Source organism: Rhinopithecus roxellana, chromosome 2, assembly GCF_007565055.1.
Source record: "Rhinopithecus roxellana isolate Shanxi Qingling chromosome 2, ASM756505v1, whole genome shotgun sequence".
NCBI classification, from domain to species: domain Eukaryota; kingdom Metazoa; phylum Chordata; class Mammalia; order Primates; family Cercopithecidae; genus Rhinopithecus; species Rhinopithecus roxellana.
In genome coordinates, this window is record NC_044550.1 from 42,364,033 (window position 1) to 42,508,211 (window position 144,179).

Genomic DNA, 144,179 nt, shown 5'->3' on the forward strand with positions numbered 1-144,179 from the left:
TTCATTCTAACAGTATTAAAATTTATTATTATGTATGCATGTGCACTCACACATACACGTAAACAATACTGAAACATGGAAAGTGAAAAATACAGTCCTTTTTCCCAGCCTACCAAGCCATGCTGTTCAGATGTAAAAACTGTTAATCTTTTCTTGTATGTATTTCCAGAAAATGTTCCATTTGTGCACGTGCACACTTCTTCCTCAAGAAACTGAAATGACACCATATATGCTGTTGTGACTCCTGCATTATTTATGAGCATAGGTATATATCAAACTACTTTTTTATGTGTGCCATGATGGTTTGCTGCACATATTGACCCATCTTGTAATTTGCCTCCACTCACCCTCCACCACCCAACAGGTCCTGGTGTGTGCTATTTCCATCTCTGTGTCCATGTGTTGAACTCCCACTTATGAGTGAGAACATGTAGTGTTTGATTTTCTTTCCTGTGTTAGTTTGCTGAGGATGATGACTTCCAGCTTCATCCATGTGCCTGCAAAGGACATGATCTCATTCCTCTTTATGGCTGCATAGTATTCCATGGTGTATATGTGCCACATTTTCTTTATACAGTCTGTCATTGATGGGCATTTGGGTTGGTTCCATATGTTTGCTATTGTAAATAGTGCTGCAATAAACATACGTGTGCATATGTCTTTATAGTAGAATGATTTATATTCCTTTGGGTACATACCCAGTAATGGGATTACTGGGTTAGGTGGTATTTCTGGTTCTAGATTCTTGAGGAATTGCAATACTGTTTTCCACAAAGGTTGAACTAATCTACATTCCCACCAGCAGTGTAAAAGCATTCCTATTTCTCCACAGCCTCAAATCTATTGTTTCCTGACTTTTTAATAATTGCCATTCTGACTGGCATGATATGGTATCTCATTGTGGTTTTGATTTGCATTTCTCTGGTGATCAGTGATTTTGAACTTTCTTCATGTTCATTGGCCCCGTAAATGTCTTCTTTTGAGAAGCGTCTGTTCTTATCCTTTGCCCACCAAACTCTTTTTCACAACATTTTGGTATTCCATTATCTTTTATGATATAAATTTTTATTTAATCTCTTTTATATTAGTAAATATTCTGTTTGTGTTGAAATGTTCATTGTTAACAATGATACAAAGAACATCATCACACGTAAGTATTAGTATTTTATTGGGTGTACTCAATGGGAAAAACTTCCTGTAAGTTAATTGATGGGGCAAATTATTTTTCCATTTTCTATGTTATCAGACTTTAGACATTTTCGTACCTTTCCAAAATATTACACTTCCAAAAAGAAAATGCAATAATTCCTAATTTACCTGATTGATGGGTAAAAGACATTTAAAAAAAGAATGGATAATAAATCCAAAGGGAACATCACGCAAATATGAAAGGCCAAAAGCTTAAATTGGTACCATATTACAAGTTTAAATGGTGCCACATATATTGCTTTTATTTGCAAATTTTAAACGTCTTTCCATGTAACAATAATTTTAATTGTTTTCCTGTGAAATAGTTTCTCAGACACATTATGTAGTTTTCTGTTAGGTTTGTTTGCTTTTTGCTCCTTGATTTGTGATTTACCTTTTATATTTATAAAGTAAGAATTTGTTCTATGGTACATGATACCTTCTACTATATTATGAGGAAGGCAAATAACTATCATTTTCTTCTATTTATCTCTATTAATCCATTCAGAGATTAAAATATCTAATAAAATTAGGAAGGAAATTTAAATGACACTTCATTTTAGAGTAAAAGATTTTCACAAATAAATTTCCCTTGGTAGGAGCAAGATCAGAAAAAGCACATGTAATGTTCTGGGCAATGCAGAATTTTTTTATTTGAACAAAGCTTTAGGAAGAGCAAGCAATGTGGTAGAGTCTTGTCTATCAGGATTATACTTGATTAATATCCTCTGGGCCTAGAAATTGGCCTAAGAGCTCTGCACCTCAGCCTGTTTCCAGGCTGCAGACTGCCTAGAGACTTCCAAAATCAACAAGAAGATGAATCCAGACACATACATAAAACTGCACATAAATACTATATCTGTATATATCTTTCCTTATTCTAGAAAGAACAAAGAGAAGACAACTCAGCTTCAAGTCAATTGAAAAAAATAAGAAATCCTTAGACTAATCTTTCAAAACATTATTCATTAAAATCTTTTTAAGAAAAACAAACGGGAATCCTTAATAACATGAAAGAAATGTGTTCTCTGTGAAACAACAGGTAAAAGTTACTCTTTTTTTGGTTCACAAAATTATGCATAAGTGCCTATAACATATCCAAGACTTTGATTGATGGGCATCTGACTGCTAAAGTGAACAAAGACAGACAGGAGGCTCCTGCTTTCATCGGGTTTACAAAGGAATTTACATAGGAAGAGTAAGATTGGCAAAATCTTATGAAAATGAATTAAATGACTCACTAAATTAAAAATCTAAGTAGTATGGGGTACTATGAGTATATGTGTATAACAGATGAATTGCTTAAGTGGATATTTTAGAGATCAATGGGCTAAAACTAAGTTGTGGAATCTTTGAAACTAGTTTTACAAATAGGATTCTATGGTTAAATCTATATATGTATCTTAGAGTGAAGTGCTTCTTTGGGTGATTTTAGTACTCTCAGAGTGTAACAAACTTCAACGAGTGAGTTTGTTACTCAGAGGTGAGTAACTGAGGTGAAGCTAGAGTGATTAGTTTGGTGCAGGCACATCAGTCAAGGAATTGAGAAGCTCTTGTATTGGCTGGTTTCTTCACATAGATAATCAAATCACCCATTGTGGTGCAGAGGAAGACAAAAAACAATTGCAAGGACTAAAAGTAACAAAGAAAAAGAGTAGGTGAAAGAATCAGAAAGAGAGACTCCGAAGGAACATGGTTTAGATATGGATGAATGAACAAAAGACTGGAAGCAACAATGGGAAACAAAGAGACACTACTCCTAACGTCTATACCTAAAATATGTAATATGTGAGGGAGTAAGTGCTAATCTCTTGAGAGTAGATTCTAGATCAATGTAAGCCAAGAAAGTGAATAAAGGGAGCTTGATGGTTATGGAGTACCTGTAGCAGAAGGCACTGAAGTGTCTGGGGGTTTGCAGAAGGAAGAGTTACCTATGTTAGCAGTAAGGGAAACAGTACATTGTGGGGAATGTTTAAGTGGAATAGGCTAGATGACTCTGTGTGTGTGTGTGTGTGTGTGTGTGTGTGTTGCTTATTTGTATGTGGTAATAGTTGGAAACTTGGATAAAATACAGGGTGAATTATGACAGTGAATCTAAAAGCAAGTGAAAGAAGCTGTCTTCCTTGGCAAGGATTACAGTAGACCCAGAAACTGCCAACTGCATAGAAACAGCAATATAAGAGGAAAATAGAATACAAAAATAGAAACAAAGATAACAGACTAACTGAAAACAAGGCTGGGAAATATCGGAAGATAGGGAAGATAAGTATAAAGCTATAGAAGACAGAGTAGAACCTTCACAAATTCAAAAGCAAGAAAAGTCAAAGAGACATAAAATTTGTTTAAATCTAGTAATATATGCCAAAATTAAAGCAAGTAAAATTTCTTTGTTTAGTTATATACTTTTTAAATGTTGAAAAATAAATCAGAGTTCAAAAAAAGTGTGAGGAAGACGTTCCCCTGTTTGTAATAGCAATCCTAAGAGACAATCGAAGAGCTCAGTGCTATTTAAAACATAGTACAGAAAGTCATAAATCCAAATTAATTCCAATTTAAGTAGTAATTAAAAGTGTGAATTTTGTCTATTAACACAGGGAGAAAAACATATCAAAATCTTAACAAAGCCATTTAAATTATTGGAAATGATTATTTTTACATGACTTACATACATATTGGTGTATTTTGAAAAATCCTGCAATCAGCTTTTAAAATAAAAAATATATTATGCATACATGAGTATGTATGTGTGTGTATGCATAGAAAGATATTTTATGCAATTTTGTATAACATATAAATGACCAAATTCTTAATTTTAACCAGATGATACATCTATGCAATGACAACATAAGCAATTTAAAAAGATATAAAATGGTGCATGTGGTTGTTAACAGCATCTCTGAACAATGGGGATACTGAGAAGATGAAGCAATACACATTGTATTAAATATTGTTTCCTTTCCATGCCAAGGATAGTGGCAGCCAGAGTCATTCATTAGTGCTCCTCTGTTTTGTTTTGTTTTGTTTTGTTTTGTTTTGTTTTGTTTTGTTTTGAAGTGAGGCTTGCTATGCTGACCTGGCTGGTCTCAAAGTTCTGGCCTCAAGGCATCCTTCCATCTAGATTTTCCAAAGTGTTGTGGTTTCAGGCATGAGCCACCATGCTCAGTCCATTAGAGCTCCTTAACACGACTGTCATGATCTGTCCACTGGGCTCTGGTGATTCCTAGTTAAGCAGGTCAATCAAGGTTTGCCCAAATAATAGATGGTCTCTTTTTAATGTTTGCTTGGTTAAATTGTCAAAAAAAATTTAAAAGCAGAAAGAAAATAACTATAACAGGTACCAGTCCAAGTAAATTAATATTTAGACTTGGAAAGATGTCCATAAATTCTAAGCAATTAAAGCAAGTTGCAAATGTCTATATGTGGAAATACATACATACATATATATTCATAGAAGATGTGTGTGTACATGTATCCATTGCATATATTCATATACATTATATATTTGCACATATGTATATCTATATATACACACAATACATATTCATATGCATGCACAAACATTTGCAGTAATGTATGTGTGTGCATGTATGTGTCTACGCATGTGTTTCTACATACCTAAAAATGGTTGTAAAGTATGTGCAAGCATATATTCAATTGTTATTTCTGTGTAGGGCATTTGGTACTAGAAATCAACTTCATTTTCTTTCTTATATATAATTTAATGTTTAATTGGAATTTTCCACCATGGAAACATAACACAGCTGATATGAAGTTCCAATACAAGGTGTCAGAATGCAACTATTCAAAGCAATTTTCAGTCTGGGGGTCATTTTTGTAAAGTTCAGTGGAGAGATTCTGTATGTGGTGAACTGCTGAAAACCAGCAACAACTTCTGGAAACTTACAATTGAGGGATTCCAGCAGGGGAGCCTCTAAAGAACCCAGGAAAATGCTCATGAGAATGCTCTGCTTTCAACATCAGCCAGTCCAGGCTACAAAGATAGCTTGGGAATAAGAAGCACGTCACATAAGGAAGAACTTCATTATTCTCTGACTTCTTCTCCCTCGTAGTTTTGGAGAGCTGAGTACAGCATATAAGAGGTGATGAAGTAAGTGACCAGAGAAGGTAGAAGTGTTTTCAGAGGAAAGGAGAAATGTTATTCTACTGAGCAGCTTGAAATGAAAGGGAGAGACAAAAATATGTTGTGTTGTGATTACATTTAAATCAACACACACACACACAGTTGTTCAATAATTTACATTTACTTGTCTGTTTTTCAAAACTACTTTGAATATAAGCATGCATTACTTCCAAATAAAAGATATATCAAAATTAGTGAATTATTAGCAGAGCAGATAATCCATATTAAGCAACAGTGTTTTAGGTAAATGACAAAGTTTACAGTTCAAATTTTGTGTCTAATTCTACAATTTCTTTCAATATGGCAAGGTCTATTAAAGTGTATTATTCACATGTACAGTCATATGTCACAGAATGGTGTTTTGCTCAACAACAGGCCAGGTATACAACAGTAGTCTCATAAGATTATAATAACATTTTTTATTATTATTATACTTTAAGTTCTGGGATACATGAGCAGAGCATGCAGGTTTGTTATATAGGTATACACATGACATGACCATATACTGAACCCATCAACCCATCATCTACATTAGGTATATCTCCTAATGCTATCCCTCACCTACCCCCCCCACCTGCTAACAGGCCTTGGTGTATGATGACCCCTCCTTGTTTCCATGTGTTCTCATTGTTGAACTTCCACTTATGAGTGAGAACATGTGGTGTTTGGTTTTCTGTTCCTGTGATAGTTTGCTGAGAATGATGGTTTTCAGCTTCATCCATGTCCCTGCAAAGGACATGAACTCATCCTTTTTTTTTTTTTTTTTTCTTTTTTAGTTACTTTATTTATTTATTTATTTTTCTTAACTTTTATTTTAGGTTCAGGAATACATGTGCAGGTTTGTTACAAGTAAAACTTGTTCTACGGGGGTTTTTGTTTTTGTTTTTGTTTTCATTTTTTTATTATACTTTAAGTTCTGGGGTACATGTCATGTATATTTGTGCCATCCTTTTTTATGGCTGCATGGTGTATATGTGCCATGGTGTATATGTGCCACATTTTCTTTATCCAATGTGTATATGTGTGTATGTGTATATGTGCCACATGGTGTATATGTACCACATTTTCTTTATCCGTGGTGTATATGTGTCACATTTTCTTTATCCAATTTATCACAGATGGGGATTTGGGTTGGTTCCAGGTCTTTGCTATTGTGAATAATGCTGCAATATCATACATATGCACGTGTCCTTACAGTAGAAGGATTTATAATCATTTGGGTATATACCCAGGAGTGAGATTGCTGGATCAAATTGTATTTCTAGTTCTCGATCCTTGAGGAACTGCCACACTGTCTATCACAATGGTTGAACTAATTTATACTCCCACCAACAGTGTAAAAATGTTCCTATTTCTCCACATTCTCTCCAGCATCTGTTTTTTCCTGACTTTTTAATGACTGCCATTCTAACTGGCATGAAATGTAATCTAATTGTGATTTTGATTTGTATTTCTCTAATGACCAGTGATGATGAGCTTTTTTTTCATATATTTGTGGTCCACATAAATGTCTTCTTTTGAGAAGTGCCTGTTCATATTTTATGAGGCCAGCATCATCCTGATACCAAAACCTGGCAGAGTCACAACCAAAAAAGAAAATTTCAGGCCAATATCCCTGATGAACATCTATGTGAAAATCCTCAATAAAATACTGGCAAACTGAATCTAGCAGCACATCAAAAGCTTATCCACCACGATCAAGTCAGCTTCATCCCTGAGATGCAAGGCTGGTTCAACATATGTAAATCAATAAATGTAATCCTTCACATAAACAGAACCAATGACAAAAACCATATGATTATCTCAACAGAATCAGCAAAGACCTTCAATACAATTTAAACCCCTTCATGCTAAAAACTCTCAATAAACTATGTATTGATGGAATGTATCTCAAAATAATAAGAGCTATTTATGACAAACCCACAGCCAATATCGTACTGAATGGGCAAAAGCTGGAAGCATTCCCTTTGAAAACCGGCACAAGACAAGAATGCCCTCTCTCATCACTCTTATTCAATATAGTATTGAAAGTTCTGGCAATCAGGCAAGAGAAAGAAATATAGGATATCTAAATAGGAAGAGAGGAAGTCAAATTGTCTCTGTTTGCAGATGACATGATTATATATTTAGAAAACCCCATTGTCACAGCTCAAAAATCTCAAGCTGATAAGCAACTTCAGCAAAGTCTCAGGATACAAAATCAATGTGCAAAAATCACAAGTATTCTTATACACCAACAATAGACAGAGAGCCAAATTATTAGTGACCTTCCATTCACAATTACTACAAAGAGAATACAACACCTAGGAATACAACTTACAAGGTATATGAAGGACCTCTTCAAGGAGAACTGCAAACCACTGATCAAGGAGAGAGGACACAAACAAATAGAAAAACATCCCATGCTCATGGATGGGAAAAATCAATTTTGTGAAAATGGCCATACTGCCCAGAGTAATTTATAGATTCAGTGCTATCCCCATCAAGTTACCAATGACTTTCTCCACAGAATTAGAAAAAAACTACTTTAAATTTCATATGGAACCAAAAAACAGCCTGTATAGCCAATACAATCCTAAGCAAAAAATACAAACCTGGAGGCATCTCACTACCTGACTTCAAACTATAATATCATATTTTTAATGCACCATGTCTATGCTTAGATATCTTTAAATACACAATTAGAATTGTGTTAGAATTGCTTACAATAGTCTGTATAATAACAAGCTATACAGGTTTGTAGCCTAGGAACAATAGACTATACAATATAGCCTGAGTGTGTAGTTGGCTACACTCTGTGAGGTTCAAACAGTGGTGAGATTTCCTCAATATGCATTTCTCGGAACATATCCCTGTCATTAAGCAACACATGCCTCTGTGTGTGTGTGTTTGTATAATATGACATATGTATATATCACATGAGAAAAATGGAATAATAAAATTATTTAAGCTAAATCTTGCCTTGAAACATGGAAAACATCATAGAAGAACTATTTGAACTGGGTGTTAACAAAATTACCCACTAACTCCATCTGGTAGATAAAAACATTTTAGGTTATATAATGATCTATGTAAAAGTACAAGAAATATCATGGTATGTTATGCAGAGAATAGCCATATTAGTGTATTTGGCATATAAAAGATGGGTGGGCAAGGAAACTGTTGGGCATGATGCTGGCCTGCTTCATTGCAAGGATATTGTGGAGTCATTCAATGTCATGCCAAAGCATGTGGATATTATTGTATTACTAATGTGGAAGTCAAGAATCATTTTAACTTGAAGTTACAAAATTGGATTAACATTATTAATCAATGCATTTATTGTGCTTTTTAATTTACCTTTACCTCAAATCCCCATAGCACTCACTGTCTCTTCCACTGAACTGTGAAATTCCTGGCATTAGAGGTTATCTAGCTTCTCTAAAACAACAACAGCAGATTTTGAAGGATTGACAAAAATAGCAAACTAAGGTTTTGACATTGTTGAAAATAGGAGTGGAACTATGCAGGATAGATATTAAAATTTAGTGATCTTTTGGAGAGTAGTAATTATAAAATTGATATTGATATAAAAATTAAAATTTATCAGAAAGAATATGAAAAGCAAATTGATCAAAAATGAAGCTTTGCTTTCTATACATTTTTAAAATGTCAATAAAAAACAATATTTCAGTTTGTTTTTTTAAAGAGCTTAATCATGCAATTTCCTTGTCATAAGTTATAAAAAGTTTCCTTCTATCATTTAGTAATTCCCAGTGTGGAAAATTTAGTTATACTGGGAATAGTATAAATTTTGCCAGTTCGATAGATATGCCTATGCCATTTCAGCTTTAGTCTGAAGTAATACATAACAACTATGTCTACCTGGATTAGGAGTTTGACTGTAAAGATGAGGCATTTGTGCAGGGTTTGTTTCCCCACACCCACCCCCTTGGTTCAAAGCGTATACACCATATGTTTAAAAAACATAAGCTTTCGGTTAAAATTGGTCATACAGTTAGAAATATCTGGCACCTCTCAGACAGTTTGACCCATTTAAGGATTTTTTTAAATTTGACATTCACTTTCTGTCTCTGTAGCTAAAGTTAGAAGATGCCAGTCGGTATGACTATAAGAAAGGGAATGAACACACAGACTGAAGCTGCTTTTGGATGAATTGTTTTATTTATCTTCTGCAAAGATAAGAGGTAAAAATCACTCACCTGAGATAGGATTCAGTGGAATCATCTACAGCCTTTACTAGATTAGAGGAGGTTGGCTATTCCCCAAGCAAGAGGATGCCAGCTGCTTGGAGTAGGTATCAACACAGCTAATTAGCATGGCCAAAAGAGACCACACCATTCTCCCTGGCATTTCCAAAGTAATATAGAATCTGGTTTGTTGCAATATACAATCATACTCTTGAAAATATTAAACGTTCTTATTTATTGTCCTACTCTTTGCATTGTTCTCCTTTATTTATTTCTTCTTTACAGTTCTTATTTGTCTCCTTGATTTGTGACTGTAGCAACAAAAGTGTTTATTTGTATCTCTGAAGTAGAGAAAAAGTGTCTTTTTTCAAATTAATGTACTTTTAAAATGGACTTGTTGTTATGACCTTATAATGATTCACAGCCAAAGAAGGTTGTGATGTTTCTACACTTCAAAATAAAAGTCATATTTACTTTTAGGAAATGTAATGCTATTTAGTTTTTATAAATGCTTTAATCTCATTATAAAATTAATTATTCCACCTTTAATCACAACATAAAACAGATAAACTATTACACACTACAGGGTAAAAATACTGTTAAAAATAAGATAAAATAAATGGCATTTTTACTTTTATCATCAAGCATTTGGATCAAATTATTTTAACTTACTTAATATTGCTTCATGGAAATAGATGTTGTATTCTAATCAGAAATTTAAAGTGTTTTCTTGAATAGGTTGAGAAATGGTTTCACAGTCAAGATTTAGAGTTATTTATTTTCACTTATTTGAGGAAAATTTCTAAAATTCCCAACAGATTGAGGAAAAAAAATGAAATTTTAAAATGTCATACTTTATTAGCCAGGTGTGATGGTGCTCACAGGTAATCCCATCTACTCAAGAGGCTGAGGTAGAATTGCTTGAACCCAGGAGGCAGAGGTTGCAGTGAGCTGAGATCAAACCACTGCACTCCAGCCTGGGCGGTGACACAGTGAGACTCCATCTCAAAAAATAAAAATAAATAAATACATACATACATACATACATAAATTTAAAAGTCATGATTTATTTTTAGCCCAAAACTAGAGTAAGACTGAAAACTGTCCACAAGTTCAGAGTGAAATTTCTTATCGGCAACTTGACTAGATCTCATTTTATTCAAAGTTTGATTTCTAGGAGTTAAAAATACATATTAAAAAAAAAGTCTTCAGACAGGAAGAAGAAAGAAAATACCTGTATGAGATAGTTTTCTACTGAGATATTTGTTTATCTGTACTTAGAGGTAAAAAGAATCATGTTAGGAAATAGGTGAATGCAAATAGAAATGTTCTCTTAATTTTTCTGATTTTCAGTATTGCTTAGTCAACTACACTTTAGAAATTATTATTTATCTGTCTTTGGAATTATATTTTTATGCAGTGACAGATAATTGAAGGAAGATGTTAATAAGTGTTGGTTTTTATGTTGCAACATTTCCCACTTGTTTGTCCACTTTTCCAAGTGAAGAAAAGGTAAATATTAGGGGCAAATGGTGATAGAACTGTTGACACACTAACATTTTGAAACATGTTCACTGATGCCATTGCAATGACAGGCCCATGTTAGAGTGAAGAATGGAGATGGCTCAAAGCCACCTCTCCCTTTTGTCTCTTGCCTGCTTTTGTGGGTCTTTTCTAGATGCTAGGAATAAAGTAGGGGAAAACATTAAAAGCAGACATGACATTTTCTCTTGTACTGTTGACATTTTAGAAAACATATCTAAATACTTCCTTAGTCAGAAAATCATATGCTAAAATTAAAGCACAAAATGCCACAAAGTGACTACACAAAGAGTATAGGGTCTGGTATTCTTCATATGCAAAATATCATTGAATATGGGTAAAACTTGCTGCATGCTTAGATTTTTACACTTTCTGTAAAACCATCTCCTCGAGAAAAGATGGGCTGTCCACAGTGAAATGCCTGGTTAAGTGTTTTAAGTATTTTTAAGTTGTTGGTAACAAGCCTGATTTCCATTAATTTATGTTGACTGCCTTTATCTACCAGGCATTGTGCTAATTGAGGATATTTAATATATAACACCACTTGCTCTCCTCATAAAGCTATTTTTTAATATTGGGGAAAGAATGAAAATAATTTTATTAAAATGAGACAGGCATTAATTAATAGATTAGTTACTAGGTGATTCCTTAGAGAAAATTATCACACGTCTTCATTTACTTTATTATGCTGTCATTGTTTCAATTAGCATAGAAGGCAGCATTCTAAGATGCCCTTTCCCAGAATTCACGGGCCCTGCCGGGCACTCTTTTTCTCTCCGTTTTTCAATCAGATGATAATTTAGGTACTGCTTGAAGGAATTTTGAAGATAAAAGTAATATCCCAAAACAGTTGACTTTAAAACAGGGAAATTATCTGGGTTGGCCTGACCTAATTACATGAGCTCTTTAAAAGCAGGGAGTTTTCTCTGTCTGGTCACAGAGGAGTATGTCAAACAATTGTGCTCTGCTGTTATGAATTGCCTATAGCCACAAATGGAAGGTGGCCTCTAGGAGCTGAGAGTTGTCCCTTGTTTACAGCTGCTGAGAATATGAAAACCCGTCCTACAATCACAAGGAAATCAGGAAATCATTATTCTACCAATAGTCACAAAGAATTGGTTGTTCTACCAATAACTAAGCTTGGTAGAGGACTTCATGTCCCAGATGACTAGAGCCTCAGCCAGCACCCTGATGTAAGCCTGATGATACCCTGAAGCCACACCTTGCCTAGATTGGTAACCTACAAAAACTTTGAGATAACAAATTTGCACTGCTTTCAGAGGTTATTTTTTTTCTTTACAATTTGATACTCAGCAATAGAAAATGAATACAGTTAAATTTTAAGAAATAATACTGATGAAAATATATAGCTAACATCAATTCTGATTTTCTTGAGGTAAAAACGTAAATCATCCATAAAAGAGAAACTAATTGAAATTTTGCATTATTAGCATAAACAATAAAATTTACAGAACTTATAAAGTGTCAATAACCTAAAAAGTATCTTTGTATATATCATTACACAGATAATTTTATTAGGTATAGCATATTAAAGATAAATATTTGTAAAGATACAAATATTACATATAGCATATTAAAATGACAAGATATAAAATGCATCTATTTCTTTTTAAAATTGTCCAACCTGATTCTGTTTTCAAAACTACACAATCTAAGTTGGTGTAATGATGTGGACTCAGTATCTTTTCTTTCTACCACATATTTCTAATGTCAACTTTCTAATTCTCTTTGAATAAAAAATTATGTGGCCTAATTGAGCACCAAATAGATGTGTCAGCCTTTAGGCAGTGGAGTTTAAGTGGAGAGGTCATGATTTTTGGTGTTAGAAACTTTGAAATTATACAAATTAAATTAATATGTGCTCCAGTTTTCTTATACTTAAAAAAAACTTCCAGAATTATTTCTCAATTTGTTAGATAAGACAAATAATACTTGGAGTTCTGCTTGTTAGTGAACATGAGACTCAATAGATGGGATGAACACGCATGGCTAAAAAATAACGTGAATTAGATTTAAAATGTAACCTCATTAATAAAACAACAACACTAAAAAGACCCGGTATTGTGGACCCCTCTTTCTTGAATCTCACACTCATTTATGTCTGTTCATTCTTACTTTTACAATCCTAATAGATAATTTATCAGCTCATATCTGCATTACTACAGCCTCTTATGTCATCTCTCTACCTCAGTTCATATCAAATATACTCTGTCCTAACTTCAGCTATAAGTGTCCACATACTTCTGAATTTTAATAGGAATTTCTTTGTGAAAATGTCTATAGTTATTTTGTATTTTGAAAAGTGTGTCTTAGCTTTCAAAAAGCTCCCAAAATCTCAGTGAGTGCTTAATATGAAAACTAAGCAGTGGTCGGATATGGCGGCTCACACCTGTAATACCAGAACTTTGGGAAAGCGAGGCTGGCAGATCACCTGAAGTCAGGAGTTCGAGACCAGCCTGGCCAACATGGTGAAACCCCATCTCTACTGAAAATAGAAAATTAGCTAGGCATGGGGATGCATGCCTATAATCCCAGCTACTGGGGAGGCAGAGGCAGGAGAATCGCTTGAACCCGAGAGGCAGAGGTTGCAGTGAACCGAGATCGTGTCACTGCACTGCAGCCTGGGTGACAGAGCAAGATTCCGTCTAAAAAAAAAAAAAAAAAGAAAGAAAGAAAGAAAGAAAAAAGAAAATTAATCATAAATTATTCTGTCTTAATATATGATATTCATTATTCAATTTATCTGATCTAAACCATTAGCAGTTCTTCATTATCAACAGGTTAAAGATATTGATTTGACCTTCTTTATAACTTTTCTAGGGCTGATCACATCCTATATTTTCTCGGGTCTCCTTTCCCGTCAACTGGAACCATGCATGGGCTCACACCTAGTGCCTGTCCCAGTGGAACCTACTTTCAAATATTTAGCATAGATATTTGATGCTTTTATTCGATAAATGTTTATTGATTGATTTTATGTGCCAGGCATTGCATAGTAGCCTATTGCTCTTCATCTCTCTTCAGTTTACTCCTCCATACCTACTATGTGTCTAAAGTTAAGATCTGTCTTAGGACCTTGGTGATCATAGCCATCCCATCCAGAATACTGCTCCTCTCCTCTTTACCTATTTTAATATAGTACATTTTTGAGTTCAGTTCACAGTTACTTTATTTATACCTGTTCTATCACTATATAGCAAGAGTAACTTTCTCCACATTTCTAGAGTATTTATAGTTAACCCTGCTTTGTACCGTTAGTTGTTGTATTTCATATGCATATCTCCTGTCATAACGACACATAAACTAACTTGAACTCTGATCGTGCCTATCTAGCACAATTTCATACATATAAAAGGTACTTTGGTATTTGTAGACTTACATGAAAATAGTAAAGTAAGTGTTGCTTCTGTTTAATCATTGCATTTATTTAGACACAGTTTCTGTCAAAAAATAAACTATCAGCGTCCATTGTTTCCCTTTTCTTGTTTTCCTCCACCACACACAGATATTATTAAGGTCAGTTTCTCCTATCTTTGTTCATTAAAATAATCAACAGGAAACCTTCCTTTCTGGCTAAATTTAATAATAAGATCCCATGAAGTATAGGACAGTATTGAGAGGTGATTAACTGTAGAAACTTTGTTATAGATAAGTTAGGTTTAAAGTCTATTTTTTCTACTTTCTAAGTTTTTGAGTTCTGGAAGGTTCTTATCAAGTTTGTAGTGACTTAGTTTGTTAAACTATGAAGTTAAAAAAAAAGGTTCCTGTATAATTAAAGTTAGTGTCTGTAATGTGGATTCTATAAACAGTAACTATTATTATCTTTATTTATCATTCTACACATGGTTATAGAATGGTTTGGATGAGTTCAGTTTTGTTTGTTTGTGAAGAGCGTCTTCTCAGATAACACTTGGATTAAAGAACATTTTCTCCAACAGGAATAGATGTTTTGATTGCTTTCCAAACCCAGGAAGCTGAGAATTCTGAAAATAACTTTCATTATTATGACCATGACGTGTTCTCATTTTAGTTATTATTATACCACATATGAAAGATATTGCATGATTCCCCACAATTCCTCAGCACTTACGAGTTTTCTTTATTAGGTTTGGAGTATATTCAAGATTGGGGCCAGCTTGGCTTAACTTTGAAGGAGATCTTGGAAACCGAATAGAATATACCTGATTTACTTTAATGAAATCCTTCTGACAGATTACATTTCTAGTAGCCTTACCCACAATTATTTCTCTAGGCTCTGTTTTCACAGAAATGTATAACATCTATACCTCATAAGAAGTAAGTATAACAGTTATCTGAAATGACTATGCGATTTATTTTGTAAAATTAATATTTATCTCTATATCAACATCAATAACTCATTAAGTATTCATGTAATAAACTATATAAAAATAATATTATTTTGAAAAATAATGGTCTTGTCATAGATTTTCATAAAATAATTCCTTTTAGGTTAAATATTACTTCTACACAAATATTGATACAGTATTTTATTTATTGTGATTCAGAAATATCTAATAATTTTAAACTGTGAACCTCATGAGATCCATTTGTGTTGGTGTTTGAAGAACATTTTGCATGAAGAAAACAAAATTTTAATTTTTTTTATTATACTTTAAGTTCTAAGGTGCATGTGCACAACGTGCAGGTTTGTTACATATGTATACTTGTGCCATGTTGGTGTGCTGCACCCATCAACTCATCAGCACCCATCAACTCATCATTTACATCAGGTATAACTCCCAATACAATCCCTCCCCCCTCCCCCTCCCCATAATAAGCCCCCGTGTGTGATGTTCCCCTTCCAGAGTCCAAGTGATCTCACTGTTCAATTACAACCTATGAGTGAGAACATGCGGTGTTTGGCTTTCTGTTCTTGCGATAGTTTGCTGAGAATGATGGTTTCCAGCTGCATCCATGTCCCTACAAAGGACACGAGCTCATCCTTTTTTATGGCTGCATAGTGTATATTCCATGGTGTATATGTGCCACATTTTCTTAATCCAGTCTGTCACTGATGGACATTTGGGTTGATTCCAAGTCTTTGCTCTTGTGAATAGTGCCGCAATAAACAAACGTGTGCATGTGTCTTTATAGCAGCATGATTTATAATCCTTTGTGTATATACACAGTAATGGGATGGCTGGGTCATACTCTATTTCTAGTTCTAGATCCTTGAGGAATGGCCATACTGTTTTCCACAATGGTTGAACCAGTTTACAATCCCATCAACAGTGTAAGGGTGTTCCTATTTCTCCACATCCTCTCCAGCACCTGTTGTTTCCTGACTTTTTAATGATTGCCATTCTAACTGGTGTGAGATGGTATCTCATTGTGGTTTTGATTTGCATTTCTCATTTTTAAAAAATTAAAATTACCTGTCATTAAGATAGTCTTTTCATTAACAAAACTTGTATTACCATTTAAATATTCTAATGGTGTTGTGAAGTTAGTTGTTTTAGACAGTCCTCAAAGTGAAAATATGTTCAAGGAGTATAAACTTAATGATTAATGTAACATATATTGTATGTGGTACTATTCAGATCTCAGCAGATTTAACACAATATCCTTCTATTACCCCTTGCGGAATATGAGATAAATTCCTCTGTGGTTGCAGAATCACATTCATTTCTATTTCATCACCTTGAATAAATTATTATCTAAAATGTACTATGTAGATACAACAATAAAGTACTTGAGTATGCAGAATAAAGGCTCATAGAAATAATTATGGTGGGAGTTATAATTTATTATCTCAACTAAATAAGACACTTCTAATAACTTTTCAGAGGCCAAAGCAGACTATTGGATTTTAATTTGAACCTATCAACTTTTAAGACATAAACATGTATATACAGATTTTTTAAAGTAATTTTAAGGAGTTGATTGAGACTTTTTTTAATGATAAAAGTTATTAGGATTCCATAAGTAATATTGCTTGATTGGTCCTTTATGTATACCAATGTGGTTTGTTTGACCTCACTCTCTATAATCTCATTTGCATATGACTCTTTCTTGACATGAGTGTTTGAAAGAGTAGTTCAATCAAAGTGCTGAAATTATATCAAATTTAGACACATTTCCCTTTTTCAAATTTTGACATATTTTCCTTTTTCAAATTTCAACTAGACACTCTTTGACTATCATTTCTCCTGATACTCCATCGTTGTCAATGTTTGAAGTTGCATTAACTGAAATCAGAATGATACGTATGCATACCTAATAATTATTGCTTCATGGTTGATTAGTCTCCTTTGTACATCTACTTCTCACAAGATAGTTTGGGATACAGTAAAGGTGGAGAAAACTAGTTGTTAACTAAGAAAATTATAAGACTTTCAATTCAATGCTTAAGAGACTTATTAATTAAAATCAGTGGTTTTTGACATTATTCTTTAAAGTTTACTGTTCCCTGAAAAAAATAAAGTTATAAAAAGTCTATCAATGCTTATAGCAAAGTCAGGGTATCTAAAACACAGTTATTTTTCCAGTGAATATCTCCCGTTCAAAATGTATCCTTAAAGTCACTCCTTCAAGATTTGATGTCTATGAAAAGCATTTTGTCTACCGATTCACCAAAAGAAATAAAATACATACCACTATTGTTGTTAAATTGTTAAATTAAAAGAGAAAAAAAGAGAGAAAACACAGGATCCATAGTATTAAACATGGGGAGTGAGATATAAAGAATTAAGAGATTTGGTGTTATCTACCAAATATATCATTTCTATTAAATGCAGCTTGCTAGGAATATTGTCTATTATAAAAGAAGTGATTTTGATGCTTTAATTGTGTCATTGAGCAGCAGGTGGGAAACAGCAATGAACGAGAACAGTATGTAAAACACCTAGGTAAAAACAAAGTATAGCAGTTTCTCTAAGGATTTCTTAATGAATTCAAATTTTTGTTTAGAATTGAAGACAAAAATATACAGTTAGTTTGGAAAAGGAGGAGACGGGGTCACTTAATGATGCCTCAGTGGAATTAGCTCTAAATGACAAGAGCACTCCAGTAGGAGACTAGAAAACATATATGGCACTAAAACTGGCTTTATTTCTTACCATACCCTTACATATATAAGGAGAAAGATTGGGTTATATGACAATAGTTTATCAGGTTTCTAAAATATGTTTACACATTGATTCAACAGGGGTGCAATTATGATTGGCATCTTAAAACCTTGTACTAATAGGACAAAATGTTCTTCTGATTTCTAGGATAAAGGTGAGAGGAAATGAATGCTATTGAGGCAGATTGTAAAGGCAAGAGTCACACCTGTGTTGTGATGAGATTTACTATGCATCTTGGCAAAGAATGAAACAAGTGAAAGCAGCTGAGAGTTCAAGCATTGCTTTATTCACATTTCTCTTCCCTTTTCTCCCCTGGGAAGGGTTATCACAAAATGACATTTTTTTTGTAGTGTGGAGCAGCATTGGTTTTGAATTCAAAAAAAAAGTGACAAGACTTACAGACCTCTTTTCTCTATGTTTTTGTTCATTTGTAAGAAATGCATAATAGTAATAATAACCCTCTAAAGTAATTGTGCGAACCTAATGTCTTAAGTAAGTTTTCATGGTGTTGAATCAGTCAGCGTTCACTCAGGGAAATAAAACCTCTCTTAAAATATTTAAGATAGAAAGAACTTGTCATCTGGGTAGTAAAAGAGCTGTGAAACTAAACTGGAGATAATAAAGTATTAACACCAGCAGAAGACATTGCAGACTCTAAGTGTATTATAAAATATGAAGGTGGTAACACTGGCAACTAGAAAATAGGTAAGCCAAAGGCTTACCCATTTAGGGTAACCACTTAGGGCTTTTTTAGTCAGAGCTGGAGCCAAGAGGGAATATAGGACCTGCCAGAGAAAAGAGGAAAAATACACTGGCTTCCCCCTCATTTCTACCCTTTAATCCCTCACTACTGCTTCCTATTGCTTTAACCCAGACGCTAAGTCTGCTGCCACAGGGACCCGGCAAATGTAACCTATTGGATCAGCCTTCTGTTAAAGTAGAGCCCCACATGGAGGAAGCAAAGAATGGATTCAAGAAAAAACACACAAAGGACTGGTTCATGGTTCACATAATATGTGCTTCGTAAATAGTGCATCTCTGATATCTTCTGTTAATTAATCTAATCTCATTCACTTTTAAAGTATTTATATAATTTTTATATTTGTGGCTTTTATTGATGTCATTGTTGGAGTAGGCTACAAATAAAAATACAGACAGAAAATAGCAGAATCAGGGATTAATTTTAAGCCACGTTTTGATTCAAATTCTCATTGGCAGCTGTTTCAAAACAATTGACAAACGCACATAAATTGTTTCTGGAATCACCATGGACCCCAGATTGTCATATCATTGTATGGGCTTTTTCTACATAGGCAAGTTTAAGTAGAAGCTAATTCTGACATCTTATTTTCCCAGTCTCATCTCTTGCCATTTCCCAGTAATTCTCTGTACCATTTTTATTTTTAATCTTCATCTTTGCCGTTACCTAAAGATTTCCCCTGACTCAGTGATTTTGTCTGCAGTGATCTCTTTGTTTGAATGCCCTGACATCCCTTTTCACCTGCCACAAGTCAACTAGTGCTTCAGTTCTCAATTCAAATATCACATGCTTTGTACAATCTGCCCAGATGTCCCTCCATGCAAAATTAATTGTTCTTTCCATTTAGTTATGATTGTACTTGCTATGTGTCTCCTATTATGCCACTTATTTCATTGCACCACGGTTGGCTAGATACTTGTCTGTCTCTTCTCATATGACATAAACCCTAAAGTAAGAAATTTCTTTTTATGTTACTTGTATCCTCACTTCTTTGTATAGTAACTGGACCTTTATATGCACTCAATGAATATTTATTAAAACAAGTTAAAGTTTGGCTGATAAAAGAATATAAAAATCAAAGATAAACATAGTTTGGAAATTACCATTATGCTACATTATCTGGAAAACTGCATGAATTATTTAATTCACATTTTATGTAATGGCATAACCTTGATCTATACATTCTATTAAAATATTATTCCATGGGCAAATTCATTTAGCCCTCAATCTCCACTAAGCAAATTTATTGTGCACCCCGATACCTCTATTTTGGTATTCATCTAAGTACTTTCCCTCCTGTGTACAAATGGATAACCCTCTATTTTACCCCAAGGCATATTCAAGCTTGAAAAGGGCTGTAGTATTCAAAAAGAGAAGTGTACACTGTTCATTCCAGCAAACCATGACTATCAAAGAGAATGCCAAAGGGCGTTATTCATTAAAAAATGAATTAACAAGGCTTTCTGCAATGTTGCTGCAGATTTTTCCTTTCCAAAAGACTAAAAGAATGCATGATGCAGTGAATTCAAAAGAAAAAAAGTACATTCTGGCAACCATTCAAATGCAAATTTGGCTATGCTGAGTGTTCAGGTGACAGCCTGGGTGTTTATATATTGTCTATCATTGTAACAGTGAAGCACTCAGACAATCTAATTAGGTTATTAAAATTATCTGTTTGACAGAGACTAGATTTCCCTGAAAAGCTTCTATATAAAGTTGTTTTTTGAATAGCAGAGAAAGTTGTACTAGGACCTTTTACGTATAAGGAAGATTCATGAAAGAATAAAAACAAACTAAAACAAATTGAAATAGACCAAGCAACAAACAAAAACAAAATACAAAGAATCTATTAAGTTAAGAATTATTCATGATTTCTGTATAATTAAATGTGAATTGAGGTTGTTTCATTTTAACTTATGTATAATGTTTCAAATTTATGATTGTCCCTCACAACACACAGTAGTTTGAACCATTCTTGCATCGTTGATGCGTTTGTTCTGTTATGTGTGTCTTTTCTGTGTTCGCATCACACTGACTGTAATCCTCTCTGCTACAAACATCTCTAGAAATTTTAATAATGTCAGCAGAAAATACAGTTACAGTCTTGAGAGGGGGATTCACTATCTGCTGCCTGAATATAAGAAAATACAAATTATGATGGATCCTTAACAAACTAATACTTTATATAGATTCTACCTAGAGAAATATCTAATGACTTCACCCTAACATGCTGTTAAAGGAACTTCACATACAGTTTCATTTCTGGCTAGGCAGACCACTAATACAACCACTCTTAAGGAATGTCTTCTGTCTCTTCCTTATTAATATTGTTCAAACTGTATGAATGACAACAATAATCCACAAATACTTTCTATTTAATTATGATGGTTAATTATGATGGTTGAAATGGGTTCCTTTGTGTCCAGCACAGTCAATGTGAAAATAAACATTTGTCCACCTAATCAGGCTTAAGGAGTCAGCAATAAGTGGAATAATATGTTTACAATGGCTTTAATAGAATTTGGTAAGCCACTCAGTGAATGTTTACTAAAACAACAAAATGGTAATTCATATTTTCTGTGTTTCTTTTTTCTCACTCTTTTTGGGAAGGAAGACATAAGAGAACACATTTGGGTAAGAAAATTCTATTCCCAAAGTTTTACTTTTCTGGATAAAGTTGGTGGTAATAGCTTGATGCAGTTTCATATAGAATGATAGGAACATTTGAAATGTATTGGTATGCCCAAATGTCCATCAGTGATAGACTGGATTAAGAAAATGTGGCACATATACACCACGAAATACTATGCACCCATAAAAAAGGATGAGTTCATGTCCTTTGTAGGGACATGGATAAAGCTACAAAACATCATTCTCAGCAAACTATCACAGGGACAAAAACCAAACACCGCATATTCTCACTCATAGGTGGGAATTGAACAATGAGAGCACTTGGACACAGGAAGGGAAACATCACACCAGGGTCTGTTGTGGGGAGGGGGAAGGGGGAGGGATAGCATTAGGAGATATACTTAATGTAAATGACGAGTTAATGGGTGCAGCACACCAACATGGCACATGTATACATATGTAACAAACCTGCACATTGTGCACATGTACCCTAGAACTGAAAGTATAATTTAAAAAAATAAATAAATAAATAAATTAATTAATTAGTTAAAAACAAATGAAGATGACTCCATGGACAAGTATGTTCTCTCAGTACCCCGACTGATTAGGGTTTTAAAAATATTTTTCTTTCTTTAATAATAAAGTAACTTTAGCTTAAAAAAAAGAGAAAAAGAAATTTATTGGTCTGAAAATAAGTGAAATAAATCTTTGTCAGTTTAATGTACTTTTTAGAATAAACTGAACTCAAAGATTATTATATTTATACAAAAATCATAATTTTATTAATTCTTAGAGTGTAAGGCTGACATTTACCTTTGCACAATTCACACAGAAAATATATACATAAATAAAGCTTAAGCAACACTGATAAATATAAATATTTTACCCCTTATTAAGAATGAATAGGCCAGGAACAGTGGCTCATGCCTGTAATCCCAACACTTTGGGAGGTTGAGATAGGTGGATGGTTTGAGCCCAAGAATTCAAAACGAGCTGGGGCAACATGGCCAAAACCCATCTCTCTCTACAGGCCAGGCATGGTGGCATGTGCCTGTAGTCCCAGCTACTCAGGAGACTGAGGTGGGAGGATTGCTTGAGCCCTGGATTGGAAGCTTTGATGAGCTGTGATTGTGCCACTGCACTCCATCCTGGGTGAGAGATCTTGTTTTTTGGGGGTGGAGGGGGAAGAAGAAGAATGTTCTTTACCAGTAGCCAATCTCCAGACTGATCATCAAAGCAACACTGTACAGTGCTGCCCAATTTGTGTTTACAAACTTATTACAGTTTGAACCTTATATGTATCTCCTCTACTTCAGTCAATCTGGAGTATTCGGAATTTCCAGGACACAACATACATTCGGTCACCTTTGCCATTTTAACATTGCCATTTTATCTACCCATAATGCCCTCTTTGCTATACAGTAGACACCACTGGATAGTTTTATTTGAAGACATTTCAAAATGGTATGTTTTTAGTATAAAAATAAATAAAGCTTCTATATTTCTCGAAAATGTAAAACTACCATACACTTAACAGTGACCAGTGGAGCAAGAAGGCCAAAATATAAGGAGTTTCCATGGCTCAGAAATCCTAAGAAGACATGAACTTCCTAGTTTAATGTTAGGCTTTAGCCCAGATATTTGTATTGTTGACTAATATATCCCATTATAATCTGAATTTGTTACCCTCTGACAATTCATATGTTGCAAACCTAACCCTTGGTGTAATGGTATGGGATTTGGGGTTTTTCACAGATAATTAGGCCATGAGGATGAAGCCCTCATTAATAGGATTTGTGCCCTTGTAGAAGGGAACTGGCAGAGCTCTCTTGCTCTCTTACTACCATATAAGGAAACAAAGAGAAGTTGGCAGTCTGCAACCTGGAAGAGGACCCTCACCAGAACCCCATCATGCTGGAATCCTGGTGTCAAGTTTCTAGCCTCTAGAACTGTAAGCAATAAATATCTGTTGTTTGTAAGCCACCTAGCCTATAGTAATTTGTTACAAAAGCTCAGACTAAATAAGACATATCCCAAGTACTTAAAATAGTGCCTGAAAATGATAGGCTCTCAAGTATTTGTGGAACAAGTAAAAGAAGGAAGAAATCTTATTAATGAAATCCTATTCCATGATCGCTCGTGTGTGTGTATTTATGTTTTGTTTTATATCACAGGAGGGTTTGTTATTTGTCATGGGATTTTGCCAAAGATCTAGTTCTTTCTTTGCCAAATTATGCCCTTATATATCCTATCTATATAAAAAAAAAGTAGAAGCAATCTATATGTTTCTCAGAATAGAAAATAGTTAAATATAATTTAATCATAAATTGAAATATTATATATACAGATTTATTTTTCATAAGCTAGAGTACAGGAACCAAAATGAATAAATCTCAAAATCATAATGTTGCACAAATAAAATGAAGTTATAAGTCTGAATATGCCATAAAATAGCACATTTTTTAAATCCACATAAAACAATAAAATATAGAATAGTTATGTATATGAAGACACCAAACTGAAGGATAAATTCAATTTGATGATGAAAAGTTCTGGAAAAGACAGAAGCTGGATTTCAACTTTATGTGTTGAATTTTACATCAAGTGCTACAGACATACAGAGTGAGAGAAAAGAGGGATCTGAAATAACTATAGAAGATTGTTAATATCTATTTAATCTTTGTAGTGGATTTGTAGATACATTATTTCTACTACTCTGGTAGTTCAATACTGATGACAGGGTGAGTGATCTTATTCCTCAAAAAAAGTCAACAGATGTTTAGTTTTATGTCACTTTCACTATGAAAGAATAATAGCGGTATAAATTTCCCAGGTGATGAGATATTTAGCTATTCAAGAATAGTTCGATGAAACTCTAATCTTGTATAAAGTTCATTTCTTCACTCCTCAAATACCCAGAGAAAGATAATATCCCATGGAATTGAATACTTCAATTCTCTGACTTTCTCACTCTCTATTTAGCTGCTCAAGTTTTCCTGATAGAATAAATAACAAAATCATGAAGAATTAAGCATTGATAAAATTTGCATTTTCTTTCCAAATCATAATAAATTTTATTTTATTTCTCTATAAAGTTAATTTAATATCTAAATTTTGAACTTATTTGGTTTTAAATACAGTTGACAGATTGTCCTTATCAACCATAAATTTAACCCAGACATGATATTTAACCATGTGTTTCTTAATTATGTAATGAGGATAATAATAGTATCTAGTTCAAAGTTTTTTTATGAATATTTGTAAAGCACTTGAAAATTACTTGGCACCTAGTCAAGTCTAAGTGAGTATTTGCTAAAATGTTTGGGGATGCAGTCATGATAAGAACACAGAGAGCCACATTGGTAATTTTTAAAAAGTGGGAAAGAAAAATAGGCCAGGTGCGGTGGTTTATGCCTGTAGTCCCAACACTTTGGGACCCCAAGTTCGGAGGATCACTTGAGTCCAGGGGTCTGAGACGAGCCTGGGCAACAGAGTGAGACTCATCTCTGCAGAAAAATAAAAATATAAAACAGCCAGGCAATGTGACTCACACATTTGGACCCCGCTCCTTGGGAAGCTGAGAAGAGAGGATCACTTGAGCCAAGGACACGAGGCTGCAGTGAGTCATGACTGTAACCATTGCACTCTAGCCTGGGCAACAGAGTGAGACTCTGCCTCCAAAAAACATTTTAATACAGTAAAAATTAAAACATTAAAAAGTTGTGCAAGAAAAATATTATATATTGTATGGCTTGGTTGAGAATAGTGTTTACATACTTATAAAATACACACACTAAACATCAATCTGACCCAAATTCCAGCTGTACTGTGAGAAAGGGGAAGGAGATACCAGTGTTCAGTGTTTGTGTAAATGGTGGGAGTACTAAAGAACTAAGTCAATAGCTGATGCCTAAAACTGAAAAATATAAAAAATGAACTAAAGTGAATGTGTTTGATCATTTGAAAGGTGAGAGGGAGTGATGAGTGTGTTATAAACTGTCCCACAAATGAAGGTAGCCATTTTAACTTTTTAAGTGGCATATCAGAAAACTAAAACATAGCGACATTTTCACTATTGTTCTTTTTTTTTTTTTTTTTTTTTTTGTATTTTTTGTAGAGACAGGATTTTACCATGTTGCTCAGGCTGGTCTTGAACTCCTAAGCTCAAGGGATCAGCCTGCCTTGGCCTCCCAAAGTGCTGGAATTACAGGCATAAGCCACCACACCTGGCCTAACATAGCAACATTTTCAAGGATACAATCAATGATGACTTATCAAAGGTTGGCAATTATTTAGTAATAATAGGAAGCAAAAATAAAATTCTCTGCCCTAGATGACCTTACAAACAGGTTAGCCAGTAGACTTAGGATACTATCATCCAAAGTTTTATTATTTAGATAGAAAGTTTCTCCATCTAGGCTTCCTTTGAAATACAAACATCCCCAAGGTTAGGATTATGAATTATTTATTCTTATTATGAAAAAGTTTATCTGATTCTTTTATTTCATAAAATATAGGAACTGATCATCTGTAAGACATAGATGACAGATAAAACAGAAAAAGAAATGTGCTATATGTAGAGCTTAAATTTGCTATCACTAAAAAAGTATTATTGTATCATATTTATAAATTATATCTTTCAAACACCCATGCAGATAAACCAGAGTGAGAAACAATATCCCAAAGTCTATGATCTATTGATCAGTTTCCCTGGGAAAGGTCCAGGACAAACATTGTGAGAGAAATGGTTGAGTAGGAGTCAATGCCAGACCCTGCTTCTTACCACTCACTGGCCAAATTAAGCCATTGGCAGCAATAAGATAAATAGCTCATTTTTGTTCCTCTTTTTAAAAAGTCAACCTCTAAATTAAATTGTCTATATTAAACAGTTTCACACAAACTGATTTATGCTGAAGAAGAGGACTGTTTACAAAATTGATGTGTTAATTTGTTTTCTTATGATGTATAGAAGAATAATTTTAGCAATGAAATAAATGTGTGGCTTTGAGCACATAGAAATTCTTGTAGACTTGGTTTCTTAATACACAAAATTAAAAGATTGGAATAAAATCTCAAGGTCTATGTGAGTTTTGAAATTCCTTAATTCTGTGAGTCCTTTCCTTGTTCAGCTTTTAAGGAGGGCCCGTACTGGTATTAGAAATGCTATAAAGGGTAAGGCCTTTCTTTCAAGAACTAGAGGTCACTACCACTGACATCGATGGAAACTGCCTGTGTCCTTTAAGCCTGCATTGCTCAAATATCATATCTCCTGAATTATTCCAAGAACAGAAGGAACAGTTTGAAGCGAACAAGAGGGTAAATGCTAGTGCCATAATTCTCAGATGCCTGTCACAAAAAATTGGAGACCGAGCTCATTGCAATCAAGGATGATTTCTATAAAGGAATAATAAAGAGAAAAGCTGTCAGGGAGAGTAGTTTTGAATAAAGGAGAAATCCAGAAGGAAAGAATTATTATTTTGAAATCTGACATCTTTTTTCTTTCTGAAATTCCAGTTTGTATGACTGACTCTCTAGTTTACTTTGTTACATGTAGGCAGAATAATGAAAGCTATAATGTCAAGGACTAAAGAGAAATACACATAAGACTGTCACATCATCATCATCATCAATTATACTGTTGAAAGCCTACAGAGTGTATGACACTATGTTATGAATAATGAGTTATTTTCTCCCTAGCTTAGCTTGCAATGTATTTCCCTGACTGTCTCAGAGGAAAGAAAACTCAATCCATCTCCACTGTTGCTGCTGTATCCCTTCGGATGATAGGGAATATAGCCTGAAAGCGACCTACCATCTTGAGAAAGGTAAATACAGAAGTAATTTTTTTCCTCCTCCTGGGTATCTCTTTGTTTTGTGATATGTGATTTTCTTCCCTACTATGTATTCTGAGTACAAAACTGTGATCTAATGAAAATTTATATATAAAACTTTCGCTCTCTTATATGTGTATAGTCCTAAACTGACCTGGCAATGTTAAAAACCTAATTAAAGTGATAGTTAGATAGATCAATTTGCAAAATTGGTGAGAGACATGATTTATTATATTCAGGATTTAATGCCAGGCAGGATAAAAACAATAGCTAGACATACACTAATAAAACTGTTGGGAAAAAAAAAAAAAAAGTAAAGAAAATCCATTAAAATAGTCAGAAATAAAAGATTGATTGTTTATTGAGGATATAGGAAAAAAAATATTTCTTCCAGTATATTCTCACAACACAATCAGTACAGAAACCTTCTGTGACCTTTGGCTACCAAAAAGTATGTGAGAATTTCTCCAACACATCAACAACCAAATAAGTTCTGCCATAGACACTAGCTGGGTGTCCTCTAATTCAATTCAATTTTAACACTATCTGCCTGGAGATAGCATCAGATAATGTCAGACTGACCCACGGTTTGAGGATCAGCCTCATAAGATTGCCCTCTGACTTCAGATGCCAGTTGCAAGTACAGGTTGTTTAACCTGTGCTTTTAACCCATCTGCTATAAGTTGGGGTTCCCTATCTCTCTCCCAGCTTTGAATAATTTCCTAAACTAGCTCATAGAACTCATCGAAACACTTACTTATGAGTATCAGTTATATTATAAAGGTTATTAGATGTGATACAGGTAAAGAGATGCATAGGGTGAGGTTATATGGGATGGGAAATGGAGATTCCACGCCCTCTCTAGGCATACCACTGTCCAGGAATCTCCAGATGTTCAGATTTCTGGAAGCTCATTTTGAACCCTGTATTTTGAGGATTTTATGGAAGTTTCATTATGTAGGCATGATTGATTAAATCATCAGTCATTAGTAATTAGCTTAACATTCAGCCCACCTCCCCTCTCTGGTTAGGCCAAAAGTCTGAACCCTGTAATGATGACTTGTCCTTTCTTTGAGCAGCCTCCATCCTGAGGTTACCTAAGAGCTGCCATTCACCAGTCATTTCATTGGCATACCAAAGACACTCTTATTACTCTTGAAGATTCTAAGGAATTTAGGAGCTACGTGTCAGTCAGGAAACAGGGATGAAGACCAAATATATATTTCACAGTATCATGCCTATAAAAAAAAGTATTTAGACTGATCTCAAACTTCTTGATACAACAATGGAAGCCAGCAATCAGTGAAATCTTTAAAAGTGTTCAAGGAAAATAACTTTAAATCTTCAATTGAATACTACTGAAACTTTATTTTTAAAATAATGAGTAATATTAAATAAAGTAAGTTTAAAAGAAACGTAATCTATATTTACTATCAACCAATTCATGAAATAGAACACAGTCCTATAAACGATTGTATATTTAGAAAACCCCATTGTCTCAGTCCAAAATCTCTTTAAGCTGATAAGCAACTTCAGCAAAGTCTCAGTAAACAAAATCAATGTACCAAAATCACAAGCATTCCTATACACCAATAATAGACAGAAAGACAAATCATGAGTGAACTCCCATTCACAATTGCTACAAACAGAATTAAATACATAGGAATGCAACTTACAAGGGATGTGAAGGACCTCTTCAAGGAGAACAACAAACCACTGCTCAACAAAATAAGAGAGGACACAAACAAATGGAAAAACATTCCATCCTCATGGATAGGAAGAATCAATATCGTAAAAATGGCCATCAAAGTAATTTATAGATTCAATGCTGTCCCCATCAAGCTACCATTGACTTTCTTCATATAATTAGAAAAAAAAAAAAAAAAAAAAAACCTATTTTAAATTTCAAATGGAACCGAAACAAAGCACATATAACCAAGACAATCCTAAGCAAAAAGAACAAAGTTGGAGGCATCACACTACCTGACTTCAAACTACAAGGCTACAGTAACCAAAACAGCATGGTACTGGTACGAAAGCAGATTTATAGACCAATGGAACAGAACAGAGGCCTCAGAAATAACACCACACATCTACAACCATCTGATCTTTGACAAACCTGACAAAAACAAGCGATGGGGAAAGGATTCCCTATTTAATAAATGGTGTTGGGAAAACTGGCTAGTCACATGCAGAATACTGAAACTGGACTCCTTCCTTACATCTTATACAAAAATTCATTCAAGATGGATTAAACATTTAAACATAAGACCTAAAACTGTAAAAACCCTAGAAGAAAACCTAGGCATTACCATTTAGGACATAGGCACGGGCAAAGATTTCATGACTAAAACACCAAAGCAATGGCAACAAAAACCAAAACTGACAGATGGGATCTAATTAAAGAGCTTCTGTAGAGCAAAATGAACTATCAAAAGAGTGAACAGGCAACCTACAGAATGGGAGAAAATTTTTGCAATCTATACATCTGACAAAGGGGAAATATCCAGAATCTACAAAACTTAAACGAATTTACAATTGAAAAAAAAAAAAAAAAAACAAGCAAACCCATTAAAAAGTGGTGAAGGGTATGAACAGACACTCCACAAAGAAGACATTTATGTGGCCAACAAACTTATGAATAAAAGCTCATCATTACTGGTCATTAGAGAAATGCAAATCAAAACCACAATGAGATACCATCTCACGCCACTTAGAATGGTGATCATTAAAAAGTCAGAAAACAACACATACTGCAGAGGATGCAGAGAAATAAGAACTCTTTTACACTGTTCATGGGAGTGTAAATTAGTTCAACCATTGGGGAAGACAGTGTGGCAATTCCTCAAGGATCTAGAACTGGAAATGCCATTTGACACAGCAATCCCATTACTGGGTATATATCCAAAGGATTATAAATCATTCTGCTATAAGGACATATGCACACTCACGTTTACTGCAGCACTGATCACAATAGCAAAAACATGGAAGCATCCCAAATGCCCATCAATGATAGACTGGATAAAGAAATTGTGGCATATATACACCATGAAATACTATGCAACCATAAAAATGGATGAGTTCATGTCCTTTGCAGGGACATGGATGAAGCTGGAAACCATCATTCTCAGCAAACTAACACAGGAACAGGAAATCAAACACTGTGTGTTCTCACTCGTAAATGGGAGTTAAACAATGAGAACAAATGGACACAGGGAGGGGAGCATCACACACTTTGGCTTGTTGTGGGATGGAGGGCTAAGGGAGGGAGGGATAGCATTAGGAAAAATATCTAATGTAGATGATGGGTTGATGGGTGCAACAAACCACCATGGCACATGTCTACCTATGTAACAAACCTGCACATTCTGTACGTGTATCCCAGAACTTAAAGTACAATTAAAAAAAAAGAAAAGAAAATCAAAAAAACACGTTCATTAATGAAACTGAAGAAGGTTTGATATGTGAGAAAACGGAGGACATTAGCATAGTGATTAATATTTCTTTTTAGGGAATCTAAATAAACATAAATTACCTACAGCAATAATAAAGAAAATATTAAATTTGTTGACTTCAAAAGAGTTAGATGCAATTGTACAAAATAATATCACATAAGCTGGGAAGAGGGTAAAACATTCAGAGATAAAACACTGTAAGATCTTTGCATTGTTCATGATAAATAAGATGTTGATTGAGGGAGCCACCTTTTGCTTAGGATGTAGACTGCCAAAAATAGCATCATATCAAATCTAACAACAAGAAAAAGCTCTCTGAAGCCATTTGAGAGCAGAGATTACAGGTCAACCAAGTAACCTGAAATCTAAGACCCTCCAAGGAGAGACAGCCTGAACTCTGGCTGATCTGTAGGAATGCAAATAGTAGGAAAACATGCTAGAAACCACATAACAGGGCAAGGAAGGAGAATCCATCTATGTTTTTTTCTTTTCTTTTCTTTCTCTTTACAAATTTCCAGAGGCTAAGTGTGGGCTAGAATGAGAATAGAGAAACTATGGAGCCAATGACATAAGGGGAGCTTATATCCACTTTGCAGGTTCTTCTCCATTGACATACACCAAGGTCATGAGAGAGACTGGGTACAGTGTAAGAGAAAAGAAGCATTGCTTTGTTGATGTATTCATAAAGGATAAGTGCAGCCACGGATTCATAGAAGGAATGGATACCTGCCCAAAGCCATCACCCCAACAGAAGAAAAGTCTTCAGGTGTTGGGAAGGGGCAGCAAAGCATATTTTTCCCAAGGTATATATGAAGATAGAAGACAACAGGTTGACATCTTTAAAGTGGTGAAAAATAACTCAAAACTGTCAAGTCAGCAAAAATGTCTTTCAGAAATAAAATAAAGATATTTTGAAACAAAGAGTGAAGTATTCCAGCCTTGAGTGGGAATACAAGTCTTTTCCTTTCTTCCTGCCCAAAGAGTAATAATTCTCACTTGGATCAACGCCTGATCATTATTCTCTGGGATTAGGCCTGGGAGTTCTGCTTAAAGAGGGGAGTATTTTTCTGGCTTGGCTTAGGTGTTATTTTCAAATGGGATGGTGCTTTGAAATGGTTTGTATTGCTAATCTCTTTCAGACTCATTGTCTAGTGAGGCTGTGTAATAAGATAGCCCAATGCATCCTTTTTACCTCTTTCAACACTAGACAGCCAAATGGAAACATGACTCACAGAAAAGGTAAACCATATAAAATATTATTTAAGTTTTGCTTTAGATTAATCTTGTTTTCAGAGACAAGAATATTTTTCATGGCTTAATTGCACCTCAGACATGTTTGCCAAAGAATGGAAGTACATAGAGATTTGAGGCTAACACCTTAAAAAATAGCAATCAACAGTTTTAACTGGAGCATCTTCAGTGTAAGAAATATACCTGAGATATCTAGAAGGCTGGATGACAGTATCTAGGGATATTACTTAAAACTTATTATATCAAGTACATAGCTAATATTTGTATTTACTTAATTATAAAGTATTGTAGGATATATTTAGTATTATAAGTGAGTTAGAAATAAAATGATTTAATAAAAGGAAGAAGAGAGCACAATAAGTAACAAAAGTTAAAAAATGTCTACTTAAGTATTGTGTTTATCAATACTGTATTAACTGCATTACAAATTCACTCAATGTCTTTGTCTGAAGAGACCATGTTCATATAAAGGATAACTGTATTAAAAATAATATTTCTTTGCCATGTACAGGTACACAGACACACACACACATACACACACACATTCTCACTTACAACCATGTAAGCAGCTGTACTGTACTTAACTCTTCTATGTGCAAAGAGAAAAATATGAGGAATAAGAATGATAGATGCAAAGTCAATGTTAGCGCTAATGATATAATTTGTGTCAAGTGCCCTTAGAGCTTGATATGTATTAGGACTGAACTTTTATAGTGAGAACATATGTTTATGACTCCCAATTAATTAGCACATTGTTATCCTTGCATCTCTGAAGCTTTGGAAAAGAATGGATCTAGCAGAATGGTAGAGAAAAATCATCTCCCAATCCTCTAATGCAAAAAATAATATTTTTTCTTATAAGACAGAATTATATTACCATTAATATACCCTCTAAAATAGAGCTTCTTCTAAAGTGTTAATTTCTTATCAGTAATTGCATACCCTATAATCAAAACAGAGTACTAACAAGAATAAAATATTTTTCACTCATGAAATATTTTTGAATTAGGCATTGGCAAAAGGAAATAGTACAAACTAATAACGTGATAAACGATATATTATCTCTAAAGACAATGCAATTTTTCTCTATTTTCAAGTAATCAGCATAGCTTTGCTGTTCTTTTTATTCATTTGTGGTCTTTCTACTCATTAATTAATTCGATATTACTTTCACTTTCTTATTAAGAATATTTATTGCTAGTAAAATGGATTAAAACAATATATTAAAATGTATTATTGCTTTTAAAAGTAAATGTGGGTGTGTGTAGTGGCTCATGGTTATAATCACAGCAATTTGGGAGGCCAAGGCAAGAGGATTGTTTGAGGCCAAAAGTTTGAGTTTACAGTGAGCGATGATTGCATCACTGCACAATAGCCTGGGAGACAAAGCAAGATCCTGTCTCAGAGAAAAAAAAAAAAAAAAAAGTAAATGTGTTCATTTATTTAAATAGCTACATTCTTTCTTATAGATATGGTTACAGAATATTGTATTGATTTAATCATTTTTTAAAAAAGATAGTCACTGAAAATGTCGATCAGTTACCCTCCTGAAGTGATTATTCAATTTCACTGAAATGGCTATTTTATTACACAGTTATTCATAGGGGGACATTTTTAACTGTGAATAAAATAAAGCCAAGAAAACTTACCAAATGTTAAAAATGAGGGGTTTTTTCCTATATGAATGGAATATTTTATTTACTATTACATCTGATAAGAGGTTAATTTATTACTGAGCTGGTTTATGCATAATAGAGTAACACTTAATTAAGGGCTCCTATTTCTTGAAAGATAAATCTCAAAGTATAACATTATTCCTGGAAATTTGATTTGAAGACATAAGTAACATAGAATTTTAAACAAAGGTTGAAGAGATAACATATTGAATTTAAACTAAGATTAAGAAACTTATTGAACATAGGCAGTTACACTGACTCAATTAAATAATTAAATCAGTTTTGTAGGCAAGGAAATATGCACTTGTGTAGACTGATGAGTCTTTAGGAAAATGACCTAAGATGTCAAGAGAAACGTTAGTGAGTGAAAGCCTTCCAGGAAAATATTCTTGTGATTACTCTCACACTGAAGTACTGGCTCATCTTTATCATCTGAATCAGCTTGTGACTATTGTTGATAGGAAAAATTATGCATAAGAATTCGGAGAATTTTTTTAATGGTTACAACCATGGGAAAGGGAAAATCTATGATAGATTAGGTTAGTGAACACTCCCAGGGAATTTGTAGCATACCAGAATTGTTACAGTTCTTCTCCAAGTGTTTAATGTAAAAATGTATATTTGATTTCTAAAAGTAGTTTAGGTCAAAGATTTATTTTCTTAGTCAACAAGTATTTACTGAACATACACAATGAACCAGGTATTAAACTAAATTAGAGAAGTGTTCTGTGTCAAGGAGCTTAATTACCAAGCAAAAAATGATACGTAAATACACAATTATAATACAATGTGATAAGGATCATTATTTTATAGTAAAATACTATACAAATAAAAACTTAAGTAATTGTATCAAGAAAATAAGAAAAAATCAGTAATAATTTGTTTCATGAATGTACTCATAGTTCATAAGAATTCAATGAAATATTAAAATATAAATGAAACAAGCTTAAGAAGATTAGAAGCGTCTCAGAGAAAAACAAATATAATGAAATAGGATAGATGAAAAAATCTAATAAATAGAGATAAATAAAGAGAAAAGGTGAAGCTACAAAGAGCAAGTTTTGCATGTCCAATGTCATGTCATAGAGTCACCAGGTCACCAGTTATTCTGTTTTTTTGTTTTTTTGTGTGTGTGCAAGTCCCAAGCATTTCCCACTGGGGATCCCTATTTTTCAATGTGTTTTTGATGGCAATGCGAGAGAAGAGGCTATGATGCTGTATATAAACGTCCATATCATATAAATGATTTGCGTTTGTCTTGTAGAAAGTAGGAGCTGTTCACTATTTTTATGCAAGAGAAATGACATAATGGTTTTAAAGTTGTTGCTCTAAGCATTTAGGATAGAAGAGAATGGAGTAAAACTAAATGTTAGGAAATATGATAATGACAACCGGAGCAAGGACTATCAATTCTTATAGAAGGCAGGCAATGAATTTATAGAGGAGCTTTGAAAAGGTGTTATTTCAAAATATTTGAACATCTATTGGAATTAGGAAGATCGAGCAACAGAACATATTTTTTTCACATCTCCTTGGTTATGCATATATCGTTTAATCCACTTGGAAAACTCTTAACATCTAAGTTGTATCTCCTCTCTGAAGATGCTGATGAGCACTTGGCTTTCAATGACAAATAAATGGGCATTTCGTTGAAAACCTTTATTCTCTAAAGCACTTTTGCTGCTTTTCTGATTACTTTAAGTGCAGGTGTTTTGATATTTTTCAACTCTTTATTACCATAATTTTGCATGCTGTATAGGAAATAGAATACGCTCAATTTTTTTTTATGAGTTAAACTTATTTAACTAAGTGAAAAATGTCAAGAATGAATGACTCCAAAAAATTGAATGAGTGATGATGCTATTATTTAACATTAGTGAAATAAATAAATTGTAAAAGACAGAAGTATTTAGCTCTGCATGTAATTAATTTGTTGTAATTAGAGTCAGGTATGACAAAGAAAGAGGCAGTTGAAACTCATGGAGATAGAGGGTAGAATGATGGTTAATGGAGGCTAGGAAGAATAATGAAGGGAAAGGGAGTGGTAGTTAATAGATATAAAACTATAGTTAGAGAGAAAGAATGAGAGGTAGTATTTGGTAGCATGAAAGGGCAACTGTAGTTAACAATAATTTATTGTATATTTCAAAATAACTAAAAGTATAGGATTTGAATGTTCAAAACACAAAGAAATGATAGATACTTAAGGTGATAGATGCTGCAATTACCCTCATTTGATCATTACACACTGTATGTATCAGAATATCGCAGGTACCCCATAAATATGTACAAGGAACAATTGTTTTAAATGAATTTGTTACAGCATTAAATATTTCAAAGGAAGAGCTATGAATATAACTCAGGATATCTGAAGAGTTTTGGGAGAGAAGGCATAGATTTAGAAAGCACCAATTTCAAGATAATTCTTAATGCATGAGGATTCAATGTGGTAACAAAAGAACACATAAACATAGCAGAAGAGCTTTGGTCAGAACCTGTGCAAAACCAATACAATGAAATAGTTACAAGAGAAGACTAGATACTTAAAATGATAGATAGCATTGACCAAAGACAAAGGAAGAAAATCAAAAATAATGCTGTTATGAAAGATAAAATATTTTAAAGAGATTGAAAAAACTGAGTCTTGGGGTGAAAAATAAAAATATTTACTTATCAAAAATCTGAGGGAGACACAAAAAAATAGGGAATAAAGCAAGCAAAAAATAAAGCACAACAAAATTACCTAAATTTTTTAAATGGTGATAGTTAATTAGGAGACAATAATTATTCCAACTAGGTGGGTCATAGAAGCCATTTTCAAAGATGTGTTATCAGGATTATTGTTATCAACGTTGTGCAGGTAAAGCTGGAGGTCTGAAGGAGTGAGAACCCCATAAGGAAACATTAGGAGTAAGAAAATCAGAATTAATTTAGGTACCCATAGGTTGTTCAGAGTAAATGGATCATAGAATCTAGGAAAGGGGGCTGGGTAGAGTTGAGACTAAACAAATTGAAGAGAAGTCATACGATGGTCATCCCTCTATTCTGTACTAAGGAAGTTTGGTTTTGTCCTAACAGTTATAAGGAAACAGACAGATTTTATGCAGAAAAATTTACATGGTCAGATTTTCATTTTATATACTCCCCTATGTTGTAAATATGAGAATTGAAAATATTGCAGGCAGGGAACATCTTTAGGAGGCTGGCCTTTCTTTTAAAGTCTCAAATTAAGAAATTCTGCACTAAAATTGTCAGCATGTGGAAACAATGCAAGTCTGTGAAAGCAGGAGAGGGCAAATGGAAGATTTTAGGGAGTTGTATAGAGTCTCTAGCAAGTATCAATATGTAAGAGCTCTAGGATTTTGAGCAAAACTGTGAATTTTATGCAAATAACTATTCTATTTTTAAGAAAAAGCTTTTGGCTTGTCATTGAGCCCGGGAAGGAATCTAAAATTCTGCAAACTGAACTGCTCTTTATGAACTGGGTGTTATCTGATATAGAAAGTCATAAATATGTGATGTGCCACAGCATTCCATCATTAAATGGAAGCAATATGTACAGATTGTCCTCACTTTGTATGGCTTCAATATGCACAAATTTCAGTCACCATGGTTTAGTTAAACACCAATCGCCTAACAACACAGTTCAAATTCCAAGCACCATGGCATATTAACTTTGAGTAATTGTATGACATATAATCCTCGCTGCTAGTTCTTCAATCCACAAATAACTATGTAAATAACAGATGAGCATTATGATGAGTGACCAGTCATGTCATTTTGTTCAAAGTCTTTTGATGATTGGTCAATGGAACTGTTATTTAGTTCATGTTCAGACAGGAAAGAAAGTAGTTACATTGCCTCTTTACCTCTCAGTGATAAACCTATTTGGATATTAACAACAATTGATAATTAAGAGGGAATTGACCAGCTTAGATGAAAGTGTAACAAAGGAATAAAAAGTGGTATCCCTGGAAAATTGAATAAGACATCAGTAGAGTTAAAGAAGAAATATCTGAATATTGACACTACTGCCATTGGAAAGACCCTGAATATATGGACAGAGGAATACAACAAAGGTGAATTAATTTATGCAAAAAGAAACATGATGAAAAGTATGATGATATCCCTGGGGAAGTTTCACATTAAAAGAACTTTCAGAGATATCCCATGACATTGAAAGTGTATAATGTAAAATTCTGTAAGCTGAGACAAACTCAAAAAGGAGTATGACAATTTACCAAGACATAGATGAGATGACCACTTCATCTCTAAATTATGCAATGAGAGGAAGGCAAGCACTGTTCAACCTGCTGTTTATGAGATTTTACAAAGAAATAAAACACTTTAATTCTCAATGTAGTGAATGTTTTAAATTATGATTTATTAAACACATTATTTTTATGATTTTTTTCAGTTCCCTGTGTGTTTATAAGCAAAACTGAGAGCTTTTAAATGTTCTAACAAAAAAATATATATATATATGGCTTCAGAATAATCATAACTTTTCAAGCTGGTGAGATCAGCCTTTAGTCACTTTCATAGTCCTGTATAGCAAAAATCACTAATGACTCAAAGCTTCAGGAATAAAAATTTCTGTGACTCCAACAGAAATTTTGGGGTATTAACCCCAAACAGCTCAAATACTGACTGAGGAAAGCAGTCACATGGAATATCCAGTGGAAGAATGAAGCAGCAAACAACTATGGTCCATTCAGAAATGAGCTGAAGCAACAGACATATAAATATAAACCATTAAATCCTTTCACCCTCCACTCCCTAACTTTATTTCCATAGAATCAATGTTGATGTTATCTTTACAAATTTACATTACAAAATATTCAGGTTGGGATTGTAAGTGAACTCAAAGGGGAATTAACATGGTCAGAGTTAATATAGAGGCTAATGACACTATGCCTATCTGCTTTGGAAAAGGGAGATAGTGTCTTACGCAAACTATAGTTGCATCATTTTAAATGGAAACATGATATCTTATTATTGCATACAATCTAGAGTATAAAGAGAAACAAGTGGTGTGATTGGAAGAAGAGACATGAATAAGTGATGAGTAATAGTGAGTGATTGTGTGGGTCATATGCCTGTTTGCTCCCAACTCTTTGATCTTGGGCATTCTATAAAATGGTCTGCCTAGGGTAGAATTGGAGAGTAGTATTTTACCCTGAATGACTTTATATTCTCCCCGCCCCCGCTAAACTTTTCCAAGCAACCTGGATTCTACTTTCCGTACTTATCCCAAGCACTAGGGCTCTTTTCTGTTTGTAAGGGTCTGGGATCACACAAATTACCTTTTTCAAGCTTTTTGCCAACTGATTTCTGTTTGTGAACTGCCAATGGGAGACACTAGTAGGAGATCTGAATATGTACAAAGTAGAAGAGAAGTGACTCTTTTCTGGGTTTTGGAGGAGACTATGACATCTGTAGTCAAGGCTTCAAAGTTTCTATTAAGGCACAGGCAGCATCAGAACTGACATGGAGCACAGACTTCCACAGAAAAAACCCGAGTTGCACCATGTACCTGGAATCTGTAATTGTATTACCCTTTGCGCTTTTGCATTATTCATCCAAGCAACATCTCATCCCTTCTTTTTTCTAAACTTTTTTGAATATTTTCTATTCACATTTTTTACTTGAAAATTTATACTGTGTTCTACTTCTGATCAGATAGGACTAGTGATTGAATATTGGGCTTTGGGAATTGGAAGGAGTTGATGATTACAAAACTCTCCTACCTTAACAAGTATCTAGATGTTAAAGCATAGGTTTATAAGTGGTAATAATGTGTAATTAATATGTCAAATGTTGTCAATATTTCAAGCAGAATGAAGACTGCAAAGGAAACATGGAATTTGTAATTAGGTGTCCAGATTCAGTATATTTACTAAAACACCCTTATGGTTAGTTCAGTGTTCTTATTATCTTAAGAGTGAATTGGATATTGAATTAGGATTTCCTTTATTTATAAAACAAATGCTGGTAATGCATTTTTAAAACTTAAACTTTAGTAGAAAAATAAGTTGTAGACCACTCTTTCAAAATGACATGATGAAGGCAAGAGATTTATAGGATAATATCATAAAAGATGACAGTCTTTTTATGATAGGAGATGTGGGAAAATATGTCATATTTTAAAGCAGAAGAAAGAGAATATACAAGAGGGAGAGAATTAAAATGCCAGCAGAAGAGCAGGGAGATTAATAGCCAGTTTCTAAAGGAGAACTGAATCAACCACAAAGATGGAGTCACTAACCCTGTCAAAACAGAGTCACTCATTTCCAGGAGACTTTATTAAAGAAGGGAAGCAGAGGTAAGATTCTGCTATGGGAATGGGGATGGACTAAGACATTCATGCAAGATGAATTTAATATCCACACAACCAACCTTTTACATACAAAATACACCTAAAACTAATTCTCAGTGAACAGCAAGAACAAGGTACCTTGAGATTGGCAAACCAAACAAGAGAATAAAACTGGGAAAAAGAAACAAATATAATGATGGTAAGAAAATAGAAGTATCTAGGCCCATTAAATTAATCAGCTTTTATAACTAGTCATAGGTAAATCCGGAATCTGGCTTACATTAATTGGGGGTCGTGCTTATACCTGGACCTATGTATAACATTATATGTAATCTATAGTATCATTTAACTATTCTACCCTAAGTTAGTAGTATTTTTAAATAGACAGGGTATAAACAGTTAAATATATATTGCTGTGTATAAACTTTTTCCAAATAACATTTTAAATCTGTACTTCTCATAAATAAATTATAAGCTATAGAATTGTAACCATATTAGAGATATTTTGTTATGGCATGAGGGCACTAGATTGGTAATCCGTAGATTTGAAATATTGTGCCTGCCTATATTTATAAAGCTTTAGACTAATCATTTATTGAATTAGGTTCCTAATGCTGTTGTAACAAATAACCATAAATTGAATACTTTTAAATGACACAAATTTATTAATAGACATTTCTAGAATTCAGAAATCTGAAGTGGATTTGACAATGCTGAAAACTAGCATATTTCCAGGGCTAATCTCCTTCTGGAAGCTCTAGAAGAGAAGCCATTCTCTTGCATTTTCTAACTTCTCTATGCTGCCTGAATTTTGCGTCCATAAGCCCCTTTTCCATTTCCAAAGCCAGCATTGGCCAGTCAAATCTTTTTCACACTGCACTACTCCAACATAGATTCTTTTGCTCTGTTTTTCACTTATAAATACCCTTTTGATTATGTTGGGTCCACCTGGGTAATCAAGGATAATTTCTCTATCTTAAGACGCTTTGTGTAATCATATCTGCAAAGTCTCCTTTGCCAGGTAAGATTACATTTTCACAGGTTACAGGAATTAGGTTAAGAATAACTTTGGTAGGGATGGGTGAGGTTCGGGGCATTAGCATGTCTACAACATTTGATGCTTTCTGTGTATGACTTTTTCTCATCTGCAGAATGATACACTTTTGAAGGCATTTGAAAAGACACTGAGAAAAATGCCGCATATACACACACTTGTGTGTTTGTGTGTATAAATGAGAGAGAGAGGATAAAATGCAATCAGGTATGAGAACAATTGTTTAAAGTTAAAGCGTTCTAAATCCCTAAGCTCCTATTACATAAATTTTCTTGGCCTTTCTGGACCAAATCACTACTTACACTAATAATAAGACAAACCTGCTTTTAAGAACATAAGTGTAAGAAAATATGGGAAAAATGATACTGAATAAATTATCAAGAATGAAAAAAAAAAAGAAAATATGGGAAAAACACAAGATACAATGATCTCTAGACCATAGGTAATAATGTAACTTTCTCCATGATGTATATATTCTTGAGAACATTTGAGGTTATGAGTCATATTGTTTAATTTGAATCTGCTATTCAAAGGAAGTGCAATATAACTAAGAAATAATTTACTATTAGAGGACACAGAGGATTTTACTTTTCCCTCTTTATCTCCCCTCCCCTCCTTAAATGCTTCCAGGAAAGGAAAAACTTTTACTGTCTTTTTTAAAGAGTCCATTTGAAAACAATCCCTACCACAGTACATGAAGAGTTTCCAATATTACTGAAGTGTTTAGAAATTTGAAATGTTTGATGATGACCTCAAAGAAGAAAAAATCTTTTTTCTTCTGAAAATATTATTTCCTCAACTGATAGCCAACTCTGAAGTTTTCTTCAGCTGCTTAGCTACCGGCTTTGAACTCTTTTCCCTTTTAATACTATTCCACTAGTACTACTACTACTGCTAATACTAGAGATCTGTTATGCTCCAATGACATAGTTTAATTAAATATTTAATTATTTGTCTTAAAAAATAAAAGGAGGAAAGAAATTTTAAAATCTATTTTTCATTTAATATATTTAAGGTGTACAACGTGGTGTTTATCTATACATATATATAATAAAACAGTTGCTACAAATAAGTAAATTAACATATCTATCACTTTCCATAGTTGTGTGTGTATGTATGTGTTAAAAGCTCCTAAGGTCTAATCTTTTTGCACATTTTCAATATATAATAGAATATTAATTATAGTCCTGCTGTGTATGATTTTTAGGCATATTTATATTTAGATTTTAGGCATATTCATCATACATAATGGCAAGATTTCACCCTTTAACTTACATCTCATCATTTTCTCCCCTTCCTGCCCCCAGTAACTACCTTTCTACTCTCTCTTTCTGTGTATTGAACTTTTTGTAGATTCCACATATGGAAGTGAAATAATGCAGTATTTTTCCTACTGTGTCTGGCTTATTTCACTCGACATAATGTCCTTTACTTTCATCCATGCTGTTGTAAATGGCAGTATTTCCTTCCTTATAAAGGCTGAATAATATTCCATTGTGTTATATTTACCACAGTTTCTTTATTCACTCACCTTTGGACTGATACTTGTGTTGTTTCCATATTGTGCCTATCGTGAGTAATGCTGCAATGAATGTGGGAGTGCAAATAGCTCTACGAGCTGCTGATTTCGTTTCCTTTGGCTATATATCTGCAAGTAAAGTTTCTGTATCATGTGGGAGTTCATTTTTCAGGTTTTAGAAAATTCTGTACTGTTTTATATAATAAATTTACATTTCCACCATGTGAATGAATGGCTCATTTGATTTTCATTTGTATATTTTGACATTGTGATGTTGAGCACGTTTTCATATACCTGTTGACTAGTTATATATTGTCTTCAAAAAGCCTCTATTCAGATTTGTTGCACAATTTTTAATCAATTTATTTATATTTTTGCTACAGAGGTGGTTTGTGTTTAATATCCTTATATATTTTAGATATTAACCCCTATCAGCTATATGGTTCACAAATATTTTCTCCCATTTCATAGGATACATTTTCATTTTGTTGATTGTTTTGCTATGTAGAAGCTTTTTAGTTGGATATCGTTCAATTTGTTTAATTTTGCTTTTGTTTCAAGTGTTTTTGTGTGAAACACACACACACACACACACACAAATGCCAAGGCCAATGTCAAGTAGGTTTAACCTTATGTATTCTCCTAAGAGTTTTATGGTTTCAGGTCTATGCTTAGGTCTTTAACCCATGTTTAGTTGGTTTTTGTGTATAGTGTAAAAGAAGAATCCCATTTTTGGTATTTCTTTCAAAAACTAGTTGACGGTATGTGCTTCTGTTTATTTCTGGGTGCTCTATTCTGTTCTATCGGTATATGTGGCTATTTTTATGCTAATATCAAGTTGTTTTGGTTATTATAAGTTTATAGTATAATTTGAATTCAGTAACTGTGATGTTTTCACCTTCTATTTGTCTTTCTCAAGATTATTTCAGCCATTTGGAGTCATATGTGGTTACATAAAAATTTTAGGATTATTTTTTCTATTTCTGAGAAAAAATATCTTTGGCGTTCTTACAGAGTTCATTGAATCTGTTGACAACTTTGGGTAGTGTGGACATTTTAACAATATTAATTATTTCAATCAATCTATGGACATGGAATATCCTTTTATATATTTGTGTCTTCTTCAATTTATTTTAGCAATGTTTAATACTTTTCAGTCTACAAATGTTTTATCTCCTTAGTTAAATTTATTTCTAAGGATTTTTATTTTTGTTTTTATTATAAATGTGATTGTTTCTTGGTTTGTTTTTTCAGAGTAATTTTTAATGTATAGAAACACTACTGAGTATTGTATTTTGATTTTGTACCATATCCAACTTTATTGTTTATTAGTTCTAACGCGTTTTTTGGTGGAGTTGTTAGAGTTTTCTATATATTAGATCATGTCGTCAGCAAACAGAGAGACTTTAATATCTTCCTTCCTCCTCTGGATGCCTTTTATTTATTTCTCTTGCCTCACTGATCTGGCTAAAACTTCCAGCACCATGCTGAGTAGAAACAGCTAGAGAAAATAGAAATAGATAATAAAAAGCAATCAAAGTTGTTTTCCAATGAGATCTTAGAGATAAAGCTATTAGTTTTTTTTTTTGTTGTTGTTGTTGTTGTTGTTACTATTGATTATATTAGTTGTAGGATTTTCATAAATGGCCTTTAATATATTGAGGAAATTTCTTTCTATACTTGTTTGAGAGTTTTTATTATGAAGTTGAACTTTATTAAATGCTTTTTCCGCATCTATTAGGATTATCACATGGTTTTCATCTTTCAGTCTGTTAATGTGGTTTATCACATTATTTTGGCAGGTATGTTAAACCAACCTTGCATCCCAGGGATAAATCCCACTTGGTCATAAAACTCACTCTAGTATTTCTTATAAGGCAGATCTAACAACGATAAACTCCCTCAGCTTTTGTTTATCTGAAAAAAATCTTTTGCTCCCCTTAATTTTCAAAGAACAGGATTTCTGAGTATAGTCTTCTCTATTGACATTTCTTTCTCTTTCAGCACTTTGAATATATCATTCCACTCCCTTTTGATCTGCAAGGTTTCTGCCAAAAAAAAAATCTGCTGACAGTCTAATACGGGCTTCTTTGTCTGTAACAAGTCATTTTTCTCTTCCTACTTTCAAAATACATACGTTGTCTTTAACTTTTGACAATTTGATTATAATGTGTCTCAATGTGGATCTCACTGGATTCATCTCATTTGATATTCTCTGGGCTTCCTGGATTTTGTTTTATACTTCCTGCCCTGAGATTAAGAGTTGTCAGCCACTATTTTTTAAAACAAGCTTTCTGTCCATTTTTCCCTTTCTTCTCCCTCGATTACCTTGGTAATGCATACATTGTTACCTTGATTGTATACTGTAAATATCTCTTAATTATCTTCACTATTTTTAATTCTTTTTTAAAATTTTGCTCCTCAGATTAGATTATTTCCAATGAATTTCTCTTTGAGTTTACTGGTTTTTCTTCTGCTTGATCTAGTTTGCTGTTGAACCGCTGATGAATTTTGCAGTTCAGTTACTGTCGTCTTCAGCTCTATTATTTTGATTGGTCCATTTTTGTATTTCTTTATGTTTGATAAAATTATCATCAGTTTCTTTATGCTTTTTTTTCTGGACTTCAGTCAGTATCTTTATGACTATTTTTTGTATTACCTGTTGGGTAAGTCACATATGTTTATTTCACTAGATTTGGTTTCTGGGGATTTAACTTGTTCTTTTATTTGGAAAATATTTCCCTGTTTCTTCATTTTGGTTGACTCTCCTTTTTGGTTTACACATGTTAGATAATCACTTCTCCCAGTTTTGTCAGTTTGGCATCATGTAAGAAATAGACTTCAATAATCATCCTTGCAAGAGATCCTAGGTTACTCTCAAATTTTTGTGTTAGTTCAAATCATTGCAATTTTTCTTAGTTGTCCCAGGAGATTAGAATGTGGCAAGTCCTATCAGTGTGTGGAGACAAGCATGATAGAATCCAGTCCCTTGAGATGCAGCTGGATAAACTGGAGTGCTTTGTGTGCTCTAGTTCCTTCTATCTTCAGGAAAAAGATAACCAACAGCTAGAGTTTAATTATAACTCATTCTGCACTAACCCAGGGAGATAATCTGAAGCAAATGCCTGTTTTCTCATTCACACGACACACTCTGGACCTGGGGAGAATAGCTATTGGAAGTGCACCCAAACCGTGCCTTTGTCTCTGTGATCTAGGAAAACTCAGGAATATAGAGCTACGTCAACTCTCAGAGCTAGCTGATTCATGAGCCAGGCTTTAGGATGGGAGCTGCAAAAGTTGCAAGTCTCAATGTGTGCATACTCTTTCCAAAGAAAATCTGTAGCCCTTGATTTTTTGCTACAGCAAACCTGGGAAGAAGGTGAGGGAAGTAGCCACACTCTCATTCAGATGTATGGAGGTCTATTGTTTATCTGCCCCATTGGTTCTCAGATGTAAGCTAGCCAGAAGTTCAACCCAGGGGCAGCCCCTGGAACAGTGTGAAAGTAAAGGGAAATTGTGATCTGGGCATTCTCTCTGGACTGATCCTGAGGGAAAGAGCTGCTAGAAGAGAAGTGTTAATATACCCATTCAAAACCACCTCCTCGTTCCCTGAGGATCGAGGAAACTCACAATGCCATGTCCATTCCACTTCTAGAGACGGGTGATTTAAGAGTCAGATGCCCTGGTAAAATCCATAAAAGTTGGGGTTCTGCATGTGCGGCCAAAACTCTTCACTCTTTAAGGAGAAGCTGGGAGTTGAGGATTCTTTTCCAATTGCAAGGTGCTGAGTCTGAGGTGGGTTTTGTACGCAAGAATTTATCAGCTTTTTCTATCTTTTGCTGCGAATATTTTATCAGCTGTACTGTGTGTAGGACTCTCTCAAACTAGTCTGTGGCTTTTTCTCAGAGGGAATTGATCGTGTGTAGATGTTTATTTACTGAGTCTGTGGGAGGAGAGAGAGTCAGGAGCCTCCTATTCTGCCATCTTACTGACATCACACTCCAACCCCTAACCTGAGAGGCACTATTATTTACATTTTAAAGAAGAAGAAATTAAAGCCCAAGAGATAAGGAAATTTGCCCAAAATTGCATACAAGTAAGTGACATAGCCAGAATTGTAACACTTGTAGTCTGGCTTCAGAGTCTTATTCTTAACAGCCTTTTTATTGTTACATGAATAGCAAGGTTAACGACGACCACACAGCATCCAATCTTAATTTTGATTTATGATTCTTATCAGAGAACTCCATTACCCTGTCTTGACAGCTAAATGAAGAGTGTATGGAATATTAAACATCACTCTTTTGCATATTAGTAATACACTAAAGAATATAATTTGACTGCAAAATCTCTGGTCTTCCTCAATTGTTTAAATGACTTCGGAATAAACCAAGTACATATTGACTCACTGGAAGAGATCAATAGTAACTGTACAGTGGAGATTACACCATTAAACTGCCCATGTTACATCAATATCTGCAGAAAGAGTTAGACAATGCTGTACACTATCTCAGACTGTTCTTTTGTGATCCTAGAACTGCTCTGTAACTAAATCAGCTGGGAATATGGAGTTAGCAGAGCTGATAAACAGTGAACACAGACTATGTCAGCAGAAGACTTCATGTCATGAGTTAATGACACAATGCAATTAGGAAAATAAATATCAGCGCTAAAATACTAACTCCATGAAATTGGATTAGAAAATAAAATCCAAATAGATGCTTTGTCTGGGTACATTTGGATAATTGAACACACATGTTTATTTCTAACAGCTCTTAAAGACTTGCAGAAAGATAATTAAGAAAAATTATTTAAACACACAGGTTCAGTGAGAATAGAAGATAAGATGACAGGAGATGAATAATACCAATGATATTTAAGGAAGGAAAGCAACAAACCATCAGTACCTGGCTTAGCAGAGCAGAGAAGCTAAAATGTAAGTGTTAATGTTGGGAGTGGTGGGAATCTTGCACAAAATTCAAGTTGCATAATCTCAGGAATACGTAACAATTGCAGTCACCAACTTCTCAAAATGGGGCTGAGGGTGTGGAAATAAGATAAATTAGTTATATATCTTTACAAAAAGATAAGACACCACCATTTTCTCTCTCTTTCTCCCATAATGAAGTGGTATTTGCTCCATCTGCAGCCTATAATATATAAATTTTATAGAAAATTGAGACAGAGAGATTAGAAACATAGTCAGGTATATTAGAAGACAGAAGTAAAGCAATATGATAAAAAGAGAGATAAAATGAAAGCTGCATAATGAAAAGGGAGACCTCTTTATTTCCTTGCCCACTACGCTCCAAAAGTATTGTTAGCTAGACTAATAAACTTCAGGCAGAAGACTGAACAATTGTTTTACTAGGAAAATTGATTAGCCAAGGAAAAAAATCTCTAGAAATAAGGACCTGGAGGCACATAGGGTGTGATGAGGGAGGGCTGAGTGCCAATGAAATGGTAGGATTGCTAGACACTAGGTGTGGTAAAGAACGAAGAGTAAAAATTTTTGCATGTCCATGATGTGCTTCCTTAAATATTGGCAAAATTCTGAGCATTCGGATATTCTTAGGAAAACAATCTAATGTGGAAGTCTTCGACCAAAGCTTATGTTACACAAGTCTTAACAGAATAATGCAGTTTTATGTGTCTGTTGATGTTTAAATATATTCTTAAACAGATCACAAATATATATTTGTGTATATTTATATTGATATATAATATATATCATATACAGCAAGAATAACCTCTGTATTAGTCAGGGCTCTCTAAAGGGAGAGAACTAATAGGATAGATGTGTATATAAAGGGAGTTTATTAAGGAATATTAACTCACATGATCACAAGATCTCACAATAGGTCCTCTGCAAGCTGAGGAGCAAGGAAGCCTGTCCATGCCCCAAACCTGAAGAACTTGGAGTCTGACGTTCAAGGGCAAGAAGTATCCGGCAGGGGAGAAAGATGTAGGCTGGGAGGCTAAGCCAGTCTCCTCTTTGCATGTTCTTCTGCCTGCTTTATATTCTGGCCACACTAGTTAGATTGTGCCCACCCCTATTAAGGGTGGATCTGCCTTTCCGAGTCCACTGACTCAAATGTTAATCTCCTTTGGCAACACCCTCAGAGACACAGCCAGGAACAATGCTATGCATCCTTCAATCCAGTCAACTTGACACACAGTATTAACCATCACCAGTCCAAACCTTGTCAATTTGAACCCATACACATTTCCTGAAATCATATATAATCTTCAAAGAAAGATAATAGTAAGGTCATAATTATACCTAACATAATACAACTATCCTTCATACAAACGGAAACACACCAATTACCAACTCAAATGCTATTACATAAAGTTGACAACACTTAAATGCTGATGTGAAGTCAATAAATCTTATGTCACATGATAAAGGAAAAAAAGGAACATATTTTCTTAGTACAAATGTATACATACACAAACATGTTTTTAACAAAAGAAGGAGGAAATACTCATGATAATTACAGTCCTTATTTCTGCAGCTGGTCTCATAGATATAGCTGATATTGATGACTACCTTCTTCAACTACCCATTCCGTATTCCCTTTGCCTTTAGCAAGCATCTCAGCAGGTCGTGTTTTTTTGTTTTTGCTTTTGGTTTTGGTTTTTGTTTTTTGTTTCTTTTTTTTTTCCTGGTGGAGTGACCCAAACTTTCATTCCTGAAGGGTCTGGGCCATTTGTAGTCTTGCCCGGATTGGGCTGTTGTGGTTTCCCAATGACCTTAATCACAGGGCGTAGTAATACTAAGAGACTCCCTAATGAATCTCCTGTATTCCATACATACTCTTCCTTACCTCTGATGTCGAATAGCAGACTGATTTCATCTTTTTTTTTTTTTTTTTTGGAAATAGAGTCTTGCTCTGTCACCCAGGCTGGAGTGCAGTAGCACAATCTTGGCTCACTGCAACCTCTGCTTCCCAGGTTAAAGAGAACTCGTGCCTCAGCCTCCCAAGTAGCTGGGATTATGGGCCCCCACTACCATGCCCAGCTAATTTTTTTGTATTTTTAGTAGAGACAGGGTTTCCCCATGTTGGCAAGGCTAGCCTCGAACTCCTGACCTCAGGTGATCTGACTGCCTTAGCCTCCAAAAATGTTGGGGTTGCAGGTGTGAGCCACTGTGCCAGTCTCTGATTTCATCTTGACAGTCTGTGTTAATCACCCTAGCCAACACTGTAACTCCTTTCTTAGCCTGTTGGCTTAAAGTTAGGAGGAGTTCAAAGTGTCCAGGTTACATTCTTAATTTCTAGTTTGATGGAACCGTTGTTGCGTCTCCTGGTGGCAGGGTTCCTCCCTATGGAATTAAGATCTCTAGGCCAGTTCCATACCCACCCCTTCATACCTGGACCCATGAATCCTGGCCATGGGAGAAAGAGAACCATGTATTGGGTACTGGTTCAGAGCACACACGGCCTTCTGAAAAACTTTGCCCCAGCCCTGCAAATTATTGTCACAAAGTTGGTGTTGTAATTGTGACTTCAAAAGGCCATTCCACCATTCTATCAATCCAGCTCCTTCAGGATGATGGGGAACATGGTAAACCCAGTGAATTCCATAAGCACGAGCCCACTGCTAAACTTCTTTAGCCATAAAGGGAGTGGCTTGGTCAGAGGCAATGCTGCATGAAATACCATGACAGCAGATGAGGCATTCCATGAGTCCACCAACAGAAGTCTTAGCAGAAGCATTGCAGGTGGAATAGGTGAACCGATATCCCAAATAATTGTGTATCAGTGAGGACAAAGTGCTGCCTTTTCCATGATGGAGGAGGTCCAATATAATCAACCTGCCACCAGGTAGCTGGCTGATCACCCTGAGGAGTGGTGCCATATCAAGGCCTCAGTGTTGGTCTCTGCCACTGGCAAATTGCACACACTCACCAGTGACCATAGCCAAGTAAGCCTTGTTGAGTGGAAGACCATGTTGCAGAGCCCATGCATAACTTCCATCCCTGCCACCATGGCCACGTTGTTCATGGGCCCATTGGGTGATGACAGGGGTGGCTGGGGAAAGAGGTTGAGTGGTGTTCACAGAACAGGTCATCCTATCCATTTGATTATTAAAATCTTCCTCTTCTGAGGTCACCTGTTGGTGATCACTCAAATGGGATACAAATATTTTCATAGTTTTTGACCACTCAGAGAGGTCCATCCACATACCTATTCCCCAAATTTCTTTGTCAACAACTTTTCAATCATGCTTCTTCCAAAGCATGACTATCCAGCCAAACCATTAATTGGCTATAGCCCATGAATCAGTATATTATCGCACATCTGACCATTTCTTCTTCCATGCAAAGTGCACAACCAGGTGCACTGCTCCAAGTTCTGCCCAAGGGCAAGATTTCTCTTCACCACTGTCCTTCAGGGATATCCTAGAAAGGGGCTACAGTGCTGTAGCTGTCCACTTTCGGGGTGGGGGACTGCCTGCATATCATGCAGAGCCATCTGTGAACCAGGCCCTAGCCTTCTCTTCTTCTGTCAACTGATCATGGGAAACTCCCCATGAGGCCATCAGTGCAGGCTTGGGGAGAGAAGGCAGGATGGCAGGAGTGGAGACCATGGGCATTTGGGTCACTTCATCATGTAACTTACTTGTGCCTTCAGGACCTGCTTGAGCCCGATCACGCATATACCACTTCCATTTGATGATGGAATGCTGAGGTGCACACCCTACTTTATGGCTAGATGGGTCAGAAAGCACCCAGTTTGTGATAGGGAGTTCAGGTCTCACGGTGACTTGATGACCATAGTTAAACATTCAGCTTCCACCAAAACCCTGTAACACGCTAAAAGCTGTCTATCAAAGGAGAATAGTTATCTGCAGAAGATGGCAAGTCCTTGCTCCAAAATCCTAGAGGCCTCCACTGTAATTCACCTATGGTGGCCTGCCAAAGGCTGCAAACAACATCTCTATCTATACTTCAAGCACCATTGTGTATGCTGGGTCATATGACCCAAGTGGCAGATAACCTTGCACAGCAGCCTGGACCTGTTGCAGAGCCTTTTACTGTTCTGGACTCAAAACTGGCAGCCTTTTGGGTCACTAGATAAATGGGCCGGAGTAACACACCCAAATGAGGAATGCGTTGTCTCCAAAATCCGAGTAGGGCCACTAGGCATTGTGCTTCTTTCTTGGTTGTAGGAGGGGCCAAATACAGCAACTTATCTTTCACTTTAGAAGGAATATCTCAACAGGCCCCACACCACTGGAACCCTGGAAATTTACTGACTTAGAAATTCCCTGAATTTTAGTCAAATTTATTTCCCATCCTCTGGCACACAAATATCTCACCAATAGGTCCAGTATGTTTGCTACTTCTCACTCACTGGATCCAATCTGCATAATGTCATAAATGTAATGGACTAATGTGATATCTTATGGAAGGGAAAAGTAATCAGGTCTCTCTGAAAAAGATTATGACACAAAGCCAGAGAGATAATATACCCCTGAGGTAGGACCATAAAGGTATATTGCTGGCCTTGCCAGCTGAAGGCAAATTGCTTCTGTTGAGCCTTATGGACAAGAATGGAGAAAACAGAATTTGCCAAATCAATGGCTGTATAACAGGTACCAGGAGATGTATTATTGTGCTCAAGCAATGAAACCACATTTGGTACAGCAGCTGTAATTGGAGTCACCACTTGGTTAAGCTTAGGATAATCCACTATCATTCTCCAAGATTCATCTGTCTTCTGCATAGGCCAAATAGGAGAGTTGAATTGGGATGTGGTGGGAATAACCACTACTGCATCTTTCAATTCCTTTATGGTTGCACTAATCTCTACAAACCCTCCAGGGATGTGATATTGTTTTTGATTCACTATTTTTCTAGGTACAGACAACTCTAATGGCTTCCATTTGGCCTTTCCCACCATAGCAGTCCTTGCCCTACCAGTGAGGGAGTCAATTAGGGGTTCTGCCAGCTGCTTAGTATGTCTATGCCAATTATGCATTATGGCACTCAGGAAGTGACCACAGGATGAGTCTAGGAACCCACTGGACCCACTGTAAGTCAGACTTAAGCTAAAACTCCATTAATTACCTGACCTCCATAAGCCCCTATTTTAACTGGAGAATCACAATGACATTTTGGGTCCCCTGGAATCAATGTCAGCTCAGAGTCAGTGTCCAGTAGTCCCTGAAATGTCTGATCATTTCCCTGTGCCTATTGAAGTTATGCTGGGAAAAGGCCATAGGTCTCCTTGGGGAAGGATGAGAGAAAGAAAAACAGCATAAATTGTCGGTAGTGTAGTGAGGTTCTTTCTCAAGGGGATGCTGACCCCCCTTCATTCAAGGGAGTCTGGGTCTGTAAACTGGTTCAAGTCTGGAAATTGATGAGGGGCCATGATTCTCTGCTATTATAAATCAAATTAGTCTTTTGTGCACTCGACCTGGAAGTTTTCTGCTTATATAAATTAAATAAGAATGCAGTAGGCTCCCTATCAATTTCACTTATAGGAGCACCATGATTAATTAGCCAGTGCCAGAGTTCTGCAGGAGTCAGACTCTTCTGATTGCTGCTTGGCCTCTGTTGTCCATTATGGTAGCTATGATCACATTGCCTTTGATGGGTAAGTGCCACCACTTGGCCTCTGCCACCTTGGGGCCCAATTATTCTCATTGCATTTCAATTGTGTAGTTGAGTAACTGCAGTTTTTACTGTAAGATCTGGCATGCAGAAAAGAGGAATCACAGAGCTCTTCAAGGATGCAGGTGCTGCCTCACAAATATGGTTTCCAGAGTACTGATCAAGGGTATGTCTTCTGGACTCTCCCAGCTGGGATGAGTAGGTCTAAAGTGACTGATCCACTCCAGCATCCCAATCTCCCAAAGCCTTTGAGTTTCTTCTTCTACATTAAACCAAGAGGAATCAGGCATTTCCAGCTTGCTCACAGTGGGTCATCTTTTAATTAATATTTAAGCTAACCAACCAAATACACTATTAGAACCCTTTTTAACTCCACAAGCTGCAACATTAAAAGGAGTATCTGTGTTTAGTGGCCCCAAATCAATAGATTCAGCTTGATCCAATTCCATGTTCCTTCAACCATTATCCCACACCCTTAATAGACTTTCTCATGCCTGTTTTCCAGATTTCTGCTTATATAAATTAGAAAACTCAAGCAGCTCTTTTGAAGTGTAGCACATCTCCTTGTGAGTCAAACTCTGAACCTCATCTCTAGAGTCTTGCTGAGACTTCACTCTAGTTATAGTTCTAGAAGCAAGCCGGGTTGTTGGGGTGGGCCCTGAGGAGAATCAACATTGTCTTGCCTGGCAACTGCCTCAGGGGAAGCCATCACTGTTGACTGAGGCAGCACAGGGTTTATCTCCTCAGACAAATATAGAGCTACTGATGGCAGCATGGGTCCAGGAGGGGATGTTGCCACTACTGGGAATGTGCAAGCTGTTTCTTCTGGCAAAAAAAAAAAAAAAAAAAAAAAAAAGGCTCATAAGAGTTTACAAGCTCTGTGTCTCCAGATTCATCAGGGTCCTCCTGCACATCCCCATTCCAAGTTGCAGGGTCCTGTTTTTTTCCAATCAATGCCCTCACTTTAACACTTTAACAGTAGACACCTGGTGAGCCTGTGCATGCACCTTTTGTTGCAGGTCAGCCACTCTCATGATAAGAGCTTGTGTCTGTTTTTCCACAATTTCAACTCTTTCTCTATAGGAGAAAAGACTGTCACTCAGGGAAATCTTAGTAGATTAGATTAGATTAGAAGATTTCAGGCTCTATTTCTGCTTCTGAAGCAGGGAGTTAGAATCCCTGAGTTCATCATTTTCTTTCATCACTTTGTCAGTGAACTTAGGAGCAACCAACCAGGTTCATTATGGTCCTTGGTTCTCCACATGTTGTCAAAGGTATTATGCATAGAGTAACAAAACTCCTTGCTTCTCATGAGTGGTGTGAATCAAGAGTGTCAAATACATTTATTTTTCATAACTCTCTGAACACTTCACACCAAGGATGATCAGTGTTCTCCATACTATTAGAAGTAGATTCCTTAGCATTTTGGAGTCTAATCATATTAAGCAGCCAACTCCAGAAGCCTCAAAACCAATGAAAGGACTTATCCTTAACATCGTTTTCCACTAGCACCACTCTTGGTACCAAAATCTGTATTAGTCAGGGTTCTCTAGAGGGACAGAACTAGTAAGATAGAGGTATATATAAAAGGGAGTTTATTAAGGAGTATTGACTCAAACAATCACAAGGTCCCACAATCAGATGTCTGCAAGCTGAGGAGAAAAGAAACCTGTTCAAGTTCCAAAGCTGAAGAACTTGGAGTCTGATGCACAAGGGCAGGAAGCATCCAGCATGGGAGAAAGATGTAGGCTGGGATCTACATCTTTCTTAGAAAGATCTAAGCCAGGCTCATATTTTCACATACTTTACCCTGGCCACATTGACAGCTGATTATATTGTGTCCACCCAGATTAAAAGTGGGTCTGCCTTTCCCAGTCTACTGACTCAAATGTTAATCTCCTTTGGCAATGCCCTCACAGATATACCCAGGAACAATACTTTGCATCCTCCAATCCAATCAAGTTGACACTCAGGGTTAACCATCATGCCCTCAGAGTATTTAGATCCACAATTGAACATGTATGTAAATAGAATTTAGAAATCAAGTAATTAAAATATGGTGAATTATAAATAAAATGGAATGTTTCTTCAATTGCTAAAAGATTATATTATGTAATATAATAGAAAATATAATAAAGTCAAAATACAAAAAATAGAAAAACAAAAAAATTTCAAAGGAGAGATTAAGCCAAGTATTTAACAGGTTTAACAGGTGTCTCATAACATTTCCAAAAGAGAAGAAATAAAATAAAAAAATATTGAGGATCATTTCTTGGTCTTTTTGCTAAGATCAACTGTGGTATTCGTTTTTGTCAGTTTAATGTGTGATTCATCCCTTATCTGAGACAATATATTAAATGGACTTTTAGAACTAGGAGATGGACTAGAAAGTTGCTCCACCTACTTCATGCCTCCACACATTGACTTGATATTGCAGTACTTCCACAAAAAAGAAAAGAAAAGAAAGATTGGGGAGAAATGTACAGTATAAATATTTCCAGAAAACTTCTGAAATGAAGAGAATTTTATTTAATGATTTGATGGTATGTTTGATATCCAGATTGACTTTGGTAATGTCAGTCCCAACTATTCAATAAAACTCTAATTTAGATATTGCTATGATAGTGTTTCAGAGATGCAAGTAAAGCCCCTAATTGGTTGACATTAAGTAAGAAAGATTACAGTATTTTTGGTTTTCTGGGAGGGCCTGATTGAATCAGCAAGAGAGAGAAGTAATTCCTTCAGTAGATGAGCTCATCTTTCCTATGGATTGTGAACTTAACTTATCCAGGCCCTTGAATCATAGAAATCTCTTTATATATGTATGTAAGCATATAAATATGCATGTGTATACACACATATGTCTTTCATGCAGGTTCTCTTTGCCTTCTTGAACCACAAGTGTTATGCCAATTGAATAGGCTGATTTAGAGACTTCATTAACACAATAATGAAGGGAGCATGCCATTCAAAAATTTCAGAATACCTAAGGAATTAAAGAAAAATTAGAGAAAAATCAAAAAAAGAAAAAAGAAAAGATGAGGGAAATATGTTACACACATACAAGTTCCTAGGACCCAAGTAGCATTAAAACATTCAACAATGTTAAAGTGTAGTCTATGATGTAAAAGTGACTTTAATCACCTGAAGTAAAATAATTTATAAACAAAAACTGTATAGCCCATTTTATGGGTTGAAATGCATCATCCCTAAAATGTGTATGTTGAAGTCCTTAGTCCTAACTCCCAGTGCCTTATGACATAATCCTTTTTGGAAATAGGGTCAACGTGCACATAATTAGCACTGGAGTTCAGAAAACGATACCCCAAAAAGAAGGCATCAGCAACAGCCCACAGAAGCAATTTTTTTTTCTGTAATCTTCCCTTGTCCTCCTGTCTCTCATTTCCATTCTGCCAAAAGAGTAGCCACAGAAACTAGAATTTCTGTCTCCAAGGTGGGTCATAGAAACCAGAACCTCTTTTCCCAAAAGCCAGCCATGAAACCTATAAGTAGTCTATGTAAAAACTGGCCATAAAGAAATTATCCGACCTACCTGGTTTGACTATGAGAGAGGCCTTGTCCCATACCCAGAAAAAAAGAAATGCATGCTCAGACAGGCCAAGAAAAATCTAGACAGACAAGTTTCACTGGGTTTCCCCACTAAATCTATTAATCAATTAACCTATCTATTAATATTAGATAATATCCTTTGTATCTAATCATATTTCTACATGACTATCCAAACTTTGTTGAACACAGCATAAAAATGGACAATTTCCTCTGCATCTTCAGGTCTCTATTTTTAGGGCTACTATACATATAATGTTATTTAAATTTGTATGTCTTTTCTCATATTAATCAATCTAATTCATATCATTGTCTTTCGGTGAACCTCCAGGGACCCAAGGGTCTTGGCCACTAAATTAGTTAGGTGAGATTATAGTGAAATAGGATGGGCCTCTAGTCCAATATCATGCTCTTATAAAAAAAGGGAGACTTGGACATAGACACACATATAGAGAGAACATCATAAAGAGATGAAGGCTGAGGCTAAGAAATGCTTCTATAAGCCAAGAAATAGCAAAGAAGATCATCATACCACTGCAAGCTAGGCGAGAGGTATGAAGGCCTTTCTTCCTTACAGCCTCTAAGACACTTGAAATGGAACCAGTCCCCTAGACACAATGATCTTGGACTTCTAGCCTCCAAAACTGTGTGACAATCAATTTCTGCTGTTCAAACTACTCAGTTTGTGGCAGTTTGTTAAGAAGTCCTGACAAATTCACAGTCTAGTAAGTTAACAAACAGAAATAAGAAAGATTGCAAACACTTCCAGAGGTGCAAAATATTTAATTTCCCTGTATCCTTCCTTCCAGAAAGCCAATGCAGAATACATTTCACATAAAAAAAGAAATAAATTAACAAAGCAAAAAAAGGACTAAATACAAGATAAAGACTAAAGAATTTTCCAGAATGATATCAAAAGAAAGTGTGAGTGAGGATGCCAGCTCTGCAGCTGGCAGTTTTCTAGCCATATGTATTGGAGCCAAAGGACACAGGACTCATAGAGGAATAGCCACATGATCAAATATGGAATGATAGATTCCATGATGTGCTTAACATTGAAAAGAAATTTAGAATTCTGTTGAAAAATTTAGGAAAAATGGGTACTGAAAAACTTAGGCAAGGCCAGGCATGGTGGCGCATGCCTGTAATCCCAGCTACTGAGAGACTGAGGGAGGAGAATCACTTGAACCCGGGAGGCAGGAACTGCAGTGAGCTGAGATGGCACCACTGCACTCCATCCTGGTGACAAGAGCAAGACTTTGTCTTAGAAGAAAAAAAAAAAAAAAACTTAAGCAAATGAAAGCAAGGCAGTCATTGGTTGCAAAACTATTGAGAAAGGATGGAAATGAAATCACACTAGAGTATGTGGCTTCTATCTGTGAACAATAAGAACATAATCATAATTATATAAAAATGATATAAACTTAACAATATGTGAGATATAATCACATTTGATCATCTATGGGGAAAGAAGATATGTGTGAGCCTGGGCATAAAGAAATGAAACCTAAAATATCATTATACATCATTGAGAATGGTTCAACAATTTTAGTTTATGAAATCAAGAAATGATAGAAAAATTTCAAAAATATGATGATAGATACCTGAAGAAATAATTCAATAGTGTCGGAAGCTGGGAAATATGATCCCAGCATGTAGGAACATTTTAAGTATAACCTTTGGAATAGTATTTTATTTATAAATTTTATGCATTCATTAAATTAATAGCAAGTATTTTTCTTAATAAACTGCTTAGGACACTCTTCAAATCAGTCAAAAATGAAAAACTGTGTGATTATAACTTTGTTAAAACACTACCTTAAAAGTACATTTACTTGTAAATAAAGCAGAAATAAGATATATGAATATAAATAAACTTATATAATCTTGCTCTCTGGGTAGAATTCTATAATTCCAGAAAGGAAATGTGATAAGGAATTCTTATGTACAATCTTTAACACAAGATGAATTAACTGGCTGTTATATAAAAATAAAGGGGGTGTTTTGTATGCAAATTTGACTTTAGAATGATAAACAAAACCTTATGTTTCAATATTTTAATTGAGAGAATATACATAAGTCACTTAAGTCACCATTTTAATGTGTACAATTCAATGGTCTTTAGTGGGTTCACAAAGTTGTCCAGATATTACCACTAATTTCAAAGCTTTTTCATCACTTCCCCCACCAAAAAAAGCCCATCCCAGTTAGCACTCGCTCCCCATCTTCCTTATGTCCCACTGGATGTTGGGAGCGAATATCAATATTCTGTCTTTAGGGATTTGCTTATCTGATCATTTCATATAAACTGCATCATGCAATATATTAACTGTATCTCTAGATGCTTTTATTTAGCATAATAGTTTCAAGCTTCATGTATATTGTAGCATGTATCAGTATCATGTTCATTTTTATGACTCAATGATATTTAATTATATAGATACCTAATTTTGCTTAGCTATTCATTAGTTGATGGACATTTGATTTTTTCCCCACTTTTTAGCTTTCATGAATAATGTAATGAACATTTGTGTATAAGTTATTGTGTGTACAATATTCATTTAGTTCATTGGAATATAAATCTAGTATCATAATTACTGGGTCATATTGTAACTGGGTCAATGATTAAGTTTTTCAGAAATTGTCAAAATGTTTCCTAAAGTGTCTGTACCATTTTACATTCCCACTATCAATGTATGAGTATCCCAATTTCTCAGAATCTTTGCCAACACTTATTAATGTCTGTTCTTTTATTATATTCACCAAGTGGTTTGTGAAGTTGAATCTTTTGTGGTATTGATTTACTTTTCTCTAGTTACTAATGATATTGAACATATTTTTATATTCTTATTGGTCATCTGCATATCTTCTTTGGAGAAATGACTATATATTCCTTTGACCATTTTAAAAATTGGTTTATTTATATTTTTATTGTAGAGTTTTTTTATTCTTGTCAATATGAAAATTAAAATCTTCCTTGGAATATGTTGATTTTTATGAAGAAGTGAAATGGGACAAAAATATCTTCATAATCTATAGCTACTTGAAGAGGTCTATCCACCTATGGTTTTTTCAGATCTTCTTGTTACCAGTTTCTCAACTGCCTCTTTTAAGTTACCTGATCTTTAAACCAATCTATTAAACACTTGATATTAATGAGTATGATTTTGTACCTCTGACCATCATGCCTTTTTGCTATTTGTTTTCTATATGTAATAGGTCATTTGTTTTTTTTCCCTCTGTTCTCCCTAACTGCCCACTTTTGTGTTAGATATTCTCTAGTGTGCCATTTTAATTCCATTGCCAATTATATGTGTGTGTATGTGTGTGTGTGTGTATTTATTCACACACACATAATTCATAGTTTCTAGTAGTTTCTGTCAGCATAATTTATGGCTGAATTTATAATGATCTAGTCTGGATTAATAGCAAATTAATTTCAATAGTATGCAAGAAATTTGCCCTTACATATAACATTCTTTTCTCCCTCCTCCTTTTTGCTGATCTAGTCCTACAAATTACATCTTTATACTTTCCATTCTCTCTTAGTTTATGTTGTGTTGCTAGAAAATAAAATCTGAGACTGGATAAATTATAAGGAAAAAAAGTTTATTTAGCTCACAGTTCTAGAGGTCAAGAAGTTCAAGGACTTCTGGCCAGGGCTTTCATATTGCAACAAAACATGGCTGGGAAGGTCAAAGGGGAAGTGAACACATGCGAAGAGGGAAAACCTGAGGGGTGTCCTCAGGCTTTATAACAATTCACTCTCTCAGGAACTAATCCATTCCTGTGAGAACAACTGCAGCCTCATGAGAGCAAGAAGTCACTCACTACCTGGAGAACAGCACATAGCCATTCCTAAGGGATACATACCTGTGACCCAATACCTTGCTGTAGGCCCCACCTGCCAGCACCACCATTTTCGGAATCAAATTTTCAACATGACTTTTGGTCTGGACAAATAAACCATAGCCAAACCATACCACATGCCCAAGAACACACACTAATATTTGCTGCTTTATTCAATTGTCTCTTAAATCAAGTAGGATAAATAAGTTGTACCCCAAACATCCATTATATTGTCTTGTATGTTTATCTGTGTCGTTATCCTTACTGGTGCTCTTCATTTCTTCATATAGATTCAAGTTACTGATCAGTTTCTTGTTATTTCAACATTTCATCCTCAAGAAATTTATCTATTTAGTATTTCTTATAGGGATGGCTTGCTAGTGATAAAGTTCCTCTTTTATATTGGGATATCATAATTTATTCTTAATTTTTAAAGGAAAGTTTTGCAGGGCACACAACTTCTTTAATGTTAGTGTTCTTCTTTTGGAAATTAGAATATATCAACCCACTATCAATGGTCCTTATATTTTCTGGGTCAGGATTTATAGTTTGTAAATTACAATGTTAATATTGTGTTTGAATAAAAAGAGCTGGCTAAGTAGTGACTTGTTTATATAGTGAAACTTGAGGAATTGAAAACAGGTGAGCAGCTGAAATGATAACATGTGCTTTGGAGTTTCAAATCAGGAAAATAAGTTTGCTTGCTCTTGTGTTAAGAGGATAAAGGATGTGTGTTTTGAGAGAAATGGGTAGGAAAAGAAAAAACTGTTAAATAATTATGATCTTGTTAAGTAAGTTAAGCTTGTGTGCTGTAATTGATTATAAAATAATTCAAGAAGATAAGCCAAAGGGTAACAATGACAAGAACAGCTTCTTGATTTAAAAATTATATTTTCCAAAAGGAGGATAGGTTGTATAAACAGCATCTTGAGATTCATTTTGAGTGAGTTTGAATAAATAATACATAACGAAAGTACTTATTGAGAAAGATTATACATAATATAATACAACTGTAAAAATGTCCCATGAGGTCCAGAAAAAAAAAAGAATGTGAAAAAAATTACAAAACACATATATATGTATATATTAATTGTGTCTCTTTATTCTGTATTTTTGATATTTTAATATCTTGGGGACTCTGTGAGTGTGTTTTTCATATGCAAACCAACCAATCCACAGTGCATGGCCCCAACTACCACTTTTATTGGGCTCTTACACTCTGGGCTACTATCTTCCTTCCCTAATCATTCTAGGACCAGGCATGAGACAACTAGGGATGCTCAAAGTCCATGAAAATTATTCAAATGAGCCAGTTCTAGGCTTGCTTACCTTGCCTAGCCCATTTCTTCTCAGAGAAACTAAAATAAAGGCTCTTGCACCTGTTTTCTCTCATTTGCTCTGCTACTTGAATGATCCTGGTGCTTTTCTATGTGGCCCTGTGTGGTACGGAGTGTCTCCTGTCTCTAGGGACCTGTGAGGGAAAACATCTCTCCTTATGACAGTCATTTCTGTGCCTGCATGTCTTAAAATTCCGGTTTAAAAAAAAATTACTGGGTACCCTAAAAATAATACACACATACACACACACACATATATATATACACACATATACATATATAATATATACACAGATATATATGTATATGTAAGTGTATGTGTCAATATATGCATATATATACACACACATATATATGTATATAAGTTATGTGTGCATAATTTATATATAATACTATGGTCCAATAAATAAGAGGTCAAAATTGAGATCTTTAGCTTGGAGTACATCATCTGTTCGCTTTGAGTATCCAGATTGCTGCGACAGCTTTTTCTTCTTGTTTGTATTTGAAATATGTCTGTCCTGTGGAAAAAAAAAATGCACATTCTCCATCAAAATGCTATTTAAAATCTGATGCTTATTGATGCATATTTCTATATGAGAAATCTTTATGGAATATAATGGATAATGCATGACTTTTAATATATCACTCAGTTGTTTATATTTAAAAAAGAAACTATATTAATTCACCTTGCTAGAAGATCTAAGTAATAAAAAAGGTGACTGTGACAGAATTCCTACCCTTGGGAAACTCAGCAGGATGTCAGACAAGAATATAAGTTATTAAGCAGGCCATGATAAGTGCACAAAAAGAGGTATAATGTGCTAGGAGGGATCGTATGCTGTCCAACTGTGATGAATCCCAAGAGACAACAAGTAGAAAGTGATAAGATTTGAAATCAGCTTAGAATAAAGAGTTAAACCTTGACAGGTAGCCCAATAGAAACAATAGCATTCAAACAGAGGTGGGAATGTGACCAATAATAAAAATAAAGAAAATATGGGCACTGGCTCGTTATGCTGCTGGGTTACTAGAATGTTAGTCAGTGCTAAAGGAGAATTGGATGATGATTTTTGGGACAAGTGCCAAGTACAAACTGAAGAGGGCCTTGAAAGTCATAGCAAACTGCCAGGAACGGTGGCTCATGCTTGTAATCCCAGCACTTTAGGAGGCTGAGGCGGGTGGATCATGAGGTCAGGAAATCGAGACTACGATGAAACCCCGTCTCCACTAAAAATACAAAAAAAAAAAAAATTAGCTGGGCGTGGTGGCGGGTGCCTGTAGTCCCAGCTACTCAGGAGTCTGAGGCAGGAGAGTGGTGTGAACCCAGGAGGCAGAGCTTGCAGTGAGCCGAGATCACACCACTGCACTCTAGCCTGGCAACAGAGTGAGACTCCCTCTAAAAAAAAAAAAAAAAAAAAAAAAGAAAGGAAAGAAAGAAAGAAAGAAAGAAAGAAAGAAAGAAAGAAAGAAAGAAAGAAAGAAAGAAAGAAAGAAAGAAAGAAAGAAAGAAAGAAAGTCATAGCATGTTTTTGAAATTAAGAAAAATATCCTGGCTGGGCATGGTGGCTCAAACCTGTAAACCCAGTGCTTTGAAAGGTCGAGGCAGGCAGATCACTTGAGGTCAGGAGTTCAAGACCAGCCTGGCCAACATGGTGAAACCCTGTTCCTGTGAAAAATACAAAAATTCGCCAGGCTTGGTGATGGGCAACTGTAATCCCAGTTACTCAGGAGGCGAGGTAGGGAGAATTGCATGAACCCGGGAAGTGGAGGTTACAGTGAACTGAGGTCACACCACTGCAGTACAGCCTGGGTGACAGAGACTCAGATCCTGTTTAAAAAATAAATAAATAAAAAGGAAAAGAAAGAAAGAAAAAGAAATACATCTTTATGTGGTTACTGTTTTAAGGATGATCAAATCTCACCCTGCTTAATTGTTATGATAAAATATCCTGCTTGATTGATGGCATTAAGGAGTTCACTACCTTTTTCTTGAGCCACTATGACCTTTGCCATGGGATTCTGCAGTGTGTTGCAGGTTACATTCTCTGGGAAATAGACGTTGGGGTGGAGATTAGAGCAGGAAGTGAATTAACAAATGCTCTTGGACTCAACACCTGTGGAATGTGATGATGAATATAAGTTATTAAGCGGCCATAATAAGTGCACAAAGAGAGGTATAATGTGCTTGGAGGGATCATATGCTGATATGAAGCAGAATCAGACAGAAGGAGATGTTGAGCAGCAATAGAGTCTTCATGGAAATCTCAAATAACCTTATAGGGAGATCTGAAAATTGAATCACTTTTCAGAACTGTTCCCTGTTGGGGTTAAAGTGTCAGATTTTAATACTCCTGTGTAAACCAGTCATTAAATACTAGTTGCCCCAAGAATGCATTATCTTTTCGAGGTGGCTGTCTTCTGCTGAGGCAACTATTAAACCAGGCTAACACTTGAGACCTTCCTGCCAGCAGCTCTCAGAACAACTGGGATAACTTGTCCTTCACTCCTAAAGGAGGAACTAAATAGCACATGATAGCATCTACCACGCAATGTCCTCCACTCTAATTCTAGGCCCAGTCATCTGACATGATTTGGCCAATGGAAGTTAGTAAATGTAACAAAAACACAAGTTGGAAAAACACTTGCATGATTGAGCTTGTCCTCTTATTTCTTCTACTCTGCAATTAATGTGAAAACAGGCCTGGACTTGCATTCCAGAGATAAAAAGGTGGCTGATCCAAGTGCTACTAACTATCAATGCTGAGATCATGCTAAATCAGCAGTCATTCAGCTGACACCCACAAGGCATATGTGTGAGGCAAGAGCTACACAGTCACTTGCATGACCTGCAGTAGATAGCTGCATGTTTGTTGTGTGCCATTGGGATTTTGTGATTGTTTGTTATTCAGCATTATTATTGTAGTAAATAACATATTCGCTAAATACAAAATATTATAATAAACTTTATATTTGAAAGGATTTTGATATAATTATTTCTATATGGATAATTTTATGGCTTATATGCCATTTCAAAGAGAGTCTTGTCTGAAGTAATGTACCTCAAAAATTGATCTGTGGATATTTGCTAATGGCAGATAGGAACAAAAAGTATTACACTTGTCAACCAGGAGTGTGTACATTGCAGCATATCTGCTCTGTATTTCTTCCTTGATAGCGGTCGAAGAATATATAAATCATGATACAGTCAAATGAAAAGAATAGCATGTAGGTAAAAACCAAAAAGTTATTCCTTAAGTGTTCTACATTTTGTCTTGATGAGGAAACAGAAAGTTCATTCGATTAATTTAAAAGTCATCAGTTTATATTTCACATTAGATATTCCTGAATTTAAAAAAAAATAGACTTTGGGCTTTCTAGACAATTAACTCAACTATTAAGTAACAAGACTTATATTATTCCAGTTATTGTTATTCTTTTTTGTTTGTTTGTTTGTTTTTGAGACAAAGTCTCACTCTGTTGCCCAGGTTGGAGTGCAGTGGCGCGATCTCGGCTCACTGCAACCTCTACCTCCTGTGTCCAAGCGATTCTCGTGCCATAGTCTCCTTGAGTAGCTAGGATTACAGGTGCCCACCACCACGCCCACCTAATTTTTGTATTTTTAGTAGAGATGGGGTTTCACCATATTGGCCAGGTTGGTCTCAAAACTCCTGACTTCAGGTGATCCACCTGCCTTGGCCTCCCAAAAGTGTTGGGATTACAGGCATGAGCCACCGCGCCCAACCTGTTCTTCTTTTAATCAGAATGTCAGATTTATTTTTTCTAGATTGGGTTAAACACATAACAGAACTTTGAAAAGTGTCATAGTTAGAAAGGCAATCAGAAAGCTAGTTTCAAGGACCATGTTTCTCAATTCAACTTTATCACTAAATTAAAGAAAAATCAGTCAATGCCAAAGTATCTGTCATCCCAATAGAATACTAAATAACTATTGGATACATGTATAATTATATTACCCTTTTTTGACTCAATTTCATTAGAAAAAGGATGAGTTTATTTCTCTCCATTTCAATGCAGGATAGTCAGGAGGTAGTGGACAAATGATTTATTTATGAGTTACTTTACAGAAACTAAAATTATATGACAACGGTCTGGTTAAATCTTTAGTTTTTATGATTTGGGCTATCTAAAATTAAATTAGCTCACAGCCTTTCATTCAGATACAAAGTATTATTTAATGTTTGAAGGTATTATTTCTATCATAAAAAGCAGTTTATCCAAATAGGATACTGAAGTTTCCTTTCTAGAGTCCTAGAGCCTTTTTCCTTTCACCTAAGCCACTCAACCTCACATTAGTAGATGCAATTTCTTAAAATAGGCATGTTTACATAAACCTCAGGCACAAATCTTAAAATATGAGAGAAAGCCAAATTTCTTTAACATAAAGACTCCATTTAGCCTCAATATTTTTTTTTATGTTTAATAGAGTCTAGTACTGTAAACTATTTTTTGGAAACTTTTGATGATAATGATGGTGATAATGATTATGACAATCATGATCTTTTAGCAAATCACTTCATATAATTGACAATTATACAAAATGAGAAGTTCTCATTACCCCATATAAAAAACAGAAATAGCCTGTTATTATAATTTTTTTTTAAGGCCAGTTGATCAGTCACATAATGGTGTCACAAGCACTTTTTTTTCTTTTTCTTTTTTTTTTTTTGAGATGGAGTCTCGCTCTGTCGCCCAAGCTGGAGTGCAGTGGCGGAATCTCAGCTCACTGCAAGCTACGCCTCCTGCCTCAGCCTCCCGAGTAGCTGGGACTACAGGCGCCCGCCACCTCGCCCAGCTAGTTTTTTGTACTTTTTAGTAGAGACGGGGTTTCACTGTGTTAGCCAGGATGGTCTCGATCTCCTGACCTTGTGATCCGCCCGCCTCGGCCTCCCAAAGTGCTGGGATTACAGGCTTGAGCCACCGCGCCCGGCCAAGCACTTTGTTTTCTAAAGCATTGGTTTTAAAAGCTGAACACTCTAATATTTCCTAAGTAGTAATAAATATTATGTAGTGTAAAAACCGTCAAAGTACTGGGTTAACATTTACCGATCACATTTAAATTTGATGAGCAATTTTTCTTTGTTAAATAAAAAAGTTTGCTCCTAATAATTATAGCCATATAATTACTGTAGTGTATTTTATTAATTATAAAATACAATAAATATACATATAAACACATATGTACATTTGTGTGTGTTATGTATGTATAAAAAACTTTAACTTTCATAATATTATAGGTAATTAAGAAAACAGTTACATTTTTGTAATCCGGAAGCCTTCATGTCAACGTTAGGTATTGACTATGTACAACAGTGTTTTAGGGAATTCCTGAAAGAAATAGCCAATAAAAGCTGGTCATAGTAGCTCACACCTATGATCCCAGCACTTTAGGAGGGCAAGGAGGGCAGATCATGAGGTCAGGAGTTTGAGACCAGCCTTACCAACATGGTGAAACCCTGTCTCTACTAAAAACACAAAAATTAGCCAGGCATGGTGGCACATGCCCGTAATTACAGCTACTCAAGAGGCTGAGGCAGGAGACTCGCTTGAACCCAGGAGGCAGAGGCTGCAATGAGCTGAGACGGTGCCACTGCACTCCAGCCTGGGCGACAAAGTGAGACTCCAAAAAAAAAAAAAAAAAAAAAGGAAGGAAGGAAGGAAGGATGGAGGGAGGGAGGGAAGAAAGAATGAAAGAACAAGAAAGAGGAAGGGAGGGAGGAAGGGAGGGAGGGAAGAAAGGAAGGAAGGGCCAATATTAAAAGATTCAAACTTTTTAATAAAGCCCTGTATAATCTTAGTGACATGGTTTGGCTGTGTCCCCACCAAATCTCATCTTGAATTGTAGCTCCCATAATTTGTATATGTTGTTGGAGCAACCTGGTGGGAGATAATTGAATCATGGGGGCAGTTTTCTCCATACTGTTGTCTTAATAATGACTAAGTCTCATAAGATCTGATGGTTTGATAAGGGGTTTCCCCTTTCGCTTGGTTCTCATTCTCCTCTCTTGTCTGCCTCCATGTGAGACATGCCTTTCATCTTCTGCCATGATTGTGAGACCTCCCCAGACATGTGGAACTGTGAGTCCACTAAACCTCTTCATTTTGTAAATTGCCCAGTCTTGGGTATGTCTTTATTAGCAGCGTGAATATGGACTAATGCAATAAATTGGTATCAGTAGAGTGGGGTGCTGCTGAAAAGATACCAGAATATGTGGAAGCAACTTTGGAACTGGGTAACAGGCAGAGGTTAGAACAGTTTGGAAGGCTCAGAAGACAGGAACAGGTGGAAACGTTTGGAACTCTCTAGAGACTTGTTGAATAGCTTTGACCAAAATGCTGATAATGATATGGACAATGAAATCTAGGCTAAGGTGGTCTCAGATAGACATGAAGAAATTGTTGGGGACTGGAGTAAAGGTGAAGTAAAGGTGACTCCTGCTACATTTTAGTAAAGAGACGGGAGGCATTTTGTCCCTGCCCTAGAGATTTTTTGAACTTTGAACTTGAGAGAGATGATTTAGGGCATCTTGCAGAAGCAATTTCTAAGGATCAAAACATTCAAGAGGTGACTTGGGTGTTGTTAAAAGAATTAAGTTTTAAAAGGGAAACAGAGCATAAAAGTTCAGAAAATTTGCAGCCTGACAATACAATAGAAAATTCCATTTTCTGAGGGGAAATTCAAGCCAGCTGCAGAAGTTTGCATTAGTAAAGAGGACCTGAATGTTAATCTCCAAGACAATGGAGAATATGTCTCTAGGACATGTCAGATAACTTTGTGGCAGCCCCTCCCATCCTGGCCCGGAGGCCTAGCAGGAAAAAATAGTTTTCTGGTCCAGGTCCAGGATACCTCTGCTGAGTCCAGTCTAGGCACTTGGTGCCCTATCTCCCAGCTGTTCAGACCATTATTAAAAGGGGCTAAGGTACAGCTCAGGCTGTGACTTTGGAGGGTGCAAGCCCCAAGCCCTGGCAGCTTTCATGTGGTGTTGAGCCTACAAGTACACAGATGTCAAGAATTAAGGTTTGGTAACCTCTGCCTAGATTTCAGAGGATGTATCGAAATGCCTGTATGTCCAGGCCAAAGTTTGCTGCAAGGGTGGGGCACTCATGGACAACTTTGCTAGGGCAGTGAGGATAGGAAATGTGGGGCGGGTGCCCCCACAGAGTCCCCAACGGGGCACTGCCTAATGGAGATTTGAAAAGAGGGCCAACATCCTCCAGAATCCAGAATGGTAGATCCACTGATAGCTTGCACCATGCACCTGGGAAAGCCAAAGATATTCAATGTCTGCCTGTGAAAGCAGCCTGGAGGGGCCTTATACCCTGAAAAGCCACAGATGCAGAGCTGTGCAACACCATGGCAACTCACCTTTTTTATCAGTGTAACCTGGATGTTGGACATGGAGTCAAAGGAGATGGTTTTGGAGTTTCAAGATTTGACTGCCCTGCTGGATTTTGGACTTGCATGTGGCCTATAACCACTTTGCTTTGACCAATTTCTCCCATTTGGAATGGCTGTCTTTACCCAATGCCTGTACCTCCATTGTATCTGGGAAGTAACTGACTTGCTTTTGGTTTACAGGTTACAGGCTTATAGGTGGAAGGGACTTGCCTTATCCTGAATGAGACTTTGGGCTGTGGACTTTTGAGTCATGCTGAAATGCGTTAAGACTTTGTGGGACTGTTGGGAAGGCATGATTGGTTTTGAAATGTGAGGACATGAGATTTGGGAGGGGCCAGGGACAGAATGATATGGCTTTGCTGTGTCCCCTCCCAAATCTCATCTTGAATTGTAGCTCCAACAATTCCCATGTGTTGAGAGAGGAACCTGGTGGGAGACAATTGAATCATGGGGCAGTTTCCCCCATACTGTTGTCATTGGTAGTGACTAAGTCTCACAAGATCTGGTTGTTTGCTAAAGGATTTTCCCTTTCACTTGGCTCTCATTCTCTCCTCTTGTCTGCTGCCATGTGAGACATGCCTTTTACCTTCTCCCATGACTGTGAGGCCTCCCCAGCCATGTGGAACTGAGAGTCCTTGAAACCTCTTTCTTTTGTAAATTGCTCAGTCTCAGGTATGGCTTTGTCAGCAGTGTGAAAACGACTTAATATACTTAGCCTCCTATCTCTGCAGCCTCACTTATGCCAGCTTCACTCTAAGCCCCAGTCAAATCCTTTAGCCCACCAAATTGATTCCAATCCCTAGCCTTTCCCATGCTACATGTATAATGATCTTTCCATTCCTTGGGTTCTAGCTTGAAGCATCATCTCTTGGGAGAAGGCTTCTCTATCATCCTTATCTAAATGCTATCTTCTCCCACCTCATCTGCCAGATAGTTTGCTTATTCACAGTACTACTTACCAAAATTCTCAATTCTTTGCTTTTTATCATTTGTTTCTTCTACTAGAACTATAAATTTAGTGTTGCAATAGCAGTGACAAGTATATTACTTAGTGCATAATAAATGCTCATTAAATGTTTGGAGAATGATTGGAAAATAAGAAAGAAAGGAAGGAAAAGGGGAAGGATTAAATGAAGAAATGAAAAAAAAATAAGGTTAGATATAAAATCTCCTAGTGAAGGCTTGGCGCATTGGCTTACACCTGTAATCCTAGCACTTTGGAAGGCTGAGGCTGGCGGATCACTTGAGGTCAAGAGCTTGAGACAAGACTGGTCAATAGGGCAAAATCTCATCTCTACAAAAAATATGAAAAATTAGCCAGGCATGATGACATTCTTCTGTAATTCCAGTGACTCAGGAGGCTGAGGCAGGAGAATCACTTGAACCCAGGAGGCAGAAGTTGCAGTGAATTGAGATCGCGTAACTGTACTCCAGCCTGGGTGATAGAGCGAGACTCTGTTTCCAAAAGAAAAAAAGAAAAAAGAAAATCTCCCAGTTAACACTAAGTGAAACAATTGCAAATATTTCTTAATCTATTGTTTTCCAGAAAATAATTCATAGAAAATTAAGTGTAAGAGAAAAATGTATATGACAATACAATAAATTTATACTTGAGTTAAAGAGAAAACATTTCAAGGACAAATTGATCTCTGAACCATGGTACTTCAGAAACCACCTTTTTGGAAAGCCTGTTGTAAACTCTTCTCCTGGACTAGGTATTCACCTATTCACCTTATCCATTTCACCTGTTTGAATGAATCAACGTAATTAATTTTTCAATCACATCACAGCCACCAATTCACTCCCAACTATTAACTTTATCATTTTCTCTCCATAAATCAATCTACTCATGTCCTTCTATCTCTATTTGATCAGTTTGGATTCATTGATCCATCTTTATGAACAGTGTTTGTCTACTCTACACACCTGGGAAAGGCACACTCTACATAATGCCATTCTCTGTTTACTCTGTGCTTGTCCTGTGTAGCTGAATACTGTTGGTGAACAGCCACAACTATGCTGAGAATTCTTGATTTTAATTCATGGAATTTTAATAGTAAATGACTTCTTAATATGGGTTAGCATTGCTACAACACTTCCCCAGTATGTTTGCTTTGTCTGTTTTCCAAAAGATATTTTCCATGCCTCTTTTTCTCTCCTAAAAATTCACTGGCCATCTCCTCCTTCCTTATTCTTAAATGAAAACCTTGTTTCCTATCTTATTAAGAAAAATAATTTTAAAAAATCAAACTCAAACTCCCTTACCTTCCCTGAAATCTATTAACACATCTGAATCTGTGCCTATACTTTCTGCCTTTCCTCTTTTTCCATGGATAACTTTGAATTGATGATTTTCCACACTTCTATTAATGGCTGACCTTTTTACTTATTCTAAAGATTTCATCCCTTTTTACCCTATCTAAGCTTTGCTACCAGAATTAATTTCTTTTTTTCCACATAGCCAACTTCTCTCTCTCTCTCTCTCTCTCAGAATTCTGGAAACAGAGAATCAATGACACTCTATCTGTTACAATCATTATTTGACTAATTATTATCTTTAGATATCATCTAATTTCTCTGCTCCCCTTCACTAAAAAAAAAAAAAAAAAAAAAAAAAAAAAAAAAAAACTTATTGAAAGAGTTTTCCCTGGTTATTGTCTTTAACTTGTATCTTTAAGGGTTCACAAAAGGAAGCAGATCTGGTAGAGAGAGAAAAAGAAAGGGACAGTGTGTGTGAGAGAGAGATGGAGGGGGGGAGTGAGAGAGACAGAGAGAGAGAGAGAGAGATGATCTGTTACAGTGACTTGACTAACTCAATTATGAAAACCATCTAAGTTGTCTCTCTAAAGCTGCTATGTCCATACTGGAACATGAAATCCATAGGGGAGTCAGTCAAGAAAACAAAGTTATGAGCAGGGTGGAACTTAGAAGCATAAGCTAGAAAGCCACAAAAACACACCAAATTCTGTGTGGTTTCTTGTTACCTTTGTTTTTGGTGACAAGGATGAACTGCAGAAACTGGAGCCCTTTGTCACAGAGCTAAACATATACACCTGGTCGCAGAAACCGAAGAAGGATACAGGGAAAAGTGGAACAATTGCGGGCCCAGCTGCTGCTTCACAGCAAAGAGGTGACTCAGCAGATCTGCAGTAAGTCTGTGAACTACAAAATGACCATTGTTTCTCTTCTGCCTTTCAAATCTTCCAAGAATATCCCTTGCTGATCACTCTAATGAAAACATGCAATAGAAGATATTCTGGGAAATATTACTTTCCCAGAAATTCTGGGAAACTAGGTTGACATACTGCAAAGCCATCACAATTCTCTATCTACATTCTACCTTCAATTATAGTACACAGATTAGGCTCCTCACCTAGCACTACTTTGAGACTGATTTCTGTTCTTATTTTATAAGATCTCTTAGAAGTTTTTTTGTGTAGTTATTGTTTGAAGCAATTAATTACAATTGAAATTTTGGAGAATGTGTGGGGATTAGGTTTCTTTCTGAAACTAGTAATTTCTCTCCCTATGGAAGAATAAATGACTGCCAGAGAGAAATTTTCAGACAGCTGTAACAGAGTTACAATTTTCATCTAAGGCAAGCTGGAAAGCAATGTGGGCCCTTTATTATTATCTTCCCAGGAATATACTAGGATGATACACAAGTACATTCTAGAAAGGCAAAAGAATTGATATATCATACTTCCTATTGGAATTCAAATACTGGCCAATCCTGACAGCTGTTCCTAATAGACAATGGATTGTGACTAAAGCCAGAGTCATATGCCTCCCTTAAAGTCAATACAAAAACAAGTTGAGGCTAAAATTACTATTCAGATACTGCTAGCAGTTGATATAAAGTTATTCATCAAAAGTTTCTCGGATAATATTTCAAAATGAGCTAAGGAAAATTATAAATATTGAAAGGAAGGGGATATATTAAATTTGTACAAGGAAGTCTGCACAGAGAAATTATAATTACAAAGGAATATCTGTTAAATGAAGGCAATGGAAAGCTAACAACTTATGGATCAAACAATACTTAACGAAGAGTGTATAAAATATTTCATATTATTTCTCCTTAATGGAAGTGTCTTTTTATATTCTTGTATATTACTCGAATTTTGAAAGCATACATTATTTTTCACTTAAAATATTAATTTTATTTCTAGACTATGTAGTTCAGAAGAAAATAGATGTAACAAAACTTAGATAAGACTGTGTGTATGTGTGTGTGTGTGTGTGTGTGTGTGTGTGTGGTGTATTAATACTCACTATGGGTTATGCTGTAGCCAATAAAATACAATATATATTACTTATACTAACCTGGAAATATGCTACATCATATTTATTGCTGGCAAATATGTGTAGCATTTTCCTATTTTCTTGTAAAAGATGTATACATTATGTACATGTATATTAAAGTTTTAGCCGTAGTGTTAGGAATGTCAGAGATTAACTGAAAAGATTAAGATTATGAAAGTAAATAACAAATTTCTTATATCAATTTATATAATATATAATATAAACTTCATATCTCAAAACAACTTGTAATTAAAATTAATAATAAAATAAGCAATTCATTGTCTTCATTTGTAAAAAGTCAGCATTCTTTGTAAAAGATCTTGGTCTATGTTTTCCAGTTACGTCAGACTTACATGGACCCATGGGATTTATTAACGAACCTCCAAACTAAGCAGGAAGTGCATTCACTTGGGATTCTGGGAGAAAATCACCATCCTGAAAGAGTTTGGTGGGAGTGAACTGCAGAGCCTGCAAGTCAAATTGGCTGTAGGTGCATTATGTTGCCCACCTGAACTCTCTCTTAGTTACTCCCATCATTCTCACAATCACCACATGTGAGGACCTAAGTGGAGGGGCAAGGAAAAGTACTTCTATGATGTGGAATCCATCGCTGAATAAGCTGTTGATGAATATCAGGTGTGTCTAGTTATCCAGCAGGTACTTGTAGTCAGAAATTTGCTGAGGTCATCTGTAAAATTCACACCACAGCAGCTTACAATAACATACATTTATTATCTTGCCGTTTTCTTAGGCTGGATTCCAGGTGCGGCTTAGATGGGTCCTTTGCTCAGAATCTCAGAGGGCTGCAATCAATCAAAATTTGGCCAGGATCCATTTTTTTCTGAATTTCAGGGTCTTCTTCCAAGTTCATGTGGCCATTGGCAAAATTCAATTTTCTTTTAGCTGTAGGCTGAGGTCCCTGTTTTCTTGCTGACTGTCATTTCCGGACCACTCTCAACTTCTAAAAGGCACTTGCAGCTCTTACTAAATGACTCTGATATTTCCACAACATGGTAGCTTAATTTTTCAAAGCCAATGGAAGAGTCTCCATCAAGTCTACTAGGATACAGTCTTATAGCGTGTAATACAATCATGGGAGTGATTATTCCATCACCTTTGTCATATTCTGTTGACTAGAAACCAGTCACATGTTCTGCAGCATTCAAGGGGAGAAGATTATGCAGGGCATGGCTCACTGGGTGTCACCCTAGAGAGTGGCATATGAGTGAGATCAACAGTGTTTAATGCAGAATTAGGAGGATTATAGCTAAAGCATATTATGTTTTAATTTTATGCGAGTAACAACATTTTTAGCCTCACACAAACATATCTTTCATTTTTATCCCTACACAAACATCTTACAAAATTTGCTGGTACTTATAGCAGGAAAATTACTTTCCCTGAGACAATCAGGAGAGGTCTACATTATCCTCAAGCAACACATACAAATAATCTTGGGAATTATGGAAATGTTTGAGAGAAAATATCCAAAGCAAGACTGGACTTCATTTTATAGACATATCCACACACACACACACACACACACACACACACACACAAACACACACAAAAACACACACAAAGAATGAGACTTTGGAGAGTAGTTTTCTCTCCCTTTTGCTTTATATGTGTAAGAATTAAATATTTTCAATGGATATATACTATTTCCTAATAAATTAATCATTTTTCATATTTATCATACATCAATATTTGTTATATCATTTTGTAGAAATGTTGCAGTTCCTTATCCTCTGCATTTAGTGTTTTCTCCCCCTGGTTATGGTAATTGTCTCTTTACCTTGCTGTTCCTTTCTTTACTTCACTGTCTTCTGAGATGTATCGTGAATTTTTATACCATACTCTGATAATTAATTTTATGTATAAACTTGATTGGATCAGGGAATGCTCAAATATCTGCTTCAACACTATTTCTGGGTTTATCTGTGAGGGTGTTTCTGGAAGGCATTAGTAATCAACTCAGTAGCCTCCATAGATTGCTCTCCCCAGTGTGGGTGGGAATCATGCAATCTGTTGAAGGAATGAATAGAACAAAAGTCAAACAAAAGAAAATTCTCTACACTTTTTTTTTTTTTTAATTTTTTCTCATCAAACATTTCATCTCATCTTTTTCCCCCTGGTTACTTTTTCCCCTTGGACTGGGATTTAAACCATCAGCGTCCAGGTTCTCAGATCTTTGGCCTCTGACTCAACACCATCAGCTACTGGGTCTCCAGCTTGCAGACAGCAAATCTTAGAATTTCTCAGCCTCAATAATCACATGAGCTAATTTCTTATAATAAATCTCCTGTTATACACATATAAAGAAAATAATAGATATGTGTTCATTTTAGTAGTTTGGTTTCTCTGGAGACTCCTGACTAGTAAATACATATACAGAGATCTACATATCTCTCTTTTTTTAAAAATATATTTTACATTCTAGGGTACATGTGCACAATGTACAGGTTTGTTACATATGTATACATGTGCCATATTGATGTGCTGCACCCATCAACTTGTCAGTACATCAGGTATAACTAGTCATTTACATCAGGTATAACTCCCAATGCCATCCCTCCCCTCTCCCCCCACCCCACAATAGGCCCCGGTGTATGATGTTCCCCTTCCTGTGTCCAAGTAATCTCATTGTTCAATTCCCACCTATGAGTGAGAACATGCGATGTTTAGTTTTCTGTTCTTGCGATAGTTTGCTGAGAATGAGGGTTACCAGCTGCATCCGTGTCCCTACAAAGGACATGAACTCATCCTTTTATATGGCTGCATAGTATTCCATGGTGTATATGTGCCACATTTTCTTAATCCAGTCTGTCACTGATGGACATTTGTGTTGAGAATAGTGCCACAATAAACATACGAGTGCATGTGTCTTCACAGCAGCATGATTTATAATCCTTTGGGTATATACGCAGTAATGGGATGGCTGGGTCATATGGTATTTCTAGTTTCAGATGCTTGAGGAATCGCCATACTGTTTTCCACAATGGTTGAACTAGTTTACAATCCCACCAACAGTGCAAAAGTGTTCCTATTTCTCCACATCCTCTCCAGCACCTGTTGTTTCCTGATTTTTTAATGATTGCCAATCTAACTGGTGTAAGGTGGTATCTCATTGTGGTTTTGATTTGCATTTCTCTGATGGCCAGTGATGATGAGCGTTTTTCATGTATCTGTTGGCTGTATGAATGTCTTCTTTTGAGAAATGTCTGTTCATGCCCACTTTTTGATGGGGTTGTTTGTTTTTTTTTCTTGTAAATTTGTTTGAGTTCTTTGTAGGTTCTGGATGTTAGCCCTTTGTCAGATGAGTAGATTGCAAAATTTTTCTCTCATTCTGTAGGTTGCCTGTTCACTCTGATGGTAGTTTCTTTTGCTGTGCAGAAGCTCTTTAATTTAATTAGACCCCATTTGTCAATTTTGGCTTTTGTTGCCATTGCTTTTGGTGTTTTAGACATGAAGTCCTTGCCCATGCCTATGTCCTGAATGGTATTACCTAGGTTTTCTTCTGGGGTTTTTATGGTTTCAATTCTAACATTTAAGTCTCTAATCCATCTTGAATTAATTTTTGTATAAGGAGTAAGGAAATAATCCATTTTCAGCTTTCTACTTATGGCTAGCCAATTTTCCCAGCACCATTTATTAAATAGGGAATCCTTTCCCCATTTCTTGTTTTTGTCAGATTTGTCAAAGATCAGATGGCTGCAGATGTGTGATATTATTTGGGAGTGCTCTGTTCTGTTCCAGTGGTCTATATCTCTGTTTTGCTACCAGTACCATGCTGTTTTGGTTACTGTAGCCTTGTAGTATAGTTTGAAGTCAGGTAGCGTGATGTCTCCAGCTTTGTTCTTTTGACTTGGGATTGTCTTGGCAATGCAGGCTCTTTTTTGGTTCCATATGAACTTTAACACAGTTTTTTCCAATTCTGTGAAGAAAGTCATTGGTAGCTTGATGGGGATGGCATTGAATCTATAAATTATCTTGGACAGTATGGTCATTTTCATGATATTGATTCTTCCTATCCATGAGCATGGTATGTTCTTCCATTTGCTTCTGTCCTCTTTTATTTCACTGAGCAGTGGTTTGTAGTTCTCCTTGAAGAGGTCCTTTACATCCCTTGTAAGTTGGATTCCTAGGTATTTTATTCCCTTTGAAGCTATTGTGAATGGGAGTTCACTCATGATTTGGCTCTCTGTCTGTTACTGGTGTATAAGAATGCTTGTGATTTTCGCACATTAATTTTGTATCCTGAGACTTTGCTGAAGTTGCTTATCAGCTTAAGGAGATTTTGGGCTGAGATGATGGGCTTTTCTAAATATACAATCATGTCAGCTGCAAAACAGGGACAATTTGACTTTTTCTTTTCCTAACTGAATACCTTTGCTTTCTTTCTCTTGCCTGATTGCCCTAGCCAGAACTTCCAACACTATGTTGAAGAGGAGTGGTGAGAGAGGGCATCCCTGTCTTGTGCCAGTTTTCAAAGGGAATGCTTCCAGTTTTTGCCCATTCAGTATGATATTGGCTGTAGGTTTGTCATAAATAGCTCTTAGTATTTTGAGAAATGTTCCATCAATACCTAATTTATTGAGCGTTTTTAGCATGAAGGGCTGTTGAATTTTGTCAAAGGCCTTTTCTGCATCTATTGAGATAATCATGTGGTTTTTGTCTTTGGTTCTGTTTATATGCTGGATTACTTGTATTGATTTGCATATGTTGAACCAGCCTTGCATCCCAGGGATGAAGCCTACTTGATCATGGTGGATAAGCTTTTTGATGTGCTGCTGGATTCAGTTTGCCAGTATTTTATTGAGGATTTTTGCATCGATGTTCATCAGAGATATTGGTCTAAAATTCTCTTTTTTTGTTGTATCTGTCAGGCTTTGGTATCAGGATGATGTTGACCTTGTAAAATGAGTTAGGGAGGATTCCCTCTTTTTCTATTGATTGGAATAGTTTCAGAAGGAATGGTACCAGCTCCCCCTTGTGCCTCTGGTAGAATTCGGCTGTGAACCCGTCTGGTCCTTGACTTTTTCTGGTTGATAGGCTATTAATTATTGCCTCAATTTCAGAGTATGCTATTTGTCTATTCAGGGATTCAACTTCTTCCTGGTTTAGTCTTAGAAGAGTGTAAGTGTACAAGAAATTATCCATTTCTTCTAGGTTTTCTAATTTATTTGCATAGAGGTGTTTATAGTATTCTCTGATGGTAGTTTGTATTTCTGTGGGGTCAGTGGTGATATCCCCTTTATCATTTTTTATTGCGTCTATTTGATTCTTCTCTCTTTCCTTCTTTATTAGTCTTGCTAGTGGTCTATCAATTTTGTTGATCTTTTCAAAAAACCAGCTCCTGGATTCATTAATTTTTTTGGAGGTTTTTTTGTGTCTCTATCTCCTTCAGTTCTGCTCTGATCTTAGTTATTTCTTGCCTTCTGCTAACTTTTGAATGTGTTTGCTCTTGCTTCACTAGTTATTTTATTGTGATGTTAGGGTGTCAATTTTAGACCTTTTCAGCTTTCTCTTGTGGGCATTTAGTGCTATAAATTTCCCTCTACACCTGCTTTAAATGTGTCCCAGAGATTCTGGTATGTTGTATCTTGGTTCGCATTGGTTTCAAATAACATATTTATTTCTGCTTTCATTTCGTTATGAACCCAGTAATCAGTCAGGAGCAGGTAGTTCAGTTTCCATGTAGTTGAGCAGTTTTGATTGAGTTTCTTAGTCCTGAGTTCTAGTTTGATTGCACTGTCGTCTGAGAGAGAGTTTGTTATAATTTCTGTTCTTTTACATTTGCTGAGGTGTGCTTTACTTCCAACTATGTGGTCAATTTTGGAATAAGTGTGATGTGGTGCTGGGAAGAATTTATATTCTGTTGATTTAGTGTGGAGAGTTCTGTAGATGTCTATTAGGTCCGCTTGGTGCAGAGTTCAGTTCAATTCCTGGATATCCTTGTTAACTTTCTGTCTCATTGATCTGTCTAATGTTGACAGTGGGGTGTTGAAGTCTCCCATTATTATTGTATGGGAGTTGAAGTCTCTTTGTAAGTCTCTAAGGCCTTGTTTTCTGAATCTGGATGCTTCTGTATTGCGTGCATATATATTTAGGATAGTTAGCTCATCTTTTTGAATTCATCCCTTTACCATTATGTGATGGCCTTCTTTGTCTCTTTTGATCTTTGTTGGTTTAAAGTCTATTTTATTAGAGACTATGATTGCAATGCCTGCCTTCTTTTATTTTCCATTGATTTGGTAGATCTTTCTCCATCCCTTTTTTTTGAGCATATGTGTGAACTTGATCCTGTCATTATGATATCAACTGGTTATTTTGCTTGTTAGTTGATGTCATTTCTTCCAAGCATCGATGGACTTTACATTTTGACATGTTTTTGCAATGGCTGCTACCTGTTGTTCCTTTCCATGTTTAGTGCTTCCTCTTGAAGATCTCTTGTAGGGCAGGCCTGGTGGTGACAAAACCTCTAAGCATTTGCTTGTCTGTAAAGGATTTTATTTGTCCTTCACTTATGAAACTTGTTTGGCTGGATATGAAATTCTGGGTTTAAAATTCTTTTCTTTAAGAATGTTGAATATTGGCCCCCACTCTCTTCTGACTTGAAGAGTTTCTGCCAAGAGACCTACTGTTAGTCTCATGGGCTTCCCTTTGTGGGTAACCCGACCTTTCTCTCTGGCTGCCCTTAACACTTTTTCCTTCATTTCAACTTTGGTGAATCTGACAAGTATGTATCTTGGAGTTGCTCTTCTCGAGGAGTATCTTTGTGGCATTCTCTGTATTTCCTGAATTTGAATGTTGGCCTGCCTTGCTAGGTTGGGGAAGTTCTTCTGGATGAAATTCTGAGGAGTGCTTTCCAACTTGGTTCCATTTCCTCCTCACTTTCAGGCACACCAATCAGACACAGATTTTGTCTTTTCACATAATCCCATATTTCTTAGAGGCTTTGTTCATTTATTTTTCCTCTTTTTTCTCTAGACTTCTCTTCTCACTTCATTTCATTCATTTGATCTTCAATCATTGATACTCTTTCTTCCAGTTGATCGAGTCGGTTACTGAAGCTTGTGCATGTGTCGCGTAATTCTTGCGTCATGGTTTTCATTTCTATCCATTCGTTTATGGCATTCTCTGCATTGATTATTCTAGTTATCCATTCTTCCATTCTTTTTTCAAGATTTTTAGTTTCTTTCCGTTGGGTAAGTAGTTCTTCCTTTAGCTTTGAGAGGTTTGATCGACTGAAGCCTTCTTCTCTCAACTCCTCGAAGTCATTCTCTGTCCAGCTTTAATCCGTTGCTGGCAATGAGCTGTGTTCCTTTGGAGGGGGAGATGCGCTCTGATTTTTTGAATTTCCAGCTTTTCTGAACTGCTTTTTCCCCATCTTTGTGGTTCTATCTGCCTTTGATCTTTGATGATGGTGAGGTACTGATGGGATTTTGGTGTGGGTGTCCTTTCTGTTTGTTAGTTTTCCTTCTAACAATCAGGACCCTCAGCTGCAGGTCTGTTGGAGTTTGCATGAGGTCCACTCCAGACCCTGTTTGCCTGGGTATCAGCAGCAGAGGCTGCAGAAGATAGAATATTGCTGAACAGCGAGTGTTGCTGTCTGATTGTTGCTTTGGAAACTTCTTCTCAGAGGTGTGCCCAGCCATGTGAGGTGTATTGCATCAGTCTGCACCTAGTGGGGGATGTCTCCCAGTTAGGTTACTCAAGGGTCAGGGACCCACTTGAGCTTGCAGTCTATCCGTTCTCAGATCTCAACCTCCATGCTAGGAGACCCATTGCTCTCTTCAAAGCTGTCAGACAGGGTCATTTACATTTGCAGAGGTTTCTCCTGCTTTTTTTTAGCTATGCCCTGTCCCCAGAGGTGGAGTCTACAGAGGCAGGCAGGCCTCCTTGAGCTGTGGTGGGCTCCACCCAGTTCGAGCTTCCCTGAGGCTTTGTTTACCTGCTTAAGCCTCAGCAATGGTGGGCACCCCTCCCCCAGCCTTGCTGCTGCCTTGCAGTTTGATCTCAGACTGCTGTGCTAGCAATGAGGGAGGCTTCCGTGGGCATGGGACCCTCTGGGCCAGGTGTGGGATATAATCTCCTGGTGTACCATTTGCTAAGACCCTTGGTAAAGTGCAGTATTAGGGTGGGAGTTACCCGATTTTCCAGGTGTTGTGTGTCTCAGTTTCCCTTGGCTAGGAAAAGGAATTCCCTTCCCCCTTGCGCTTCCTAGGTGAGGTGATGCCTCGCCCTGCTTCAGCTCTCACTGGTCGGGCTGCACCAGCTGACCAGCACTGATTGTCCAGCATTCCCCAGTGAGATGAACCTGGTACCTCAGTTGAAAATGCAGAAATCACCTGTCTTCTGTATCACTCGCTCTGGGAGCTGGAAGCTGGAGTTGTTCCTATTCGGCCATCTTGCTCCGGGACTACATATCTCTTTCGGCCTGTAACATCACATGTATTGGAAAATGAACTAAGAGAGATTTACTTAGATATTTTATGAACTCTGAAGTTATTGGTTGGTTTCTTTGTTTTTACCTGTGAGAGAGGATGCTGGTTAAAAAATTAAAAAAAAAAAAAAAAAAAAAAAAAAAAAAAAAAAAAAAAACTAGAGTAATGATTGAATCATATTATAGCCCCAAATATATGATGTCACTCAGTGCCTTACCTGAATTCAGCACAAATGGAAACTGACTTTCATTGTAAGACTTCATGCTAAATAATAAGAATGTATATATTACAATGTTTATGATGTTATTTGTATTTTTATTAACAACCACAATTTAATCACCGTTTATTGAGTCTATTCTACAGACAAAGCACTATACTAAACATGTACATAACCTGTATATCCTTATCCTCACAAAAGCCATATAAAGTATCCTCCTGGTATTTAGTAAAATGTTCTGCATTACTGGCTTAAAAACTGCAGAGCCCACATTTAAACACAGGCCTCTCTTACTTTTGAATCAATTCTGAAATTTTTCCTGACTCACCGTGACCTATTAGTAAATTTATATGTGTTCTCTGTCCCTGGTTCTTGACACAGAACTCCTAAAACCCTTTTAATTTCCTAGGTGATATGGGTATAGAAATGGCAAAGGGCTCCTAAGTACTTTGAAATTTTCTTGGTAATTGGAGCATTTTTTTTGTTCTAATGAGGTGGATTGCTTCAAGATGGGGGCTGGCCACCAGAAAGATCAAGCTATGATTAAAAGCTTCAAACTTTCAGCCTTACCTCAGCGTCCTGCATGGGAAGACAGAGGGGCAAGAGCTTGAGTTAAGACTCAGTTGTGCCTACATCGTAGAAACTCCATTAAGTTCCTAAAATATTGGGATTTGACTTCCAGGTTGATGAACATATCTTTGTGCCAGGAGCATGCTACATTTCCACAGGGACAGAGCTCCTGTGGCCAGGACCCTTCTGGATCTTGCCCTCTGAATTTCTTCATCTGGAGTCATCTGTACCCCTTGTCATATCCTTAATAATAAATCACTAAATGTAAGGAGGTGTTTTCCTTAATTGTGTGAGCCATCATAGCTCGAAAATTATTGAACCTGAGAAGGGGTGTAATAGGAACTCTCAAGTTGTAGTCAAGTCAGAGAGAAGTGTGGCTAATTTGGGGACTTATCATTTGGTGATTGGCATCTGAAGTGGGGTTCAGTCTTGTGAGACTGAGCCTTTAACCTTCAGAGTCTGCAGAAACTTTAGGTAGTTAGTGTCATAATTGAATTGTAGGACACCCAGTTGATGTCTGAAGAGTTAGATAATTGGTTGGTGTAGTTAAAACCCCATAAAATTTTGTGTTGTAAGTGTTTTGTGGGTACAGACAAAAATAGTGTTATTTTATTTTCACTTACATTAATGTGCGTGAGAAAATATTGAGATATTCCTATATTTTATAAACTCTAAAATACTATTTGATCCATGAGTCTCTTAGATCCTATAATATCACATTAAAATAACTCAGAATATCAACATAATTAAAGAACAGGCATAAATGAGGTTCAAACATGGTATCTACTTCCTTATTAATTAAGTAGCTTATTTGCATATGTGATAAATAATCCAGTTAAAAGGCAGTTTAAACTGAAAGAACACATTACCCACACTGTAATGTAACCCTTTCTACTGCAGTAAAGGTATTACTGACTTAACCTTTGGCGTTTCCTTCCAAAATATTTCTTCAGAAATCTAGGTTATATCAAGATGTAATTATTATTTACTGTTTTTGTGTTTCCTATTTTATGCATTTTATTTCCAAATTTTTAGTCATGTTCTTATACTACAATATCACACAAATAATTGTAACCTACCCAAATACGTCAAATCTCCTAACTGGCATAAATCTTAGAAATCACCTCATCTAAATCTTTTATTTTATAGAAGCAAGGGGTTATGGGAATAATAGAGTAATTTGGGAAATCATGACCACAGGGGAAAATAAATGGGTGATTCACAGTACAAGGAGGCAATATGCCATGGTTAAGAGAACTAACTTTGAAATTGGAATGATGTGAGTTCTAGTCACAGTCCAACACTTGGCATTTGTTCAACCTGGAACAAAGAATATTTTTTCCTCATATTTCTGCCTCACTGAGTTGTAAAAGGTTTAGAATAATGCTTTGCACATAGCAGACATTCTGTGCTGGTAACTACAGGAATGCATTATTGAAATAGTTACGGGTAATGGAAAATAAATTGTTCTAGGTAATTTCCACTTGCCACATATGTTAAGATATACCCTCAGATATCACCATTCTCCTGGCCACTCTGACAAAATATCTTTTAATAGTTTTCAGTAACTTCCCCTTGTTTGATTTCTTATTTGCAATAATTCACCCACTCATTTTTTTTAATGCTTATTGAGGAATTATTATGTATTGGGCCTTTTTTTCCAGATTCTATGAATATTTATTAGGTCAAAACATTGGAACTTCTTGCTATTTAACTCTTTTCTGTCTTCAAGGAGGTAGGATTTTATAGAAAAAAGCTACAGGTTCTTTTGCCCTTTGGCTTCTGGTGGGGTTGGCCAATGAGAAGTATCAGCCAATTACCAGGGATAGCAGAGGTGAAATGTAGGGGGGTATTTTGAGAGTTTTCTTTCTGCTGAACAGCAGTTAACTGCATTTAGGCAACTACTCCCTCCAGTTAGCCTTGCAGGCTTATGCATGGTGACAGGTCCCACTGTGTTTTACTACCCCATATTGATTTTCATTAACCGTGTCCACATTTTTTATATGGTCTCTTACATAACCTATTTGAGTAGGCCATCTGTATTCAGCTGAGACCTTGATGTACACACTTTAATCCTGAAAGTTGAATTCTCTTCTATGCCATGAGATCACTCTTGGTTAGGGTCCTCTGAGCATCTAGGGCCCAGTGCATCAGAGGAATGACCAATATACATCCAGCTATGAGCTACTAAATGGGAAATACTAGGAACAGGAACATGCTTTATGTACCTTTATATCCCCACAGTGCTTTGTGCTTCTAAAACTTATGTGTTAAAACTTATGTAAAACTGATTTTATAGTTGTGTTAACTTGTACCCCTCAAATTTAGCTTGCTATTTTCCCTTCCTAATGAACTTTTTATCACCAATTCTTCAGTTTCATTAAAGATTCCCCTAGTAACTCAGACAGGTTATGTTATAGTAGCTTTTAGTAACATTCCCTGTTTATTAGAATAATGTATTCACTAATGTAAAGAATAATGAACCATTTCTACGTGCCATGCAATTTTCCAGGTTCTTGGATATAAATAAGGACAAAACATGGGAGCTGTATTTTAATAGAAAGACAAACAAGTCACCAAATGCATGAACAAGATAGTTTCAGATTGCTACATAACCAAGAAGAAAAAAAACAGTGATATGGAAGAGAGAATTGTGATAATTGCCATAAAATAATGCTCAATTTGATATGATAGAGAGTAAAACATTGGGTATGTATGGAGCAGTAGTGTAGACCATTCCATAACACCACTCCACATGTATTTATATATGTATTATGGGAGTTGCGTGCAACCCCTCCTCCTCCAAAGTTCATATGTTGAAATTCTAACCCCATTGCGATGGTATTAGGAGGTGGGGCCTTTAAAAAGTGGTTAGGTCTAAAATAAATCAGATGAGGAAGAGAGAGAAATTTCTCTGTCTCTCCATATGCACACGGTGAGGAGAGGCCATGTTGAGCACACAGGAAGAAGGTGGCTACCTAGAAGCCAGGAAACAGGCCCTCACCAAGAACCAAATCTGCTGACACCTTGAGCTTAGACTTTACAGCATCCAAAATGGAAAGAAATACGAGTCTGTTGTTTAAGTCACTCAGTCTATGGTATTTGATATAGCAGCCAGAATTGATTAAGATGGGGGTAGTTTCGGTAAAGTATCAGGGAGAACAACTCTAAACACATGACATTTAAATTAACAACTAAAATGTGAGTCAGAGCCTGCCATGCAACAAAGCTAAAAAAGAGTTACATTTCATCCAAAGAGACAAATGCAAAGTCCCAGAAGAGGGGAAAAGCTTGGGATGTGCCAGAATGGAAAAAGCACCCATATATAATGCAAAAAGCAACCATATACCCATATAGGTAGAACATAATAAGTGAGCCCATGAAAGGAATTATAGAGCCACATGAACCAGATCATGTTGGGCTTTGTACTCCATAGTTAGAACTTCTAATTTTATTGTTAGTATAATGGTACATCATGGATATATTTACAATGGAGAATTATATAATTTCAGCTAGGTTTTATTTTGAGCTGGTAAGAATTAAGAGGCTATTACCATTATCCATGAAAGAGGTCTAAATGGTACTGTTGAAAATGGAAAGACATAAGGAAATTAAAAATCTATTTTATGGGATTAATTATGGGAGACAAAGGAAAGGGCAATATCTAAAATGATTCCTATGATTCACCTGCAGCAATTGTGAGAGTGTTGGTGGCATTAACTGTGAATGAGAAAACTGTGTATTATCTTGTTCTGTACATTCTATTTCTGAAATAGTCCTGACATGCACCCACCCGACAAGTCATCTCTTCAGCAATGCCCTTAATTCAAGTCTGTCCTTTAAGGACTTTGGCAAAGGTATCTTAAATATTCTTACACACAATATTCAACACACAGTTAAAGTATTTATGTTGCTGAAGGAGAGTTCTAGAAGTTCCCCCAACCCCCACCTATACTCAGAGAAACATGAAAAGAATTCTTCTTGGCCAGAGACACAACTTCTAGGACTGAGGTTCATGGTTTCTGAAACTAACACTTCTCTAGCTTCATAATCTATTAACCTGTTTTTCTTCTTCACGCACTACAACACAAACAAAGTTGGTATTCTCCATTTTCACCCAGTATTTTTCCGTATCCATTCTTTAGCACCTTCTTCTTCTAAATAGAATGAATTTCCTGTCATCACCCCATCCCCATGTGCTCAAATTATTCCTATTATCTAGGGCCCAATGCAAATTTTATATTTTCTATCAAGATCTCCTGAAAGTGATTTATCTCTCTTATAAACACCCATAACCCTTTATTTGTCCCTTTTCATGCCTCTGAATTATTTCTGTCCATATTATCATTCAGTATGATTATGGAATGTTCTATGCTATATCTATTCTATTATCAGAAAAATTCTGTTCGATTACATTTTCTACAACATTTACCCATGCCAACCTCTCACAAAATGGTAAACACCTAAATTAATGAAGGAGTAGAAGATGTTACTAAATCTAAATGTCTGTTAAATTGAAGCAAATTAACAGTGATGGGTTAAATTAATTCATGATACATATTGAATCAGTCAATAAAATGTGACCCAGCCAATGTTACCATGTTTTTTTAAAGTTTAAACAAAATCAAACAGATCCAACTATCTACTTTCTATTGGAAGTTCAATGAACTTGTCAACATTTCTGTGAATTTCTAAAGTCCTGTAATTAATACAGATATTTTGACTCTGAGTTCCTGCTTCTGCCAAGGACCCAATTCCTTTTGCTCATCAGCTCTTTCTAAGGCTGTCTTTTTTTCTTTTTCTTCTGTTTCACAAGTTTAGATGTGGAACTTCAGTTCTATTTTCATGATTAAAATTAAACATGACAAGAAGCACAGAATGAAATACTAAAAATAGTCAAGACTGTGTGTCTAAACCATCATTTGGGTAAGTGAGAATTTCTTTATCCAGGTTGTTGGTCTTTTTATCTGGCTCCAGATTCCTTCCCAGCTCTCAGCAGCCATTACCTCGGGAAAAGGGTTTTTCAAGGATAGTCTGGCAGACAAGGGGATAGGAAATAGGGAATGCTGTTTGGTTGGGTCGGGGATAAAATCATAGAGGGTTGAAGCTGTCTTCGTGCACTGAGTCAGTACTTGGGTGGGGGTCACATGACCAGATGAGCCAGTTTCTTAGTATGGGTTCAGGTGGTACCAGTGGTCTATCAGAGCTCAGAGTGTGGAAAATACCTCACACCAATCTTAGGTTTTACAGTGGTGATGTTATCCATAGGAGCAATTGGGAAGGTTGTGAATCTTGTGACATCTGACTATATGACTCTTGAACTTTAATTTTAACTCTGTGGCTAATTTATTCGTTTTACAAAAGCATTTTGGGTCCCTGAGTGAGGAAGAGGTGGATTTTGGGAATCAGTTATTACTACATTTGTTTTAAAGTTAAACTATAAACTAAATCCCTTGCTAGTTAGTTGGCCTATGCCTAGAAATAAATAAGGGAAGCTTGGAGGTTAGCAGGAAGGTGGAGTAAGTTAGATCAGATTTATTTCACTGTCATAATTTTTCTATGTCAGATTTCTCTCACTTTTACAATTTTTGCAAAGACAGTTTCACTAGCATACATTTAACTTTACATACCCTAAAATAAACCTCAGTGCAAATTTGTTATATGTACTCTAATGAAGCAATTATATTTTGAACAAATTAAGAAATGTGAGGAAAATGTTTTGTTTCCCTATATATGTACCTCACCCAAAACTCATCATTCAAATATGTCCAAGTGCCCTTATTGTAACACTTATCTTGCCGGGCGCAGTGGCTCACACCTGTAATCCCAGTACTTTGGGAGGCCGAGGCAGGCAGATCATGAGGTCAGGAGATCGAGACCATTCTGGCTAACACGGTGAAACCCTGTCTTTACTAAAAACACAAAAAATGAGCCGAGCATGGTCGTGGGTGCCTGTAGTCCCAGCTACTCTGGAGGCTGAGGCAGGAGAATGGCATGAACCCGGGAGGCAGAGTTTGCAGTGAGCCAAGATCACGCCACTGCACTCCAGCCTGGGCGACAGAGAGAAACTCCGTCTCAAAAAAAAAAAAAAAAAAAAAAACCAAAACACTTATCTTTAGCATGATTAACTTACATTACCACTTCTTGTAAGACAGGTTTATTGATGACAAATTTCCTGAGCCATTTTTCATTCTGAAAATATTTCGTTTTTCATTCATTTTTGTAATATATTTTATTGGATTTACAATTGCAGATAGTTTCTTGTATTTTGGAACTTTAAAATGTCTCTCATTATCCTCTTCCTTATATTTTTCTAAATATAATTGTGTTATCCAGCCGAATATAATCTTTTTTTTTTTTCTCTAGTTCTTTTGAGTGTTTTTTCCTCCTACCTTTGTTTTGGAAATCTTATTGTGATATGCTTACTTGTGGTCATCTTTATGTATTTCTGACTTAAGGTTCATTGTCTTTCCTGGAATCTGTGTGTCGATATTTTCATCAAAATTGGAAAATAAAAATTAGGTATTATTTCTTCAAATGTTTTTTCTGTCCCAGTCTCTCTTCTCCCCTCTAAATCTCAGATTGCATGTTTGTTTTACTACTTGATATTGTCCAATCAAACATTGAAACTCTGTTCATGGTTTTTAGAGTCCTTTTGTTCTGAACCTCAATTTGCGTTATTTTTACTTACCTGTCTTCAGGAATTTTGCTGTTTGCTATTTCTAATTATTGAATTTAGTTCTGGAAGACAGTTAAAAAATGGTGGCTCACCCTGATACTGCCAAAGTTTTTATTTATTTATTTATTTATTTATTTATTTATTTATTTTTATTATACTTTAAGTTCTAGGGTACATGTGCATAACGTGCAGGTTTGTTACATATGTATACTTGTGCCATGTTGGTGTGCTGTACCCATCAACTCGTCAGCACCCATCAATTCATCATTTATATCATGTATAACTCCCCAATGCAATCCCTCCCCCCTCCCCCCTCCTCATGATAGGCCCCAGTGTGTGATGTTCCCCTTCCCGAGTCCAAGTGATCTCATTGTTCAGTTCCCACCTATGAGTGAGAACATGAGGTGTTTGGTTTTCTGTTCTTGTGATAGTTTGCTGAGAATGATGGTTTCCAGCTGCATCCATGTCCCTACAAAGGACGCAAACTCATCCTTTTTTATGGCTGCATAGTATTCCATGGTGTATATGTGCCACATTTTCTTAATCCAGTCTGTCACAGATGGACATTTGAGTTGATTCCAAGTCTTTGCTATTGTGAATAGTGCCGCAATAAACATACGTGTGCATGTGTCTTTGTAGTAGAATAATTTATAATCCTTTGGGTATATACCCAGTAGTGGGATGGCTGGGTCATATGGTACATCTAGTTCTAGATCCTTGAGGAATTGCCATACTGTTTTCCATAGTGGTTGAACTGTTTTACAATCCCACCAACAGTGTAAGTGTTCCTATTTCTCCACATCCTCTCCAACACCTGTTGTTTCCTGATTTTTTAATGATTGCCGTTCTAACTGGTGTGAGATGGTATCTCATTGTGGTTTTGATTTGCATTTCTCTGATGGTGAGTGATGATGAGCATTTTTTCATGTGTCTGTTGGCTGTATGAATGTCTTCTTTTGAGAAATGTCTATTCATATCCTTTGCCCACTTTTTGATGGGGTTGTTTGTTTTTTTCTTGTATATTTGTTTGGGTTCTTTGTAGACAAAGTTTGTTTTTTAACATTTGACTGGATGTGTCTACAGTAGCCCATACTCCTAGGATGAGATAACCACATTCATTAGGAGTAAATGTCCTGAAATTTTAAGTGAGTTCTTGATGTTTCCTGTCAGTTGTATGGAGTAAAATATTTATTTCCTCGCCCACTGCTAGGTTTATGGCAAAGGCACCTACAATAAAAGACAGATTAATAAAATCCTAATTATGTATTTAATGTAAATTTTACCTGACAGGTCTCTAGAAATGAAGATTCAAAGAAATAGGGAAACCTAGGTATCTTTATGCTTAGTCTGATGAAGTGTGAATAGTTGTAGGTAAGTACGATTGCAAGGGAGGAAAATCTAATGGTAATACATTGGAAGGAACTTAGCAAAGCATGTTTGCTCAGATTCTATTTCACATCTCTGTTTTAGAGAATAAGATGTTTCTTTCCTCTGAGTATACAGAGGGCTACAATGGAATGAAGTTTTTATGACCTGCTTCAGGAGTAAGGCAAGGGAAAGGTGAGAGTGACCCTCCTGCTTCTACTGTTTTTTTTTTCAAATGCCATGGTGCCAAATTTTGGGATAGCATGTCTTTAACATCGTAGCAGTTCTCTCCATTCTAGTAGCTCAGAAATCTATCTTCCAATATATGTGACCTCTAGACTTTCCATTCATCTCACAGTTCACAGGTATTTGCTTTCTGCCAGGATTAGCACAATCTTATGCTGGGCATGTGAAACTTAATCTTTGGCTAAAGACCCCAGGGAAACTCAGAAAAACTTTACATGACCAACTCTCAGTGCAGCTGTCTCTGAAGCACTACCTTTTCCTGTGAATCCCATCCATTTCAGCTGCCATGAACTTCTCTGTTTCCTCCACGCAGCAAGACCATCACATTCTGAGCTCCACTTGCCTCTCCTGTTTCAAATGTGACCTCATGCAAAAAGCAAGGTAAAGGTAGGGCTCACCTAATATATTCCTCTTTTCTCAAAGACCTATGCTCTCTGTTGCCCAGTACAAGAAAATATGTTTTATGCAATTCCATAGTTTACAGGATAAGGTTAAGTTTGATCTGTATGATGACAAAGTCAGAAATCTCAAGCTAGTATTTTGGAAACATGTTGGCCAAATTATAAAGCCACATTTACATGTTGAAAAAGGCAAACTTTTGAATGATTAAAAGATGATGCTCATTCTAAGCATTTTCACATTTAACATTTTGTCTCTTTTTATATAAATGAAGTTTTTTATAAACTGTTAATTTAGTGAAATATGAATAATTTTAGGAAATTCTCCAGTTATATTTTAATGCAGATGTGTTTTGCTATTATTTAGTGACATCCTTATTATTTCAACTTGTAACAATTTTGTGCTAATAGGTAATACAATATAAATGTCATACAGATGAACACTGTCACTGCTCTCAGTACACTTACATTTATGTTTTTACATATTTTTATTGATTCTTTAAGGGTCAGGGGAAATTTTAAATCAATTATATCTCTTATGATTTGGGTACAATCAATATTTTTGTTGTTAAATAATGTTAACCTCAATTTTGTAAAGTATATCTCTTCACTTTCATTATCCTCCTTAATATGAATTTCAGATGGAAATCTATATGAAGATAAAAAACAATGGAAAAGAAACTATTCTAGGAGACATAGAACAGTTACTTGATAAATATCATATCCAAAATTAATTGCAACTGTAATTCTAATAAAATTTAGCATTCATGTACCACTGTTTGATTTTAAAGTTAAGTTAAAGATCTGAGCACACTAACAAAAAATTTTCACTAATTTTATTTTATTTATTTTATTTATTTATTTTTTTTGAGGCCAAGTCTCGCTCTGTCGCCCGGGCTGGAGTGCAGTGGCCGGATCTCAGCTCACTGCAAGCTCCGCCTCCTGGATTTATGCCATTCTCCGGCCTCAGCCTCCCGAGTAGCTGGGACTACAGGCGCCCACCACCTCGCCCGGCTGGTTTTTTTGTATTTTTAGTAAAGACGGGGTTTCACCGTCTTAGCCAGGATGGTCTCGATCTCCTGACCTCGTGATCCGCCCATCTCAGCCTCCCAAAGTGCTGGGATTACAGGCTTGACCCACCGCGCCCGGCCTACTAATTTTAAAATGTAATTATACAGTTACTTTTATTTTGTTTTTCAAATGATAGAAAATTTGATTTTTAATTACAGAATTTAAGACAAAGCAATTATAAGATTGGATTGCTAGAAGGGGACTTACTAGTACATAACTAGTATAGCATCACCATCTTTTTATTTTTTATTATTATTATTATTTTGAGTTGGAGCCTCACTCTGTTTCCCAGCCTGGAGTGCAGTGGTGTGATCTTGGCTCACTGCAACCTCCACCTCCTAGGTTCAAGCAATTCTCCTGCTTCAGCCTCCCGAGTAGCTGGGATTACAGGCATATACTCTACCACACCCAGCTAATTTGTGTAGTTTTAGTAGAGATAAAATTTCACCATGTTGGTCAGGCTGGTCGTGAACTCCTGACCTTGTGATCTGCCCACCTCAGCCTCCCGAAGTGCTGGGATTACAGGCGTTAGCCACTGTGCCCATCTGCATCACCTTCTTTATAAGGTTTAAACCTCAAATCTCTAGAACAAGATTTGAGCAGAGGATTGAGAAGTGCTTCTTAAAAGAATAAAATACTTTTTATAGAGCTTGTACGTTTATACACTTATAGTAAGCATTTTGAGGCTGTATTAGTCTGTTTTCATGCTGCTGATGAAGACATAATTGAGACTGAGGAAATAAAAAGGTTTAATGGACTTACAAGTCCATGTGACTGGGGAGGCCTCACAATCATGGCAGAAGGCAAGGAGACACAAGTCACATTTTACATGGATGATAACAGGCAAAGAGAGAGAAACTTGGTGTAGGGGAACTCTTCTTTTTAAAACCATCAGATCTCATGAAACTTATTCACTATCATGAGAATGGCATGAGAAAGACCTGACCCTATTCAATTATCTCCCACCGGGTCCCCCCATTACACATGGGAATTGTAGGAGTTACAATTCAAGGTGAGATTTTGGTGGGGACAAAGCCAAAGCACATCATTCCATCCTTGGATCCTCCCAAATCTCATGTCCTCACATTTCAAAATGAATCATGCCTTCCCAACAGTCCCACTAAGTCTTAACTCATTTCAGCATTAACCCAAAAGTCCACAGTCCAAGGTCTTATCTGAGACAAGGCAAGTCCTTTCCACCTATGAGCCTGTAAAATAAAAAAGTGAGTTAGTTATTTCCTAGATACAAGGAGAGTACAAGCATTGGATAAATCCAGCCATTCCAAATAGGAGAAATTGGCCAAAAAAAAGGAGCCACAGGCCCCATACAAGTCCAAAATCCAGCAGGGCAGTCAAATCTTAAAGCTCCAAAATGGCCTCCTTTGAATCCATGTCCCACATCTAGGTCACAATGATGCAAGAGGTGGGTTCCCATGGTCTTGGGCAGCTCTGCCCTTGTGGCTTTGCTGGGTATAGGCTGCCTCCAGGCTGCTTTCATGGGCTGGCATTGAGTGTCTGTGGCTTTTCCAGGTGCATGGTGCAAGCTGTTGGTGGATCTACCATTCTGGGGTCTGGAGGATGGTGGTCTTTTCTCACAGCTCCACCAGGTGGTACCCCAGTGGGGACTGTGTGTGAGGGTTCCAACCCCACATTTCTCTTCTGCACTGCCCTAGCACAGGTTCTCCATGAGGGCCCCACCCCTGCAGCAAACTTCTCCCTGGGCATCTAGGCATTTCCATACATCTTCTGAAATCTAGGTGGAGGTTTGCAAACCTCAATTCTTGACTTCTATGCACCCACAGGCTCAACACCACATGAAAGCTGCCAAGGCTCAGGGTTTCCAATCTCTGAAGCAATAGCCTGAGCTATACCTTGGCCCCTTTTAGTCACAACTAGAGTGACTGGGATGCAGGGTACCAAGTCCCTAGACTGCATAGAGCAGAGGAATCCTGGATCTGGCCCACAAAACCATTTTGTCCTCCTAAACCTCTAGACCTGTGATGGGAGGGGCTGCAGCAAAGATCTCTTATTCACCGTTGTCTTCGTGACTAACATTCGGCTCCTTATTACTTATGCAAATTTCTGTAGCTGGCTTGACTTTCTCCACAGAAAATGGGATTTTCTTTTCTATAGCACTGTCAGGCTGCAAAGTATCCAAATTCTCACACTCTGTGTCTTTTATAAAACTGAATGCCTTTAACAGTACCCATGTCACCTCTTGAATGCTTTGTGGCTTGTAATTTTTTTCCACCAGTTAACCTACATCATCTTTATGAAGTTCAAAGTTCCAAAAATCTCTAAGGCCAGGGCAAAATGCTGCCAGTCTCTGCTAAAATGTAGCAAGAGTGACCTTTACTCTCGTTTCCAACGATTTCTTCATCTCCATCTGAAACCAGTTCAACCTGGATTTCATTACCCATATCATTATCAGCATTTTGGTCAAAGCCATTCAACAAGTCTCTAGGGAGTTCCAAACTTTCCCACATTTTTCTGTCTATTTCTGATCCCTCCAAATTGTTCCAACATCTGCCTGTTATCCAGTTCCAAAATTGCTTCCACATTTTTGGGTATCTACAACATTGCCCCACTCCCACTACCAATTTACTGTATTAGTCTGTTCTCATGCTGCTGATAAAGACATCCCAGAGGCTGAGAAGATAAAGAGGTTTAATGGACTTACAGTTCCATGTGGCAGGGGATGCCTCAAAATCATGGTGGAAGACAAGGAGAAGCAAGTCACATCTTATATGGGTGGCAGCAGGCAAAGAATGGGGGAGCTTGTGCAGGGGAACTCCTCTTTTTAAAACCATCAGATCTGGTGAGACTTATTCACTATCATGAGAATAGCATGAGAAAGACTTTTCCTCATTTAATTACCTCCCACTGGGACCCTCCCACGACATGTGGGAATTGTGGGAGTTACAATTCCAGATGAGATTAGGGTGGGGGCACACCAAAACCATATCAGAAGCTAAGCAATTACTTGTTCTGGATTTGTCTCCATGCACATCAGTCTTACTTTTCTATGATTATTGATTAATTCAGCAAATAGCTATTGGACACTAATTTTATGACCTGCATGTTAGGCAACAATAATGCAAAGATGGTTGATGTGTTATTCTTGCCCTCAAGGTATTGAGAACAGTAGAGAAGCAGACATAAATACTCATTTATAACAGAATGCTGTATTTACAGAAATAGATGAATAAACAGAGCACTGCTAGTGCACAGAAAAGGAGACCCATATCCATATCTTAGGGTTTACCTCAGCAACTCTCATTGAGAACTCACAATATGTCAGGCACTGTACTAAGGATCATATTACAGTAAAAAGAATATTGAAGTTGAACCTTAAGACTAAATTTGATATCCAACTCTACTATTTCCTAGCTAAAAATTATAGGGAAATCACTTAGTCTTTCTGAGAGTGCTTTTCATCATCAATACAACAGGAATAACGACATCTAATTTTAAGCTGATTGAGAAGATAAACATTGATAAAAATGATACCATCTATGAAAACCATAAAATTTTAGATAATCATAAGACTACCATGTTTATAATATAACCATTTTGGGCCCATCCTTTAGTCATACCTTTATTTTTATTATAAAATATAATATATATAAAAAGAGTGCCATAAAATTGTACAGCTCAATGATTTTTCAGAATGCAAATACCTATGTAACTGCTACCTATGTTAAGATTGGTGATGGACAAAATTTCTGAAACTTCTTTCATGCCTCTTCCCATTATCACTACTTCATCCCTCTAAAGGTAACCATTATTCTAATCTTTCTTTTAAATAGTTTTAAATTAATAACAGATTTTTAAATTTTTAGCACAAGATATTTGTTTTTAAGTATTTATTTGACATATATATATATATATATTCAAGATGTGATGTGACAATGTGATGACTTACATATATATTACATAATGATTACCATAATCAAATAAATTGACTCATCCATTACTACCCATGCTATACCAGATTGTAAGATTGTCCATCTTACCAACTGAAATGCATGTTCTTTGACCAGCTCTATTTTTTATCGAAATCACTACCATGTTTTAAAAATATTTTTGCCAATAGAAAATGTTCCTAAACAATATTTTTACCTTTTAACTTTAAATAAATAGAATCACAGTGAGTGTATTCTTTTGTGTCTACCATATTTTGCTAAAAGATATCATTGTGAGATTTATCTATATTATTGCATGAAGCTGCAAATTGTTATTTTATTGCAATTTATTATTCTATTTTATGAATATAACCTTATGTATTTACTCTTTGATGGGGATTTGAGTTCTCTCCAGGTAGAAAAATCATGAGCTCACATCGGTATACCCAATTCTAATCTGGTAAAACAATGTTTATTCTAGTTGTCTCCCATTCTATATTTTTAACTCCCTTCTTTGATAGTAGGAAATATTACTCTCATTATTCTTAATAAACTAGATTTTATTATCAAATCCCTTTTATGTAACTAACCTACCACCACCAACTATACCTTCCACTTCAATCCAAATGCCTACAAGACCCTATGCAGATCCAGCACTCCTCACTGGTATATGCCCACACATGAAAGCCTTTGTACACCATTCAGGCTTCAACACCACATGGCAGTGGACTCTGTGTCCCAGGGGATCTCCTTCACTATGCTTGGGCTCCGATATCCTTCTTTAGGCCAGAGTCCCCTCATCTGCAGCCACCTAACTTCCTTGGCCTCATTGGTTTTTGAACAGAAAATTTCAAGAAAATAATACAAGAGGATTTGAAAATAGGATAGAGAGAAAGATGGCCAATTAGACTAGACGCAGCCAGGTGGAACAGCTGCCACTGAGGGACTGAGAAGGCTGGCTCACTCCTAACAAATGTTCAGAGGGAATACACTAGAGTAAACCGAAGGAAGACACAGAAGCTGGGTTGAAAGGAATTTAGCTGAGAACTCTGCACGGGACTACAGTGCACTGGGACATGTTCCTGGCCCCCAACAACTCTGGAGAAATGGGTGAGTTAAACTGGCAAGGAGTAACTTGCTCTTACCATGGGACACTGGAATCCTGGCAGAAGGAGATCCCTTGACCACCACAGACACTTGAGTTAGCAGAGAGAATGGCTTAGAGAAATACTAGGGTCAGCATACCAACTAAAGCCCAGAGGGTTTGGTGCCAGAATGTCTGTAGTGGAGCATGTCTAGGAAAGAACATCCCCCAGGCTCGATTTGCTGCCATAGGAGATGCTAGCCCTAGGGGAACTATTGAATCTGAACTCTGCGAACTGACTTGCCCATCAGAGGAGGCTGGTCTGACATGAGTACCCTGTGGTCTTCTGGCTTCTCCAGGGGCCCCAACCTGGCCATGCGTGCTTGTAGGGCAGCCTCAGGTGATCCAGGGGAACACATCATAGCTTGTGCACTGATGGACACTGTCTGACCAGTGGGGAGCTCCTGTGGAGCAGCCCCTACAGCCATGCACCAGCCCACCCATTTCCTCCCTACACTGAAGCTTTCCCCCAGGCCCATGGGATCCCCCACATCACTTTACCAGCATGTATGTGTGGGTGGGTTTTGCATTCCTTGCCTGACCAGTACACCTCTGTGTGTGAACTCTTCCAAGCCTTTGCTGTGGTGGGAATGCAGTCCACCCCACCCTCTGCCACACTGCCTTTGCAGTCAGAGCCTTGGCAGGCACAGAGCCAGCCAGCCCCACACCTGCCAGTGCTGCCAGTGCCCCATACCTTGTGTGTCCCAACACTGCCATGGGAATGAAACTAGGCACAGAGAAACAGTGGACCCTCCCCAGCCCTGAGTGACCACCCCTGCCTTCAGTGCACAGAGAATGCATACAGACTCACACCCACCAGCATTCCACCACCATACTAACACCATCACCAGCATGACTGATTGTACAGTTGTTGGCAGGAGCCCCCTGCCTCTCAAGCCACACTGCCTCTGTCACTGTAGTAAATGCCCACATGGAAACAGGCATTTTTCCATGTGGCCCCCTTATAGGCTTAAAATAAAGGGATAGAGAATAACCTACCAAGGAAATGTAAATCAGAAAAAAAACAGAGGCTGCAAATCCAATTTCAGATAAAACAGACTTTAAATCAACAAAGATCAAAAAGACAAAAAGACAAAAAGACCCTGGCCCCCTTAGCATCCTGCTGCAGCTGACAAGTTTGCACTCCACTGCACTGCTGCGGCTGCTGATGCATGTACGGACAAAGATAGATCCCACTGGCAGCGCGCTACGAAAAGCTTTGGCTGACACCACTCATTGGAGTGCAGTGACCAGATGTCCCAGACACCTCGGTCCAATGTAGTGCAGTAGATTTGTAACCTCAGGGATCCAGAGAACAAAATATAGGCCCAATACAAATTCTTCAAAGTTAGAGCAGGCAGTCCAGGAGTTGGGAGCTGAGTGTTCGCCCCCTACAATCTTCCAGAAATGAAACTGGCCTGCTGAATCCACTTTATACCATAATAAACCCTAAAAGTCATTAAATAGGATCAAGGGGAAAACACAAACCATCCAAAGGTCAGTGACTTCCAAGATTGAAGAAAAATCATACCATAAAGATAAGAAAGAACGAACACAAGAACTCTGACAACCAAGGGCTCTGAACCAGGCTGAAATGGCTGAAATGACAGAAATAAAATTCAGAATACATATGAATGAACATTGTTGAGCTTCAGGAAAACATTAAAGCCAAATTCAAGGAAGTGAATAATCACCATAAAATGATACACGAGCTGAAAGACAAAACAGCCAGTATAGAACAGAACATAAATAACCAGATAGAGCTGAAAAACACACTACAAGAATTTCATAATGCAATTAAAAGCATTCAGAGCAGAATAGACCAAGCTGAGGAAAGAATGTCAGAGCTTGAAGACAGACTTTCTGAAATAATGCTTCAGGCAAGAATAGGGAAAAAAAATTATGAAAAGGAACAAACAAAATCTTCAAGAAATATGAGATTATGTAAAGAGACCAAATCCATAGATTGGGCCTAGTTGTTGTGCCTGAACTAGATGGGAAGGGTTTAAGCAACTTGGAAAACATATTTCAGGTTTTCATAAGACTGCCCCCAACCTAGCTAGCATTCAGTTTGAATGAGGGCAACATTCCAATTCAGGAAAGACAGAAAACCCCATCAATGCACTTCACAAGAAGGATATCCTCAAGACACGTAATCATCAGATTCTCAGAGGTAGAAATGAAAAAAAAAAAAAATGTTAAAGACAGCTAGAGAGAAAGGTCAGGTCACCTACAAAGGAAGGCCACCAGACTCTCAGTGGACTCTCAGCAGAAACTCAGCAAGCTAGAGGACATTGGGAGCCAATATTCAATGTTTTTAAATAAAATAAATTTCAACGCATAATTTCACATTCAGTCAAACTATGCTTCATAAGCAAAGGTGAAATAAGATCCTTTTCAGACAAGCAAATGCTGAGGGAATTCATTACTACCAGACCCACCTTATAAGAGCTACTGAAGGAAGATCTAAATATGAAAAGGAAAGACTGTTACTAGCCACTACAAAAATACATGTAAGTACACAGACCAGTGACACTGCAAAGCAACCACATAAACAAGTCTGTATAATATACAGCTAATATCATGATGACAGGATCAAATCCACACATATCAATAATAACCTGGAATGTAAGTTGGCTAAGTGCCCCAATTAAAAGGCACAGAGTGGTAAGCTGGATAAAGAACCAAGACCCATAAGTAAGGGAATGGGACCAATCTCACATGCAATTACACTCATAGGCTCAAAATAAAGGGATAGAGAATAACCTACCAAGGAAATGTAAATCAGAAAAAAACAGAGGCTGCAAATCCAATTTCAGATAAAACAGACTTTAAATCAACAAAGATCAAAAAGACAAAAAGGGCATTACATAATGGAAAGAGTTTAACAAGAATTTAACAAGAATAACCATCTTAAACATATATGTACCCAACAAAGGAGCGCCCAGCTTTGTAAAGCAAGTTCTTAGAGACCTTCAAAAAGACTTAAACTCACATACAATAATAGTGAAAGACTTCAACTCCCTACTGTTGGTATTAGACATATCATCAAGGCATAAAATTAACAAAGACACTCAGGACCTCAACTCAACAATGGATCAGATGGACCTGATAGACATCTACAGGACTCTCCACCTAAAACTACGAATATACATTCTTCTCATTGCCATATGGCACATACTCTAAAATCAACCACATAATCAGACATAAAACATTCCTCAGCAAGTGTAAAAGAGATGAAATCATAACAACCACTCTCTCAGACCACAGTACAATCAAATTAGAACTGAAGACTGAAAAAGTCACTCCAACCGTATATTATATGACAACTGAATAACCTGCTCCTGAAGGGCTTTTGGGTAAATAACAAAATTGAGGCAGAAATCAAGAAGTTCTTTGAAACTAATGAGAACAAAGAGACAATGTACCAGAATATCTGGCACACAACTAAGGCAGAGTTAAGAAGGAAATCATAGCACTAAATGCCCACATCAAAACTAGAAAGAACTCAATTTAACAACGTAACATCACAGCTAAACAAACTGGAAAACCAAGAGAAAACCAACCCCAAAGCCAGTAGAAATCAGAGCTGAATTAAAAGAGACTGAGGCACTAAAAACATTCAAAAGATCAATGAATCTAGGAGCTTGTTTTTTGAAAAAATTAACCAACTAGACTAGGAGGCAGGAGAGCAGGTTCAAATAAACACAATTAGAAACGACAAAGGGGATATTACCACTGACACCATAGAAACACAAATAACCACTGGAGAATATTGTGAACAACTCTATGCATATAAAGTAGAAAATTTAGAAGAAATGGATAAATTCTTGGAGAAATACGCCCTCCCAAGATTGAGTCAGGAATAAATTGAATCCCTGAACAGACCAATAACGAGCTCCAAACTTGAATCAGAATCAATAGCCCACTAGCCTACCAACCAAGAAAACCACAGGACCCAGAATTGAATCAGTAATAAATAGCCTACCAACCAAAGCATACTGATAATGAAATTATTCTCAAAAATTCAGGAGTGGGCACTTCTCCTTGACTCATTCCATAATGCTAGCATCATCCTGATACCAAAGTCCGGCAGAGACAAAATAAAAAGAGAAAACTAAAGGCCAATATCCTTGATGAACATTGATGCAAAACTCCTCAACAAAGTAATGACAAACCAAATCCAGCAACACACCAAGTAATTTACCCACCATGATCCAGTAGTTGACGTGTAACACTACCTGACTTTATACTACAGGATGACAGTAACCAAAATAGCATGGCGTTTTGCGAGGGCAAATATTTCATGACAAAGATGTCAAAAACAATTGCAACAAAAGCAAAAATAGACAAATGGGAACTATACTAAAGGGCTTCTGCATAGCAAAAGAAACTATTATCAGAGTAAACAGACAACCTACAGAAAATTTTTACAATCTGTTAATCTGAAAAAGGTCTAATATCCAGCATTTATAATAAACTTACACAAATTTACATGAAAAAAATTCCATTAAAAAGTGAGCAAAGGACATGAACAGACACTTCTCAAAAGAGGTTATACATGTTGCCAATACTCATATTTAAAAAAGCTCAACATCACTGATTATTAGAGAAATGCAAATCAAAACCACAATGAGATATCATCTAACACGAGTCAGAATGGCTATTATTAAAAAGTCAAAAAATAACAGAACTGACAAAGGTTGTGAAGAAAAAGGAATGCTTATACACTGTCGGTGGGAGTGTAAATTAGTTCAGGCATCACGTCCTTTGTGAAACACAGTGTGGTGATTCTTCAAAGACCTAGAGACAAAAAATGCCATTTGACCCAGCAATCCGTTACTGGGTATACACACAACGAAATGTCAATCATTATATTATAAATATACATACAAGACTGGGTGCGGTGGGTCACACCTGTAAGTACTTTGGGAGGCTAAGGAGAGTGGTCAGGAATTCAAGACCAACCTGGCCAACATGGTGAAACTCTGTCTTTACTAAAAATACAAAAATTAGCCAGGTGAGGTGGAGGGTACCTGTAGTCTCAGCTACCCGGGACCTGAGGCAGGAAATTTGCTTGAACCTGGGAGGCAGAGGTTGCAGTGAGCTGGCATCATGCCACTTCACTCCACCCTGGACAACAGAGCAAGACTCCATGTCAAAAAAAATAATAATAATAATGAAAAGACACATGCACACATATGTTGATTGCAGCACTATTCACAGTAGCAAAGGAATCAACCTAAATACCAATCAACGATAAACTGAATAAAGAAAAGGTGAAATGTATACACCATAGAATACTATGCAGCTATAAAAAAGAATGAGATTGTGTCCTTTGCAGGGGCATGGAAGCAGCTGGGGGCGATTATTCTTAGCAAACTAATGCAGGGACAGAAAACTAAACACCACATGTTCTCACTTACATGTGGGAACTAAATGATGAGAACACATGGACATATAGCAAGAAACAGTATACACTGGGGCCTACCAGAGAGTGGAGGGTGAAAAGAGAAAGAGGATAAAAAAATAACTAATGAGTACTAAGCTTAATACCTGGGTGATGAAATAATCTATACAACAAACCCCATGACATAAAGTTTTCCTATGTAACAATCCTGGACTTGTACCCCTTAACTTTAAAACAGTTAAAAACAAAAACAACAATGAGATACCATCTCACACCACGCAGAATGGGTACTATTAAAAAGTCAAAAAATAACAGGCGCTCTCAAGCTTAAGGAGAAAAAGGGACGCTTATACACTGTTGATGGGAGTGTAAATAAGTTCAACCATTGTGGAAGACAGTGACGATGTGGTGATTCCTCAAAGATCTAGAAACAGAAATCCCATTTGAACCCAGCAAACTCATTACTGGGAATATACCCAAGTTTTATAAATCATTCTATCATAAAGACACATGCATGCATATGTTCACTGCAGCATTGTTCACAATAACAAAGACATGGAATCCACCTAAATGCCCCATCAAGGGAGACTGGTTTATAAAATTGTGGTATATATACACCATGGAATTCTATGCAGCCTAGAAAAGAACAAGATTACGTCCTTTGGGGAACATGAATGGAGCTGGAAGTCATTATTCTCAGCAAGCTAATGCAGGAACATAAAGCAAAATACCACATGTTCTCACTTACAAGTGGGAGCTAAATTATGAGAATACAAGGACACATAGAGGGGAACAACAGACACTGGGGCCTAATAGAGAGGAGGGAGAGAAAACAACTAATGGATACCAGGCTTAATACCTGGGTGATGAAATAATCTGTACAACAAACCCCCTTGACATGAGTTTACTTATAAGACAAACCCGTACATGTACCCCTGAACTTAAAAGTTAAGAAAAAAAAAAAAGAAGATAAAGGAAGATAATTGTTTTAAGAAGGAAGATAATTGTTTTAAGAAGGAAAAAAAGAAAGAAAGAAAAAAGTTTAAGCTAGACATTTTTCTAATTTAATAGATAATGCAAGCTTTTAAAATGATTGCACCAATCTTTACTCCAACCAGAATTTCATATAATTTATCCCTATAATTTATAGTACAAAATAGGACACTTCTGAAAATGAAAAAGAGGCCCTTTTTAAAAAATATATACTGGGACGATTGTCTTTAGCCAATATTTTCTTGAGCAAATCAGATTGGTGTTGTCCACCTATGCATCAAAGTTTCTATCTCTGTACATTCTCAGAAAAAGTCCATACTGTAATTGATTTCAATGTAAGTCCTTTTAGTTAGTGCAGTAGTGATACCTCGTTGTGATTTTAGTTTGCATTCTCTTACTTGCTAATGAGAATGGCCACATGTTAATATGCTTACTGGTTATTGGATATCTTCTTTGGGAAGAGAATATACTACTCTCATCTATTTTTGAAATGGGCTGTCTTTTTAACCTTGATTCTTACAAGTTATTTTGAGATTCTGGATTGGGAGCCATTCACCTTTATTGTTCAACTCCAAATAAAATCAGTTTCAGTAAATGCATGCAAGAAAAGTGTGAAGTCCATTAACCACTTTCGGGTATGTCACACATCCAGAATTGTTAAACATGCCAGGACTGTGGTGCCAGATATTCATTTAGCCATTGTATCCAAGTGGAGAGAATAAACTTCATAGCTCATCAATCCACTGTTGATATATGATGCTACTACTGAGAGTTGGCATTCCACATTCACACAAATACCTTTCCACACCACTGTGATTCTTCACTGCTCCAGCTTCATGCACAGACCAGCAAGGTTTTCTCTTTCTATCCTCATTCTCAGATATTGTTGCCCAGAATTCAAAACCTGGGGCAGGGGAATGGGTTTAGAACAGCTTTCAGAATTAATTATAAGGTACACTGAAACATGTCTCCTCCATGACCTTGATCTCCTTGTTTTGAGCCTAGGTCACTACCCTATGCTAGATTCCATTTTGTGTGGGTAATTTGATTATAGATGTTTCATTGTCTATCTCTTCTACTGAGACTTGGTTAAGCCCACTCTATGTCCATCCTACTGGTAGCCCCAAAGTAATGAATGCTGGCAGTGGCCACCCACATGCCTATGACCTTTCTAGGTGCTAGTGAATGCATTTCTAAATCTGAGGAAACTTGTTTTCCAGAATATTGTAAAGAAGATCTGAGTGCAGTCATAACACACAAAAAGTACCAGTACATTAACACTACTCTTTTCCCTGGAGACAGCCTTCAATACATGACCCCAGAAGCTGGTCTATAAATCAATAGCACAAAGACCTCACCCCTTGAGAAAGAAGAAAGGGAAAAATAAAAATAATTTAAATCAAGTGACAATAACATTTTATATGATAGAGTTTTATAATATCCAAATATTTGATACAGATTAATGATGTAAATATAAAATAATTGAAGTTATAAGGCATGTGTAGCTTTTGCTATGTCATTTGAATATTAAAACTGAAAAATAATTTCTTTGTCTGGTGCCAACCTTACTGTAATATAATCCACTATTGTCCTTCAACTGTCATTCATTATGGGATTTTAATTTTAATATTGTGTTTTATAGACTCTTATTATTCTCTGTTTACTTATTGAATACAGCAATTATTTATAATAATACAATTTTAGGTTAAAAATTAGCTTATTGAATAACATTTAGTTAATGAATGCTAGTGTTTGCTACATGTTATGATTGGTTCTGGGATAGAGGATCTGGATTAGGGGAATAATTTATAATACTTCAGAAATAATGTTAAAGTTAGTGAAGCATGCTGAGAATATGATTAACTTGCCAACACCTGGCTGAAGTGATGTACAACTCAAGTTTATAAATAGTGGTGAAGCATAAATTATAATTTGGTAGTTATTTTGCTTTTCAAGAAAAATGAAAATGTATTATAATGAACATCTAAAATGGGATATAGCAAGTAGTATAACTTATATCTCTAACCTGCATACATCTTCTATTTGTGTGTGTACACATGTGCATGCATGCAAATGTAACAACATTAAAAGCTGCACCTGGCGTGGGTGAAACAGAACAGAACAGAATTATATATGCTTTTCTCCCAACATAAAATAAAATTTAAAAAATTTAAATGAAAATTTTATATGCCAACATCAAATAAACAAGAGAAAAAACATAGCAAAGGAAAAAAATGTAGCTATCATTGAAATAAACAAAAAGTTCTGGGTCAGCACCTCCAGCCAGATAGAATTGAGGAAAGTCAGTGATTGGAATTCATCCTGAGAATTCTTACTAATACATTTCCATCTCAACGTTGATTGGGATATATGTGGATGAGTTACGAGTAAACTCCGGTGGGAAACATAGGGTAAAACAGTGAGCACAGATGGTGCTGCATACTCATGCTACCATGGAAGATATTAGAATGAAAGGCCCCTGATCATGTCATTTTTCCGGACTTTTTAGGAATGAGAAAAGTGAGCAAAAACTCATGATACTGAAATCAGCCTGGACAGAATGATACACCTGTATATACATACACAATAGCTTCTAGAGAGAAACAAGATAGAAAGAAAAGACTGGCAGGGCCATTGCATTGCATCACTATAGAAGATACACAGTTGTGTAGAATACAATGTGCATATCTCCCTAGAATTTTCAGAAACTACATTCAGCACAAACCAAGCTCTTCCTTTCTAAATCACATGTGCTTTGGGTACATATGACTTAGGTTAAAGAAAATTGATATGAGAGCAACACTCAGTCCTAACACTACCCTGCTAAAAAAGAAGAACTGCTTTCATTTAATAATTATTTTTAAACTATTTTTAATCTGTAATAGTATTTTTAAATTTGTTCACTTATTTGTTTTCCATCTGTACTTTCATCTATCCTCCCATCCCATCTATCCATCTGTCCATGTATGCATGCATAAATATAGCCATCTTTCTTTCTGTATAGATTCAGCAGAAAAATTTCTGAAACAATATTTACTAAATGGTAAAAACATATTTACTCAGTGACATATCTGAGTTATCTTTTGCTTTATTCTGTGTCACTTTTATAATTTTAGAATATATTTGTTACCATAACAAATAAAATAAGAATACAGAGACAGCTGTTTCAGCTAAGTGTTACTGAGAAATAGAATTCCTGAAAATAATTCCAAAACAACTGTTTTCAAAACTTTTTCAAAGAGAGTAAGAGAGACTTATATCTTTACTTCTAGCAGTCAACACAGCAGCAGCAAAACAGTAGGAATTTGAAAGTGATATGAACAGAAAAAATATACTTTGTTAAGCTACAGATAGTTATCTCTGCATTTATTTATTGTTCTCACCCTCTTCTTAATCTGATTTTTTTCTTTTGGTGATATGAAGCTGAATTTCTGATACAAATGCAGAAACAAAGGATTTGTGTTGAAATGGATATGTTGTTTGCATCCCTGCTGGTTTGTATGATTCTGTGTGTGTGTGTGTATGTGTGTGTGTGTGTGTGTGTGTGTGTGTGTGTGTGTGTGTGTGTAGAGAAGGGAGGGACAGAGAAGACACAGTAAATTAAGAGATCGTTTCAAGGGGTTTGAAAACAGTAGAGATTTACATTTGTAAATCACTGTCAATACAATTACAGGTCACAAGAAGGAAATCACCTAGGACACATGAATTAACACTTGATTTGCTTAGATTTTTATATTAACTGTCATTCTGCATCCCTACCCATAGGCATTAACAGCTGACAATAATGTTAATGTTATTAGATTTTATGATTTTATTATTTCCATCTTTCTCTGTGATTAACTAAATAGAAACTTATGTGTTACATCATTCCCAATTTTCTTTCAGTCTTTGAAGCTAGCCTCTAAACCAAAGTAAAGCTGGTTATCCCATGTCAGCAAGTATTTTCATTTTAATAAATATTGTTCTGCAAAATGACTGTGGCCTGTTCCTCGAAACAATATCTATAATATTTCCTTCTTTGAATAATAGCTTTTACATAGGTTATAATATCAAAGACAAATCATTAAATTCTAAACAGCATGCAAAGTTTTAATGATTTGTTATTATTATGTAGTGTAAGAAATTGCTATTTATATTTTAAAATGTGAAAAACAATTTTCAAAAAATTTCCAAATAATCTATCAAATGACATTAGTAAATAAAGTTGCCGTAATACAGACTAGGATTGAAGTTATTTTTACTATTAAATTCTATAAAAGAGAATTCAAAATATCATTAAAGACTCAATTGCTCAACATCTATTTAACTCTTACTGGGCTTGCTGTAAACCTTCACATAGTCCTTCAAATATTCATACCAAGATATGAATGCTGCTTTGGCAAACTCAAATTCTATGCCTCCTTAAGACAACAACATGGACAATCCCTGGGGTCTTAAATTCTGGTTGTAGCCAGTATTTTTCTTTGAATCTGTAGTAAGAAAAAATACAATTAATTGTTAGTTGTCACTTTTGATGACCTCAACTGTCAAGACATTTCCAATAAACAGTAAAAAGTGCCAAAAATAGTTTTGTGAGTGTTTAAATGATTTACATTTCTTGAAACGATATGCTATAACCCAACAGGCTGCTGAAAAATTGTCAATGCCACAATGTAATTGCGTTAACAAACAGAACCTTAGTACTGAAAACAAAGCAGTGTTCATCTCCAATCACATTATCAGTCTTAGATTTAGGTTAAATAACTTTGTAAACATATATAGTTAGAGTGTAGAAGACCCTTAATTTTCTCATATCCTTTTTATACTCTGCTGTCTTTCAAATTTAAATGTTTGTCAAACCTCGAAAAAATTGACAATAACATAAATTAACCTTCTATACCTCCACTCTCTTTCAAAGTATCAAACTACTGACAAGAAATAAGTGGCAGAATAAAGTTAGAACTTTGGGCTAATTGCATAGTTTTGATTTTTAGAAAGAATTCAGATTTTAAACCAAAGGACAGATTGAAGAGTAAAATAAAAAGACCTTGTAAAATATACAAAAAATTGTTTACAAATTAAAAAGCACATCATTTAAGGATTTGTTTTTACAGTCTATGTGACTAAATCATATATGTTCATGGTATATTTCCAAATAATGTTACTAAATAAATATCAAGGCTTGAGGGTACATAAACCACATTCAATGAGAAAAAATATTTTTTTATCCACCTTGAAAAATGGTGTTAATTGCTTTGTTGCCAATTGCTTTGTGCCAAAAGTCTGTAGTTCTCAAAATTGTGAATAATCTATAGAATATTAATTATTTTGCATTATGTTTGTATATATTTACATTATCATGTGCTATTGATTAATTTAAAAATCTACTCTTAAAATAAGAATTCATGCATAACTGAAGGAATAAGTTAATTTTATTGTTGTTGTTCTGCTGTTAGCAAAGCCTAGATGCTTGGATATATGTTACCATTCGTTTTATCTCAGACTGTGGGTAGTTATGCAAGGCAAATAAAAGTTATATTACATTGATGTCGACTTGATAGTAGTAATTGAAAATTCAGGGACTTTTTAAATAAATTATCATGCTTTTCTTTCAAATTAAGACATTTTAAAATTGCTGCATTTCAGAAACAACTATTTGGCATTATAATAAAAGTGTATTCTGTGTTTAATGATTGTCACAGAACTGGGCTTTACAAACTAACATACAGTACCTTTCAGGAGAGAGTTAACTGGTAGTGTAAAAGGGTATCAATTCTCAAAATAAAGAAAATGTTTCTTTCTGTAGTGTCAGATGAAGTTGGTGAGGATTTTAAAATATTTTGGTATTAAAACTACATTGATATGGCATCTATTTGTAACTATTTGGATGCTTTGTAAAATGAAAGTAATTACTTCATAACAAAATGTTTTGCTCAGTAAGTCTGCTTAGTATAAGCCCCCAGACAACTGGAGATAAGCATTCGTTCCCTCTTCTCACAAGAACTACCTTAATGAAAGTCTGAGGAGCACTGTAATACCAGAATCCGAGTAGCCTTAGGGTACACGGTAAATTTTTCTCTCAAAATTGACCATCAGAAAAACCTTGCATAATACAGGAAAATTGAAAGTTGGCATTAAAAATACTTTCAAACAAAATGGCGACATTTCTACTAATGTTTACATTTAGTGAAAATAAACACGGTATAAAATGGGGCTAAAACAACATCTGTGATGCAAACTAGGAAAACCTGTTAGACACGCCATAACACCATAACAACGGTATTGAAAGAATACATGAAGACCAGACTTTTTACTTTTCTTATGCATTGGGCATAGGTGGAAAAGAAGGTTGAAAAGTACTGACAGCCAGTTACTTATAAAGGGAAGGAGACCGAGTGAGTTTGTAGACGCAATGCAACCAGGCTGCCCTGTGGCAAGAAAACCCTGCCACAAGGAAAGACAGATATCAGCGGGCCATGAAACTTAAGTGAATGGCCACATCAGACAAAGGGAAAGGATTCTTTATCAACGGAGATGAACATTTTTATTGTAACTGCCTGAAAATCTGTCATCCTTCATACTTGATTGTAACCATTCTGGAATGGAAAATACGTTAATCTCCAAAGCCGAGCACAATGTTGGGAAGATTGTCCCTGCCACATTTTAGCTCAGGAGGAGGCATGCTATGACTGCTTCGCAATGTTTGCTATTGGAACAAGGGTGAGAAATTACATAAAGTGATCTATGTATTTTTTGGCTTTGCCCTAAATGATTGGATTTCTAAACTAATTATCTAGATTTAAAAGCATTTTTTCTCTTTTTTAATCTTTATTTTATTGATATAAGTCACTTAGTTTTCCTTTTGTGGCCTTTTAGAATTTTCTCTTTCTTGGTAATTTTTTGTGTTCTCTACATTGTATTATAGATTTCTTTATTATCACAGTTTTACTTGGCACTCATCAGGGGAGCTAATTTGAAAATTTTGATATTATATTTTGAAAAAAAAATTATCAGCAGTTTTCAACTTGAATCTTGCTTCTTCTATATTACCCCTATATTTTTCTTTCTAGAGACCTTATCCAATTTTTTTGAGCTTCTCATTTTATCCTCTGTGCCTTTTAACTTCTCTTTCACGTTTCTTTTTGTCTTTCTGTGAGGTGCTAGCAGGTTCTCCATGTTCTGCCTTCCACTACTCCAATTCTCTACTCAACAATGGACTTAGGAGTATCTAATAGAGGTGTTAAGAAAGTTTATTTCAATGGCAATGTATTTCTATTTCTATCATTTTAACAATTAAAGACATTGTGCAATGTGTACCTTGCCCTGGGAATAAGGGTCTATTTCTTAGTTGTCCTCTGATTTCTATATATATAATTCACCGAAACCAGCACAAGCTCATGATGGAGAAGTCATACACACATACACAGACACAGGAGCAATCTGAACATGCAAGCTAAGGTAGGTAAGTTACATCTTCATGTTGCAATTCCAGAATTCTGGTTTTCAAATATTTAATGTGGGAAATGTATTATTACTGGCAGCAGGTCATCCTTACTGGTTAGGTGTTGAAAAATAGCAGCAGATTCTTGAGGAAATTAGTCCTTTCTGATCAATATTCCATAAACAGTGTCTACTTTGATTTTCTTTCTATACCTCTCTCTTTTCCATTTTCTCTACATTCTCTCTTATGTGCCACTTTGTAGAAAATAATAGAATTAGCTTAAGGCATAAGTAATATAATATAATGGGGGCATAAAATTTGAGTACATTCAGTGATGAAATGATGTGAAACAGTCACAGGTTTTATTTGATCAGGCCCCCAGGATTGTCTCACACAAGATACTGATTTTTTTAAATATTTTATCTAATTTTTGTAAAATCCATTGGCAACTTTTAAAAACTAAAGAAGTTCAAATTAAACATATTTATTTGAAGATTTCCTTAAAAAATAGAAAATCTGCCAATATGGGGTTCGTTATTTCATTAGGCAAAAATGTGAGTATAAAATACCACACTTTGATGAGACTCTTGATTTCCAGTTCTTATCACAATGTCTGCTTCATTTATTCACACTGTCTACCTGTCCCCTCTTGCGTTTTTGCAACCTCTCACAAGAATTCATTGGGGAGGATCCCAGGCTCTCTTTCCTTCTTTCTGTAAGCTTTATCCCTAGGTCGTCTCACCTACTCCCATAATTATCCATTGCCACCCACATTGAAACTACTATCTTCTCTCACTTCATGTATTAGTTACAACAAGATAAATTATCAAGCAACATCCAAAACTCATTGGCTTGGCAAAACAAAGATATATTTCTTGCTCTCACAAAATTAGTTCTAGATTTGAGCAACTCTAACAGCAACTCTACCCCATACCACAAATTTCCAATCCAGGATGTTTCAATCTTGTGGCTTCACTATCTTATTACTTCGCCTTCCTCCTCAACCCCCATGGTAAGCAAAAGATCAAAACGGTTTCAAACTGTAAAGGAAATATATCAGCCTAGAATGGATATATGCACCTCCATGAATGACATATTTTCCAGAAATAGCCAACTATATGAGTCTGAGAATTACAGTATTTTTTTGTACGGACCCAGGAGAGGGAAAACAGATTAGTGAACAAAAACGATGTGTATGCACCTGGAAAACTGTGGCATATTCTAACTAGTCTCCTTTAGCCTCTCTTGCCTCTTCTATAATCTGTGCTCCTCACAGAAAGCAGAATGATAGTTTTTAAAGTGTGCATTTCATAATCCTCAGATTAAAAATTCTTTGATGATATATCATGTTCCAGTACTTTAAACACAGATTATAAGACTTGCATGATTGATTTCAGTTTTACAACAGTTTTTCCATGGAATGCTATTTTCCAGCTATTTTTACCTTCATTTAGTTTCTGAAACATAGCAAGTTCATTTCCACCTAAGAACTGCTGATCTTTTTGTTTGTGTATTTTTCTAATACCAGCCTTCACTGAGTATTTTCAACATTTGATTTTAGTATTTCCTTTTTATTTTTTAAAATGATTCCACAAACATTCTTGTGTATTCAGCTATTTCTGCATTTCTGCCATTTTCTGAAGTTCAAATTCTAAATTAAAAATATTTTAGGGGCAGGTACAGTGCTCACACCTGTATTCCCAACACTTTGGGAGGTGGAGGTGGGAGGATTGCTTGAGCCTAGGAGTTCAAGAACAGCGGAAACAGGGAGACCTCATTTCTACAAAAAAATAAAAAATTAGCTGAGCATGAGAATGCATGCCTGTAGTCACAGCTACTTGGGAGGCTGAGGCAGGAGTATTGCTTGAGCCCAGCATGTTGAGGCTGCAGTGAGCTGTGATCATTCTACTATACTCCAGCCTGGGTGACAGAGTAAGACTCTGTTTCAAAATAAATAAATAAATAAAGGTATTTTAGAATGCTGCATATTCATATGTTAATTACTTTTAATAAGGTCTCTAAAGTTTAACTATTTACCTCTAGGATACATTCTCATTAAATTCATTCAATAACTTACTGTGTCAGGCAATAATATTTATCACACTCTCATTATGCACCCTTGTGAAAAATATGAGTTTTCACTGAAAATAATAAAAGGTTTGTTAATTTTAAAAGTTAAAAAAATCTTATCCATATTTACAATTGACTTTTTTTGACTCTTTGTGGGTCCAAATATATTTATTCAAATACTTGGCAGCCATTTTTTTATATTTTCATATATTTACCACTTCTATATTGAAACTTTAGAGTTTTCATTGATTACAGAAGAAAATGAGGGTGAGGAACTGATTATTGCCTTTATCAAAGTGAAGGTTATTTATGTTTTTAATGACATAAATTTTGGTAGAATAGTGGCAGCAAAAAATGAATGGAAAATACCACCCAAAAATCCAAAAAAGAGTACTAAGTTGGGTATTGTGGACAAGTAGAGGTTTTTATTTTATGGTCTTTTGCTCTAAAGAAGCACAAGGAAATAAGATGGTGTGTGGAGGGAAGTGGAATCAACTTTCCATCCCTCCCTGCCTGTCACTACACAGATACACACACACATGCATATATCTATTACATATTTTATTATATATTATATACTGCTACATATTTTATGACCATATTGTATTTACTGACTATTACTACATGAGGTATACTTGAGATACACGATGAGTTGAGTTGCAACTTGCCTTTGCCTTGTTACAATAGAATAATTATACATATGAAATAGAAGGAGGTGGATAAAGGAGATAAAGACCAGTGTTAAGGTTGAGCCACTCTTTTTATGGTGGTTCTGAATTTTGTGGTTTCAGATAGTTTCTTCTGGGGTGCATTTCTTAGCTAACTGAACTCCAAATAGTCACTTAATTAAATTTTATATACATATGTACACACACACTTATACATATATGCTACACAAGTGAATTAATCAGGGTTCAACCAGAGGAATAGACCAGTAGGAGGTTTCATATTGAGAGATTTACTTAAGAGATAATGGTTTACACAATTTGGGGCCAACTGGCTAATTCCCAACTCCGTGCGACAGGTCATCAGGAAAAGCAGGCTGAGAATCTTGGATGTGGGCTGAAGCCATTTCCACAGGCAGAACTTCTCCATTAGAATTTCCAAGCTTCAGCTGTGCTCTTAAGGCCTTTCAACTAATTGATTCAGGCTCACCCAGATTGTTTAGGATACTCTCTCTACTTAAAGCCTTGTAATTATGAGCTTGAATCACATGTACAAAATACCTTTGCAGCAACACCTAGATTAGTGTTTGATCCAACAACTGAGGGCTGTAATCTAGTCAAGCTGACGTATCAAAAGACCACCACAGCAGGTCAGAATATATTTCACTGATTAAGATGATACTTTCTAAGAAAATTCTTTTGGGAAATCAAATCAATATCAGAAGTTTATTTCAACGATTAGGAAAGTGTTCAAAATTTGTTTTAAAAATTATTGGAATATTTGTCAGACAGAACTAGACCATTCGTAAGGGTGACTCAGGAGAGTCTCCTTGAAACCCTGGTGAAGCCTCACTGTTATTTTCTTTGTCATCATTGGCAGTAGTATTATTTCTCTTCTTTTTCATCCCTCTCTTCTTTTCCTTCCCCTCTCCCTGTATCTTACTTCCCTACTCTTTTCTTTTCTTTTCCTTTCTTTTTTCTTTTCTTTTCTTTTCTCTTCTCTTCTTTTTTCTTTTCTTTCTTTCTTTTCTTTTCTTTTCTTTTCTTTTCTTTTCTTTTCTTTTCTTTTCTTTTCTTCCTCCCTCTCTTTCTCTCTCTCTCTCTCTGCCTCTCTCTCTCTCTCTTTCTGACAGAGTTTTGCTCTTGTTGCCCAGGCTCAAGTGCAATGGCAACATCTCGACTCACCTTAACCTCCACCTCGCAGGTTCAAGCGATTCTCCTGCCTCAGCTTCCTGAGTAGCTGGGATAATGGGCATGCGCTACCATACCCGGCTAATGGCTTTTTTTTTTTTTTTTTTTTTTTTTTTTTTCAGTAGAGACAGATTTTCTCCATGTTGGTCAGGCTAGTCTCAAACTCTTGACCTCAGGTGATCCGGCCACCTCGGCCTCCCAAAGTGTTGGTGTTGGGATTGGAGGCGCAAGCCACTCCTTCTCCTTTTATTCATCTTCCTTTCCCTCCTTCTTTATTTTAATTTAATAAGTAAAGCATGAGTTTTCTATTATAACTTATTATATTATACTTGTTACAACAAATTGCATAAGAAATGCTTTTAAAAATATTCTTACAAATTGTCCTTCCTTGATGATGACATTAATCACGATGGGATTCTTAATGATCATTTGGAAGACATCCTAATTACATTACTAACTTATTTATTAGAGTGAATTCTTCTGCAGATGTCTAATCCAATCCAAATTTGCCATTTCCAGTGTTTAGGTATACATTTATACAACACCTTGTGCCTTGAAGAAATTTCTTAAACATATAAATATTTTATTAAGAAAATAACTACCTTAGCACAATTTCATGCAAGACACTTTAACAAACTAGGGAAATAAATGTCGTTAAGAGGCTTTTTGCAAAGAAATCTTAAAGTGTTATAAAATAGATCTCTCTACTTGCTCAATCTGGCCCTCAGAAACAATGATTAGTAATAGTATTTAATAATTAAAACTGTTGAACACTTACAATGAACTAGGTACTTTGCTAAGGGCTATGCATACATCATCTCATGGAATCTTAACATCTGATGTTAACATGTAAGCTAGTAATAAATAATTTCAGATAAAAAACAAAAGTTCCAACAGTATGAGGATCCACAACAAGAAAACTTCACAGAATAATGTTGACCCCAATAAAGTTTCAGAAACTGAAATGTGTTAATTTTTTCCATTTGTAGAGAAAGAAACTGAAAACTTTCCTGAGTTTGGTACATGTAGAATATGTTCAAATTAGAATATATTCTAAATATATTAAACGGCAGATTCAAATCTTCCACATTACCTAGAACTAATCTCAACTCAAAGCAGGAAAGTATTAAATGGCTCTTGTGCCACTAACCTTGGTTCCAGTATGAAGATGACTGCTGTTAATTCAACCTGGAAACCTTGTCCTGATACCTGACTTTTGTAGCCTGGATTCCAATAGAGGTATACTTTTTATCCTTTAATTCAACTTGTTTCAGTGTTCTTATAGTTTTACTTGATCCCTATTAGGCCTGAATTTGCCCAATTAAACAGATGCATATAAAAATAAAATCTGTATTATGTGAAACAGGTTAGAAAACATGGAGTAGTTTCAGAATTTATAAGAACAAATAAACACATTATTTTGAACAAGGGAAGACAGAGTAAGGATATTTATAACACTTCGTTTCATATCACAAATCATGCATTTATCCTTTTACCTTTAGTTTCAATGCTCATTAATGTCATCTATAAATGGGAAAATGTTGCTGTTTGGTATTAATGGGTAGAAGTGATCATCAAAATTGACTAAAAGGTATTTTTTTAAAAACATTGGTTCACGAATTGCAAATATGTCAAGAAATTCAAGATAGGATAAATCAGAGTTGTACCATAAATTAATAGAAAATTAAAACAATATAAAATCCTACTTCTTATAATATGAAAATAGTTGTAACTTTGAATTCACAGGGAAACACTACAGACATAACCGAGGAAAGGTTTTAGCCCCAGTTCAGAACTTATCACTGGCTTGATCCACTGGAATCAAACAAATACTCTATAGCTAAACTAGCTCCTGGTGTTTGAGATGGGAGTAGATACGACCACTAAAAAAAGATTCTAAAAGTTTCAACAATATCCAGGTAAAATAGAGGTAAATTAGTTAAGAATTTCAGAAAAAAATACCAAAAGTCCCAACAGATGCCTATAGTCCAGCATTAAGACATCTTGACAGAGCAATACCGAGTCCAAACAAGTTTCAGAAACTAGGCATCCTATTTAAAGATAGGAAGGTCTTGTTTAACAATTTGGATACAGGAGAATACTTCATTATTTTAGACGATGACTCATAAAAGGAAGGTACAGTGGTTCAGGTCAAAGAGAGCTGTATACATTAAACTCCAGAACTTATTCATCCCTCATAACTGAAACCTTTTATTCTTCGAGCAGCATCTATCCAGTTCCGTAATCCCCACCGTGTGGGAGCCACCATTCTAGTCTGCCTTTTCACATGGAAGCGAGCTCATGCGGTATTTTTCTGTGTCTGATTTCTTCCACTTGGAATAATGTCCTCTGGGTTGTTGCATATTGTTGCAAATGACAAGATTTACCTCTTCTCAAGGGCTAAATAATATTCTTCTGTGTGTGTATGTGTGTATGTGTGTGTGTGTGTGTGACATTTCCATGTCTTCTTTTTTTTTTTTTTTTTTTTTTGAGACAGAATCTCACTCTGTCACCCAGGCTACAGTACAGTGGCACAATCTCAACTCACTGCAACCTCCGCCTCCCGGGTTCAAGTGATTCTAATGTCTCAGCCTCCTAAGTAACTGTGGTTATAAGCATGCACCACCACACCCAGCCTATTCTTGTATTTTCACTGGTGAGCAGGTTTTACCATGTTGGCCAGGCTGGCCTCAAACTCCTGACTTCAAGTGCTTTGCCCACCTCAGTCTCCCACAAAGCGCTGAGATTACAGGCGTTAGCCATTGCACCTGGCTGTCTATCACATTTTCTTTTATCCATTACTGGACACTTAGGCTGATTCCGTATCCTGGGTATTAAAAATAAAGCTTCAAGTGGAATATTTAGTTTTGTTTATAAATCAACATAATACCTCAGAAAATATTTAAAGTGTAATACAGAAAATATAGTTCTCTAAAACATAGCTACAAATAAAATGGAAAAAAGGAGTAGTTGCAGGTATTGTTTCTCTCTTAAAGGTAGTTTTTATTAGCTAAGAACTTTGTTAGTTAATTTGAGACTGCTTGTGTAAAGAGTCTCTTTAATATCTCACAGTTAAGTAGAAAAATTAGAAGAAAAGTCAACAGACAGTAATTACTATTTGTCTGAATTCTCCTTTTTCAACAAGATGATGATCCTTAAGACAACACAATTCCTTGATATGTATGCATATTTATTAAAAGGAATTTTCTATAATTAAGTACTTTTTTAAAATTAGAAGATAAAATAATTAAAAGAAATTTGAGAATGCCATTCACTAATATCACCTCTGAGGAACTAAAAAGGATCAGAGTGGTTCTTTCTATAATGAATAATAAAGTAAATGGCACTCTATCTTCAGTGACACAGCAGGGTAGTTGTCCCCCAGTGAGGCAGATAATGCTTGGTGGGAAACTAACATGGACAGGTACTTGGGAAGTGTTGAGTTTGTGTTCACAGAAACAACTCTTCACAACTACACATTGAAGATATTGTTTTGCTCCCAGTGTTTCATTTCTTTCCCTCTTATACTCTTAAATTAACCCATTTAACAAGTATTTATTGATTACTTAATAAGGAGGCATGTCCTGTTGTAGGCATTGTGGATACAAGATGTACACTGCAAAATCAGAGACAAAAAAAGGGGATAATTTGATGAAAGATAATCTATACCTCTTGATCCAACTTTGCATTTAGATATACCTCCTAGTTTTATTACAATATTTAATATTTATCTTTATTTTTATATACTAAGGTTTTTATGCATAAGAGAAATACTCTTGAGACATGTTCTTAAGTGCTGCAGCTTCTCTGACTGAATAATGTCAAGGATTTTGTTTTCCTGGTGTATGTTTCAGAACTTCTTTCTTGGTTTTTCTCTATAATGACCCATTTCATCCCAGCCTGATACCATGGCTTATTTTGAGACGACAAGAGTTAAGTGTCCAAGACAAGGTACATGAGAGCTACTGAGCATTTGCTTTGTCTGGAGCTATGTTTCACCTTATGCAGCTTTTAATGTTTCTCCTTCCTTAAAATATTGACAAAGATACAGATTCTTCTCTAATTAGATTATTTGCAGTGGGTTGTCCAAGGCTCTTTATGTCTGTTCACACCAAATTACCTAACTTTAATGGCCTACACAGTAAAACTACTGCTCTTTCCTTTCTTTGAATTTCCAGACTACTTTTATTTTTTAAAAAATCTTATTTCATATGCTATAATAAGTAATAAGCCATGGAAAAATCCTACTTTTCGCACAATTTCAAACATAGTTATAGTTAACATAGTGAATGTTGTTTATGCCATCGTATCCTGAAGATTCATTTTTAAATAATTTTCCTATGACCACTTCAATATGGTTGATTTTACTAGAATGTGAGAGCATTCTATTTATTTATTTTTTCTATGTGGGCTGATTAGCATGAAGAAGACATGACATTTATCTCAGAGATGGTTTTTTTATGGGCTGCATTTTATTCATGTGGGCTAGTACTCTTAAATTATGTTTCTTACTCAAGGGTCACTATAAAATGCTTCATGTAAAATTACAAAAGCACTTTTAGATCCTTGAGATTGATTGAACCATAAATATACAAGGAAATTCAGTTCATAAAACATCACTGGACTGTTAAGTTGAATCTGCATGGATGCAAACGCTAACTGTATTTGTACCACTAAGTCTGCTCATGATAACCAAATGTAATTCTAGCTGATTTTCTGGAGAACTGAGGATGTTTCTGCACTATAAAAGGAATAACTCAAAATATAAAATACAAGTATTTAATTAATAAATTATAGCACAATATTATAATAAATTATCTAAAATTTATTTTCTGTGATTCCATAGAACATATGATCTATTTTAATTTTCACAAAAATCCTGGAATGTAGACCGGGTAGGTGTTCAGAGATGTTAAAATATTTTCCCTCCAAAATAGAATTACCATTAAAACCTGATGACTCTTAATATAGGACTCTCTTTAATATATCAAACTTCTACTAAAATTTGATATGATGCAGTGTTAATTTATAAATAATATAATGTTATACAACAAATATAATGAAATATTATACAATTAATTATAGTACATAATAACACAAACTATTTGAAGGTTAGTATTCTTGTAGCTGAGAAAAAAAAAAAAAAAAAAAAAAAAAACTTTCTACCACTCAGAAATGAAGAATACTAGTGATGTGACAGAGACCATCGTGAAACCTATTATCTCTTCCTGTAAGCCATGGGAGCTGATGAACCTTTCTGCCTCTGTGGAAAAAAAAAAAAAAATTGGGGGAAATAATAGCTGGATGGTTTGGGGCAGTTTGTGGTCAGGTTTTTACAACTCTCAGGAGAAAAGATTGCTTGCTTTTTAGGTAGAAAACCTAGTCTCTAATATAGCTCTCAGGTAGTTAAAAAATATTAACGGCATTTTTATCTATCTGTCATTCCCATGACTTGGTATACCCTATGCTCTCCCAAGTAACTTAACCCAAGTAGCACAACCTAAATTCTACTGTGTGAATTATATTGGCAAGTCACAAGTTGTCTGAAGGCATTTCAATGTGCATATTACTAATATGTCTACTATATAGAGTATGCTCAGTGTCCACTAATTTTATTAAGAATGCTAAATATTTTTGCACCTACAGTACAATCTCACAGAGTGGCTTTTGTTTTTATAATTCTATGTCCATCATTTGCTAATTTTAATATTAATATCAGTGACTGGCTGAAAAGAGGGAGCATTCCAGTGATGTTAGCCTTATATTGAAAGGAGCTAAGTGAAATTCATTAAATAGAAAAATCAAATGCGTTTATCAAAATCTCCCAAACTATATGTTTATGAGCAAAGAAGGGGATATTAGATCAATATATCAAAATATATGACATATATAGACATCCAAAGAAATCAAAGGAATATTTTACATGCTGCTATGTAGTATAGATGGGATAAGGAATATGGACTTGCAGTATTTTCTCAAGATGAAGATAAATACAAGAATATTATTTTTGGAATCTGTCTATGCCATCAAAGCAAAAACATTATGTGCTTGATGGATACATTGAATATTCTACAATAAATAATGATGAATGTCTACCAATGTATTGTTCCCCAGGAAATATGTTTGGTAGCCTAAAACAATACAACACAGTGTCTCTCACACACACACATGCACACACACCCACCCACCCATATATGGGAAATACGGAAAGTTTAGGGCAGCTTGTTCTGAATTTTATTAGCTCTTATGGAAACAATAAAAGATTGCTTGTTTTTTAGATAAGATATATAGATAAATGAATAGATAGATACATAGACAGATGCATATGTATATCATAGATATGTGAATATATATTTATATACTACATTTTTCTACTGAGTAAAAATCAAACTAGCAACATTTTGATGAGGAATGTTATTTCACAAAATATGACTATTTTCATATTGCTGAAGTAAATACATATCATGAAATCTATACAGCTTGCATCCAATATATCAATTAGAGAATGGTATATTTGGCATTCAAAATTTAAGAAGTATAAATGTTAAAAGAAAAAGAAAACTTATATTTTAGTGTGTAGACTCTTTCATCAACTATATATATATATATCAACTAAATACATTTTTAAATACTTTAAAGTGAAAGCAATGGAATGTTTGTAAACCACGATGCAAATTTTTAAGATACTAAAAAAAAAAATGTGTTTAATGTCTTGTCATAGTAAGATGCCCATGGATCAATAATTCCCAAGTTTAGCATGATAAAGAAAACTTAGGAATATTACTAAATTTTTAGGTCTAATATCTAGAGTTAGTGACTCACAAAATCTATAACACAGTTCAGCATCCAGAATCTCAAGTTATTCTGGTACAATTGCTCCACAGATCAAACTTTCAGATGGGAAGATGGGGAAAAGCTGCCACTGATAATATACTTTCATGGAAAAATTTTATTTAAGTAAAAATAAATCAGATATTAACATTCAGTTGGATGTTCCTTTCATTTTGAAATAGGAATAGAGTATTTGTGAGTTATCAGCAAGCAAAGATAATTTAAACGAAGTAGTATCCTCATCCTTCTGTAACATACTAGTTGTTACAATCACCTTAAAGGATTAGGAGCAAAGTTACAGAAATAGCAAAGAAAAAAATGATGGTTTGTGTCCCCTCCCTACAAACGAACAAATAAAAAAATATGTGAGTAAAGAAACAAGAAAAACAAAACAAAATAAAAATATAACAAACACACAAATGCAAGATTATCTCTTTTTTTAAAGTAAAAGCAAGTTTATTAAGAAAGTAAAGGAATAAATGAATGACTATTCTAAATAACTTATAGTTATCTCTTGATTTATATGCTAAACAAGGGGTGGATTCATGAGTTTTTCAAGAAAGGGGTGGAGAATTCCCAGAACTTAGCGTTCTTCCCCCTTTCAGATCATATAGTGTAACTTTCATACATTCTCATGGCGTTTATAAACTGTCATGGCACAGCTGAGAGTGTCGTTTAGCATGCTAATGCATTATAATTAACATATAATGAGCAATGAGGATGGCCAGAGGTCACTTTCATCACCATCTTGGTTTTGGTGAGTTTTGGCTGGCTTCTTTACCACTCCTGTTTGATCAGCAGAGTCTTTGTGACCTGTATCTTGTGCTGACTTCCTATTTCATCCCGTGACTAAGAATACTTAACCTTCTGGGAATGCTTCCCAGCAGGTCTCAGCCTCATTTTACACAGCTCCTGTTCAAGATGGAGTCACTGGTTCAAATGCATCTGACATATATCCCCCATCCCTTTTACAAGGCTACCTATATTTGTAAGGGTTATAGTGGGATGAAGATCCATCTTCTGTAACTTAGTCAGACTGAGTAGGGGTAATGATATTCCTGCATAACTTGTAAGGTCTCTTGTATTCAGGATAGAGAGTAGTTTAGTCAGAAAGCATCAGTATAGTGGGGTCCATTCATAACTCTGAGTCCTGCCAAAAGGTGGTATCTATAAAATAAGTGTTCAAGTTAAGAAAGCATTGAGTAAGTTTATCTTGCATTTTTACACAGAGCACAATAGCAATATATTCCACAACAGTAAAGTAATATAAGTAAAATTATCTCAACTAAACTCAGTAATGTTTTCCATGACGTGGACAATTGTTAGAACAAAGCTGAGATGGGGTCACTAACAGGTGTAACACAATTTTTGAAACCATTTTTCTCTCATCCTCATTTTTATTAAAAACAAATGACGGTAGTTCTGATTTGTTTGCAAAACAAGTTTTAGTATTATTATACTTGGCCTGATTATTTGCATAAAATGCATCAAGAACAATTATTTGCCACATAGGCTTTTAAAAAGATTGCCTTTATTAGAACTTTTTCCCGTATGGAATTTTATATTAGACATTTTAAAGCTATAAGCTCATTATAGTTTTGTGCCTGAAAATACCTGTATAAATTGAGTGAAATTGTCTCCTCTTGCTGCACAAGATAACTTGAGCTTCCCAGGCCTGTCAGAAAGTAACATTCTTTACTTACCACAGGTCAGGAATTATGCACAGGGAACATGTAGACAAGGCATGAGGCCAGTTTTCCCAAGGGTCTTTCATTAGATCTTTAAGTCCAGTTTGATTCTTTAAAGCCATTTGTTTATATTTGAAAGCATGCCATTCCAATCAAAGCCTTGGTAAAAAATTACCAGTTTTTCCAATTGTGTCCTCTTGCAAAAGAAAACAGATTCTTATTTGACTTATGCAACTAACTGTATCGCTATAGGTTGAAAATACTCACAAATAGTTTCCAGTTTTTGGAGAAATTAGTCAGCAATTTTGTTTACAGGCGTATACTTTACCGATTGCTAAAAGCTGTTAAAAAACTCAAAATAAGAGTTTTCTAAAGTCTGAAAAACAAAGCAGGTCAGCTGCTGTTTTGTCTACAGGATTACACCTGTAATCCCAGCACTTTGGGAAGCTGAGGTGGGAGGATTGCTTGAGTTCAGGAGTTGGAGAACAGCCTAGAGAACACTGCAAAGCCCTATATCTACAAACTTTGTTTGTTTTGTTACTTTGTTTCTAGCAAAGGTAATAAAAATATTATTTTGGTATTTTATTAGTTCAGTCTATGCAATTAATTCCTGTTTTGCTTAATATTTATGAACGCATTAATTGTCCAAGAGAGTCTTGAAAGTTTTTCCCTCTTTATTTTAATGGCACACTTTCCAAATTTACTTACATTTAAATATATTCATCAGAGTTCTATAGCCGATTATAAACTGACTTTTGAAGAGAATCAAAACAAGACAATTGTCTGTGGATGACAAAATGTTTTAGGAAAGCCACAGTCAAAGACACAATTAACAAGAAAATTTGGCTACCTCTGTGGCACACAATACTTTGGCATAATAATTATCATTATTACTGATAATGTGCCATAAGTCATGTCAGAGTTACAGGAGTTTCTCATAATTCTGGAACATGCACTAATAATGGATTTATACAAATACAGTCCAAGGAAAGCCAAACACCATTTGATACTTGACAATCGTTCCTGTATAATTTTAATACACAAAATAAACCAAATGTATGTCTCTTTTTATACTTTAGGAGATATATCTAAAAGGAATTATCAAGTCGGAAAAAGACTTAATTTTGAATTAGATTTTGGAAAGTTTGTCAAATATGAAAGGTTTAAATACTTGATGTTGTAGAATCTTAGGTTACCATAAGTCATTTACTTAGTGAAAATGATAACTCAAAATATTTTAAAAGGTCAAAAAGCTTTATTCATTGATATAGGGAGGAATTAGCTTTCCAGTTTGTCTCTTCTTTCCTCGCTTCTTTTCCTGTTGCTTATTTAAAAGGCAAATAAAAGTCTTTCTTTTTTTTAATACTACTAGAAAATCTTGTTCAAGAGAGAAAGCCAAATTTCACCTTTATATGAGTGTACTATTAATGTCAAACCCAATTCTTAATAAAATCTTGTTGACAAATTTATTCAATCTTAATCAGTTTGACCATAAGGTAAGATTCTCATAAACCTTGTATAACCCTTTTAAATTTTTAGTTAAAGAATAGATCAAAGCTCTAAGAAAACTGTGTTGTGCTTTTATTCCAGTGTTCAATCTATGAAAAAACTGAGTAACACCCCTTTAACTTTAGCCAGTATTTTCACTAACAGAATTTCTTTTACAAGATTAAGCTTTCAGAACTTGCTCAGACTTTCAGCTTTATCTTATCTAATTCAAAATAATCCTTTAACTTTCCAAGCAAAGCAAAAGACCAGCTGCCATGGCTCACACCTGTAATCTCAGCACTTTGAGAGTCTGAGGTGGAAAGATTGCTTGAGCTCTGGAGTTGGAGGCCAATCTGGGGAACACAGCAAAATCCCATCTCTATAAAAAATATAAAAAGTAGCCAGACATGGTGATGTATGCTTGTAGTCCTAGCTGCTCTGGAGGCTGAAGTGGAAGGATCACCTGAGCATAGTCTTAGCTACTCTGGAGGCTGAGGTGGGAGGATCAACAGAGCACGAGAGGTTAAGGCTATGGTGAGCTATGATCACACCACTGCACTCCAGCCTGGTGAGAGAATGAGACCCTATCTTAAACAAATAAATAAATGAAATGAAATGAAAGGAAGCTTTCTCCTCCAGCGGTAGGGAGGAGGAACAATTTGACGCACCTGTCCAGTATACCACTAGTATATAATATACATTTCTTTACACGAGTTCTAGGTGAACCAGACTGTCAAGTTACAAGTCCTCTGAAGCAAATTTAAGGGAAATTTTTCAAAAAGAGGTGTAAAAAACATCACAATTAACTTTTTTGAGTCTACCTCCGCTAGATAAATAGAATCTAACTTAAGCCTAAATTCTGTTGGCCCTATGATTGGACATGCCTAGACATGAGTAGAGTGTCTAAATCAGGTCCTAAGCCATGGTATGTGATACCTTCCATGGAAAGAACTCTTTCAGGAGAAAGGATAGTCAAGGCTCAGAAGCTTAAGGCAAAACAATCTTCCAATGCTGGGGAAGAACATGCATTGAATACCTTGAATGTATTGTGGATTCAGATAATATTCCATGGGAGTTCCAATGGAATTCATTCAATGAAGCTCATTCATTTGTTAATGAAATTTTTATTGCATATCCTACATGTGTCAGGTACAATTCTTTCTTATTAATTTAGATCCACTTACTTTTGGCATAAAATTATTTGTAATAATACTACTGCTACTATTAATAAAAATAACAGTCAAAACAACATAAGTTGTTTATTCAGTGATAATCTGTGAGTAATGAATACATTAGTCTTTGTAAACCTGAAAATTCACTCTTCCTTTCAATAAAAGTTTAGTTTATTATAGAATTATTGGTTGATTCATTACATCTTCAGATAATTCTGGCCTCTGTTGCTCATGATAAGCTTGCAGTCAATCAGAGACTTTCCTTTTTAGGAACTCCGTGTTTACATATATACGTGTGTGTGTGTGTGTGTGTGTGTGTGTGTATCTTTAACGTTGATATTCTGAAGATAGTTAGTCATGGACTTTGGTTTTATTTTCCTTGCTTGGGATTCGAGATGATTATTCAATCTGAAGGTTCAGTATTTTCTCTATTAGAAAGTAATTTTAGTCATGTATTATGAAATTGTGCCTCTTTCTCTTAATGTGTTTTTTCCTTATTGTTTTATAATTTTGAATCATGAGCTTATCCTCAGCAGCTATTTATTTCATAGGAATACCGCAGACCCTGGGTTCTATAGGCCTTTGAGAGAGTGTTTCATGTTTGATTCTGCTGGAATAGAATCAAGCTTTAGAAATGCATCCATGTTCAGCTGACATTTAAGTTTCTTATTCCTTAGAAGTAAAACTATCTCAGCTAAGTTTATAATACTAACTGAGGTCTACTCTCTTTATTTATTTCCTTCATTATATCACGAGCCTTAGTTATACAATGAATTATCTTTCACTTTTATTTTACTATCTGTGTCTTACACATCATAGGTACTAAATATGTATGATTTTCAACTATATTGATTACTTAGCAACTAAACAACCAATCTGCATACACAAGAAATTAATATTATGAAACTAAAGAAGTTATAAGAACCCACAGTTGATGTTGTAAATCTTATCGAATAAATAATACTCAAACAAATAAATTTAAAATGGAAGTTCAATTTCTCCAATATTTTTAATCTGTTTTGTTTTCTTTTATACAAGTAGAGAAAATAATATGAAATATGCTTGCATAAAAGCCTCAAAGTTAAGCTATTTGTCAGGTGTAATGATTGTGTTCTCTCAAGCCCTGATACAAATATTTGTTTCCCAAGAAAGCCATTACAGCATACTACTTCTCTCTAATAACAAAATGATAAGCTTATATAGAGGAAAAAATAAAATTCCTAAAGGAGGAAGTGCATTCTAAGTACATTAATAATGAAAACAGCTTTAAATGTTAATCTATGTACAAAACAATATTCCAAAATGAACCTCCTGTTACATTTGCCCTCCAATGAAATAATACAAGATGCTAGGAGAAAATCAAGCTCTTGGTAAATCAGGCCCTGAATAAAAGATCACATTTCTGTAGTTTCTATTACCAAGGAACACCTGCCATAAAATAAAGAACACAGATATATCATTAAAATATTTTATGATTGCCTATAGGAAATGTATACATGCATAAGCAGATTTTCAACCATATCATAAGATCTTTGTTGAAATTCTTTAAAGAAAATCCATAAAGATGAAAATTAAAATAATAGGCATTTCTTTCTATCAGAATAAGTTGGAGCGATTAGATAATAAAATTATATTATATTGGCAACATGGAGTTTTGAAATAAGCTAGGTCTATCTTGAACCCAGTTCAAGAAAGTTTAGTTACAAAGTTACTAGATTTGACTCACAACATAGTGGGTATAACTTGGGCTCTGTAGTAATGTAATCTGAGACACCAATATATCTTTTTAAAAAAATAATTAAAAATTGTATTCTTTGGAATATGATTAGTACAGTATTTAATTTAGAGTGCAAATCTCTCAAATTCATTCTCTCTCTCTCCCTCCCATCTTCTGTCTTCCTTTCCTACCTTTCTCTCTCTCTCTCTCTCTCTCTCTCTCTCATTTCTTTATGTAACTAGAAATTTAATAGGTTCTTCTAAGTGATAAACAGAATACATCTGCATAAGACCTGGAACCACTTCATAGCTAGAAAAAATAAATACATAGCTCAGACTCTTTGGACTGTTTGTCATCTTTTAATCCCCTGCTCACCATTCCATGCAGGACAGTTCTCCAAGTGCCCTTCGACAGACCCAATTCTCTTCACTTTCTTGCTTGTAGTTCTGAATATGCCACATCCTGAGACAGGGAGTGGCTGACCAGAAAAGCTCAGGTTCTGTTCCAGTCTCTTCTAGAAATAAGATGTATTTCAATGGTTTAAGTCAGAGTTTTCTGTTGCTCCATGACAGAAAATCCAGAGAAGGCTGCTTTCTGCGATCCCTCGCCTGTGGTGCAAATGGGGAATATATAGACAATACTCCACCCACCCCAGGCAGCATATCTGAGCCTTGAAGGCTTTTAATAAATCCTATGCTTCTGGACCCTTGTTACTTATCTGTATATAATTTTTTTTTTTTTTTTTTTTTTTTTTTTTTTTTTTTTTTTGAGACAGAGTCTTGCTCTGCCGCCCAGGCTGGAGTGCAGTGGCCAGCTCTCAGCTCACTGCAAGCTCCGCCTCCCGGGTTCACGCCATTCTCCTGTCTCAGCCTCCCGAGTAGCTGGGACTACAGGCGCCCGCCTCGTCGCCCGGCTAGTTTTTTGTATTTTTTAGTAGAGACGGGGTTTCACCGTATTAGCCAGGATGGTCTCGATCTCCTGACCTCGTGATCCGCCCGTCTCGGCCTCCCAAAGTGCTGGGATTACAGGCTTGAGCCACCGCGCCCGGCCTTATCTGTATATAATAAATCCACTTCTTGTAGCTTGTGTGTAGGTGTTTTATCTCACTGGAGTGTCATGTGGATAGCCAGTACACAGTGAACAAAATTGGCACTGAGAGCAGGGTGACCTCTGACAGACCATGACTTTTATTGGCAAAGCAGGAAGGGCCATATCCTTTAGTACACCTCGTCCAGGGAGAAGATGTCAGCCTGACAATGCACAGTGGCACAAGAGTCCCTGATGTTGGCCACTTATGCGGCTGCTTATTCCTAGGATCATAGACCTCGGGAACACGGTACTCAGATAGACTCTGAGGTGTTTGAGAAGGAGCCAACACAAGTATTGCAGGTCTTTTCAGAGAGGGGGACTCACTGTTTAAAGAACAGAAAAGAAGAAAGGCCAGAGAAGCCCTATGCAGCCTGGATGATGTATTTCTTTGATCAAGGGACATTGCAGATCCAAATGATGAATGGAGCAGTTTAAGGGAGAAGACAAGGTCTCTGGATGCGCACTGGAGGCCAGTGGTCCTAAACTTTGGTCAAGATAGAAGGGAGAAAGAGGGCAATTCAGACTTCTCTGAGGGAATTATAGGTATTGACATTTTGGCGGCTTGTGGCACAGAATATCACTGCTGCTCGAAGGGGCATGCCCCTCAAAGCTAAGGATTTCAGCCACAATAAAGGGGCATATCCCCTCCTGCCTGCAACCTTAGCTATCCAAGTCCCAAAAGATTATTCAACACAAGTAGTACTGCATGCTGAGTGGAGAAATGGACACTAATTTGTTAATTTAGAACTTGGTACACATAAAAAGGTTACAATCAACCTTGTTACAGTGTACCAGGCAGTTTGGTTGGTCAAAGGACCTTCAGGGCATGGAGACTAACAATGGACTGAATGCTAGGCTTCTGGGGTGGGAAGCCAAAGAAGTATTCCAGATACCATCAAGAAAAAATTATTATTCCCGGTGATACCCACGAATAAAAAGGAGGCCCAACAGGCTGTATGCCACTTTGGGTACTGGATATAGTGTTTATTTTACAGAAATGTTCTTTAGACCCCCTTAGTTCGGGTGACCAACAAAGCCACCAACTTTAAGTGAGATCCTTTGCAACAGCATGCTGGAAAAACATTTGATAAGACATGGCCATTATACTACCTTTAAAACCTTTAATGCCAGCTAGTCTGATGGAATTACAGGTGTCTGCAGCCTTCACAAATGCTGACTGGATTTTGTGGCAACAGAAAACTGTTAGTGGGGTGTACCAATCTCTTGGATTTTGAACTCACAGGTTGCCTAAGGTATCCATCAGATACAACTCCTTTAAATGGTAACTCCTTGAGTGCTTTTGGGAAGTAGTGGAGACTGAGTTCTTTACAGCTGGAGTGCCACACGTGACACTGCAACATGCATTTCCCATTCTCTCTTGGATGCTCACAACTCCCTGGTAAAATTGAACATGCTCAACTGAGTTCAGTTATCAAGTGGAAAGGGTACATGCAAGATTAGGCCTGGCAAGGATGCCTCGGGACCAGTAGGCTCCATGAACAACTGGCTAGCTTACCAGAAGGGACCAAGCAACTTGTAGGGACCTCAAGACTTAGAGAGGATCCTTCTTACAATATGGCATGGATTACTGACAACTCTGACAAATAACAAGCAGGTGGAATCCACTGGACTGTGGCTACCATCCAGCCAGGTGATGGCCATCTTTTGACTCAGACTGAACATATTATTTTGCCCAATGAATCAAACCTACATGCAGCGGCAATGGCCATGCAGGCCAGTCCTACCACCATATTTTGCTATACTGCCACTTAGTTATGAGCCTATCCCAACAGCCTAGCCATCTGCTCAGGAGAATAGCAATGAATTGACTGAACTATTAAATTATGTCCTGTGTGAAGACAAAGACATGGCAGCAGATTGCTGCCTGGAAGGGACAAGTAGATGCCACTCATGTGGACACTTGAGTCTACCATAACCATCCCTGAGCGGAGCTTATGTCATGTTTTTGGATAACCCATGGTAGGAAAGCAGTTGAGAGCCCTGTCAGCATAAGAAATGCCAGGAGGAAAGAATAGACCATTAAAGAGGAAACAATTAAAGTCCAGATATGAAATGAAGCATTATACTATCTTGCCAAATGAAAGGAGCATAAATGTCCAGCTTTCTTGAGGATTTTAGGATTAAGCCCATCTTGTCTCCTTTAAATCAGCCTCTACCACCCTGAAGCCAGCCTGCTGCTCCACTCCCAGAAAAAATCTTGGATCTATAACATGTTGAAAATGCAAGTAGAATTCATACTTTATATATGTATAAACAGATAAACATTTTATCTTTTTGTCATATTTTTAAGTATTTAGAAATTATTTTAGAGCACAGACTGTCAGCAGCTGTGTGTTAGAAAGTAATGGTGAAAAAATAGTAAGTTGAATTGATTGAAGTGTTCTAGTACCTGCAAAACAAAAACGATAGTAAGCTCACCTTTGCTCAAAAGACATGTGTTGAGCCCATATTGTATAAAGTACTTTGAGGGTGAAGAAATGTGAAGGAGGAAGAAAGAAAATAATTTCATTCCAAATGACAAAGTATAAAAGCAATACATCAAAGGACTAGGAAGATCCAAGGCCTAAATCTATATCTTGACAAAAAGATTAATATAACTAAAGACAAAATGTCTTTCAGAAAAATACAAACAACAAAAGAAAAATAATCAACAAAACAAATTTCATAAGCTGACACTGTCAACCATCGTCTAAGAATGCCACATGTGACCCTCAAAATCTTCTCTAAGGACTTCACATTGGTAAGATCATCACTCCCTTGGACTACTGTGAATGACACTGAATTAAGAGAGTGCCTCCAAACTCCATGACTACATTTTAATTAAGCAACTTTTTGACCATGTTTTGACTTATGACATAGATTTGCCACTAAGTACAGAATGTTCTGATCTTTCAATATAGGTATATCTGTTATGTGATTTTTATATTTCTGATTTATATTTTTCATTAATAAATTGTCATTTTGTTTTTTAACAGTCCCTGGGATTGAATCATCTGAATCTATTCTGAAAGACATTTTGATTCTCACATACATCATGATATCTGGATATGCAATATGGAGATCCATATCAGGAACTTAAATAAATTTGCCCAGGAAGTAGTCCTTTGGGAGTCTTTATAGATAGCTAGTTGGCCTCTCCAGAAGGGTCTCCATCTCAGTGAAATTCTTTCCTTCCTCTCTTCTCCAGATTCCCCCCGCCCCATCTTCTTGTCTCACTTTGAAAAACAGTTTTCAATATTTGAATATTAACATTTTATCAATCATTTCAGACTTTTAAAATCATTTTAAAGCTACTCACTTCTGTAAAAGTTCCTTACCTGGAAACTCTGGCAAAAATAATATTTTGTTGCTTGTAGCTCCCATAATACTTTGTGTGTGTATGTATGTGTATATATGTCTACACATATGTATAACCATGTCTTATTTTCTACTTGTGTTGCAATGTCTTTTTTTTCCTAAGCAACTACAAATTACTTTAAAATAACCATGAGATATTATTATACACAATTAGAGAACTTCTGGAAATCTACTTTAAAATCCTGGAAAATTTTGTGTCCAATTGAGCATTGCCTATAGGCACATAGAATTCATTGTCAATAGTTGCACAACTTCATTCTGGTACTATTTCTCAGAGGATAAATAACTATCAGCCTTCATATTATTTCATGTCAAATAATAGGAAAAGTAACAATACACTGTTCTAAGGAGACAAATTGCTCACTTAATAAGAATTCTCTATCTGGGAAAGATGATAAATAATCTCTTCCATATAGAAGGCAGAAATGATTTCCCCTCTGACTTTTGCTCTCTGACTCTGCCTGACTACAACATTTGCATTGCACAGAAGTACCAATAGTATTATGCCTATAATTGATAAGGGAAATTTCTTCTGATCAAGCTTGGTCTTGCTTGTTTTAACTCCAGAAAACTACCATTTCACAGAAAAAGTAGATGATATCATTGAGCATGTTTGTTCTTCTGTACTGTGGCTAAACCTGTATAGGGAGTCATTAATTCTCAGAAAGTCCTTTCAGATGTAGTAGCCCAGTTTTATACGTAGTGCTCACAAAGAGGAAAACTGAATGGTCTAAGGCCACATTAAGAGTCTGTGCCAGAACTGTCATTAGAACTCACGAGCACGTGCCAACAAGCCTGTGCTCAAAACAGGAGCCCATGTCAGTCTTTATCGCTGTGGAGTGATACTATTAACTACAAACAGACCTTTTAACTAAAAGAATTTCTAGGCTACTACCAGCATCTGAGTCAAAGGAAAACCACATTTTCTGGTAAAAAGGAAGGCATAAATGATATGCAAAGTTAACATTTTAAAATTATTTTAGAATTGCTTTTAAAAGAATTTTGTCCAGTTCAAATTTAAAGCACAAAAAAGAGATATATTTTTCACATCAACAAGTGAGCCAACATTGTGCATTTTTCATGTTATAAATTATGAGCAAGACTTCTAGCTTGAGCCTAAGTAGTAAAAGGTATTTTAGTAATGAGTGAGGCAGGCCTAAGAGAAGTGGCTGAAGAATTTTCAAGAGCACCCTTATCCACAGCAAAAAAAAAAAAAAAAAAAAAAGAGTGCCAGCCACAAGAGCTAGACTCACTTCCATATGGGCAGTTTTCTCATTAACAAGCTGGTGATTCTGGAATATTAGCCACTCTGATGTGCCCTGCATCACAGTGCCTATGAGTACTATGAAGATACAGATAATAAGTTAAAAAGGCAAAAGCAAATTCACTGCAATTTTTATAGCCTGGCTTCCTCTTTGCTCTGACATGGTGTAACTCAGAGGATAGCACAGTGTTCTCTCCCAAATCCCTCCAAACTGCCTTGTTCATTTGGCACTAAGACTCGTACACAAACAGAGGCACTTGGCAGAGTGACTGTAGCTAATGATAGGAATACCCAGTACCCATGAGTAGGTACCCAGTAAAGCAGTAATACATTGATAGAGGCCCAAATAGAGAAGGTAAGAATGAGTAGAGTCGTGCCAATGCCCAGAGGGAGACGGCAGCAGTGGTGGTGGCTGTCGATGGGAGCAGACTTGTTTGCAAGAAAATGTGAGACACTCTGAAATACCAGGCAGGGGACTTTGTGGAGTGCTAACGTTTTTCCATCTGCTCTAGGGGTAAGCTGCCAGTGTAATTCTTTTTTTTTTTTTTTTTTTTTGAGACAGTCTCACTCTGTTGCCAGGCTGGAGTGCAGTGGTGCGATCTCATCTCACTGCAACCTCCGCCTCCTGGGTTCAAGAGATTCTCTTGTCTCAGCCTCCTGAGTAGCTGAGACTACAGGCATGTGTCACCCCACCCAGTTGATTTTTGTAGTTTTAGTAGAGGAGGGGTTTCATCACGTCGGCCAGGATGGTCTCGATCTCTTGATCTCATGATCTGCCCACCTCAGCCTGCCAGTGTAATTCTTTACCTACTCCTAGGCTAGTGAAACTTAAGGAAACAAGTTAAAGATAGATTTGGTATAATAGTGTTGATTTTTTTGTATTTACCTATTCTGTAATACTTAAAAGTTAACTGATTTTTATGTATGTGATATTCACAACTTATAACTTTAACCTTAACAAGTTCATGCTGTACGATTCCTTAGCATGACTTCAAGGTTGCAATTATAGAGCCAGACAAAACCATGCCGTTAAAAGTATGTAGAATCTAATTAAGATATAATGTAATGTATATGTTGTGATTCTGACATCTAGGAAAGTAATATATATATACACACACACACAGACACGCACACCAATAAAGTACAGAATTCTGTCAAAAAGATCAAAGAGATAAAACACAATTACTGAAGGATTTAAGGATTCCAATGAAATGATATTAAAGATTCTCTAGGGGCAGGCAGGAAAACATTTTAAATATCTCAAGAAAGCAAAAATTTCAGGAGAACCTGACTGAACAGTTATGCCAGTAGTATATAAATTTAGAAATGCCTGAAGGATTTTGCGAGTAAACAATATTGGAAAATCTGGCTGATGGTGTAACTTAAACCTGGGAATGTGGGCGAAAAGCACTGGCTTTTTAAATTTATGACATCCCCTTTTGATGCCAGTAACACAGGACGTGACATGTTCCATAGATACCTGGAGCAAAAGCCCCACATTGTGCCCGTGACAGGGGACTCTGGTGAATAACCTTAGGACACCAACTGGCTCTGAAAGGCATAATCACTTGAAATCCACCTTTATCTGTATTTTTGCATGATAGGAAGCTTACCCACTTTATGTGTCAAGAGCATTGTTACACACTCGACTAGAATGTTAAACAATAGAGTTATGGAGCTTATAATCTAGAGAGATGAGGACTAATCAAATAATCACACATGTTATATATTACATTGTGTTTCATCAAACTCGAAATTTCATTAATTCCAACATAATAAAATGCGTTCTTTTGTATCATTAAGAAAACAAAAAAAAAATCCCACTGATATTAAAACTGTGGGGCAATGCTTTCTTTTATCACTCAGATATTTCATCTTTTGAAAACAAAGGTTGTCTGGTTCCAGAGTCTGTCTGTGAATTTTGTGAAAATACCACTGCTTCCTTCTGGGTGGTCTTTAGCCAAGTTAGTAAACCACTATGTGGCTCAGTTTTGTCATCTAAAATATGGAGACAGAAAAGTCTGTCTCACAGGATTGTTGTAAGGATTACATAATTTGATATTTATACATTTCTTAGAATTGTATGTAACATATATTAAGCATTTGTAAGACTTTGTTTTCATTACTATTGTATTAAATACATTTGAAATTTTTACACTAACAGAAGTTGTTATTACAAGTTAATGATTATTATTTGTAGGTCATTGTCTCAAACTCATGTCAGTGATCTACTGAAATTTGTGGCACATAATGCTTATCGTTATTTAAGCTAAGTTATGCCTTTCTTCACCCTCAACAACCTACTACAGATTTTAAAAACCCAGAAAAACAGTTTAATAAACAGACAGGCAAATTCAGCTAGCCCTCACTTTTGACCTTAACTTCTAGAAAATGTGGTTTTACAAAAATGCTATATCCTTTGTGTCTTTATTTTTTATTTTTATTTTTTATTATACTTTAAGTTCTGGGTTACATGTGCAGAACATGCAGTTTTGTTACATAGGTATACGTGTGCCATGGTGGTTTGTTGCACCCATAAACCCAGCACCAGGTATTTCTCCTAATATTATCCCTCCCCTAGCCCCCTAGCCCCCATAGGCCCTGGTGTGTGATGTTCACCTCCCTGTGTTCGTGTGTTCATATTGTTCAACTCCCACTTATGAGTGAGAACATGCAGCGTTTGGTTTTCTGATCTTGTGATAGTTTTCTGAGACTGATGGTTTCCAGCTTCATCCATGTCCCCACAAAGGACATGAACTCATCCTTTTTTATGACTGCATAGTATTCCACAGTGTATGTGTGCCACATTTTCTTAATCAAGTCTATTATTGATGGACATTTGGGTTGGTTCCAAGTCTTTGCTATTGTGAATAGTGTTTCAATAAACGTACATGTGCATATGTCTTTATTGCAGAATGATTTATAATCCTTTGGGTATATGCCCAGTAATGGGATTGCTGGGTCAAATGGTGTTTCTAGTTCTAGATCCTTGAGGAAGTGCCACACTGTCTTCCACAATGGTTGAACTAATTTACACTTCACCAACAGTGTAAAAGCGTTCATATTTTTCCACAACCTCTCCAGCATCTGTTCTTTCCTGACTTTATAATGATCAGCATTATGACTGGCATGAGATAGTATCTCATTGTGGTTTTGATTTGCATTTCTCTAATGACCAGTGATGATGAGCATTTTTTCATATGTTTCCTGTCTGCATAAATGTCTTCTTTTGAGAAGTGTCTATTCATATCCTTTGCCCATTTGTTGATAGGATTGTTTGCTTTTTCCCTCTAAATTTAAGTCGTGGTAGATTCTGGACATTAGCCCTTTGTCAGATGAATAGATTTCAAAAATTTTCTCCCAATCTTTAGGTTACCTGTTCACTCTGATGATAGTTTATTTCGTTGTGCAGATGCTCTTTAGTTTAATTAAACCCCATTTGTCAATTTTGGTTTTTGTTGCCATTGGCTTTGATGTTTTAGACATGAAGTCTTTGCCCATGCCTATGTCCTGAATGGGATTGCCCAGGTTTTCTTCTAGAATTTTTATGGTCCTAAGTCTTACATTTAAGTCTTTGATCCATCTTGAGTTGATTTTTGTATAAGGTATAAGGAAGGGGTCCAGTTTCATTTCTTTGCATATGGATAGCCAGTTTTCCCAACACCATTTATTAAATCGGGAATCTTTTCTCCATTGCTTGTTTGTGTCATGTTTGTCAAAGATTAGATGATGGTAGATGTGTGGTGTTACAACTGAGGCCTCTGTTCTGTTCCATTGGTCTATATATGTGTTTTTGGTACCAGTACCATGCTGTTTTGGTTACTGTAGCCTTGTAGTCTAGTTTGAAGTCAAGCAGCGTGATGCCTCCAGCTTTGTTCTTCTTGCCCAGGATTATCTTGGCTATACGGGCTCTCTTTTGGTTCTATATGAAATTTAAAGTAGTTTTTTTTTTCCAATTCTGTGAAAAAAGTCAGTGGTAGTTTGATGAGGATAGCACTGAATCTATAGATTACTTTGAGCAGTAAGGCCATTTTCATGGTATTGATTATTTCTATACCTGAGCATGGAAATTTTTTCCATTAGTTTGTGTCCTGTCTTATTTCCTTGAGCAGTGGTTTGCAGTTTTCCTTGAAGAGGTCCTTCACATCCCTTGTAAGTTGTATTTCCAAGTATTTTATTCTCTTAGTAGCAATTGTGAATTGGAGTTCACTCATGATTTGGCTCTCTGTCTGTTATTGGTGAATAGAAATGCTTGTGATTTTTGCACATGGATTTTGTATCCAGAGACTGCTGATGCTGCTGATCAGCTTAAGGAGAGATGGGGCTGAGAGGATGGCGTTTTCTAAAATACAATCATATCGTCTGCAAACAGAGACAATTTGACTTCCCCCTTCCTGTTTGAATACCATTTATTGCTTTCTCTTGCCTGATTGCCCTGGCCAGAACTTCCAATACTATGTTGAATAACAGTGGTGAGAGAGGGCATCCTTGTCTTGTGCCAGTTTTCAAAAGGAATGCTTCCAGTTTCTGCTCATTCAGTATGATATTGTCTGTGGGTTTGTCATAAATAGCTCTTATTATTTTGAGATATGTTCCAATGATACCTAGTTTATTGAGAGTTTTTAGCATGAAAGACTGTTGAATTTTGTCAAAGGCCTTTTCTGCATCCATTGAGATAATCATTTGGTTTTGTCATTGGTTCTGTTTACGTGATGAATTACATTTATGGATTTGAGTATATTGAACCAGCCTTACAATCTAGGGATGAAGCTAACTTGATCATGGTGGATAAACTTTTTGATGTGCTGCTGGATTCAGTTTACCAGTATTTTATTGGGGATTTTCCCATATGTGTTCATCAGGGATATCAGCCTAAAATTCTTTTTGTTGTTGTTGTTTCGTTTCTGCCAGGATTTGGTATCAGGATGATGCTGGCCTCATAAAATGAGTTAGGGAGGAATCCCTCTTTTTCTATTGAGTGGAATAGTTTCAGAAGGAAATTGTACCAGTTTCTCTTTGTACCTCTGGTAGAATTCAGCTGCAAATCCATCTGGTCCTGGACGTTTTTTGGTTGGTAGGCTATTAATTATTGCCTCAATTTCAGAACCCGTTATTGGTCTATTCAGAGATTCAACTTATTCCTGGTTTAGTCTTGAGAGAGTGTATGTGTCCAAGAAGTTATTAATTTCTTCTAGATTTTCTAGTTTATTTGCAAAGAGGTGTTTATAGTATTTTCCGATGGTAGTTTGCATTTCTGTGGGGTCAGTGGTGATATCCCCTTTATCATTTTCATTGTGTCTATTTGATTCTTCTCTCTTTTCCTTTTTATTAATCTTGCTATTGGCCTATCTATTTTGTTCATCGTTTCAAAAATCTAGCTCCTGGATTCAATGATTTTTTGAAGGTTTTCTTTTTTTTTTTTTTGTCTCTGTCTCCTTCAGTTCTGCTTTCTAGTTCTTTCAATTATCATGTTAGGGTGTAGATTTTAGATCTCTCCTTGCTTTCTCTTGTAGTCATTTAGTGGTATAAATTTCCCTTTACACACTGCTTTAAATGTGTCCCAGAGATTCTGGTAGGTTTTGTCTTTTTTCTCATTGATTTCAAAGAACATCTTTATTTCTGTCTTCATTTCGTGATTTACCTGATAGTCATTCAGGAGCAACTTGTTCAATTTGCATGTAATTGTGCAGTTTTGATTGACATTCTTAATCCTGAGTTCTAATTTGATTGCACTGTGGTCTGAGAGACAGTTTGTTGTGATTTCTGTTCTTTTACATTTGCTGAAGTGTGTTTTACTTCCAATTATGTGGTCAATTTTAGATTAAGAGCAATGTGGTGCTGAGAAGAATGCATATTCTGTTGATTTGAGGTGGAGAGTTTTGTAGATGTCTATTAGGTCTGCTTGGTCCAGAGCTGAGTTCAAGTCCTAGATATTCTTGTTAATTTTCTGTCTCAATGATCTGTCTGATATCGACAGTATGGTGTTGAAGTCTCCCATTATTACTGCATGGGACTCTAAGTCGCTTTGTAGGTCTCTAAGAACTTGCTTTACGAATCTGGGTGTTCCTGTATTGGCTGCATATATATTTATGATAGTTAACTCTTCTTGTGAATTGACCCCTTTACCATTATGTAATGGTTTTCTTTGTCTCTTTTGATCTTTGTTGGTGTAATGTCTGTTTTATCAGAGACCACAATTGCAACCCCTGCTTTTTTTGCTTTCAATTTGTTTGGTAGATCTTCCTCCATCCCTTTATTTTGAGCCTATGTATGCCTTTGCACATGAGATAGGTCTCTTGAATACAGCACACCTATAGGTCCTGACTCTATATAATTTGCCAGCCTGCATCTTTTACTTGGGGCATTTAGCCCATTTACATTTAAGGTAAATATTGTTATGTGTGAATTTGACCCTCTCATTATGATGCTAGCTGATTATTTCACCCATTAATTGATGCCGTTTCTTCACAGTGTCAATGGTCTTTGCAATTTGAACGTTTTATGCAGTGGCTGGTACTGGTTGTTCCTTTCCATGTTTAGTGGTTCCTTCAGGAGCTCTCATAAGACAGGCCTGGTGGTGACAAAATCTCTCAGCATTTGCTTGTCTGTAAACGATTTTATTTCTCCTTCACTTATTAAGCTAATTTGGCTGGGTATGAGGTTCAGGGTTGAAAATTCTTTTAATAATGTTGAATACTTGCCCCCACACCACACTCTTCTGGCCTGTAGGGTTTCTGCAGAGATATTCACTGTTAGCCTGATGGGATTCCTTTTTGGGGTAACCCGGCCTTTCTGACTGCCCTTAACATTTTTTTCTCCATTTCAACCTTGGTGAATCTGACAATTATGTATCTTGGGGTTGCTCTTCTCGAGAAGTATCTTTGTGGTGTTCTCTGTATTTCCTGAATTTGAATGTTGACCTGCCTTGCTAGGTTGGGGAATTTCTTCTGGATAATATCCTGAAGAATGTTTTCTAACTTGGTTCCATACTCCCCATCACTTTCAGGTACACCAATCAAATTTTGTCATAGTCCCATATTTCTTGGAGGTTTTCACTCTTTTTTCTCTATTTTTGTCTTCTCACTTTATTTCATTAATTTGATTCTTCAATCACCGATATCGTTTCTTCCATTTGGTCGAATCGGCTATTGAAGCTTGTGTATGCTTCATGAACTTCTCGAACTGTTATTTTCAGCTCCATCAAGTCATTTAAGCTCTTCTCTACACTGGTTATACTAGTTAGCCATTTGTCTAACTTTTTTTTTCAAAGATTTTAGCTTCCTTGTGATGAGTTAGAACATGCTCCTTTAGCTTGGAGAAATTTGTTATTACTGACTTTCTGAAGCCTACTTCTGTCAACTTGACCAACTCATTCTCCATCCAGTTTTGTTCCCTTGCTGGTGAGGAGTTGTGTTCCTTTGGAGGAGAAGAGCATTCAGGTTTTTGGAATTTTCAGTCTTTCTTCTCTGGTTTCTCTCCATCTTTGTTGTTTTATATACCTTTGGTCTTTGATGTTGGTGACCTACAGATGGGGTTTTGTTGTGGATATCTTTTTTGTTGATGTTGATGTTATTCCTTTCTGTTTGTTAGTTTTCCTTCTAACAGACAGGCCCCTCAGCTGCAGATCTGTTGGAGTTTGCTGGAAGTCCACCCCAGGCCCTGTTTGCTTTGGTGTCACCAGCGGAGGCTGCAGAACAGAAAATATTGCTGCCTGATCTTTCTTCTGGAAGCTTCATCCCAGAGGGGCACCCACCTGTATGAGGTGCGTGCTGGCCCCTACTGGGAGATGTCTCCCAGTCAGGCTACATGAAGGTCAGGGACCCACTTGAGGATGCAATCCATTATTGGAGCTGGGAGAACCACTGGTCTCCTCAGAGCTGTTAGGCAGGGACGTTTAAGTCTGGGGAAGCTGTCTACTATCTTTTGTTTAGATATGCCCTGCCCCCAGAGGTGGAATCTAGAGAGGCAGTAGGCCTTGTTGAGCCACGGTGGGCTCCACCCAGTTCGAACTTCCCTGCCACTTGGTTTACACTGTGAGTATAGAACCACCTACTCTAGCCTCAGCAATAGCAGATGTCCCTTCGCCCGCCCAAGCTCGCGCATCCCAGGTCGAACTCAGACTGCTGCACTAGCAGCAAGCAAGGCTCTATGGGCTTGGGATCTGCCGAGCCTGGCACAGGAGTGAATCCCCTGGTCTTCAGTTTGTGAAGGCAGTGGGAAAGGTGCAGTATTTGGGCAGGAGTGTAGTGCTCCTCCAGGTAGTCACTCATGGCTTCCCTTGGCTAGGAAAAGAAAATCCCCCAATCCCTAGCGCTTTCTGGGTGAAGCGACACCCCACCCTGCTTAGGTTTGCCCTCCATGGGCTGCACCCACTGTCCAACCTGTCCCAGTGAGATGAACCAGGTACCTCAGTTGGAAATGCAGACTTCACCTGTCTTCTGCATCAATCTCACTGGGATCTATAGACCGGAACAGTTCCTATTCGGCCATCTTGGAAGTGATCCTCAACCTTTGTGTTTCTTAAAGATGATTTTCTGATATTTTTCATATGAAAGGTTGGAAATTATTATCTATTCACCTTTAATTTGCTTTGAAGGAAAGTGGAATAGCAGTGGAAGCATGCTTTGTTATCCAGTAGAGCTAAGTTTAAATGTTACCTGTGTGGACATTGAACAAGTTACTGAAATCTCATAGACTTCATTTCTTCACTCACAAAGCTAAAGTAAAAAGCACTGTCTCAGGGATTTTTTGTAAGCATCATATATGGAAATATATGTAAAATTTTTCAATAGGAAACCTAGTAAATTGTAAATACACAATAATAATAATTGGGGTTATCAGTGCTTATATTAATTAATTGGCAATGTTTTAATAAATTCATCATGTAGAGTATAACAAGGTGAAGTCTTCATTTGGCATACAGAAAGGAGTCCAATAATATACTACTGCCAAATAATAAGCACATAATTCTCATGAAATAAATGAAAGTGGAAATACTTACTGTCACCACATAAAAATGTTGCAGTGGCACTCTGGAATCTAATCCATCAAATATGATACAAAAAGAATAAAATTTGGAGGGAAACCATGTTAATGAATAACTTCAAATAAGTTTATGCATTTATTCAAATGTAATTTGAATAAAATATGGAAGACAGTGTAGCCAGTCTTTGTACACTTCGAACTAATGTTAATGTCCATCGGCATCCTTCAATATGCCAGAGTATGTGTTGTTCAAATATATTAGAATCTCAGCCTGCCTTCAAATAGATTATATTAGTAATGAATGAATTAAGAATTTAATTTATGAGGTATATTACTGGGGGAGATTTGCAAAACACAATTAGATATTTTCAACTTGGATTAAAAATATCCTGAATGTTTTTCATAATACTTATTTTTATTGTATTTACCAGCCTTTATATTCTTTTCTTAGTGTAGATGTTTTTATTCATTGTTAATTTGATATTGAAAGATTATCAGTTGAAATATGAAAACAACATAAAAGTTGTACATGTTGTTCCCCCACCAAAATCCTTGATGTGGCTAATACATAATAATTATATATGTAAATCATTTAAATTTACAAATTCTTTATTATTATTATTATTATTATTATTTGAGATGGAGTCTCGCTCTGTGGCCCGGACTGGAGTGCAGTGGCCCGATCTCAGCTCACTACAAGCTCCGCCTCCCGGGTTTACGCCATTCTCCTGCCTCAGCCTCCCGAGTAGCTGGGACTACAGGCGCCCGCCACCTCGCCCGGCTAGTTTTTTGTATTTTTTTAGTAGAGACGGGGTTTCACCGTGTTAGCCAGGATGGTCTCGATCTCCTGACCTCGTGATCCGCCCGTCTCGGCCTCCCAAAGTGCTGGGATTACAGGCTTGAGTCACCGCGCCCGGCCAAATTCTTTATTATTTAAATACTTTCGCAGAGGGAAATATTTGAATGCTTTATTTTTCATTCCTTGTAAATTATTTATTTATTTATTTA

The 144,179-nt window shown here is 36.1% G+C and overlaps 1 non-coding gene across 1 annotated transcript; it reads left to right on the top strand.

Annotated features, from left to right (window-relative positions):
• The first annotated feature begins 55,554 nt into the window (after positions 1-55,554).
• On the top strand, positions 55,555-55,751 carry LOC115896300. The gene has a single exon (XR_004056195.1). It is a non-coding gene; the product is annotated as a U2 spliceosomal RNA (small nuclear RNA).
• The last annotated feature ends 88,428 nt before the right edge of the window (positions 55,752-144,179 follow it).